General features: G+C 41.6%; 9 protein-coding genes across 18 annotated transcripts; 7 read left to right on the top strand and 2 right to left on the bottom strand.

The window, feature by feature from the left end:
- Nucleotides 1-3,330: 3,330 nt before the first annotated feature.
- sort1b (sortilin 1b) lies at nucleotides 3,331-16,943 on the top strand. The gene is made up of 20 exons (XM_034538260.1): nucleotides 3,331-3,956; nucleotides 5,450-5,509; nucleotides 5,735-5,808; nucleotides 5,896-5,992; nucleotides 6,107-6,268; nucleotides 6,614-6,687; nucleotides 7,568-7,617; nucleotides 7,954-8,081; nucleotides 8,635-8,779; nucleotides 8,949-9,104; nucleotides 9,890-9,996; nucleotides 10,145-10,247; nucleotides 10,342-10,513; nucleotides 10,698-10,888; nucleotides 11,018-11,207; nucleotides 11,854-11,970; nucleotides 12,996-13,104; nucleotides 13,235-13,353; nucleotides 13,523-13,652; nucleotides 14,724-16,943. Exons 1-20 carry the CDS (start codon nucleotides 3,687-3,689, stop codon nucleotides 14,736-14,738), a joined length of 2,469 nt encoding a protein of 822 aa, XP_034394151.1. The 5' UTR covers nucleotides 3,331-3,686; the 3' UTR covers nucleotides 14,739-16,943.
- A 102-nt stretch (nucleotides 16,944-17,045) lies between these two features.
- Nucleotides 17,046-18,891, bottom strand: ngrn (neugrin, neurite outgrowth associated). The gene is made up of 3 exons (XM_034538266.1): nucleotides 18,113-18,891; nucleotides 17,900-18,010; nucleotides 17,046-17,795 (listed from the first exon to the last, which is right to left on the bottom strand). Exons 1-3 carry the CDS (start codon nucleotides 18,343-18,345, stop codon nucleotides 17,216-17,218), a joined length of 924 nt encoding a protein of 307 aa, XP_034394157.1. The 5' UTR covers nucleotides 18,346-18,891; the 3' UTR covers nucleotides 17,046-17,215.
- nfyal (nuclear transcription factor Y, alpha, like) lies at nucleotides 18,878-25,085 on the top strand. Of its 5 annotated transcripts, none has more exons than XM_034538264.1 (9): nucleotides 18,878-19,030; nucleotides 19,797-19,898; nucleotides 21,039-21,185; nucleotides 22,055-22,186; nucleotides 22,284-22,386; nucleotides 22,503-22,654; nucleotides 23,300-23,473; nucleotides 23,752-23,865; nucleotides 24,068-25,085. In XM_034538264.1, exons 2-9 carry the CDS (start codon nucleotides 19,818-19,820, stop codon nucleotides 24,131-24,133), a joined length of 969 nt encoding a protein of 322 aa, XP_034394155.1. In that variant the 5' UTR covers nucleotides 18,878-19,030; nucleotides 19,797-19,817; the 3' UTR covers nucleotides 24,134-25,085. The 5 variants fall into 5 exon arrangements, with proteins under 5 accessions (XP_034394155.1, XP_034394152.1, XP_034394154.1 ...); XM_034538261.1 differs by having other exon boundaries at nucleotides 18,899-19,030; nucleotides 22,503-22,672; XM_034538263.1 differs by having other exon boundaries at nucleotides 18,899-19,030; nucleotides 22,503-22,672; nucleotides 24,074-25,085.
- A 1,213-nt stretch (nucleotides 25,086-26,298) lies between these two features.
- ahcyl1 (adenosylhomocysteinase-like 1) lies at nucleotides 26,299-41,580 on the top strand. Of its 4 annotated transcripts, none has more exons than XM_034537002.1 (18): nucleotides 26,299-26,630; nucleotides 26,822-27,042; nucleotides 33,910-34,024; nucleotides 34,479-34,622; nucleotides 35,345-35,445; nucleotides 35,555-35,657; nucleotides 36,036-36,130; nucleotides 36,270-36,376; nucleotides 37,391-37,507; nucleotides 37,595-37,658; nucleotides 37,793-37,881; nucleotides 38,063-38,133; nucleotides 38,418-38,512; nucleotides 39,281-39,379; nucleotides 39,733-39,801; nucleotides 39,907-39,985; nucleotides 40,109-40,229; nucleotides 40,366-41,580. In XM_034537002.1, exons 2-18 carry the CDS (start codon nucleotides 26,851-26,853, stop codon nucleotides 40,370-40,372), a joined length of 1,668 nt encoding a protein of 555 aa, XP_034392893.1. In that variant the 5' UTR covers nucleotides 26,299-26,630; nucleotides 26,822-26,850; the 3' UTR covers nucleotides 40,373-41,580. The 4 variants fall into 4 exon arrangements, with proteins under 4 accessions (XP_034392893.1, XP_034392892.1, XP_034392894.1 ...); XM_034537004.1 differs by lacking the exon at nucleotides 26,299-26,630 and adding an exon at nucleotides 31,382-31,571 and having other exon boundaries at nucleotides 26,930-27,042; XM_034537001.1 differs by having other exon boundaries at nucleotides 26,299-27,042.
- A 363-nt stretch (nucleotides 41,581-41,943) lies between these two features.
- hspa1b (heat shock protein family A (Hsp70) member 1B) lies at nucleotides 41,944-43,262 on the top strand. The gene is given in 5 exon segments (XM_034537656.1): nucleotides 41,944-41,998; nucleotides 42,611-42,878; nucleotides 42,881-42,941; nucleotides 42,943-43,117; nucleotides 43,236-43,262. Coding segments are annotated over 4 exon segments (453 nt in total). The 5' UTR covers nucleotides 41,944-41,998; nucleotides 42,611-42,688.
- Nucleotides 43,263-44,889: 1,627 nt separating this feature from the next.
- Nucleotides 44,890-66,200, top strand: kcnc4 (potassium voltage-gated channel, Shaw-related subfamily, member 4). 2 transcript variants are annotated; one of them, XM_034536771.1, is made up of 5 exons: nucleotides 44,890-45,262; nucleotides 45,657-46,317; nucleotides 59,223-60,159; nucleotides 60,970-61,146; nucleotides 64,265-66,200. In XM_034536771.1, exons 1-5 carry the CDS (start codon nucleotides 45,258-45,260, stop codon nucleotides 64,330-64,332), a joined length of 1,848 nt encoding a protein of 615 aa, XP_034392662.1. In that variant the 5' UTR covers nucleotides 44,890-45,257; the 3' UTR covers nucleotides 64,333-66,200. The 2 variants fall into 2 exon arrangements, with proteins under 2 accessions (XP_034392662.1, XP_034392663.1); XM_034536772.1 differs by lacking the exon at nucleotides 64,265-66,200 and having other exon boundaries at nucleotides 59,223-60,185; nucleotides 60,970-61,063.
- A 12,859-nt stretch (nucleotides 66,201-79,059) lies between these two features.
- Nucleotides 79,060-97,526, bottom strand: slc6a17 (solute carrier family 6 member 17). 2 transcript variants are annotated; one of them, XM_034538088.1, is made up of 13 exons: nucleotides 97,449-97,526; nucleotides 97,169-97,365; nucleotides 93,342-93,759; nucleotides 90,963-91,120; nucleotides 89,194-89,320; nucleotides 87,558-87,739; nucleotides 86,672-86,782; nucleotides 85,660-85,901; nucleotides 85,364-85,556; nucleotides 84,612-84,804; nucleotides 84,363-84,522; nucleotides 83,832-83,994; nucleotides 79,060-83,675 (listed from the first exon to the last, which is right to left on the bottom strand). In XM_034538088.1, the coding sequence occupies exons 3-13, from the start codon at nucleotides 93,640-93,642 to the stop codon at nucleotides 83,313-83,315; spliced, it is 2,193 nt and encodes a 730-aa protein (XP_034393979.1). In that variant the 5' UTR covers nucleotides 93,643-93,759; nucleotides 97,169-97,365; nucleotides 97,449-97,526; the 3' UTR covers nucleotides 79,060-83,312. The 2 variants fall into 2 exon arrangements, with proteins under 2 accessions (XP_034393979.1, XP_034393978.1); XM_034538087.1 differs by having other exon boundaries at nucleotides 97,169-97,474.
- A 19,792-nt stretch (nucleotides 97,527-117,318) lies between these two features.
- Nucleotides 117,319-121,975, top strand: alx3 (ALX homeobox 3). The gene is made up of 4 exons (XM_034537755.1): nucleotides 117,319-117,670; nucleotides 120,912-121,186; nucleotides 121,308-121,433; nucleotides 121,628-121,975. The coding sequence occupies exons 1-4, from the start codon at nucleotides 117,319-117,321 to the stop codon at nucleotides 121,973-121,975; spliced, it is 1,101 nt and encodes a 366-aa protein (XP_034393646.1).
- A 3,084-nt stretch (nucleotides 121,976-125,059) lies between these two features.
- Nucleotides 125,060-129,754, top strand: rbm15 (RNA binding motif protein 15). The gene has a single exon (XM_034537168.1). It carries the CDS (start codon nucleotides 125,225-125,227, stop codon nucleotides 127,775-127,777), a length of 2,553 nt encoding a protein of 850 aa, XP_034393059.1. The 5' UTR covers nucleotides 125,060-125,224; the 3' UTR covers nucleotides 127,778-129,754.
- Nucleotides 129,755-132,470: the final 2,716 nt, after the last annotated feature.

The raw sequence follows: 132,470 nt of genomic DNA on the forward strand, positions 1-132,470 counted from the left end.
CTCTATCAGGACCCAGCAACAATCTTTTATCCTGGGGCCCCTTAACAGGTTAATCTGTCCGACTCATATATATTTGTCCAAGACATGATGAAAAGAAACAAAGCCTTTAAAAAGCTGAAGTGTAACCTTTTAATTCCAAATTGCTAAATGTCAGTTCTTGAAAATATTAAGGAACTAAACTTTTTCTCTCTTGAGAAACAAATTTCTGGTTAATCGAGCTAAACACTCAACAAAATCACGACTGTTTGCTGTGCTGGCTCCTCATTGGTGGAACGAGCTCCCCATTGACATCAGGACACCAGAAAGTCTCTACATCTTCCGTCGCAAACTAAAAACACATCTTTTTCGACTATACCTTGAATAGGGAAGGTAGAGCCGTAGTAGCACTCTAGTAGCACTTAAATGTCCCTTACCAATAGCACTTTGTTGTTTAGCACTTTAGTAGCACTTAAATGGCTCTTACTGATAGTACTTTGTAGTTTAACGTTATTGAAGAAATCGTACTTGCTTGATTCTTGTTGTTCTGAGTTTGGACTCATGGTTTAATGCACTTATTGTAAGTCGCTTTGGATAAAAGCGTCAGCTAAATGACATGTAATGTAATGTAATATGTACACTGTCGTTGTAATTGTCTTGATGTTGTGAAAAGGGAACTTTCAATAGCTAGAATACATGGTGCTAAAGAAAAAACGATCATATCCTGGTCCTCGGCTTTAAGCAAAATCCAACAATCATAATATAGATTCCCTTGTATAATATCTGGAGATGTATGAGAGGGGGTGGACGTCGTCAATAGTTTGTAGGGGGTAATTAATAATAGTTATGTATGTATGTTTAAATGTATGTCTGTATGTATGTATGTGTTTATATATATATATATATATATATATATATATTTATTTGTGTTTAGGTATTGGCATTATTACCCTTATTTAGATTTATAGATTTTATTTAGTATGATTATGTGCCTGTGCATCTTTGTGTAGTGTGCCCATCTTTTCTTTTTCATATGCATCTCTAGAAAATAAAATGTAAATGAATTATTAATTACCCCCTACAAAAAATGCATATCAGATGAACAAAATATGGACAAACACATCACAGTGTAAAACTATTCAATCCCACCACTGAGTAGACTCCAGAGGGCCCAAAATATTTAGAGCCCAAATGCAACGTTGTTTCAAGAATGAGCTTGGGGCATTTATGCAAAGTCATTCTCCTCTGGCATGTAACACTGTGAGGACTTTGATTAAAGACACGTTGCATTCAAGTCATTCTTCTTATTTTGGGGCCAAAACTATTTAAAAATGTAAATAATACATTTAGTGTCTGAATTTGATTATTTTTGTCTCTAAAATATCATTGAAGGAAAGAAAAAATCATGAACATACCAGGTGACACACAACTTTTGAACGGCATTGTAGGCCTATATCATTGAGGATAATCTAATTTTAGATCAGAATGTTAATATCCCCCTGGCATTAGCATTTGCAGGGTGTTCAAAATGCTAAGAAGTACATAGTGAATGCACTGTAATGGTAATTACTTTTCACTAGAAGTCACCATTTCCCCAGACACTATACCTGAACATTACTAAACTAACCCTTTTTACACAAAGCAAGCCAATGCGTTAGCCATGACTCTCATAAGTGTGGGCTGAACTCATTGACACACAGACCGTCCATGTAATTCCCTCCGTTTGGGTCAAATTAAATGCTTGATAACAGGGAAAGGGAATGTGTTTCCTCCTTCAATTTTCCCACAACATTCACACACTGCAACCAAAATGACGAATTTGCAGAAAGACACCGGTCTCATCCTAACAGAGTACATCTCGAAGGCATAAGAGTGGCTTTGTTCTCCACCTTTTAATAGTTGACTGAGCTGCCATGGGGGAGGGGCAGCAACTCCATTGTACAGTCTTTTTGTGGAGGAATGCTACTCCCCAGATCAGATTGTTCGGCTTTCTGAGTGAATCTGGGAATCAAGAAATACACAAGCAAGACTTGCTACATATAAAGAGATTTCCCCATGATCCAATGCACATTTGGGTGTAGCTAAGTTGTGGGTTAAACTTTAAGATTTCAGGTTTTATTCATGGTTCAACAGCTTTTTATTTTCAGCTGTGAAGAGATGACACCCTTTTGTTATGGTTACAGGCCTGCAGACTTGTCGAACAGGTTATGCACACTAAAGGACACACATGAGCATAATCAAATACTCAACATGACTGTCAGAGCAGATTCTCCCACCTTCTACTAACAGAGAGTTAGTTTCAGTTACCCGGCTGGTATGACTTGGCAACTAAATCCTAACCTGTCCAACTGGAAGTTTAACTGAAAACCAAAAACTGCATATTTTTTTATGTTAGGATTATAGTTGGTGGTCTGTATTAATCTGTTCAGTGAGGTTATGGGTACAGGATTCAATTCCCCTGCATCACATGACCTGTTGTCATGGGTTTGTTAAGACCCACTGTCTCATCACATGCACCAATGTAATCAAGAACGTATTTGGACTCATTGAAACCAACAACATTATACATTTAAGATTACAGCAGGCTACACAAAACCAGCCACTTCAATTACAGTTGTGCAGATCATATGATACAAAGGTTAGTTTATTTGTGACTATGATGAGTAAGGTCAAGCTATCCTAAACATTTTTGAGAGATTTTGGGAACCGAGACAGCGGTGGCTGGAGCAGGTCACCCATTACCACAAGGTTGGCAGTTCAATTAGCGGGTTCTACTGTCTCTATGTTGGAGTGTCTTTATGCAAAACACTGAACCCCAAGTTGCTCCCCAGACACTTTGCAGTAGCCCACTGATCCTAAATGCTCTAAATGGATTAAATGCAGAGGTCAATTTCATGTATGTACTTGTATGTATATAAGTGAAACTGAAATAAAGTTTTAGAACAGGGACATAAATGAGTTACAGTATTCAAGAACATGTTTTAGTGTTAATGCAAATGAATTAAGCATTTTTTTCTCCAAAATATCTGCCAATAAAAATGGACCACTAGTAACTTAATTAGTTACAACTCATTTTCTCCAGTTGTTTTCAGGACTGTTCCACTAGTGGAGAGATCACTGAGATCCAGCACAAGGTAATCTCTTCTTGGTATTTGTCCTATTAATTTGATATTTTGGTCTTTAAATTAGATTGGATGGAGTATTTATGATAGTATTGCTCAACCTAGCTTGGCAGGCTTTGACAGCTAATATGCAAGTCCTCCATCTGACACCGCCTTTTCAGAATGTAACCAATCAAAACAGCGGATAGGTGGAGCAGACTAAAACATCAGCCAATCACAGCGGATCTTCACTGCACAGAGCATTGCAGCCCACAGACACAATTTGCGTGATCGTTACAGTGTATCATGTTGGCTGAGGAGTTGCAACGCGCATGATTGGTGTCAAATATTCCGATTAATCTTGCAAAATTGCATTTTTTTTCAGTTTTGATAGTTGTTCCGCGGCGAAATAATCGGAGCATTGAGGGCGCTCCGGGTTTTCAAAGCCCGAAATAATCGTTGTCAGTAGGACTACTGTGTTGATGTCATCCTCGGCAGAGCTGTAGCGACCTTCAATTTGTAGGCAAGACCAGCATAAACAAAGACTGGTTTTGGGGTGTTTCTTCCGTCTTTGTTTTGTTTTGTTTGCTAGTGACCACAGAACCGAGGATGGGACTTTTGCTGCTCTCTCTCCTGCTGTTATCTCTCTCCACGTTCACAGCCGGTGTCGATTTTCAGCTGGAATCAAAACCCTTCGGACAGTCGTTCTTGAGGCATTCAAACATTGAAGAGAAAGCTGCGAACATCATAAAGAGGTCGCTGCCTGCATGGCTGTCTGCATCACCAAACCACCAGAGAACACGAAGAAGCGCCGAGCTGGGCGACAACTGCAAAGCTCTTCAAGGATATGACACCAAGTTAGCAGACAACACCCACCGTGTAAGTTACCAACGGAGGTCCTGTTACTCTTCACACGTCTGACAATTAAATGCGCCTCGACAAGATGATGCGCAGGTGCTAACCAGGTGCACGTATAGGCCTAATCAGCTATGCTCTGCGCTTAGAAACCTGGCTACCAATGGAGCCCGAGATGACAGTTAGATACAAGACACATTGCATTGTAGATGTATGTATGTATTTATTTGTTGTAGGCTACAACTAAAACACACGATTAAGGAATCACCATGACTTGCGGGGTCCAAGCTTCTTTACACCTCAAACAGCAATTAAAGATACCCCCGTATCTTTCTGTTGGCTACCAGTTTGGCCCTACCATGTTTTTGATTCTTTCACATTTGGTGCAGTGACATACAGTGTAGTGAAACAGCAACAACGCCTATTTTCCTCATGCTTTAAGACCTACGCAGGCTCCACTGAGCTCTCAAGCTCCACCAGACCGGTTTACCTCTCAAATGCTCCAGTAATGGCCATGACCTATATCTCATTCTTCTTGATGCAGCTGCAGTCTGCATGTGAGGATGCCACTTGTCTGCCTCACTGAGAGTGCATCTGTTTACAGGGGAAATTGGCCCAGTGGGATCCATGTGACTGGCTGTGTGGTAGTTATTTTGTAATAAGGCTAATTAAAAGTCGTGTTTGTGTGGTGGTGAAAGCAGTTAGCATTGGCAAGCAGGCACTCTGTTAGGACACAGGATACTTCAGTATTGTGTGTAGAAAGGTCAGAAAGCTATATTTGGTCTCTGTTATGGCACAGGAAGTAAAAGCAGTTTATAAAAGATGCATCTAACTATACAGCGCTCTGTGCAGCTTATTTGCCTAGCTCTTCATTGCCATGTGATCAACTTTGCATTGCAGTCTTTGTATGCGTGTCCTCGGTAATCCAAAGTCGACAGAATTCCTGGAGCTCAGCTTTGTCTTTCCCCTTGAGGTTTCTATGGCAGGTCCCATCGGTACTGGAGCTGCTTACAGCATGAGCGACTGAAAGAGACCTGCCTTAAACAGTTTGTGAATGTTCACATGGTTGGAGAACATTGAGCCACTGAATTGGTTTCAGGCTGATAATGAAAGTGTGTATGCCAGAGCAACAAGGCTTCATTTACTTGATGTTAGTAAAGTCGAATCCCAGGTTGTTGGTATTCAGTACCTGTATTCAGAAGTATTGTGCCTGCTGGGATTCTTGCTTGGTCTGATAAGTGGTGCTTCACATTTTACACTTTGTAATGTATGCTCGACCGCATGGTGAGGGGCAACATGGTGCCAGTCAAAGCAATAATTCAGCCTGGAGCCAAAATTCACAAATAGGTTTTGACTCCAGTTTATAATTGCGTGGTCAGTTCATCCCTTCTTGTCAGCTAGACTCCAACTCCTCACTTAATTTAGTGACACAGCTATTTTAGTGACATGGCTACTGCTCAATTGGTGCTGTGGTTTTTAACATGTTTATTTTTAATGTGTTTTACATCTTTTCTCAGTATACCTTCAATGACCTGAGTGGGTCGGTGTCGCTGGCCTGGGTTGGAGATGGCACAGGGGTGAGTGTTATATTCTCCTCGAACATGTCTCTCATGCTGTGCTGTTACTCTGTGACATGTGTGGGACACACTGGTCTGGACTATTCAGTGAACGGTATGGAAGTGACAGGGTAGTAAATAACCTGCTAGATTACACAACGAGGCCCCTCACATCAGGGTCTCATGCACGTTAATAAATGATCCATGCTCCACTTTCCTCAAACTGAACCTCCTTTGTTTCGGCAGGTCATCCTGGCTTTGACAACTTTTCAGGTGCCCTTCTTCATGATAAGGCTTGGGCAGTCTAAACTCTATCGAAGGTGAGTCTCACAATCTCACCTGTTGGAAAAACAACATACTTTGTATTTGTTTTGCATCTAAGTTGACTGGAACCATTTGTCTGCCAGTGAGAACTACGGGAAGTCATTTGAGGATGTGACCAATCTAATCAACAACACCTTCATCAGATCAGAGTTTGGCATTGCAATCGGTAGCTCTGGGAAAGTAAGTCATGTCCTCATCAAGAAATGTAATGTGTGTCTTCTTCTGTACGGAACCTTTACTGTCTTACCATCTTCTATGGTTTCATCAGTCTGAATGTTGGGCTCTGGCTTACAGGTGATCCTGACGGGAGAAGTGTCCGGAGGTTATGGGTCTCGGATCTTTGTCTCCAATGACTTTGGAAAGAGTTTCACCCCTCGGGACCTGCCCTTCATCCCCCTGGCGCAGATCACATACAACCCTGATAATTCCAATGTGCTGCTGGCCCTCAGCAAGAGCGTGAGTAGCGAATGTGGAAAAGCTATATCTTTTTAAGAAAGTAACTAGTTTGAATGCAAACTAGTCTATTTGAACTTGAAAGCTCAGATTAGTAATTAGTCATAGTACATATGTCATTATTTTAAGAGGGCAAGTTACCTTTTTTATTGTAGGTTTTACAACCTGCCATAAAACTCCATCATCTCCCTCCCAACAATCATTTGTTTGCACAGAGTACATTTATTAACATGGCTATGTTTTTTTATGGTCAGCTCTAGTTGAGCAAGTTCTGCGTGAGTCGTGTAAACTGTGGTGTTAGTTGAACCAGAAGTTCATCATTGAACAAATCTTTTTTTCTCTTCTCAGAATGAACTCTGGCTGTCTGAAGATTTTGGCAGCAACTGGAAAAAGATCCACGACGTGGTGTGTCTTGTGAAATGGTGAGAGACACAAACTCATGATATTAGCATCCTTGTCAGGTGATTGATGAACAAACAGGGACATATTTCTAGTGAGTGAGATAGTGGAGGTGTGGAAGAATGGCATTGTTATTGGTTTGACATGCAGCAAAGATTTCAAAACATGACATTGCATCTTCCTTTTTCTTTCCCTCCAACAAGCTAATTATTAAAGGTAGTTGAAGACAGACTGATGATATAAGAAAGGTTTTTGATACACATTTGACTCCTTCACAGTTATGCCAGCTTGCTCTCCCTTACTGAGTGTTGTAATAACCTGAGTTCAACATTTTATTGTTGCTCCACCTTTGCAAAATAGCCAGTAAAACTGCATTGCAGTGCAGCCAGAGACTATTTAACTAGCTCTGGTGTGGCCAAGCCCTCACCGCATTCTTGTTGGTTTTAGAGGAACTTTCTGGTACGTATCGCTTAGTAACCTTGACAGCTCTAGATATCAGTTCAGTCACATTTAAGGGTCCGTTTCTTAGAGAACTGAGAGAAATAGTCTTCATTATTAACCCTGAACAAGCTCCTGGAAAATGGGTTATTCCCAACTGGGGCCCACAACACTCAAAAGATAGCAAATATTTAGGAAGGGCATGGCTTTATGCTTGTTGTATTTGATAAGCCATGTCATGTGATGCTTACTTTCACAATGAAGCAACGAGATCGAGAATACATAAAGAATCCAGTATGAGAGCTGATTTCTTCCATCCTGATTGGTTCTTTGTTGATATAAAAGCTCACGAGAGCTGTCACAGCCTTATCAACAAATATTTTGCTCACATATCCTTGAATCTGTTGACTCAATTGTGTGTCTCTGCTTATCTGACATTTAAGATACTTTCCACTTTGGTTCTAGGGGAAGAAAAGATACCATCTTCTTTACAGCCAATTACAACGGATCCTGCAGTAAGTGTTTCCCTTTTTTAAGCAAAACCCGAAATGAAAGCTTGGTATGTGCAACTTTTGTGTCCATGTACTGAGGAGCAGCACACTAAATATTATGTATCTTAAACATTCTCAAGGCAGTTTCCAAGATGATCATCATTACATGTTTTTATTGAATTATCTGTTTATCATTGATTAACTGGATTTGGATTGGATTATTAATAAACATTGTAATGACAAATTCTTTCAAGATTTTCATATTCCTCTTCAAAGCTATATGCAATTATTATTTAAACTTATGAATCAGAATAATTTGGTTGCCCTTTCATTTCTAAACGGTCTGGTATTATTTTTCAGGTGATCGGGGAATGCTGGAACTGAAAAGGACGACAGACTTCGGTAAAAACATCAAGACTGTCGCCAGTAAGATCTACTCCTTCGGCCAGGGTGGACGCTTCCTGTTTGCCTCTGTTATGACAGGCAAGGTCAGTCTACAGTTGGTCCACATCTTCCACAGATACAGAAACATGAAGTTTTTGTAAGAAAAAGCTTCAGAAAAAGCTTCAGTCTACTACATTTGAAATCTATAGTATGCTGTCGTGAGGTGAGACGTGTTTGCTGTTTCTCTAGATCCTTTCTATGACATAGGGCACTTCAAATCAAGCATTAGGAACATATTGTTGTTGTATTGGTATAATTAGAATAGGCATACCTCCTATCTCCATGTTTTGTTCAAAAGACAAGTCATTTGGTTGGAAGAATCAGTGTGCTCCTTTAATTATCAGATGGGGAAATGTTCATAGAAAACAACAACTGACCAATAGTCAGAGTTGGATGAATAGTTTGCTGCGCTCCATGGCGAGCTCATGTGGATATTGTTATGCTCAAAATACATAGGTTGCTCTCATGACACATATTGTGGACTTATTGTGTGCATGACCCTGTGTCTTTCCCTTTTGCCTTTTAGCATGAGGTAATTACTCTCCAAACTGATCTAATTATTTCCTCTTTCTTTCTGTCCTGCTCCTTTCTCTGCAGGGCACTCTGAGGATGATCCATGTGTCAGTGGACCAGGGTGAGACATGGAACATGGCCCAGCTGCCCCCTGTTGGTCACGAGCAGTTCTACTCTATCCTGGCAGCAAACGATGAAATGGTCTTCATGCATGTGGACGAGCCAGGAGGTCAGTCCATACATTCATAAAGCTCACCTGTTTACTCTTCCTATTGTATCGAAATGCAGTAACTTGCACCATATTAACTCAATATTTCATTATTTCAAATGACCAGCTGAATCTGAATTTTCTTTTCAGTAGGTGTGAACTAATTTGTGGTTTTTTTCTATGTTCACAGATACAGGATTTGGCACCATTTATGTATCAGATGACCGGGGCACTGTGTACTCCAAGTCATTGGAGCGCCACCTTTATACCACCACGGGGGGCGATACAGACTTCACTAACGTCACCTCCCTGCGAGGAGTTTTCCTCACCAGTGTCCTGGCAGAAGGTAGCTCTATTCATGTGCCTGTGCTATGATAAGGAATAACAACATATGCCTGGACTCAAATTCTTCTCAGAAAAAACATACACATATGACTTCTCCGTTACATGCCAGAGGGAGGGCATTAAGTAAATATTTAATTAGATGTTCAGTGTTACATGTGCTGTCTACCTGATGCGGCTGGCTGACAATTCAGCAGAAATACCACATCACCAGTTAAAATGACTCTATTTTCTGAACAATCTCCTCTGTCTTTCTCCGTGTATATAACATTTCACTGGCACACAAAACAACAACAAAACTACTTACAGTAAAGCAGGATTTGTTGCTGGCAGTGACTGTGTATTTCACATACTTCTCATGGCACTTTCCAGCTGGTAGCACTAGAGTAACAGAACAGAGAAGAAAGAGCTGAAAACAACATTTAAAAGACCAAACTCACAATGTCAAAGTAGCAACAGATGCTTCACTTAGGGGGGCACATCCTAACGAATCACGCTGTAATTAAAGGACCATAAAAGTAAGACAGAATTTATGTCTGCTATTGGCGATGTACAATGTGGTGCTACGAGTGCAAATATCGGACTCTACATATAATAGTTCATCTTAAGGTAACAAAAACAAAACCCTTAATTATTCACTGAAGAAAACATACCTTTTAATATTATATTCCATTTGCGCCAATAGATCCTCCTGAATGCTACACATTAGCCCTTTAAGCTTTATCTGCACACATTGTTTATGGACAGGGGTATCTCAATGCTTCATGTGATGCCTTGGTCTTGTTCTAGATAAGTCTGTGCATTCTGTGGTGTCCTTCGATCAGGGAGGAGAATGGGTTCCCCTGAGGAAACCTGCCAACAGCAAGTGTGACGCTACAGCCAAAGACCCAGACAAGGTAAAGAGAGAAGCAATGATCGATAGAAAGTTGATCAGTCTTGATCAGTGTGCTTTGAGTAATGATTTATTGTTCATGGTATTTTTTTGACTGTCACAGTGTTTGTACTATGAACAATACCAAATGCTTCTTGTGTTTGCTTCTATAGTGCAGTCTCCACATCCACGCGGCCTACAGTACTGCTATAAGGCTGAATTTCCCCATGCTCCCTCTCACTGAACCAAACGCTGTGGGTCTCATCTTAGCTCATGGTAATTATTCAGGTTTTTTTAAGATGAAGTGGAAGTTATTAATTGGATACACTAGACATTTTTGCCATATCACCATTTCTGTGTAACTCCTCAGGGAGTGTTGGTGATTCAATCTCCGTGATGAAGCCTGATGTTTATGTGTCTGATGATGGGGGGTACACCTGGATTAAGGCCCTGGTTGGGCCCCATCACTATGCTATTCTGGACTCTGGAGGGCTGCTGGTTGCCGTGGAGCACAGCACCACTCAACCTATCAACACGATCAAGTGAGTTACAGTTGGAAGGAACGGATGAGTTTGTAACGTTCGGAGTCTGTTTGTCTTTATCTTTATGCGATTGACATATATTCTGATTTTAATTTAAATTGCAAGCTTTACAACTTCCTCACACATGTTATTGCTTTACTTTGAAAGTTTGCTAATGTTTGCACATTCTTTGATGTCCTGACAGATTTTCTACTGACGAAGGACAGTGCTGGGGTGTTTACAACTTCACCAAAGACCCCATCTACTTTACTGGGCTGGCATCAGAGCCGGGAGCTCGCTCCATGAATGTCAGTGTCTGGGGCTACAGAGACTCTCTCCTCAGCCAGTACTGGATCTCCACCACAATTGACTTCAGGGAGCTTCTCACCAGAGACTGTAAGTGGCATGACAATTTGTTTTGTATAGCAAACTGACTTTTAACACACTTGTGTAACTCTAAAGATAATTTGTCAGTTGTTTTGTGATTTGTTCAAGGTTATATGTAAAAAATATTGATGAATATAGGTGGCGACAAGGATTATGTGCAATGGTTGGCCCACTCAGATGACATCAGTGACCCCAAAGATGGTTGCATGCTGGGCTACAAAGAGAAGTTCCTGCGTCTCAGGAAGGACTCTGTTTGCTGGAACGGACGAGAATACCAGGTCAACACCCAGCCAACCCCGTGTCCGTGCACCCTGGATGACTTCCTGTGGTAAGACTTGAGCTGCTTCCCAAATCCGCACTACATACCAATTCTGTACAGTATATTCCACATACCAATTTTATTATTTTTACAGTTAGTATACCAAAGAACTTGACATGCATACATAACAGGAAGTGATGCAATCAATCAATTAATCATGCAATGTCAGGTGTCCATCACATTGTGGTTTTGAAATGTTTCCGCAAATGAAACTTCATAAATAGGAAGTAAAATGTCTTTCTTAATTTAATAATTTTTTGAAAATGTTTGACCACATTTTATTTTATTTTTTTCCGCTATCAGCGGATTGCCTTTGCACATTGCATTGTGGGAGAAAAGTATCCATTTAGCATGCAACCCTGTCTCGTATACGTTGAGATAGAAGTGTTGCTAACGGGCTGTGATTAATTTTAAAGTAAAAATTACTGGTGTAAAGGTTGTACTCAAATGTGATTAACTTCCTTATCCGACACTGACACAGCTCATACAGAATGGATGTACTTTGACACATAAAATACAGTAATTTGAGGAAGGGTTGACATTTAACATGGCAAATTGGTATTAAATAGCAGTGTAAAAGTTTCCTGCAGTAATAATTAATTGTGGCTTGGGATATTAATTCCACCCTTGCTTATCATCCTGGCATCTTCTGCAGTGACTTTGGATACTACCGTCAGGAGAACAGCTCGGAGTGTGTGGAGCAGCCGGACCTGAAAGGCAAAGTGCTGGAGTTCTGTCTCCACGGCAAAGAGGAGCAACTGCAGACCAGTGGGTCAGTGAACATGTTGACTCTCTTTAATCATCAATGCCATTAGATTTGCTGCAACTTGTCTGTAATTGTCTATTCTGCTCGATCATTTCTTTGGTTATTGTGTATTCAATTCAATTCAGTTTATTTTATACAGCCCAATATCACAAATTACAAATTTCTTTACAATCTGTACACATACGACAATCCCTGTCCCAGGACCTCACATCGGATCAGGAAAAACTCCCAAATAATAGAAAAAAACCTTTCACGGGTGAAAAAAGGATAGAAACCTTCAGGAGAGCAACAGAGGAGGATCCCTCTCCCCGGATGGACAGATGCAATAGATGTCATGTGTACAGATGAACAGCATTACAGAGTTACATAAACTCATTCAATGAAAATGACAGTATGTATGAATGGGCCTCCACAGTCCATGAAACAGAAGGAGGTAGAGGGGGGGGGGGCGCATCAGCAGGGTCAAGGCAGGAGGCATCAGACACAGCCAGGTCCAATGGACCCTCTGAGACGTGAAGTCACAAAGACTCCGGGGAGGAAGCAGAGTAGTGTATTGCCAAGGATCTTATCAAAGCAGTGACTTTCAATATGAAAATAATATTACTATTAAAACAGATACTGTGTACATTGTAAATTGTACTAAGCCATCCCCACTGCCGTATTTCATACTTGAGACAGTGACAGGATTGCTCTCAGTGATGAGGAAGTCATTTTCAAGCAGAGATCAGAGGAAGCAGATGAGGGTGAGTCGTGTTTTCAGGGAGGAAGAATGAATGCTGACTGTAAAAGCAGAGGACATTCTTGGTGAATCGTGTTTGCTTCACTGCACACAGTTTGACTAACAGAAAATTAATACTTTTATACAGAAGGTTTTTTAAAATGGTGATAATTAATAAATTAACAATTAAAGAACAATAAACTGTTTTAGACTGATTTCTATTTGAAATAGCCGGAACTCTAAAAATCTGTCAGTTACAGTTGCAAACCTCCAACTAACTATCAGAAACTCTTGATGTGTCTTTGGTCCACAGCTATAGGAAAATCCCTGGAGATAAATGTGAGGGAGGAAAGATGCCCGAGCGTAAAGAGATCGACCTCAGCATGAGGTGTGTGAGTGACCTGGTGGCCCCTGAACTTCTGGTCAGTACCTGCCTATTTCTGGACCATGTCATGAATAAAGATTCATTCATGCTCTGTATGTACTGTATGTTTACCGACAGTATGTTCCTGCACGACCACTTTAACACACGGTCTGCTGTTATTTTTACAGATAGACAGCCACCACTCCTCCAAGTTTGTGGCCATTACGGTGACAGTCATCATCATCATCATGCTGCTGAGCATTGCAGCAGGAGTTGTCTTTGTCAAGAAATATGTCTGTGGTGGCAGGTCAGTGTTTCTTTTCACACAGATCAATAGTCTAGTACAAAACCAAAACCTGTCCAGGATAGCTAAGTGTATTTTTGTGATTGAGTCAGCACTTTTCTTTTACTGTCCTTCATGTGTGTTTTCCAGATGATTTTAAGTGGCAAGATAATATTTTGAATGTGCCCTCCAGGTTCTTGGTCCACAGGTACTCTGTGCTGCAGCAGCATGTCGAGGACAATGCTGTTGATGGGATGGACGACCCCCTGGAGACCAACCACACTCAAAATGGCAAGATAGAGTTTCACGACGACTCAGATGAGGTACAGTGGATACCGTTTCTTTGCTCATACACTGGCTAAGATAGAAACTCGGGTACCAGGACTGGGCCATTGTTTTGCAATGGAGGCGATGGCATACGTCTGTATCTTTAAAGCTTGCTTGATGTCATGTAGAAATGCAGAGAACTTAAGTAGTTAGGGTGACTGTGGGTCAGTGGTTAGCAGGTTTGTCTTTCAATCAGGGGCTTGGTGGTTCAATTCCCGCCCTAGTCGATGTGTCCTTGAGCAAGACATTTATCCCTGAATTGCTCCCTGTAGCTGTGTCTACAGTGTATGCATGTAACATGATTGTAAGTTGCTTTGGATAAAAGCGTCAGCTAAATGTAATGTAAAGTAGAAACATAGAAAGACTTAGAAAACAACCAACCCCGAACAAAAATAATCAGCTATATAACTTAATGCTGAAGATAAATAACGTGAATCAATGTTGTCAAAAACACCAGAGAATAATTGTTAAATCAACCCTAACGGTTGTTTTGCTTGGGTTTATTGATCATGAGCCTGGTGATGAAGCCATGCTGTCCCACGGTGCACTCCTCCTGTACAGACCCACCACCTGCTGTGACAGCTGAACCTGTCTTATATAAGTAGTGAACGTGTAGAAGGAAACAGTTTCTAAATGACCTCAAACTTTTATTTATTGTCAGCCGACATGTACACCGAGACGCCGATACACCAATCCCAGAATACCTGTGATCAGCTATCATTAACTGATACACTGTCCGGGTCGGGAAGATTCAAGACTGTTGAAAAGGGACAAACATGCTTTGCACTCCACATTATTGTCGACCTACCGCTTGTCACATCATTTTCTTAGAGGTGAAACTTTAAGACAACAGTAATCGGTCCAAGAGTAGGTCAGAGTTTTGAAGCTCAAAGCCTGGTTTTAAATTATTGCTCCTAGGCCACAACATTATCATACATTTCCCTACAACCAGGCTACCTGAGTAACTGAGTTAGGTGCACGTGTAAACATAGCTATAATGGTTTCTTGTTTGCTCACCTGTGTTTGTTCTGGCTTCATTGGTATGCTATTGTCTTATCTTTCCACAGGACATGCTTGAATAGCAGGTACACCATGTCATGCAACTGAGCAACAGGTTTCCAGTTCCCCCCCGAGGCCGGCCGCTGCTCCTGTCACGCCCTTGTCTGCAGCTACTTCTTCCTTTCACTTTCTATTATGAACTTTGGCTTCAGCTACCAGACAAAGAGTGTGCCTCACTCTGCTGTCATCTATGAAGTATAATGAATGTACGGAGGCTTTCTGGGACTAATGCCACAGTTGAAGAGGAAGGAGGTGTTGTAGTGTTTGTGCTTCAGTTATTGATTCTGTTTGAGTCTCCAAGTTATTTATTTTAGGGAACAAAGAATTTGTGCAGTAATTTGAACTGCTGTCAGAGCCAGAGTAATAGGTTTTGAAGCAACGCTAGATGTATGAATCCACCACCATTGCATTACGGGTCCTGCCTCTCCCATCACCTGGGAGCGTTCCTGGAAATACTTCATACTTCTGTCGGAGATCTGTGTCCTTTTTCTCATGCAATTGTACATAAATCCGCTTTTCTTTGCCATTTTTGACATGGTATGAATTTGCTAGGTGTAAAAAAGGTTGCTGTTGGTTAATAACTCTCCCAAAACCATTTGAGTCTTAATCCCTACTTTGAACAAAGTATTTGTTTGTCACAAAGTGTCCCCCATAAGGTCAAGAGTATGTACATGTGAGGTTTTCAGCTTTCTCCTCTTGGGGCACTGATTTGTGCGATCCCCTGTTGTAGTCTGTATTTGGAATACAAGCCAGCGTACTTTTACTCCATGGCATTTAGAACCACGGTTGAAGTAATAAGACGTACGTGGAAATGTCCCTTTGCATTAGTTTTAATAGCAATAACAATGTTTAGATTCAGTAAATTGTCCATGTAAGTTAAATAATCCTCATGGCATGTTTGGTGAATGGAGATGTCATTGTGTGAAACACATCAATGTATAGGGGGGCAAAGTGTGTCTGTTTCAAGACAGGATTTGTTCAAAAATGTATGTCTGCAGTTATAACTGCCCAAAGCACAAGGTCCTTCGTATGCTTACAGTTTGTAGTTTAACATTTTTCCTAAATGTGACCTAATGATTAACGTGATAAGACTGTAATAATCACTGTAGTCATATACGAGTTGTGTTTATAATCATTTGAGCAGTTTTTGTACTAACAAACTTTTGAACTTGTGTAACACATTGTGGTTTGAAGATGTTCAGAAATGACAGAAATAAGTATAGTTTGATAGTAAATATCTGTAGATATTTTTACATCAGATTCACATAACTGATTTACTGATTTGGTGACAGAAGCATAGGAGCAATAAGAAAAAAAATTTAATTGTGTAAATGTTGTATAGCATAATTAAAAGTGTCGTAGCCTTTTAGAGTTAAGACATGGTTGTTGGGACTGTTTTTAAATTGGTATTTGCATCTGAGGTGGAGCAAATTCACACAAAAAACAGGGTTGTTGAAAGTTTTTCATTTCACAGTGAACTGCTGTTTTCCTTCTTTTTAATCCTGATACTGCTGTAATTTTAAACTGGATTGATCAATGCCTCTCAAAAGATCGGTCTCGTCTATCACGCCAAGTCTTTTTTTTTCTTTCAAACATTTGTTTCACAATTATTTGTCTGTCTTGTTGCAGGCATATGTTGCTTTCATGCAGGTTTTATTTATTCATGACTTGCAAATTCAGAGTGCAGTAAATTGGATGTGGTTATACAAGTGCCTGTTGTGAGGATATGATGCAAGGCCCTGCCAAGGTGTGGACAGCATCTCTTTACTATTATTTATATCAACTAATGTGTAACCAGTTCCATCTAGTTTGTTAGTGACACCCTGAAGTTGCACTTGTTGCCTAAATTATATCCTTGAGCAGTGACATGTTTCATACGAGCTCCCATTGAACTGCATGTTAACTCTCACCATTTTATTCCACAGAGCTTTGTAAAGATAAATAGCCCACAATAACCTGGTTATTCTCTTTCATGTCTTGGTATGATACATCATTTTGAAGAGTGGCTACAGGGTTATTATGTAGACATGAGACATTTGGCAAATTATTGTATGATGGTTTATTGCATTAAGTGAAAGTAACACATTTTCTTACAGTTTAAAACTGCTGTATAAAAGAATAAGTTATTGTAATGGTTCTGTAAATATACAAGGTTACATATGTTTCTCTCTTCTGTAAATTTGAGGGAATTTTCTTTGGGTTTGACAATAAATTCATGAGTTCCTCTATTTTCGTCAGCCAACTCTTATTTTACAGCAACATAAAAAGGTTGTTTACAAAGTTATTCATTACCAAAAAACATTCTGTTGTCAGATTCGAGCAGGTTGAAATATTTTTAAAGTACAACTGTAGTTTTATTAGAGATGAAAAATGCATAACATTTGTATTTTATTTTGCCTATTTAGTAACCGTTTAGAAATTCCCTGAGCGATACATCATTGTCATAATTCCAACCCTGAACATCACCCATGGTTAGGCAACAGTTCAACACAGGAAGTCCTCAGATTCTATACAAAAAGTTGCCCTCTCCATCAAAGAAGTAATTGCCAACTTCCACCACAGGGTGAGGCTTTTCGATTTCCATAAACTCTTCAAGTTCTTTGTCCGTCAACAGCTGTCCAGCCCAGCTCTCCTCGTCCTCTATGTCGTCTTCTGTAGGATTTGTGTTAGAAGCGCTGTCCTCTTCTCCTGATCTGGTCACAGGAACAACTTTACTACCAGCTCTGAACTGAGTGGCTTGAAGAGCAGTAGGGGCAGGAATCTTTGCCAGGGATCCTTCACCTCGGAGCATCATTGGCTTGTCAGCCACAGGCACCACTGCACATTCTCTACTTCCAGGTGGGAGTGCAGCTGATGTGTGGTTTCCAGGCAGCTTCCGCCTATTCGCTTCTGTCCCAGCACCTGAACGCAGCGCCTGCTGACCGAGACCAGACAGTACTTTGGCATCCTGCTTCGTTTTTCTATCAGGAGCGGGGACATGCTTGCTCCGGAGCACTCTCAGGATGACATCAGGGGTGACAGAGTAGCCCTCAGCCAGACGCTCTACTGTCCACTCATCTGGTTGCTCTTGCTTCAGATATCTACAAATTGAGCACAATTTTAAGCCTCATTCATGCAATTACATTGAAGACAGAACAGCTATGTCTCGGTTGAGAGGTTGAAGTGAGATAACAAAGCAGCTCACCTGATCTGCTCCATAGCATCCCAGGTTAGCTTCCTCTGTGGAGCTCCTAGTGGAGTCATCTGCCTTCTCAGTATGTGATATTTTACATTCCTTTGCCCCTTTCTCTCCTCCCTGGAAAACACGGGAGATTTTGTTTAAAGTTACAAGGCAAGCACACATAAAAAGCATTGCACATTATGTTAATTTTCTAATACTAGAATAATGTCAACTTACTCAGCAAGGGCCTGTAGCTTGTCTTCTACATCCTCCAGTCCAAGTTCATGAACGGACATCTCCTGGCCGTGTCTCGGAGCTCTGTCTGACCCTCTGTGCTCATGAGCCGGTCCCATCCTCGCCCTGCTGGCTCTTCCGCTCGCACATCGACACCAGTTAATAGAAACAGAGGGCATCGCGCACAGAGCACCGAGCCGGGAGATGAGCGAGAGGACCTGCGGAGGTCGGGCCATGTCCACACTGTTCTCCCGTCGCTTTTAGAGCCAACAGCACGAGCTAGTTGTCCCAAAAAAGAGGCTCAAACAGTCGGGCACAAGTTCCCTGACATTGACGCACTTCTAATAGTCTTTGTTCACCCCGAATAACGTCCCCTGCTTGTTGTGCTCACTAGAGTTGATCAGTTTACAAGCACGTATTACAGAATGACCCTCGACCAACAAAATAGGTATCTCTGAACCCGAGGACGTACTTCCGCAAACGTCTCTCCACGTCACAGCAACGCGCGACACTGCCCTCTACCGGTCCGGAATGGAGGTGCAGTTATGAGCTGGACCTCCACTAAACGAAGAGTACAAAAGAAGAAAACAAGAGTACTTGTACAAAACGAATAGCAATATTATCCATTGCACGACTTAACAGCTGCTTGTGCCAATTGAATGCCAACCAATACGACGGAGGCAATCATGTCGCCCAGGGGGAGCTGTCAAAGAAAACCGAAAACATCACAATGGCAACATCTACCGGTCGCCCCCGGGTCTGCAGCCTGCTCCGTCCCCGCGTCCATGTGTCACGCAGCTGCGCACCTCCTCCCAGGCGCCGTTTGTTTCATTTGCGCCATTTTGTCAGCTCACTTTGTTGATTGGGCTTTAGCGAGCTGTACTAGAGCCAATCAGAGGGAAACCGGACAACGAAGACACGGTAAGGGAGAAACGATTGAAGGCATTGGTAGTTGTCAGCACGGATTGGTTTGCCACGAACCAACCAAATTACTAACCCGGATAAATGCAAAAAAAAACGAATGGCAGTTTGGTTTCGACCGCTGCGTCCTCGGGCCGGTCGGGCTGTATATACCGTCCCGTTCTCACCGTTGGCTCCTGGAAACATGATCCCTGTGGTCCACGAGCCTCGGACACCGTTAGCGGAGATATAGACTATCACGGAGGGATGAGGGGTACGAGCCTCTGTCCTCCCGTCAGTAAACGTTGCCTCGTACATGATCACTAACGTTATAATCACAAAGCAACCTAAAGACGGACAGTACCTGTTTAGCTGCTTACCTGGTAACTGTTTACCTGGTCACCGGCCCCCCCGCCTCTGCTTTGTAACGTTCACCACGCGCTGTACGGAGCTAACTAGCCCGACTAGCTCCCCGCTAAACACCCAGTAAACACGAGCGTGAACCCAGTGTGTGGTTCTCCTATCGAGGCCATATTTCTGACGTAGCATTCGGTGTATTAATGGTACACACGTCCGTTAGGGGGATGAGTTGAAATGGGGAAAGGCCCGACTTGAATATCGTTCATGCCAAACAATGAGTTGGCTGCAGCAACGTCAGAGATCGGTTGACAATACCTTGTTTTTTCCCTGGACGATCCAGAAGGTTGCATTTACATTTACAATATATTGCCAATAAACATACATATGTTGTCGGCTAATGGTGTACTTGTCTTTCTTTTGTTTCTAGAGGTTGTGACAAGAACAAGCTATGGAGCAGTACACCACTGCCACCACTACGACTGGGGAGCAGATAGTTGTGCAGACATCCAATGGACAGATCCAACAGCAGGTGAGTTTACTCTCATTTATTTAGTTTTCATAAAGAAATCGCTTTTTACCACCAACAAATTAACGCACAGGTACCCAGAATGAAAGCTTCCAGTGGATTCCAGATCCAATCTTTTTTCTCCTGTTAATTCCTTGTCTGAGATTGTATTATCCTGCATTGCCTTTAGACACAGGGCACAGTGACTGCTGTGCAGCTGCAAACAGAGGCGCCAGTGGTGACGGCCTCAGGCCAGCAGGTGCAGACACTCCAGGTAGTGGTGTCACCGCCGCCGCCCTGCGTCAGAGTAATGACAGTGTTACGGCCTACGAGATTGCATGCTCCAACCAGGGCTGTTTTTCATGACCCTCCTTTGTGCCGTTTTGGTTCATCCTCCCTCTCCGGCATGTCTTACAGCTGCCTGAACTGCATGTTCCTCAGCACAGTGTGTTGCGTGTTAGCCTCGGGTTCCCGCTTGTGCTCTCATGACTACTGTTTGTCTGAGTTGTGTTTGCAAGTTAAGCAAATTTAACGTTCTTCCCAATGAGAATGAAAGTTATCTGAATCATGAGTCATATGGATGTGTTTTGCTGTCCGCTGAAGAACCAGGACTGAACAGCAAGGATCCATTTTCATTATTGGCTGTCACCCTTATCATCTAGCTATACTTTTTTTATTGTCTAGTGGCAAAATGTCAGTGGAGTGTTTCTTTCTGGCATTTTCCCCTATGGTACAACTGCTGCCACAGGCTTTCAGTTGTCCATTGTGGTCACTTGCTTAATGAATGGATGTCAATTGCACAATTTGTACATGTTAAGTTGCATAGTGAATGCAAATTAATTTAATGGCAACATCTTTTAGGCAAATCAAGTTGATAATAAGAAGTATTTCTTTTGTTGTAATTGTAGCCTAATTAAATGAAAACCAATCTTATAGAATATACTGTACATAGGCTAGTTTGGATTTACTATGGAGCCATATAGTTTCATGTTTGTATCCCAAAACAGAAAGGATGGTAAATCATCATATTTTGTCCATGATGTGGTATCTTAGATGTTCCGAATTTGACATCATTTGCTTGCGGTCTGTGAGTCACCCATAAGAGATATTGAGGTAACAAACACTGGCAGTGGCGCTGTAATGGCTTTCTGTATCTCTCTGTAGGTCCAGGGACAGCCTCTGATGGTCCAGGTGAGCGGTGGGCAGCTCATCACATCATCAGGGCAACCCATAATGGTGCAGGCCATGTCAGGGGGTCAGGGTCAAACCATAATGCAGGTCCCTGTATCTGGAGCTCAAGGATTACAGCAGGTAAGAGATGAGGCTCATTTACTAGATTAAGTTTTGTTTTCACATTGAGCCCCATTATCTTGAATAAGGACATGTGTTCTGTGTAACACTATCGGCACATGTGAAAGGTGGGTGTAATACTTTAGTATGAGAAGCACATTGTGATTTGGGCTTTTGTTCAATGAGTCCTCAGTTGCTATACTTGTTTCTGTTGACAAATGCTTATTACTTGGGAGGTTGTCAAATTTAAAGTTACTACAAGGTTCAATTAAAAAAAAACAATCAGTTTAAATGTAATACTTGTGCCTCCTAGATGACTCGCATAAGTTAACGGGACCATCAGCGAGACGATTAGCTATTTCTATGTAGTTATTTTTAAATGCCTGTCATCGGTGTCACTGGATCGGATTCCGCATAAATCAGAAGAAATCATGCAGGTTAACCAGAAACCCTTTCAGCTCAGACTCCGACAGGGCCTCCGGCAGCAACCAGCCCACTCAGGACAGACCCAGATCCGGCTTTGCTGCCGCCTGCAACCTACAGTCTGAGCTCCTGCAGGAGGTGAAGAGCTCCATGCGCCAACCCCACGCTGCTGGAGGCCCTCACCGTATGGCTGGGCCCACTGGAGGCACGGCAGAACCAGGACTGTGCAGGAAAGACTGTCAGACCCTGATATAGTCAAATAAGGGAATCTGGTGCCCAAGAACATTCCCACTTGTGTCCTCTTTAGCTGCCAAAATCAACGTAAAATTAAAGTTCCTTGATTTAACTTTAAAGTCCTCAAAATGTGTGTTTTCCTCACTTAATTTGTGTAGATGTTTGAGCTAAATGTAAATTGGACCCGGCTACGATGTTCTTGAATCTATAGTTGGTACTTTGTCCTTGTGTAGATCCAGCTGGTGCAGCCAGGTCAGATCCAGCTGCAGGGCGGACAGACTCTCCAGCTCCAGGGTCAGCAGGGTCAGCCCCAGCAGATCATCATCCAGCAGCCTCAGACAGCCATCACCGCTGGACAGAACCAGGTGTTGAACGCTGACCAGTTGAACGGCAAATCCCTTTAATCAAATTATTATTAACATGATTAATGAGTGTCTTCTCTTCTTACGTGTGGTCCCACAGGGACAGCAGATCAGTGTCCAGGGCCAACAGGTGGCACAGACGGCTGATGGACAGACCATTGTGTACCAGCCTGTCAATGCAGATGGCACCGTCCTGCAGCAGGGTAAACTCAAATTTCTCCTACATTTTCTGTTTGACTTCTGCTTTGTAGACTTTATAAAGTGGAGCACTGCTAAGTTGTCATTTTGCATAAGAACTGTGATATTTATATTTTTGCAGGAATGATCACAATTCCAGCTTCTAGCTTGGCAGGTGCCCAGATTGTACAGGCAGGCGGTGCCAACACCAACACTACTAACAACGGCCAAGGCACTGTGACCGTCACCCTGCCCGTCTCTGGTAACATGGTCAATGCAGGTGGAATGGTCATGGTAAGACCCTGTGCAGAGGTATCCAGCATCTAATTACCTTATCTTACCTATCTCAACTCAGTGTGGTGGAGGTCCCTTTTTTTAAGAGCATCAAATACAGTTTTTCGATTTATAATTTTTGTGCCAATCATAACTGCCTTCCTCTATCCATTGTGAAACTATAGTAATGTATTTATATTGTTTTTAGTAGAATCATATTGTGTTGATATGATTAATTAATCATTTGGTGACGCATCATTATTTTTCTAAAGTGGTATATTTGATGGAAAAAATAGAATTATTGGATTTTTCTTTTGTTGAATGCAGTGAATATTACTTTTTATTGAACACCATTGTCCTTCCACATAGGTATTTTCACTCTCCTTAGGACTGTACAGGCGTTTACAGACAATGGTTGATTGACATCTCCCGTGCCTCTACTGCACTTAGGGAGGGCAGTGTACAACTTTTTTTCAGGGCACCTTTTAAGGACATTTGGTGACCTCATGCAATTCCCAGAATAACTCCACCCAATGTCCGCCTATAGAAGTCAAACAAGTCGTTGCACAGTAACGACTTGTTTATTTCAGCATGCTGCTATACATGCGTGCTTTCCATGCCAGAGGCTCTAAACACTGTCTCTGTTTGTGTCTCTTCCTTTATCAGATGGTGCCTGGAGGTGGGGCAGTTCCCACAATGCAGCGTATCCCCCTGCCAGGGGCTGAGATGCTCGAGGAGGAACCTCTGTACGTTAACGCCAAACAGTACCACCGCATCTTGAAGCGAAGACAGGCTCGTGCCAAGCTGGAGGCCGAGGGCAAGATCCCCAAGGAAAGGAGGGTAAGACACATTGATTAACGCCCCACATACAGGCACATTGAAGCTCTTTCTTTCTCAATGCCTGCTAATTGCGAGTGCACATGTTTTGTCTTATCAACCACTTCATAGTGGGCTCATTCTGTATTTATTCCTGTGCTGTGATAGTGTCTGTCTTGTGATATTTAGCCGGGCAATCTCAGAAGGACAAGAGGCAAGTGTGAAAATGTGTTACAGAGGTGGCACAAAGTTACTCAAGATATTAAAGTGCTCACGATCCTATACATCTGCTTAATCCTTAGCAGAAATACCTTCATGAATCTCGCCACCGTCACGCTATGCAGCGGAAGCGGGGAGATGGAGGACGATTCTTTTCACCTAAAGACAAGGAGGAAATGGCTTTGGCCTTGGCACAGGTGAGAACTGTGTGCAGAAAAACAGAACAGAAAATATACTGACTCAAGCTAATATAGTAAATATGTTATAAATTGTCAATGAAGCACTTAAAATATAATAGAAGCAAGGTGTCATTTTGTTTGAATAGGAGATAACTCATTTTGTAATGCAACTCCTCAGAATTTATTATGGTGACCTCACTGATCTTTTCTTCTCCTCCAGCAACAGCAGGAGGTAGCTCAGGCAGCAGCAGATGAGACCGTGGCCCAGATGATCCGAGTTTCATAGCACTGTCGCCAACCTCATCTCTTCTGTCTGTGAACTCGGCCCTGCCTGAGACTCTTCATCTCATCTGACCTGTTCTGCCGCTCCACCTACTCTCACTTTTACTCCCTCCTGCCACGCCGTCATACACCAAGCAGCACCGCCACTGGGTTTCTTCTGTTATCTCTCCAGTCCGATACTGGTCTTTCAGGGAGCCGGCCGTGTGGCTGCTGAGCCTGTTGACGGTTCTGGTCGTCTTCTCTGAAATTGAGGATGCGTCCACCGTCAGCTTACTTGGTCAAGTGTTTACAACCAGCGTTTAATTTTCAGAAGAATTTGTTGAGACAATAATGATGCATGCAGTTATAGGCAACCAAGGCAAGTCACTCACAGCAAATAACAGCTGATGTCACATCCCGGTCTTTAAAAAGAAGAGATTTTGTCACAAGTAAATGCTTTAAATATTTTTTGTAAATGGTACATTTCTTTTCAGAAACACTTGTTAAGTATTGGTGTCTTGTATCTTTTGTGTGATGCCCTTTATTTTTGACTTTTTTTTCAACCCATGTACTGTGGCGGCTGGACTTCGCATCATAAGTCCAACCTGCGTCCACTGAGCAACAACTTAAATGTGATACTAATGTGAAGATATTGTACAGACATTCTTCTCTTCCCCAGTGTGTAACCGATGTACTTACTAATTTGCCCAATTTTGTGGATGCAATTTATACAATTTTGTTGTTAGACATAGTGTTTGTATGAAATCAAAGACTTGGTGTTTAATCACATTATTCTATCCATGTAGTTACCTCTTCATCAGTCAGTCCACTTAAATGTTTCGTTTTTTCATTGTCGATAGTAGATTTTTTTTTTGTTGACTTTTCGATGCTGCAATGAAATGTTTTTGTTTGTTTTTTATAATGGCAAAAAGGTTGGACATTCTTGAAACCTGTCGATTAAATTTTATTAAGTGATACAAGGTTGTTTGTGGTTACTTCATCACTCCCAGTTTTGGTTAGTTTAGTTATTCATTCAAGATGTTACATGAGTCTTTTCCATTAGCTTTCTATCTAGTTGTAGTTGTGCTTTTGGGTAGTTAAATGAATACAAATATAGCATTGTGTATATAAAATGAATCTGCAAAATATTAAATAACTTGTCCAAAAATGTAGTAAGAATTACATGAAAAAGTACTCTGTTATCAAGCTCCTGCTCTTTTATGGAACCAGCTTCCACTTTCAGTCCAGGGGACAGACACTGACCACGTTTAAGAGTAGACTTAAGACTTTCCTCTTTAATAGCGCTTATAGTTATAGGGCTGGCTCAAGTTAGACCTGGTCCAGGCCCTAGATATGCTGCTATAGGCCTATAGGCTGCTGGAGGACATCTTAGGATACACCAAGCTCCTCTCCTCTTCTCTCTCCTTATGGACAAATTCACATTACTAACTCTACTTCTTCCCCGGAGTCTTTGAGCCTTCTCGCCTCACAGGGTCCATTCGACCTGGCTGTGTTTGGAGCCGGTCCTGGCTCCTGGACCCTGCCCCCTGACTCCTTGCCCCTGCTTCCTGCCTCCTGCCCCTTGGCCTTGGCCTGGACCTGGCCTCCTGCCTCATTGGCTGTGCCTCCTTCGCCTTGCCTCCTGCCTCAAGGGCCTGGCCTCCTGCCTCATTGGTCCTGCCTCATTGGTCCTGCCTCCTTCGGCATGCCCCCTGCCTCATGGGCCGGCCTCCTGCTTCCTTGGTCCTGCCTCCTGCCATGGCCCTGCTGATGCCCCTCCTCTTCTGTTTACTTGGATTGTGGAGGTCTGGACCGTGTCCTACTACTCATTATTCATAATTTCTGTCATATTCATTAAATGTGTTGTAATTCTGTAACGCTGTTCATTCTGTACACATGACATATGAATCCATTGTACATGAATATGCTATCCAAGTAAATGACCCTGAGACTAATTAAATAATAAAACTTTGTGTTTAAACATTTGAATAAATGTATTCAACATAACAAAAAAAATGGAACGTAATACATCCATTCATTTAAATGGATGTATTTTAGATAAGGGACTAAAATGGCATGGTCTTTTCCGTTTGTTACACCTCCTAGGTCAAAGGGTCAAACACTGTCCCGAGCAGGCTCTGCCAATCAGACGCTGTAGAATACTGACGTTAGTACCACGGTCTGCCAATCATAGCGAAGAGGGCGGGACATGTCCTCAGCCTCCTATAACGCTAAAGGGCCATGGAAATACTGCTTCTATTGAAACAGAACATCTAGGTTACACTCGCGTCGACTCACAAGTAGTAACCTGGTACTAACTGGTGAATTTAACCAAAACTAGCGCTACTCTTAATTTGAGGAACCAGACCCAGCCGTTGCTTCTCCGTATTCATCCGCACCGGCGCTGGCTGGATGAACGCCGCCTAACGTTACTCGTCCAGGTGACAGCCTCGTCTCACCGCCCCCTCCCCCCCGGGGATGCTGCCGCCTGCGGATGACAGCAGCTTAGAGGACGGAAACAAGTGTGTGTGCCGCTCTTTAGAAAGTAGTGAAGATAGAGAACAGGTTCACCTCTTTTAAAGAGGGCTACTTATTGCTTCGCGCTGGGGTCTAGTGGAAGAAGAGCTTCCGCCACGGTGCGGTCATTTTAAGCCACGAAGCTTAACGACGCTCGCTGACAACGGTCTGATCTGAACTCGGCGTCTCTCTTCAGCCAACAGTCTCAACATCTTCCTGGATGCGATGTCCGACTCGGTTGTGGACAGCAAGGCGGAGGTGAAACAAGCCACGAAATATGTCAAAGAGACCGAAAACGTCGCGGAGAAATATTCGGCGATGACCGTCAGCAAGAACAGCAGCGATGTGAACATGAACGTCGGGGAAATGCCTTCCGCCGCGTTCACCGCAGTCCCCACGCTGAAATCCGTCAAGAAGGTGAGAAACGTGATGCTCGCCATCACTCGGTGCCACCGGCTGTGCTTTCTGCAGGCGCGTGCGGTCAGGATACATCGGCATTGTTCTGCAGAGAAGTAGCCGTGTACCGTGTGTTGATGTGTCGTGTATTCATTCATAAGCCACCAGAGAGACTGCACGACGAGTTAGTGCAGCTCTGATGGCTTGTTGCGTGTGATGCTGCAGCGTCACACTCTCCATTCCGAGCAGAGCTGCGACGTGAACAAATGTACCATTTGTGTTCTTCATATCCGACTAAGTTAGGCCACCAAGAAAGGCCATCACTTGTGGTATTTCTCTAATCGTTGCTTTTTAGTATGTCGTTACTGAGGTTACAGCATATTCTGTCAAAGGGGCTTTCATCCAGCCTTCCTGTTTATTTAAGTCACAATGTCGACATCATGTCACATCCTGTCGGCAGGAAACAACTAAAAGCCAAGTTGAGCTCTTAAACCTCTGATTTAAGGCCTCTGAAAAGTGAAGTAATACATGGCCTAACATACCTGAGCTTAGAGAGGGCGCCCGCACGCTACATATGAGGTGTTTATTGAGGGGTTGGCTTTGCCTTCTGAAGGACTGAAGGATTTCAATTTCATATATTGTCATTTTAGAACTTTTAATTTGTTGAAGGTGTAGGAGTTAGAGAAATGTCATTTGTAAAAATGAATCGTTTCTATATTTAGTATATATTATTGTTCGATGTCTGAAGTTAGGAGGCCTTACATAATCTACTGAGAGGTGCCACGAACAAAAACAGTCAATGCTATAAAGTGTGTGTGTGTGTGTGTGTGTGTGTGTGTGTGTGTGTGTGTGTGTGTGTGTGTGTGTGTGTGTGTGTGTGTGTGTGTGTGTGTGTGTGTGTGTGTGTGTGTGTGTGTGTGTGTGTGTGTGTGTGTGTGTGTGTGTGTGTGTGTGTGTGTGTGTGTGTGTGTGTGTGTGTGTGTGTGTGTGTGTGTGTGTGTGTGTGTGTGTGTGTGTGTGTGTGTGTGTGTGTGTGTGTGTGTGTGTGTGTGTGTGTGTGTGTGTGTGTGTGTGTGTGTGTGTGTGTGTGTGTGTGTGTGTGTGTGTGTGTGTGTGTGTGTGTGTTATGAACAGCATGATAGAAAGGTATTCGCAGAACAAGGCCCTGTGAGAAAATGCCTTAAACGTCTTGGTGGTTACAGAGCGGCACAGAACAATCATCAGAATTAAAGACTTCCTTGAGATGGCTGCTCATTACAGAGCCACCCCAATTTGTTAAGGCTGGCAACAGGCAGCATATTATCATGGAACAGACAGTGGATTAAAGTGGATTTTATTTTTCATTTTCATTTGCCTTCTTGATTGAGAAGCATTTTTCTATCCCTGAAGGTGACCTTTAACACTGGTCCTTCTTACCGACACGCTTTGTTTGTGTTTGACACACACAACTGATGCAATATTATGCCACGTCTCGATATTATGGCCTATGACCATCATACTGGCGTGTGTGTCAGCAGATATCCAGAATGTTCATTCATTTGCGCTTGTGCTTTTATTCATAGATATTTTAAAGTGTTTTAATTCCATTGAAGCTGTACAAAATGTATTGTTATCTTTGCTACCACTGCAATCTTGATACTAGCCTCACAATGTCCGTATCAGTTGGGTTCTACGTGACACATTACATAATTACACGGTGCTTGTGCTGCTATTCTGGGACCGAATGCTGAACTTCATGAACATTTTAAATCTCACATGCAGGAGTGGTCGCTCCACCTCTTGATGCTGTGTGCTTTCTGTTGATCATGATTCCTTTGCTTTATTACACACTTTGGGATGTTTGTGATGTCTTTGTACTTCTGTATTGCTGCCTTAAATTATTAGTATTTTAGTGTATAATTCAGCCACAAGCATTGCACAGTTATGAAATGTGGTAAAGATACATCTTAGTAGTCACAATGACATGTACCCAGCACAGGAACATTGCAGTGGCAGAGGAAGTAAATTAATCACAAGCAGACTGTCCCATTGAAGCAAAATGCTGAGTAATCAGTAATGAGGCCTGCAAACTCGCTTTTTTCCTGTATGCTTTATTGCTTGTCCTGTTTAACAATAGTTATGTGGTATGGTCCCTGTTAAATAAACTAAAAAAACAATTAAACGCAGCTCTAAGTGAACCTCTCTAACAGTATCAACAAAAACAAAATACAAAATGTGAGCTTCACCAAAGTGGCTTTTATTAGTGGGGTACTATTTTACTATGTAATCTAAGAGGTACCATTTATTGTCAGTAGTGTACATTCAAAATGATATGTTTTTTGTAGCTGCATTTGTGATTTTATTGATTCAAAGTGGAAGTAGGCTGATGTCCAAGAGGTGGACAAAATAATCAGAATAATACAAATATCTATATTCCCAGCAGCGGGGCTTACAGACTTCAGAATATTAGCTCAGACCCCCGTCTGACGAGGCAATAACGTGTAGACTGTGAGTCGCCTCGGGGAGCCCGATTGAAAACATATTGGATGGTAGGAATGTGCACTGTGCTTATGAAAACAAAGCAGTGTGTTATGAATAAATGTGAGAGCCTGGTGTCAAACAGAACCACCTGTTTGCATGGAAACAATGAATAAATTAAACAAATACAGAAAATGATTGGGAAAAAAAGAAACTAACTGAAATCCTGGAAAATATACATGCAGGAAAAATAAGCGTTCGATGTCTGAAGTTAGGAGGCCTTACATAATCTACGGAGAGGGGCCACGAACGAAAACAGTCGATGAGTCTGTGTGTGTATGGGTGTGTGTGTGTGTGGGTGGGTGGGTGGGTAAGTGAAAGAACACCACTACTCTGCCTCCTCTCTCTCTCTCTCTCCTCTCTCTCTCTCAATCCATCCAGCAGTTACACAATACTCCCCCCTAGGAACTGGACTTACTCACTGGGAATTCGTTCATGCATCATCATCCTTTTTATCTGATCCCTGTGGGCTGTGTTACATAGATAAAAAAAAAGAATTGTACCTTATTTTTGCGATCTCATCTTGTTAGTCTGAGAACATTATGGCAGAGTTTTGTGAAGGTCTAATAAAAATGTTCTTTTCCCCTGGCAGGTTTAAATATAAGTGGGGAAATGAACAGTGTGTGGCTTCCATAGCTATATGATCAAAAAACAAAACTAACAACGTTTTCTTTCTGGTGTTCATTGAAAGCCAGCCTGCTGTAGTCCACACAAGTATAGCACTGTGTGATACATATTAACATAGAGGGAAAAGTCACCATAAGGTGAGAAATATAACACATCCATACTGACTTGTTTCATCATTTCCCGGCTATGTTCTTAGTTTGCCTTTTGGTATTTAAAAAGGATCCCTTGAGTTCAACTAAAGTATTTGTTATCAGCATTCTTTCTTTTTTTAAATTTTACAATTTTAGGAACAACATAATATTGGTATTGTAGGTGATAGATTTCCTAGGGCCTGTTCATGAGATACGGTTGTGGGTTACCTTTACATTATACACTATACATTCATTTCATAAGTATAAGTTATAGTTTCTGGGAAAGGTCACATAGTTCTGAAGGAAGGATTAGCATTGTGTGTTTTTTTCACAACACTGTGTAATCCGTCATGCATGCGCTGATCTTACAGGCGCCTTCGCAGAACAAATGAAGAGCTACATCTGTCTGAGGAACTACACACCCGTTGCACCCCACTGCTTTACTGTCTATACACCATTTGTCCTCAGTTAAATCCGGGAAATATACTCCTGACTTTGACTTGTTGAACGAGTCCACTGTCGTCAGTATACAAAGATCTGTGTGGATTAGACTGTATGTCTTCTCTGTTAGATGGCGCTGTAGAGCACCAGTGGTGTCTGGCTAAGTAGTTAATGTCACCTTATGCCAGGCCATATTGAACCCTTTACACTGCCGACTGACAGTCACACCACAGATTAAGTCTGTGACCTGGCCTGCTATCTAAGAGAGAAAGGGTATTTTTAGCCGTAGGATGGGCCGCTTATTGATGCAGCTAAAGGCTAATGGGAACAGGGTTTAATTCCTCCTGTCAATCCCCTTTCATTTAGCAGTCCAAATCAGGAGTACAGCCTGAAAGTAAAAGCTGCAGCAGATGTGGTTTTTTTTTCTGTGTATGGGATTTTTAAATATGTTTTCCTATTTCTTGTTTGTGTCTACGGACAAATCTGAGGACATTTGCTCTCTCAGCACTTAAAAAGCATAAATCATAAAATACAACATTCCGACTTAAGCAGCTGGTTGTCAAGGGAGAGAGGGAAAGGGAGAGAGAGAGAGAGAGAGGAGATTGAGTCTCTCTCTCTCTCTCTCTTCTTCTCTCTCTCTCCAGGTTGTCCATTAGAAATCACGATAATAGGTGGGAACCTCCCCCTGGCTGTGCCTGGGAGTGTTCCGGGATAAGAGCATCAGGGACACCTAGTCCCTTCACACAGAGGACACACAGGCACAGCAAGGCAGGCGAGAGGACTGGAGAGTGACTGGCAGCCATGGCACACAAACATGGGCACGGGAGAGAAAGGGTGAGTCGCTACTAATGCATCACCGGGAACTCATCCAGCACACTTATTCTTAAAGATACTGCATATCCCCGACACAGATGGACCACATTTACTTTTGTCATGTCAGAAGAGTTCTTGTTTTGGCAGTTATGTAAAATATTTTTTTATTTTTTGAAACGATGCAGACCACACAGAAGTGTTTCTCTTTTAATTGCAACCCAATATTTTAGCTGAAATGCAGGTAGAAGTCAATCTTCTCCTCAAAAGGCCAAGGTTATTCATAAAGCTCAATTCTTGTTTAGTTTACTATGTAAGAGTACCCAAAACAGAAGCTGTCTTAAGTAACACTTCATCATTAATCAGATGAACCTCTTGTTTTCCCCAATGCTTTAACCACAAGAGAAGGAGTTTCTGATTTTGAGAGACTGCAAAAACTAATGAAAGCGAAGATAAAATTACTATTTCACAAGTGTATGAGAGATAGAGCACAATCTCGATTGTAAAAACAGAGACATGCAGAGATCTCAGTTCAAACGGTCTCACAAGCTTCTTGAGTTTCGTTTTACTGACACAGTAGATGTTGAAGGTATCATAGTTTTAGCTATTAATGCTAGTTACTTTCATTTTCAAATTTTAGGTGAAAACGTACCGATTTTGTCTCACAAGGCAGAAGGAGTGTGGCATGTTAAGCTATTTTTCTTAGAGATCACACACGATGTTGGTGCTGGCCATATGAACTCATATGAACTTTCCCCCCCAGCTGTGAGCTTACGCTCCTCCCAGCATTATGTTTGACGGAGCAAATTATATGTTTACATTTAACATTGCCTAAATGTCATTACTCTTTAGTCATTAACACTAAGAGTCCACTAGAAGACTAGAAGTCACGCCTGTGGGCTGGTGGTCATATGTGCAGTGGACATCTTACTCAAATGTTACTCAACTCACTGTTGTTAGTCTGGCATTCATGTGTTCCCGGATTCATCCTCTGTGTGTTATGTCAACTCTGCTGGCATGCACGTTAGTTTAATGTCCAAACACATTCTATGGACATTTAAAATAAGATAAATAAGAGGACAAGGAAATCCCACAGCTTTGTCACAATGAAAGAAAATGAAATGGAGTTATCACTGAGGAGAACAAAGCTGTGAATAAATGTAAAGATAGCACAGACAGTTGACTATATCCTCTGACCTCTACCACTATTAAAGAAACATAATTGTTCTGTCAATGATCCAGAATTAGAACGTGTAAGCACCAAGAAGCACTTTGAATGGGTTTCAGATGCTTGGAACATCCTCTATCCATTAAAGCACAAGTTAACCATCAATATAAAAATATTATATTATGACAGCAACAAGACATTATCACACACAGCAGCCATGAAAAGGAAATAATGCAGGAAAACAGAGACATTCAAGAAAAGAAAGTCCCCCCCCCCTTCAGTGCATGACATTATACGATGTTGTGACATGAAACAGTTTTGACAGAAAGTTTGAGCCTTGCAACACCTCATCAGGCTTCTAGCAACGTCAAGGTAACATTGGTGAAACGTTTTATTCATGCACGATAATGTTGCTCAACATGCAGGAGTGGAAAAAGAAAGTATTTCTGCACTTAGTTTGGGATTGATTCTGTCATTTGTAGTTATTGTCAGGATCAATGTAGTTGGGTAACTATGTAGGTTTCTAGTGTTGACAACGGACGTGTCGTCTGCGCGTGCAGCCAGACTGTTGGAGCCTCAGGGTGTTGAAAGTCAAACTCACAGAGGAACTGTTTTTTATTGAACACTGAATGATAAAACTTCTGAGGTTTGGCCGAGTAACCCTCGAAAGCTGGACAGTTGAGACTTTAAGTCTGTCTCGGACCAGTCAAGAAAATAGCCGAGCTCGCTGTGTGCTGATCCACTCGATGTGTGTCCAGGTCTTTGATCTTGGGCCCTTTGATGGGTCGGGTTGACACAATGCACCACACCAACAACTGAAGCCTATGTTTTTGAACAAAGCATAGATCACACAGCAGGAGGGCAGCATCTACAAACAGCTCCCTACTTCCTGATCTACCTGTGATTTACTGAAACAGACTCAGGTGACTTACCTTAAGGACCGTTTTAAAGGTGAAATGAGTCCAAATATAAACTAGTGTGAACAAATAACCTGAAGCATATAACTGAGTTCAGGTGTGATGATGATGGTCCTTTTCTTTGCTCCTCGCTCTTCCTTGCTCCCATGCTTGTATTTTTTACACTTAATCAGTGCATACAGACGGAATGAAAGTCCTCACGCTAAGTCAGTAATATCTGGATTTAGCGTGTCTTTTATGTTTACCTTGTGCACCATTTTGTTCTGGTTCTTTCCAGATCCAGTTTGCGAACACTGAGGACAAACAAGAGTTCAGCAAGTACCCCACCAAAGCTGGCCGCCGCTCCCTCTCTCGGTCCATCTCGCAGTCCTCCACAGACAGCTACAGCTCAGGTGCTGCACACCTGAACGTTTCATTTCTATTTCCAATTCCATGAGACGTTAAAATCACTCGCTGTATTTTTTACAGACAGACAGTGATTGTAAACAATTGCTGTTGATATTGAAGATTATTGCAAATGTTATAGTTTGTGTTGTACATTTTATTGAACTGATTATTATGTGTATTTATAAGTCATTTTATCATCTTTTGAAATGAAGTATGTACACCCATACACCCATATGATCTAAAAAGATATGTATCAACCAATACTATAGACATACATACATACATACATACATACATACATACATACATACATACATACATACATACATACATACATACAAAGAAAATGCACATGCAAGCTCCACACTACACACAGTGGATTTTGAGTATATATTTCATAATGGTCTTTTTAGTATGATATTCCACAATCAGTGACCTTTGGTGTTCTCCCTTTCACAGCCGCGTCCTACACCGACAGCTCCGATGATGAAACCTCCCCCCGGGACAAAGCCCAGGTCAACACCCACGGCAACAGTGACTTCTGTGTGAAGAACATCAAGCAGGCCGAGTTTGGCCGACGTGAAATAGAAATTGCAGAACAAGGTAAATCTGATCTGACGGGTGTTTCAAAGATTATTTACTTACTCCCTATGTCTTCATTTTTAGCTGAGAATCTCTGTAGTCTTTCTTATGAAATCCCTTTCACTCATGTCCATGTTGTAGTAATCTTAAAAGTTGGTTTTACAGATTTTTTGTGATTTCTATTTGATATAGTCGGATAAGAGACTTGCTATCATTCCCATATATACAAACAGAGCTTTGTGCTACCTGTTATGACTCCCAGATATGTATCACATGGCATCTGTTTCGCTGCTTAGAAACTATTTGATAAGAGCTCTTTCCTCCTGATTTCAAAATAGTTCATGACCAAAGGCTGAGGCAGTGTCAATATTATTCTTGAAACATGATCGGTGCTCTTTCTCTCAGTTCTATTCATCACTTCGTACTCATTTTCTTCTCTTACCTCTTCCCCCGTCTCATCTGTCTGGTTTTGTATACTCCAAGGCTGCAAGTCTGTCCTGGTTGTTTACATTTCCTGTGTGAGTGATATGTAGGCGTGCGTACCGGTCGAGTGTTCTTCACCGGTACCGGTGGCTACAGCTGTTGATGACATTATTGTTTAATCCGTCTCCATTTTATAGCCATTCCCTGCACATCCACATCTTAGAAAGGCCCATCATTCTGTTCTCTCCAAAAACAAAACATGACCTCACAAAACGTCCTCTCAGCTTCCACTAACTTGTGCTCAATCTGTTCCTCCCCAGACATGTCAGCCCTGATTTCCTTGCGGAAGAGAGCCCAGGGGGAGAAACCATTGGCTGGGGCGAAGATAGTGGGCTGTACCCATATCACTGCTCAGACCGCAGTATGTCCTCTCATTCTGTTCCCTGCAGATCACTGTGATGCTTCTGTGCTTCTCTCCTTTACCTCTGCTACCGGTTCATGTAGCTGTATATTTTGTCGTTCCCTCTCAGGTCCTGATTGAGACTCTGGTCGCCCTCGGGGCCCAGTGTCGCTGGACTGCCTGCAACATCTACTCTACTCAGAATGAAGTGGCTGCTGCTCTCGCTGAAACAGGTAAGAGCCTCTCCTCTCTGGCATCACTTCTGAAACCGTTTCTTGCAGTTTGCTTAGCAGCTACATCTCATCAGTCCAGAACACATCGTCATTATTAGTTATTACAAGTATAGTCATGGTTTGTAGATTAACAAGTAGAACCTATATATTTTGGACTATTACAAAACTATTAATAACATGATGGCTAGGTCTACGCATTAACATTAAAAAAATGTTGCATTTACTTTTGATTTTGAATGGAATATCTAGTGTTATAGTAAATTATGAATCCGGTGTGTAATATTCCCCCGATAGACCTGTTGCTCATGCAGCTGGCCGGTGCCCCACTCCTCTGCTGTCTCTCTTTGCTATTAGGTGTGTCTGTTTTGCTTCCTGCAGGGGTACCTGTGTTTGCATGGAAGGGTGAGTCAGAGGACGACTTCTGGTGGTGCATCGATCGCTGTGTCAACACGGAGGGCTGGCAAGCTAATATGGTATCAACCGGTCAATCCCATGATGGATTCAACACTGATCTTAGACTGTTATCTGTTCTATCCCTGAGTTCTACCACGCTATCATAGATTGCGTGGTGGTCTTCATTCATGCCGTGAACCCTGCTGTGTTCTTTCTTAGATCTTGGATGACGGTGGAGACTTAACCCACTGGGTGTACAAGAAGTATCCGAGTGTCTTTAAGAAGGTCCGAGGCATCGTGGAGGAGAGCGTGACCGGAGTGCACAGGTGGGATGGGGCTTAGATTTGATGACTTTGGGGGTTTTAAAGGAAGGAAGGAAATATGTGTGTACACCATTGATTCGGCCACCTTTTGAGACTCGAGGACTCTATTTGATGAGTAAAGTGTGGAAGGTGGCCAAAGCTATCACTGTCAGAATAATAGAATTGATCTTTCAGCCACCAATAAGTTGTGGCACAGTTTATGACAGCTCGTAATGGACTATACATCATAGAGACTGTGGCGATATTTGTTGAGTTATTAGTATTGATCAAACTCCAGGATTTACTTTATAGACATTTTCTGTCCCATTAACACTGAACTAAAGAAGGTAGACAAAACAATGTAAACACGTCATAAATAAGGATGTGATATTTAGAGTTGCCATTGCAAACATGGGTGGATCATGTTAGGTTTCATACCATTTAGTAGTATTTTCTAACCTCTTTCATAAAGTATATATCCAAGTTACTGCCAGATAGTTTGACCATGTGACTTCTGTCCCTCTTCCGTCAGTGCAGTTTGTGTTTAGCATATTTCTTCAAGAATTTCCACCCCGCTACACAATATAATTTATTATCGTTGGAATTCTGATTATTGTTATATTATATATTATTGTATATATTGGCTAATTTGATAGCCAATAAAAACCTTAATACGACTAACTGTTTCTAACCGTTTAAGGTTAAGCTGCTTCTTTTCCTCAAGGTCTTTACATTATTTTGTCCTTCATATGGAGCTGAGCAGTGAATGACACATACTGTGTCAGCACAAACATTATCAAAAGCAGTTATATAAGTCATAGTAGTATTAATACATACTGACACTGTAGATTGAAAAGGTCACTGGCCTGATTTGACTGGAGTTTATTTGAGAAACACGACAGAGCATGTTCGACTATCGATGGAATGAATTAGCCAGAAGCTGCGGGGAGCGTAAGGTCCCACTCAGCTCAGTTTGTTGGTGGATATGTGCGTGTGTGTTGTGTGTGCCTGAACATGTTTCCTCATGTGTCCTCTCAGATTGTACCAGTTGTCTAAGGCTGGCAAGCTGTGTGTCCCTGCCATGAATGTGAACGACTCCGTCACCAAGCAGAAATTTGACAACCTTTACTGCTGCCGTGAATCCATCCTGGATGGGTGAGCTAGCCATTGTTTGCTAACTTTTGTTTCCTGCATTTCAGTCGTGCATATGGATAAAAGTGTGTGTCATCTTGTCTCTGCCAGTTTGAAGAGAACCACAGATATAATGTTCGGAGGCAAGCAAGTTGTTGTTTGTGGTTATGGAGAGGTAAAAACATTGATTTCAGATTTTCTTTAATCTCACTTTTAATGGAACAACTTAATTTTCACTGGTGCAGCAGACCTTTTAACATGAATTGTAGATTTCTGTTTACAACTGTTACCTCATCCTATGGTGTGTAGGTCGGGAAAGGCTGCTGCACGGCTCTAAAGGCCCTTGGAGCCATTGTGTGCATCACAGAGATCGACCCCATCTGTGCCCTGCAGGCCTGGTGAGTCACTAACATTACCTTTCAGCACTGCTCCACCTTGTGCTCCACTGTCTCTATGTTGTGCATCAGATTAGCCGTGATTCCAAAAAGACAATGTATTTACCTTTATGTGTTTTGAGTTGTGTTAACAGTGTTTGTGCAGCTTAAACTAACGATAGTATCTCTCTGTGTATCCACACAGCATGGACGGCTTCCGAGTGGTCAAGCTGAGTGAGGTCATCCGGCAGATGGACGTGGTGATAACTTGCACTGGTAATGCGCCCCATGCAGTGGCATCCATTACGTCTGCTTTGAATATCACAGTGTTTCCAGCAAACACAAGTGTGCCCAATTTAAATATCCCAGTTTTCTGGGTCAAAAACAGACTTTACATCTGAATACTAAAATGCTTTTTAAATCTGTAATCCCAATCCCAATTTAGATGTAGCTGTAAATCTATTAATATAACAGAAGATAGTGCAATATGGACTCACTTTCACTCGTGCTCTCACAGTGAATCTGTTTACAAATCTCATTATGTTTTTGGTTTTTTCTAGGTAACAAGAATGTCGTCACTCGAGAACAGCTGGACCGAATGAAGAATGGCTGCATCGTCTGCAATATGGGACACTCCAATACTGAGATTGATGTGGTAATGTGTCTTCTTAATTGTATGAGTGTTGTGTGAAGATGACGACCAATGCAACTTAATTAAATATGTTGCACAACTGCTCTCCAGTGCACTCGGTTTAATTCTCCTTAGCAAGCGCTTTTGGCTTTCTTGCTTTCATCAGGGTGGCGTCTGAGGCTGTTTCCGGTTTCCTTATCCACAGTATTGATCAGTCATGTGATTTAGAGATAACCATAAATTATCGTCATCCTTTGCTAAATGCTATATTCACTCTTACATTCAAAACAAACATACTTCTGTATTTTTTCAACATAATGTTTCAAAAACAAGTATGTTTAATTATCTCCCATCTCTTAATATTGTGTCACGTCAGTCTGTGGCTGATCTTAACACATTCAATGTACATCATTAACAAAGTCCTGTTCTTTGAGACCAAATATAATATAATGACTTGAAAAAAGACGACATCATGCCTTATTCCTCATAATACCATTCCAGGTTTTAGGTGCCAAATTAGGAGAAAAAGAATAAGAAACTTCTCTAAATCTTAGCCTGTCTTTGACAGACATGCTTTTTTAATTCCTATATATTTTAGACTGGATGATTCATTGTCATGAATTGTGACAGATGTATTTTTTGTTGTTCTATGTTCCGCTCTGCTCTGTTTTAACTGTTTGAATGTGAAGACATAGATGACACCCTTTGTGTTGCATGAAATTAGCGGACCTTTGTTCTTTTATCTCTACGTGTAATACAGTTGCAGGACTGACCTGTGTTTTATATGCTCAGGCGAGTCTGCGCAGCCCTGAGCTGACCTGGGAGAGGGTGCGCTCTCAGGTGGACCACATCATCTGGCCCGATGGCAAGAGGGTTGTCCTGCTTGCTGAGGTAATGCACGTCTACAGTGCTACATCTGTACGAAACTGTGTCTCTTAAAATCTTAAGATTAGTTTGGTCACATCTCTTTTAAACCCACTCTCGTACCCTATAAACTAAACTAACATATGTTGGTGTTTAAATATTGATATGCAGAATCTCATGATGACTGTTGGTCGTCTAGCATGCGGTTTAAAATCATGAGTCCTCTCAGTCAGTTTAACCTAGAGTAACGTTTAATTACTCTAAGTCAGCCAACAGCTCCTGTGTGCTCAGTGTTCATACAGCAGCTGCATACTTATTGTGACACTTTTTCGTGTCAATTTCTACAGTGCAGTTCATGTCTGCGCTTTGTTATTTCTCAGGGCCGCCTCTTAAACCTGAGCTGCTCCACAGTGCCTACGTTTGTGTTGTCCATCACTGCTACAACTCAGGTTAGTCGTTCTCTCTGTGGAGCCCTGCGCTCACACTTCAAACATGTAGTTTCCTGAAACTCATTGTGAGTCTTAACTGTGCTGTGTGCTCTGTGTTGTCTGTAGGCCCTGGCCCTCATTGAGTTGTTCAATGCTCCAGAGGGGCGTTACAAACAGGATGTTTATCTCCTGCCCAAGAAAATGGGTAAGAAAGAAATCTGCTTGGTTTTCTGTTTTTGATTAATTAATTGCCAACAATGATGTACAACAGAACAAATATCTGTCCAGACAGTTAAGATTCCAATAATCTGTCTCTTTTTCCTTCCAGATGAGTATGTGGCCAGTTTGCACCTACCAAACTTTGATGCCCACCTGACGGAGCTCTCTGACGAGCAGGCCAAGTACATGGGTCTCAACAAGAACGGCCCCTTCAAACCTAATTATTACAGGTAGACTTCACCATGTACATATATTTTATAACGTATAGTATATCTTCCACTGTCGTTGTTTGTCTTGCATCTCATATATCTTTATGATGTATTCACATATGCACATGTGTGCAATAATACTGTATTCTGTTCACAGGTATTAATGACAGCGTCTGATGCTGTGGTCCTCAACACACACAATGGTCCTGGGATAAACAAAGATATCTATTTTATTCTGTAAATTGCTACAAAATGGAGGAATTATTTTAAGTATGCTGAATGTAACTTATTAATAGCACTTCGGACATAGTGTTAAATATGAAGAATAAGACTTGTAGGAAACATACAATGTATAACCAACTAACATTTACATGTCTTGTCATGTGTTTGAAAGAAAAGCTGCTTGCATGCTTTCATGTGTCTGTGCTTATTTAGTTGCTAATGCTTCTCTTGCTAGATCACAAAGTTGTTGATTTGTTTGTTTATCCTATTTATGCACAGTGCCAAAAGATGGCTGTGAGAATGGAACAGATACCATGTACGTTTTGTCTGTCGATGACATTAAGATTTTATTAATACATTCCACGGGTTTGGGCTGAACCATAACAGACTCTGTATTCCAATGTACATTATTTTAGAAATGTTTGTTTTACATTCGTTAAATAATGGTATCTGCATACATGACCGAAAAGGTATCATCCAGTCACACTTTCTTATTGTCATTTATGTACGGTGATTAAATAAAACACTTGTTGTTTATTAAACAAATGTAATAGTCTGTGAAAGGTTGAGTGAAAAGCTTCACCTGAATACATTAAAACCAAAGGGATGTTTTATTTGCTGACAGAGGAAGATGTTCTGTTATGTTAAAGATACTGGAAATATTTTCAAACTACTACAATTTTCTTCATTTAATTCCAAGTTTCCATTGGCTCACTGACATTCCAGCAGGTATCTGTTTCTCTGACTGCAGCGAGGTCTGTTATAAAGTGTTTTGACTGGATCCTGCCTTTAAGGCCGTGGTATGAATGTGCCTTTTAAATCATTTACAACACGTAATAAATATCAGCACTGACCTTAATTAAATGAACATTCCTTTTTTTGTAAAACCACATCTATTAGTGGTGCTTTTAATGTCTTCCTTTCACTGCTTCTGGTATTAAAAATAACTCCAATGTTTGAGCTGTGTTGAGAAAATATATTAGACTTTTATGTTTGCCATATGATTGTCGCTGTCTTAATTTGATCCAATACGGTCACCAAAAGTAACATTTTATGTCATCAAAAAGCATAAGTGTATACAATGTATGTAAAAGAATGCATTAAATCAGCAATAAAACAACTTCTTTTAACAGAGAAAAGTAACTTAAAACATGTCCGAATTTTTTTAAACCAAGAAAGCTGGACCGAAAGGCCTCTCTCTCTAGGTCAGGGGTTGGGTAGTTACGTTTCCATTTTTGAGGGGATGAAGTTTGTATTCATAACTGCTAACACTCCCCTCCCCCCTCGATGTGCCTTATTGCTACATTCTCTACATTGTGTTTCCTCGCCGTCGGCCTGCTGTCCCACTCTGGAATATTCAGCGTCTCTCTTGCATCAGGCCGACTGCATTAGTTGCTAATTTTAACAGTCAAGTCACTGAGCCCGGTGGAAATGGAGGGCGGGGGGGGCTGAGAGGCTGGGGTCTGGGACCTTCTGGAAGCCTGGTTACAACTATCAAAGCAAAGGGCCTGAGTCAGTTCAGCAACAAGCTGCCACGAGGAAACTCAACAGAGAACTCATCGCTGAAAGTGAGTAGCGATTGATTTTCTCATTTTTGTAAAAAGTATTTATAAGGAAACATCAGTGCAGACTTGCTGTTGTGACATATCTGTGATGGTATCCTCAGGCATTATTTTAATCCACTTGTTCCATTAAAAATAAAACTCAAACTCACCATTACTAATGCATCAATTCTGATTTAAGTATTAATGGTGTTATGAAGTTAATTCCACAGTGCATTAGAGAAACAGTTGAATTTAGTATGTATTTATAATAACAATAATATAATTACTTCAAGTGTGATATTGGACATTTATTATATATGTTGTCAAATAGAAAGGGGTAGTAGTATACATTTAAATAACTCATCTAATAAGTTCATATTTATATAAATGTATACATTTATGTTATATTTTCGTAGAAGAGACATTTATTAGATTATAATGTCTGATTATTATTAGATCACTGACATCAATGATCTAGTAATTTTAAATGAGTGCTTTCATGTGTAGCACTACAAAATAAAAAAAGTAATGTTTTATAATGTTTCTTGGAACTCTAAAGCACCATGTCTTCAGCTGAGGGACTATCTATTGGCATTGATCTGGGCACCATCTATTCTTGTGATGGGGTTTTTCCAGCATGGCAGAGTGGAGATCATTGCCACTCCATGTGGCCTTTACAGACACCGAGAGGCTCATTGGAGATGCTTCAACGCCATGAAGCCCACCAACACAATCTTTGACGCCAAACGGCTCATCGGTAGAAAGTGTGACGGCGCCGTCGTCCAGTCTGATATGAAACGCTGGCCTTTCAAGGTCATCAGCGATGACGGAAAGCCCAAAGTCCAGGTGGAGTACAAAGGGGAGACCAAGGCCTTCTACCCAGAGGACATCTCCTCCATGGTCCTGGGACATACCCGGGACAGAGTGTGTCAAACGCAGTCATCACAGTTCCAGCTTATTTCAATGACTTCCACCAAAGACGCCAGTGTGATCTCAGGACTGAATGTTGCGGGTTGTGGCCAAGTTGTACCAGCGAGCAGCAGCTCCAAGGAGCCCACTATCGAGGAACTGAAGCACGGATCACAACATTTTGTTCTCAGAAATACTTTCACTGGATCACTGTTGTTTGGTCGCAAAAATGATGTGATATCAGCCTTTGTTTTATTGACTTGTCATAATAAAAATACTTACAATTATATGACTCTTTACTTTGTTCTTGCAACGCACAATTTACGTTTGTTGCACATGTTGACCTACAAAGGCTCACTCCAATCTGAAACTTGTTTGAAACTTCACATGGCCTGGCCTTTTCTCTATTCAAAGTGTGCACACATTTGTGAGGCTCTACTAATTAGTCATATATTTTATTTATCTTCACTTCTCACAAAGAGATCTGGTACTTATCAAACTCACCCTGCAGACTGGTTTTGGCTACTGGTTGCAATAATATATGCTGAGCTTGGAAAGCTTTCTTTCAGATATTTGAGCAGGTTTTGCTTGAGGGAATGTTTTTGAAGAAGATGCTCTAATGGAACTTTCCCAGTGCTTTTATTTCTACCCAATCCTTTGGTCTTCCCTTTTTTTGTGTTGGAATAGGATTTATAGTTTATGTGTGTATTACACAAGACACACAAAACAGTGGTGCGAGTATAAATTGGGTGGAGCTATACTGGGAGTTAAATGATGCCACACACCCAACAGAGGGAAGAGGTGGAGACGTGTCAACGAAGAGCTGTTTGTAAGGTCACATAAGTGAAGACATGTTACATATCATCAGTGGTTGCAGATCAAAAGCTAATATGTCAGACTACCAGGTTCCACTCTGCAATTCGTCATTTTACTTTTGATAAGTAAGGCCTATACTTTGAGATTTTTTTCTGATATTTACGTTTTCTAAGAGAGAGCGCTGCACCAACTCATTGCTATTATAACAATGTCGCACTCACGATGCACAATTTAAGAAATAGATATATCCAGAGATCGTCTGTTTTATTTTTTATTATTCATTTTTACAACTTTAATAGCCTACGTTCCTCCGAAAAACCTGTAAACAGACTTTGAAGTTTAAAATCAGTCAAGTTCCCCTTTTTGTAATGTGTTAGACGCATTAGGATACTTTCACTTGTATTTTTGTACTGTGGTATTTCTACCAACTGGACACTCCCTCCTCCACTTTTTATCTGCAACTAATTGGCCCAATTCTTGACTCCTGAATGGTTCAGTCGGTCTCTTATGTTGTTCACTGAAGGATCTACTAGGGGGCAGTGTTGGCCCGTGTCAGGAACATCAGGAGTCTTCTTTACACTGGAGGCCTCAAAGCTACCTGTTGGATCTCACTTTTTTTTAGTTGCTCAATAACAACAATATGTATAATAATCGTGGGCTACTCGTGGAAATCAGACCTGTTTCTTTCAGCTGAACAGCAGCTGGAAGTCTAGGCTAACATTAATCAGAATATAAAGAGTGATGAAATGGCTTAATTTAAAAGGATAGTCAGTAGCTGTCATGCAGTGAAACATCAGCAAATATTCAGCCCGGTAAAGGCCTATTGAGTCCATATAGTGGGAGCCTCCTAGTCCTTCAGTCAGGTTGAGCAAGTATAACAATAAGCCCTTTTTTTCACATGCTGGAGTGGACATGCCACTGACACCTGTACCTGAACCATCAATGTAATAGCAAAAGGTACAATGCAGTACACCACAATTCCAATATTGTACACAGTTTGTACTTTTTTGCCATTGGTATTCTGTAGCATATGAATCGTAAAATATATATATATTTTTTCATCCCCCAATGTAGCCCGGAGGATCTCAAATAGTATAGTTTCCAAGAAGAGGTGACTTGAGGGTCTCTCTCTTTCTCTCTCTCTCACACACATACACACACCCACACACACACACACGCACAAACACACGCACACAAACGCACACACTTCATCAGCCTTTCCTCTCGCTCTAATTAGAGGGAGTGGTTCGATAATGCGCCAACCTTCTCCAGCAGCCAAAGGGTTAAACTGTCGAGCCTGTTGTTGAACGCACAGTCCATCCCACCCGGCTGTGTCGCTAAGGAAGGTCGGCTACTTGAGAAGAAAGCAACAGATCCTCAACTGGAAAACAACCTCACATCTGGCACGCGAGCTAAACTGGAAGAACTGGTGGGAATACGATTAAATGCGCGGCTGGATCATTGTCAGGCGTCATCATCTTGCATAGAGGAGAGAAAAAAGTTGTCAGAAATAATTGTGGATTTTGACGTTGCAGAGTTTGGATATGATTTGTCTCAAATGAGGTGAGAAGTGACACATTACTTCAGGTTCATCCTATAGGCACGTACTGTAGCCCGTACGGTGCGTAATTGGTCAATTATTTTGTCGCCACAGTCTTGTTTTTATAAGCGGGAAATAAGTTCAATATCTGGAAGTATTAATCATAGTCACATTGTGTAATCTATTCCACGAAAACATTGAACAACACATCGAGTGATCCCGACCGCCCGCGTTGTATTTGGACACCAGACGGAGTTTTGTAACAGGTGTTTGTTGTTGTGCGTCTCACTTCTGCCGCGGTCTGAATTATTCTTCTTTTTTGGGAGATGCTAAATGAGACGCGCAGGTCCGTATGCATAAGAACTGGGCTGTGACATGAGGGCGCACTTTGAGTTCATTTTCTGATTGTTGTACGAGTGGACAACCGCTTCTTTTACCGGAGGGCCGAGCAGCCACCAGGTCCCTCTCGATGATCAGCTCGGTGTGCGTGTCGTCTTACCGGGGCCGCAAGTCGGGCAACAAACCTCCGTCTAAAACATGTCTGAAGGAGGAGATGTACAGAGGGGAAGACTCGGAAAAAATGATCATCAACGTGGGCGGAACCCGACATGAAACCTACAAGAGCACCCTCAGGACCCTGCCGGGGACACGCCTGGCATGGCTGGCAGACCCGGACCCGCAGGTCAGCTCGGACTCGGACGCGGCGCCCCCGAGCGCCGAGTTCTTCTTCGACCGACACCCGGGCATCTTCGCCTACGTGCTGAACTACTACCGAACCGGCAAGCTGCACTGCCCGGCCGACGTCTGCGGTCCGCTGTTCGAGGAGGAGCTGGCGTACTGGGGGATCGACGAGACCGACGTGGAGCCGTGCTGCTGGATGACCTACCGGCAGCACCGGGACGCGGAGGAGGCCCTGGAGACATTTGAACCGCCGGACCCAGAGGCCGAGGAAGACCGAGAGATGCCGAGGCGGTTCGGCATAGAGGACTGCCCCGACAGGTCGAGGGGCTGCTGCGAGGTTTGGCAGCCGAAGGTCTGGGCTTTGTTTGAAGACCCGTACTCGTCCAGAGCAGCCAGGGTGAGTCCACCAGGTGTCTTATCCGCTTTAGGGAGCACGTGTCGGCGGGAGACCATGTCGGCAAAATAGGCGCGCATGTTGTCCTAGTCAACATGTGTTGTCCTAGTCAACATGTGTTGTCCTAATCAACATGTGTTGTCCTAGTCAACATGTGTTGTCCTAATCAACATGTGTGGTCCTAGTCAACATGTGTTGTCCTAATCAACATGTGTTGTCCTAGTCAACATGTGTTGTCCTAATCAACATGTGTTGTCCTAGTCAACATGTGTTGTCCTAATCAACATGTGTTGTCCTAGTCAACATGTGTTGTCCTAATCAACATGTGTGGTCCTAGTCAACATGTGTTGTCCTAATCAACATGTGTTGTCCTAGTCAACATGTGTGGTCCTAGTCAACATATGTTGTCCTAATCAACATGTGTTGTCCTAGTCAACATGTGTGGTCCTAGTCAACATATGTTGTCCTAATCAACATGTGTTGTCCTAGTCAACATGTGTGGTCCTAGTCAACATATGTTGTCCTAATCAACATGTGTTGTCCTAGTCAACATGTGTGGTCCTAGTCAACAGATGTTGTCCTAATCAACATGTGTGGTCCTAGTCAACAGATGTTGTCCTAGTCAACAGATGTTGTCCTAGTCAACAGGTGTTGTCCTAATCAACATATGTTGTCCTGGTCAAAAGATGTTGTCCTCATCAACAGGTGTTGTTCTAGTCAACATGTGTGGTCCTAGTCAACATGTGTGGTCCTAGTCAACAGATGTTGTCCTAATCAACAGGTGTTGTCCTAATCAACATATGTTGTCCTAGTCAACATGTGTGGTCCTAGTCAACAGATGTTGTCCTAATCAACAGATGTTGTCCTAATCAACATGTGTGGTCCTAGTCAACAGATGTTGTCCTAATCAACATGTGTGGTCCTAGTCAACAGATGTTGTCCTAATCAACATGTGTTGTCCTAATCAACATATGTTGTCCTAATCAACAGATGTTGTCCTAGTCAACAGGTGTTGTCCTGGTCAAAAGATGTTGTCCTCATCAACAGGTGTTGTCCTAGTCAACATGTGTGGTCCTAGTCAACAGATGTTGTCCTAATCAACATGTGTTGTCCTAGTCAACATGTGTGGTCCTAGTCAACAGATGTTGTCCTAATCAACATGTGTTGTCCTAGTCAACATGTGTGGTCCTAGTCAACAGATGTTGTCCTAATCAACATGTGTTGTCCTAATCAACATATGTTGTCCTAATCAACAGGTGTTGTCCTAGTGAAAAGATGTTGTCCTAATCAACAGGTGTTGTCCTAATCAACAGATGCTGTCCTAGTGAAAAGATGGTGTCCTAATCAACAGGTGTTGTCCTAATCAACATATGTTGTCCTAGTCAACAGATGTTGTCCTAATCAACATATGTTGTCCTAGTCAACAGATGTTGTCCTAGTCAACATGTGTGGTCCTAGTCAACAGATGTTGTCCTAATCAACAGATGTTGTCCTAATCAACATGTGTGGTCCTAGTCAACAGATGTTGTCCTAATCAACATGTGTGGTCCTAGTCAACAGATGTTGTCCTAATCAACATGTGTTGTCCTAATCAACATATGTTGTCCTAATCAACATGTGTTGTCCTAATCAACATATGTTGTCCTAATCAACAGATGTTGTCCTAGTCAACAGGTGTTGTCCTGGTCAAAAGATGTTGTCCTCATCAACAGGTGTTGTCCTAGTCAACATGTGTGGTCCTAGTCAACAGATGTTGTCCTAATCAACATGTGTTGTCCTAGTCAACATGTGTGGTCCTAGTCAACAGATGTTGTCCTAATCAACAGGTGTTGTCCTAGTCAACATGTGTGGTCCTAGTCAACAGATGTTGTCCTAATCAACATGTGTTGTCCTAATCAACATATGTTGTCCTAATCAACAGATGTTGTCCTAGTCAACAGGTGTTGTCCTAATCAACATATGTTGTCCTAGTCAACAGATGTTGTCCTAGTCAACATGTGTGGTCCTAGTCAACAGATGTTGTCCTAATCAACAGATGTTGTCCTAATCAACATGTGTGGTCCTAGTCAACAGATGTTGTCCTAATCAACATGTGTGGTCCTAGTCAACAGATGTTGTCCTAATCAACATGTGTTGTCCTAATCAACATATGTTGTCCTAATCAACATGTGTTGTCCTAATCAACAGGTGTTGTCCTGGTCAAAAGATGTTGTCCTCATCAACAGGTGTTGTCCTAGTCAACATGTGTGGTCCTAGTCAACAGATGTTGTCCTAGTCAACATGTGTGGTCCTAGTCAACAGATGTTGTCCTAATCAACATGTGTTGTCCTAATCAACATATGTTGTCCTAATCAACAGGTGTTGTCCTAGTGAAAAGATGGTGTCCTAATCAACATATGTTGTCCTAGTCAACAGATGTTGTCCTAATCAACAGATGTTGTCCTAGTCAACAGGTGTTGTCCTAGTGAAAAGATGTTGTCCTAATCAACAGGTGTTGTCCTAGTCAACATGTGTGGTCCTAGTCAACATATGTTGTCCTAATCAACATGTGTTGTCCTAGTCAACATGTGTGGTCCTAGTCAACATATGTTGTCCTAATCAACATGTGTTGTCCTAGTCAACATGTGTGGTCCTAGTCAACAGATGTTGTCCTAATCAACTGGTGTCTCTATAAGTCCAGTTACACGTCCATCCTCAAGTCTTTAAAGTGATGAACTATCTGCGTTTGTATTTACACTTTTCACGTCACAGTTTTTACCATTGACTCCTCTCAATCAGGATTTCTCCACTCCAGTTATTTTAGTCCAACTTATAGTTTGTTGTCTGCAAGGTCAACTTAATTACATTTCGATTAACTTTATCTCTCCAGGGTGATTCACTTAATATAAATACTGGGAAATCAAGACAGGACACAATGAAACAAATGACGACATAGCATCACTCCGTATGGTCTGTCAGCCCAGTGCACTGGTTTCTATTTACTCCTCAGTGGCCTGAATGTCACTGCTCAGTTATTTAGTTTAAATCCTCCAACCTAATAACTCAACTTAATCAAGTAAGTATAAAAACGTATTAATCGCTAAATTATTTGAACCTGGCAACTCCAATATCTATGTGTTTTCCGGCAGGTGGAGTTGAGGCTCAAGGTGGTTCTTTTGTAGGGAAAAGGTTTTATTTATAGAGGACACTTCTGTTTTCTGGCCATATTCACATCTTCACATCTGTTTCATTGACTGTTTCCAGGAACAGATGTATAGCTTCCACCACTCATCAACTAGGGGTTGAATCTGAACATCTGTTCAGATGTTTGACTTGCTCACTTTTTAAACAACAGTCCAACAGAAAATCATACAAACAAATTGGAAAAACACAAAAGATGGAGGGAAAAAGTGATAAAACAAAGAGAATAAAATGCAAAATACTCTCCAAACTATTTTCATTTTGTTCTTTTCTGATGCATTAAGATTAGAACACAAAAGCACTATAAAGTACTACCCCCCTGTCCTCATACTTTTGTCTACTTTTCGTCTGGACAAGGGAAGTCATAAATGATTGTATAGAACATGTTGAAGCCTTTGGTTGTGTAAGGACGCTGAACTGGAGCCCATCCAACACCTTTGGGTGACCTGGATCTCCGACTGTGAGTCCGGCTGTATAACCAGCAGCAGACGTGGACCTCAGTGATGCACTCGTTGTTGATTGAGAGAAAATCCCTTTTATACTGGTTCCAAAAATATAGTGGACCACAATACTGGAGACTGTAAAGCAGCGTATTAATGCCCTGGACTTCAATCATATACTTAATGGGTGGATTGTTCAGGTGTGCTGTAAATGTAGGCTTTACTTCCTCATTGTTGGGGTCCCACAGAACCCACTGCTCTATGTGTGTAATATAATGATAGTTGCGAAATCAACCAATTTCCATTTCTGAAACTGTTTTTTATTTCTTTTACTCTTAGATTTCTTTCTGTGAATGAGTTTTTTTGTTTGTTTTTGGGGTCAGGTAAACCCCGGAGACGTCTAACTCTCTATTAGACTCACAATAACAACTTGGGATTCCCAATAGATGTGCAGTATTGTGGGGTTTCTGAGGGGTAATAAAGTACTAACAAGACGAGTTACAGAAAAGGAGCGCCAATAGATTTGACCTTGTTCTTGGTCAATGCCTTCTGAAACATGTAATCTGTTCAGAAATATGTTAATGAACAACAAAAAGTATGAAACATATCAGAATAAAACAATGTAAGTCTGCTTTTTGAGCTGTTTAAAGGGCTATGCACCTCCAGGACCCCAAACAGAACATTCAAGTTAATGCGGTGTATCTTTGTGCTCGTTCAGCTTCTTATCTTTTACTCCACCCATTTGTTTTTTAATAGTTAGAAGTCATGACAAATGTGTTTATTCAGCTCCCAGTTAAAGTTGATGGTAATTTGGCACTCGGCCTGCACTCTCTCCCGACAACTAAATGTTGCTTTTAGTCATGTAGATAGAGTTTTTTTCAGTTCTTTCTCAAATATGTGTTTCAAATTGTACCAGAATGCTGAAAATAGAGAAAATGCTGTTTCATGACAAAAATGCAGTGGTGCTGAATGTTCCCACACATCCTGTTCAAGGGTTGCTCTCAAAGCTTCTCTAATCACAAGGGTTTGAAAGGCAGCAGGAGTGTGCATCATGTGCAGTAAATCATGCTGTATATTAAAACAGAAGAATGGGGTCTAAAATACACACATCATCCATTTATTACAACATTAAGAATCTAATCTACAATGTTGAGAGAAACTCTAGTATTTTATTAAAGATTGCCATCAATTCACAAGATGTACACTCCCCCAAAGATCAATCTCAGTTTCTATTTCATCACTCTGAACAAGATACACTTCTGTTTAGTTGTTTGATGAAATAAATGTTTCTATGTTGTAAATTAAAATTAGTTTTGCTCTAATGTCTTCCACAGGGAATAACATTTATTTCTAAGCATTTGTAAGTAGGCTCTGCCTAATGGCTTAGCAACAAAAGCAGCAGAGCGCTTAATGAAATAAACATGAAGGCAAGTATCAAGTGTCATAAGCAGGAGTTGTCGGGCAAAAGGCCAGGAGCTTTCATCGTTCAAAAAAGAAAAATGCTTTTAGTCCAGGAAGAGAGAGGCTGATGCTCACTCTAATCTCTGTTTGAATGGTCTATTCAGAGGCTCCCGCAGTATTGCAAAAGTTCTTATTGCACGCCAGTCACAATACAAATGGTGTTTATTTTAGCTTCCCGTCCAGGTGGCATTTGCAGGCTGTCACTGGACAACAGTGAGTCACAGCGGCCATCTGAAGATGACCGCGCTCTGGCTGCCAGATCATCACGTCTGTCTCTCACCACTAAAAATGTGTAAATGAATCCATCTGGATTTTCACTGTATGTGAATCTGGAACTACGTAAGAAGAACGAGCGAGAACGGATCCATATTGACCCGCTCACAATGCTCTTTGTCCATTTCCTCTGCAGCTGATTCATACACGTATGTATGCTCTGGGAGCATTCAGAGAGGAGTGCATTTTTGACTCGCGTTACCTTTATGGCCTTTTTATTTCAAAGAGCCTCTGAGCTCAGCTCACTTAATGTGATTCTTGAAAGCAGGAGGCAAGGTAATTATTTCAGCCACATCCTCCTCACTATCATCCATGACTGGAGGTGCAGCTCTGGGGAAGTCTACACATAAAGACTGTTCTGATGACTCCAAAATCAAAGACATGAGGGGATCATATATACAGCATTTGCTAGAGCAGGAATTGTTTTGAGATTAAAGTGCTCAGCTTTAATTTGAGGGTGTTTACTTTCACATCAGATGAACTTTGTATGATTTGTAGTCCTTGTTGGACGTCTTAGGCACCAGGAGATTTCATGGTGATCCACCGACTTTTCCTCTCGCCCACCAAGTAGTTGACATTTGAGTGAAATGTCTCAGCAATGAATTGCCAATGTCAGATTTTCACATTACCCGCAGGCAGAATAACTTTGCTGATCTCCTGACTTTTCATCAAGCGCCATTGTCAGGTCAAACTTAATGTTTCCAATACTTCTTCTATGATCAAATAAGGACAAACACGGAAAACTAAAATGGGGCAATGACAAACACCTGCTAAACATCTGCATGTTGGCACACTCACGTTTGCATTTGGTGCCACGAGCATCACTTTCAAACCAAATTACTGGAGCTAGGAGCCAAAACACTTGCATAGTAATAGTATAGCAAGAAACATGTAATTTCAGTTTAAACACCTGAGAAGAGATTCTGGACACTAATGCATAGCAGGCTTTGTTATCTCAATTAAACCATTAGACTTGACATTAACATTTAACTCAGACCAGATAAATGTGTTTAATCTTCCCATATGCAACATTTCATAAATTCCACAGTGCTGCTGCCTGTAATTAATTGTCGCTGGTAATGCGCTGCAAGTGGTTATGAGTGGTGAGATATTAAAACTGCCTTTCCCACAAAAAAGAGGAGCGCATTTCATCCCAGAAAGAGAAAAATCCATTTGTCTTTGTTGTGAGGCCAAGACATTAACTGATGTGGGATTTTTGAGGTCTGATGCATATTATCTGGAGTCTACATTTCCAATAACCAATCAATTTGAGAATAGAACATGCTGTGGTGTTTTTGTGTGTTAAGATTTTACATTCTTACATTTCTTATTGAATGACATTTACATTCAGATTCAGTAACTGGATTAGATCATTTAATTATTTATTTTTTATTATCAAATTAGATATTTAAAAAAACATTCATCCTTGTTTAAATTGCAATATACAATGCTGAGAGCATTATTATAGCAGGAAACAAGTATTTGCAATGTAAAAATATAGTGGTCTCCCTGAGCAGAGTAGTGTGTGTGTTTGTTTTATTTTTAGCAACATTCATCATCATGTTTAGATTGTTGTACATATACAGATTTGTTGTACATATACAGATTTAAATAATGTTGTATGAGCCAGGATTTTACACTTAAATATTAGTATCAGGTGGAAAATCCATCCGTAGTAAGAAATTAAAATGGCCTTTTCACCTTTTGTCTTCAGGGAGTCACATCAGTCACCACATCCTCATCAAAACCTCATTTAGTCTTTCTTGCTGAATATGAAACCCATTCTCAGACGTCCCATTTCATCTCTGTGTGACACCCAGTTGATAAATAATAAAGGAGCCTTCTGGGCTCGACATTCACAGCCCTGACACCTTTCTCTGCTGCTCTGTGATTGGACCACAGGATTTGATTCTTTAACACATCATCAAAGCAGCGCTGCCTTGTTATCACAGAGTCTTTGGTGAAAGAGGGATGTCATCCTGTGAGATTATGTTGGCTGTTTATTCTGTCAGTTCTAAACTGTTGGCTGAAAATAGATTGACCATGTTTTATTATGAGTTCAGCGAAAGTTTACACAGAATTGCAGACTTTTTATTTTGTAGAGAAATTAAAACCAATACATACTGAACATGTAATCTTAAATCCACCAAACCAAATATTTTGCCTTTTTTAAGTCCTTCCCTTAAACAACCCGAGTATTTGTCCTTGATTACACCATTTTTTTTAGATTGAGCATTCCAAAAACATACACGTAACGGCTTATTCAAGCAGATTGGCCAGAATAAATATTGTTTTATCAGCTTCAAACCACAGAAGGACTGTACACAGTGTAATATATTATTGTATGTTTGAGAAGGAGAAATATGTCAAATAAGTCTGAAGTATTTTGAATGTGGATCTTTCTCCAGTCGTCCTCTAACTCCTGGTCGATGACCTTTACCCTGTATTTATTCTATGCTGCGACCAGCTTTGGCGTGGGGATCATCCCTATTGCTTCTGGTTTCATGAAATATCAACGTCTGACAATGAATAACTTCTCGACCGATATCCTGGAGAAGCCCAGCTGAGTAGTGGACATTAATGCTCCTCCATTTTCAGGTGGACTGATCCTGAATCAGTGTGACATGAATTCTTAGAAAACTTCATAAGTGATGTGATCACAAGGCTCATTGTTGTGGTTCTGGCGTGTCAGTGTTGGTAACAGAGCGTGATGCTGAACAGCTTGAGGTGATGGCCGTGGTGGGACTGCCCAGCTGATGCACCCTGACGCACAGCCTGCTGCTGGTCCTGTCTCCCTCCCACCCGCTCTGGTTTTCCCATCTGGGACCGTGCGGCTCCGCCCTCGGGGAAACATCGAGCTCTTTGCACACTGACACCAGTGATTGGCATCACATATACTCGGAGGCTTTACTGTACTCACCTGTGGGTACAGCCTCGTATGTTATCTGTAAAAAGAAGTTGTCATTCATATTGATAATGATCACCAACTCTGCTTTTTTTATGAGCTCTCTGGGGCTTCACAGTGTCTTTTAACGCATTCTTCAGCTGTTCGGCCCACACTCAGCACCAAACAGCAGGCAGACACAGTTAGGAACTAGCTGGTAAATATAGTGAAACATTTAGGAGTGAATACTGGACGTACACAGAGACAAACGCTTCTCAATGTATGCTTTATTTCACGCTGTGTCTTCTGGGTGTGTAAATAGAAATATCTATACTAACAAGTCCACCATAACAAAGTTTTATTATATGTCAGTGTTTATGCCAAAAATCAGTCACTGCAGGTTGAAGTTAAAGTAGAAATCCTGTATTGTAAACACTAGAAGAGGAAGTCCAGCATTCAAAATATTAGTAAGTAAACGTTGAGATGTTCTTTTTGCAAAATGTATGTATAAAATGTAAGTATACAAAACTAAAATAAGTTCTGCATAGAAATGGGCTTGGTGAGAGCTATGCTATATTACTGATTCATGTCTAAATATATTTTTTTACTGTGCAATTGGAGTTAGTGGAACTATCTATTACCAATCTCTTTTCCTGAAGCTTTCAATCAGATATCATGGTCTTCATCAACAAATGTAGATTGTTCATCTCAGACATTTCAATAGTGAAATGTAATGGCAATTGAATCTGATCATCAGGCCTACTACGAGCTGGAACTGTAAAACTAATGTAGTAGAATACACATTTAAATAACGGACATGTAGCATGAAACGGAAAAACCTCAAATGTTGTTGTACTGAAAGAAAATCTAAAATGTAACTACCACCAGAAGATAAATGACCATTCCAGCAAGCAGACCATACAGGGAGAAACCAGATAGACATCAGTAGAAAAGTAGATACATACCAAATATGTTACATGGACGCGATTATATACATACAGTGCTTGTATCAGCTCTAACCTTCATAAGAAGAAGAAGATTGTAGAAGCTACATTTACATTCCCAGGAAATTAAAAACAAAAGGCTGCATGTTAACATTTATCATACCATCAGCCGGCTCAGCACTCTGGTGGCAAAGAGAGATTATGGCAATCACTCACACACTATGACCGTGTTTAAAGTCTCCACCATTCAGCTGTAAACATGCTATTGTGGTATCAGACCTAACCATACAGACTTATTTAAATACTGCAAGATTTATTGAACAAGAAAACCACTTGCAGACAGGGACACATGGAGATAAATAAGAATACAAACAGCTGGGGACACACATTCTTCACTACAAACCGCCAAATACTTTCAGAAAAAAAATCTGGCACCCACTGACAAACACACACACACACACACACACACACACACACACATACACAGGCTTGAGTGAGGTCAGACTGTGTGGTGTTATTGTGAAGACTTTCTTGTTGAGTCTTTTATGAGCAGAGCAAATTGTCCCTGTGTGTGCCGGGACCTCCAGCTTCTTCCCTGCAGTGGTGCCTCTGGCTGCAGATATCCAGCTCTGTTTAGCTCTTGAATAGACCGTTTCCATTTGAATTAACTGAACACTGTTAAGGCCTGTTGGGCCCATCACAAGCAACATGTCTCAGTTTTTACTTTGGTGGCTGCTGAGTCTTTTTTTGTGTGATGTGTTTTTGTCAAAGCCTGAAAAGTGTGAAAATGTGTTTGGCTGCTAGATGATGTTTATTTATACGCATCAAAAATAATGAATGTCACTTGAGATGATTACAGAGATTGAGGAAACAGCTGGACAGTTTTTAGAAATTACACAATGGACACATTTATTGAGTCTTTTGTTTTCCAACAAACACAAGCGCCTGTTGTGAAAGTGTCCAGGCTTCAACCTCCTGGGTGTTTGGTGGGGGGAAGCTGCATCTGGGTGGAGATCTGTCTGTCTGCTCGGCCCCAACAGAGCTAGCAGTGACGAGGACTGCAGTGCATTGAGGGAAGATTACAAATACATTTAATCAGTCAACATTGATGATGGCTACTTTTGTTCAATGAGGAAAAAGAGGTTATGTTTAACCAAACATACAGTATAAAAGTTTGTTGTACATATTGGCAGTGATTAAAAAATGTCCAACCCTTATTGCTCCTGAGCTGGCATAGATTACTCATCAGTATATGTCTGACCATCAAGTTATTCCTGCAAACTCCTTCTGCAACTTACTTGGCCAATAAATGATTCTGCTTCTACGTGGTGACGATCCTCAACTTCAGCCGCTGTGATGTGCTGAATAAGTAATGAATCCAGCTGTGTGCTTCTGTTTCTGTTTGCTTGTTGTGATATTCCCTGAGACTCAGCGCCACAGTTGGTGGGCTTAGTGATGCTCAGGGAGACCGTGTCCATGCAACAGGGGGAACTCTGAGCTCCTCCTGGGGCAGAGTCGGGGTTTCTTGTCTTGCAGTTCAATCCTCAGCACCTTGGGGGATCAGAGCTGTGAGCGCCTCCGAGCTCTGCAGGGACTGAGTTGAAGAAGGTTGTCATGGTAGAAAGCTGCACATTATCTGGGTGCACACAATAGAGATTCGATCAGACGAGTGCGTACCGTACTGTGTGCAGTTTTGAACATGAGCTGCTATTTTTTTCAACTCCATAAGCTGTCCCATTCATATTGATTTTATTTGTTCCACAGTGAGTTAGTATCTCCATTGGACATCGCATGCTTTATTTGTTTTCTCTAACCCAAACACTATAGAGCAGATTGATATGTGAGAGGGCCCTGGAGGAAAAAGGTAGATGAGTGCATGCAGGGTACGGGTACATATTTATCCAGCTGAAAGATTATAAAGGTTGGAGAGGCATTGTAATTTGTCAAGGCTTTAGTAAACAGTAAAGACATAACTGGTATGAGTTAGCACACAATATTAACACAGACAGGCATGGCCATTGTGCTGGATCAGGAGGATGCCATGCAGCCACATTGTTCAATGTACTTTGACATTTCACCATTTTGTTTGGATTTGTACTTTGAGAGAGATAATTTTTTATTCTTGTATTGTAATTGCTCAAGGAAAACACTCAGTGAAATATGTCTGATAAACCTGTCAACAGGGCAGGTGACTCCAGAGTCTCTTTTCCCGAGCCGTTCTGTCGGCAGACTGCGCTCGTCCCTGTGTGATATATGTGACAGACGATTCACACAGAAGCACCATGCTCTGTTTCGTAAGTCAGTGTTGGCGCCATGTGAGCGCCTCCTGCTGTCCGAGCCTGGCACGGCCCATGTCATGGGGCTCATGTTTTCTCTCAGCATGATTCAGGCTCTGTGTTCATGGCAGTAATTGGTTTGAAATTGGTCCGTTTTCTCAAAAGGAAATTGTCCTGGCTCCCAAGTCCTTAAAAAAAAGAAATTGCAGTGGACAATCACAAGAATAAATAAATTCCTGCCAGGTAATAGGATGCCTTGAGGAGGTGTAGTGGCAGCGTAGAAGGAAAACAGTTGATTATGTGTGATGTTTTATTTTTTGGAGGGGACTGGTCCGTCCAGTTGGGCAGCATAGTTGCTATAAAATGACAGTATCATGGTTGCCTTTTCTTATCATAATTATCAACGAAACTCATTTGTTTTGGTTTCAGGGAGCAAACATTTGTGGTGTATTTTTGCATCATTGCATTCATTTTATACTCTTACTTTTCTTATTACTAGTGGCTCATCGAGGGACGGCTTTTTCAGTCGACCAGCTCATTGGTTGCCAAGGACTTTGTTTGCTTGCAATTCATTTCCTCCTCAGTATGAATTGTCGTAACTTTGGTGGACACCACATTTCTCATTTAGCGCCATCATTATGTCAATGTTTTTAATTGTCCGACATCAGTCTCAGCTGTGCTTAATGTGTAGCGCTAACTAGCACATGTCAGCATGCTAACCAGCTTAACGGAAATGGTGAACATTGTAAACACTGTCTGCTAAACATCAGCGTGATGACTTTAGCTAGATTAATGTGTCTTTTCCTTCCCACTTGGAGAATACTGGCATCTACTGGCATTTGTAACGGTTGGAGGGTAAAGTGTTTCCATGTGCCTGGGTAGCACTCCACCACTGTATAATTTGAATATGGTATATTTGTATTGAAATCCTGCTGGTTTCTGCACACAGTCAGCATATTTAAAGATAGCAGGGCTCAATTGCTACACTTCATATGAATATATTTTTCAGCCAGTCATTCTTTTAAGTGAAAAACTAACTTCACAGTGAATGATTCATCACAATTAACATGCATCCTTCCTTTGATATTGTCAACGTTTGTGTCTTATCATAATGTGTTTGTGCTTGAAGTGTCCTCCTATCAGTGTTTAGTCTTTGTTTGCTGTCCATCATCTCACACTCACTGCCTCCGCCTGAAAATAATCCCTCAAAACACGCTGCTTTCACATCAATGTCTTTTATGAGTGATACTGTAATGTGCGATAAAAAGAAGTCTGATAATATAATAAAACAAGGAATGGATAGAAGAATAGTTTTCTGGAATCAAACACCACACAGGCAAGGTTTTAAGCCTTTACAATACTTGACATAATAAACACTCTACTGATTGCGTATTAAGTTATTGGAAGGGCTGAAAATGTATTAATTGTTCCTTTTACCCATCTGTTCCAGGGAGTGGCGTTTGCCTCTCTCTTTTTCATCCTGGTGTCCATCACCACCTTCTGCATGGAGACCCACGAAGCCTTCAATGAACTGCAGAACCGGACGGAGCTGGTTGTCGTGGGCAACGTCACACAGAGTGTGGAAAAGCTGGAGATGGTTACCAAGCCCATCCTCACCGTGGTGGAGGGCATCTGTGTGGTCTGGTTCACGTTTGAATTCCTGGTGCGTATCATCTGCTGCCCACACAAGGTGGTCTTCATCAAGAACACGCTCAACATCATTGACTTCGTGGCCATTCTGCCGTTCTACCTTGAGATGGGCCTGAAGGGTCTGTCGTCCAAAGCGGCCAACAACGTGCTCGGCTTCCTCCGCGTGGTGCGGTTTGTTCGGATCCTCCGGATCTTCAAGCTGACGCGGCACTTTGTCGGCCTGCGCGTGCTTGGCCACACGCTGAGGGCCAGTGTCAATGAATTCCTCCTCCTCATCATCTTCTTGGCACTGGGTGTACTCATCTTCGCCACCATGATCTACTACGCGGAGCGCATCGGAGCCAACCCCAGTGACCCCACGGGCTCAAAACACACACACTTCAAGAACATCCCCATCAGCTTCTGGTGGGCGGTGGTCACCATGACGACGCTGGGCTATGGAGACATGTTCCCAAAGACGTGGCTGGGCATGATAGTGGGGGCGCTGTGCGCGCTGGCCGGGGTGTTGACCATTGCCATGCCGGTCCCCGTCATCGTCAATAACTTTGGGATGTACTACTCGCTGGCCATGGCCAAACAGAAGCTGCCGAAAAAGAAGAAGAAGCACAACCCGAACCCAGACGCCCCGACAGACTCGGTCTCGTTTGGGAAGTCGGAAACAAACTCGCACAGAGACAGCACTCAGAGTGACACGTGCCCGCTGGCTGCTGAGGAGAGCGTCAGCAGGAACCGCTCAGGTCAGGCTGCAATGCAATGTTAAAGGGTCAGTTCACCCAAATTATAGAAGGAAAAACAACATTTTCTCGCTCGCCTTTTGTGGTATGAAGCCATGCTTCTTTTAATTCTCAATTTTTGTGGCTCACATCATTAAAGAATTACCTTTTAATTTAAAGTATAAACGTTGTTCTAGTAAAGTAGTTAAAGAATAATCCAAAGACCATCCATAGTCCATACTTTGTATCATGTAAATATTCTCTTTTCAAATTGTTATCCATATTTTCTTTGGTTTATCCAGAAGATTGGGGACATTTTTGCTGGAGAAAGATATTGAAAATGTTTTTGATTTCATATTTCATATTTATATTATATAATAATTATATATACAAAATGGCATTCACCTTAATGGTAATAAAGCAGAAATGTGGGTAAATACAACCCCAAACTATCTGCATGACTAAATACCACTAGAGGTAAGTTAGAAAATATTTTCTTTGTAATTTGGATGAAGTGACCCTTTTTAATTTAGAAGATTAATTTGTTTATGCTGTTTGTTTAATTAATGATAAATATAGTCTTGAGCTAATTATAACATAGCAGCCACTGTATTTCTCATCTTTTGTTTGTCTGATAGATGAAATGTGCTTATTCATAGAGACAGTAGCACACCACAATCAAATTACTCATTTTAACGTCTCAGACAAATTGAATTTCATCACAGAAAAATACAGATTTTATGCAATATACCTCTGCCTTTGTCTGCGCACTCGGGGCGGTCTCAGTAAAAGCTTTGCCATTTACGTCTCTGTGTGTTTTTGTCTTCCTGTCAGACTCCAAACAGAACGGGGATGCAAATGTGGCCCTTTCAGAGGAGGAAGGCTGCAGTCTGACACAGCCGCTGTCCCCCAGTGAAAAGTGGTCCCTGCGGTGCTCTCGAGGGCGAGACAAGACTAAGAAGGAGGCCACCTGCTTCCTCTTAACCCCTGGAGACCCCAACGCCCATACTGGTAAGTTACATACACATCAGTACACACCTGGATATACACGTTTACTGTTGGTACGGTTGCTTTTGTTCTAATTCAATTCAATTCAGTTTATTTTGAGAAAATTTTAATTTGGTTAAATTGGTATTTCATCAGGTGATTTGTGTGCTCTCTGGGAATTAAACAGTTTATTCAAGAACATCCTGTTAGTTAGTAAAGACCCTAACAGATTATAGGTACTTAAGGGGACGTATTACATTTTTGGGAAATCTGCTTTTTGGAAACCATTCTCACATCTGTTCTCCAAACATGAACCTCCAGCCAGGACACAGTTAACCTAGCTTAGACCTGAAGCAGGAAGAACCAGCTAGCCTGGCTCTGTTGAAAGGTACGAAACAATCATCCTACCAGCTCCTCTTTTAAGGTTTAAGTTCACTAATTAAAAGTTGTCTCTGAAATATTCAGAGCATTAATATAGCAGTAAATAGCCATTTGCTATGTAAAGTGGAGTAATGTCTGCCGTAGCAGAGAATAAAGTCACTCTCATCTGTGTGTGTTGTAATCCGAGCTTCTGCTTGCTTTATTGACACAGCCAAGCCGGCTGCACAAGCTTTTTGTGCATGTGAGACTTCCCCACTTGTTAGCTTACCGCAGCTCTCACTGCTCTCATACGGCTGTTACAGCTGATAATGACCAGCTGATAATGACGTCCCAGCAGACGATTGAAGCATAGCACCTGCCTTCTGGTTCCCTGGTAAACACTGATATTAGCCCCGTCAGCACTTTTGCTGTTGTTAGCACTGTTAGAGCCCGTAGCACCGTTAGCTATGTGCTACCGGCTGAGCCTCAGTGGCCATATTGAGAACCGTGTGGAGGCAATTGACGTGCTCAGAATTTCAAATGTAGCACCTTTATCTTGTTTGTTTGATTATTACAAATATCGAAGTGCAAAAATTACACATTTGTAGCTTTTACACTTTGATACCAAACAACCTTTTGTGTCTAAATGTAAGAAACACCCTATATAGTCAAGCATATGCTTTCAAGTTCATGTACAGGTATTTGTAACACAAGTTGGATTAAATCAGTCATCCTGTAGACATTCAGATTGCATTCGTACACCTTTGACCTCCAACTCTCTGTGATTACTTATATAACACCAATATTAATTTGGACTATTAGAGGAGCTGTCTGAAGCAGGTAACGTGGACCAAAAAGCTGCTGGATCCCACACCCGAGCTTCCTAAAGTACCCAAAAGCCCCTTGTGAGAAGAGGGTCTATATTTGGCAGTCGTGGATTAATTCCTGACATCCTGAGCACACGTCCCACCCAGTCAACATCCTGACTCGTCCACAAACGGCACAATGACACTGCAAAACTGCACTTTACCGAGATGCATTTTTTCTACCAAAGGTCATTAGCACATCACTGTGGAGGAAGAAAACAACACATAAATGGAGCACTTACTGCAGCTTGGTTCCTATAAGATAATATACTCCTCCCCCTTTTTTCGACAACCCATTACAAGGAAATTGTATTTGAACATATTAGTCGAAAGCCTTGCCAATGGCTTAATGTGTTGAGTGTTGTAGATTGATGTTGGTTAATGGTATGTTGTCACATGCAGACGAAAAAAACAAAACAGGTTCAGCTATATCAGATTTCTGATAAATGAGAAGAAAGGATGTTCGTCAACATGTTATGATGCTCAGGGAAGGAACTAATTTGTCAATATAAAATTCACTGCTTCAGCCTGCTTTCACACTGACTTCTCTAATAATACGCTGAAGTATCTCGTCAGCTCATGAAATTGCCAAGCAAGCTTTCTTCTGATTGCAGAGACAAAAACGATTGGAAGCTAAGCAAAGCCAGAACACCTCAAAACTAGTCTTTGAGAGAGAGAGGGAGAGAGAGAGAGAGAGAGAGAGAGAGAGGAGAGGGTAATTCAATCCTGAGCCCTATGTCTGGTGAGTATGTGGATAATGACATCCCCAGTCTATTACAGGGGAATATTGCACATACACAACACATTTTAGCACACATTACCTGCAAAAAGGGCTCAAGTAGACGTTCACTGTTTCCTAACGGTGTTAAAACTATTGTGTCAGAGTTCTAAATGAAAAACTCCTTGTTTCTGTCCAACATGCAACAGGCTGCCTTTTGCAGCCATTTTGAGCCGGTCGGATGGAGATGGATTATGACACAGTGGCTCTGCTCTTCAGAGCTATCCCCATAGGGGATGGTGTTAGCTTAATTCCAGGGTAACGGGATATAAGCTATGGATCATATTTCACCAGAGCAGTATGACAGGAAGCAGAGAGAAGGACAGATGGATGCAGCAGATCTGAAGACGCTCAGATGGTTATCAGGGACAGGAAATGGTCGCTCGCCTTGCAGTGGGAACAAAATGCTGGCGAATTTGAAGTGATTATGGCCGTCACAGGGAATCATGGGGCATTGTTGCAACACTCGCTGTCACAATTTATACGTGCAAGCACTGTCCTGTTGGGAAGTGCATTGCCTTCGCGATGTGACAACCACCAGCCTGTCTGCTTGTGATCAAGGTGAGGCAAACCGTTCAAGTGCTGCTAAAAGGAAGCAGCAGGCGGATATTCAGACAAGCAGAGAAAAGGCTCCTGAGCTCTGATGGGCCGCCATATTCCCGAGTGGATCCTCTTGATGATTACTCCTAATAAGTTCCCATTAACAACATAGGTGGTCATAGCAAACGCCTCCTGCTGGCCTCTAAAGTTCAGATCTGTAGCAGTAAAGTCTGTGGAGTAAAGGTAAAATAATACTCCTTCAACAGGATATTTGAAACAACAATTTTGATCTTCAATTATTCATTCTTTTGTACATTTGATTTGTAAATTAAATTTCTTTGGGTTTTGAATGGTTGGAAAGATAAAATGGGCTTTTTTCTCCACTATTTTATGACATTTTATCGATTTAAAAGCATTGATTTGGGTTTTTAAAACTAATAATGAGATTATTCATTAGTTTTAGGGACAGGTTACCACCATGAACGGGGTCAGCTTTTATTTAGCATAACACATAACAACATTATGGTCCAGCACCATGTTCTATAGGTCTTTCATGCTCAAATCATAAATCAGCGTGTTTCATTGTGTTCCTTAACAGAGACGTGTAAAGACATCCTCGCTGCCACTGGGAACTACGCTCAGCCGGAGGTCACCACGCTGACCTGATGCTGATTGGCTGCAAAAGGAGAACGACCATGAGCTCTCGGTGGAGCACATCCTGTGCGGAGCTCCTTTTTTTTTCCTGGATGAACTGCAGAGTGGATTCTCTTTGTTCAAGACAAGGTTGTTTTGTTCAGTTGCATAGGAGATTTAGCATATGTGTACACTCATTTGTATGTTTTGGAGCATTTTGCATGTGTTGCACGATCTACCATTATACAATGTAGTGGCTACCATTTAATGTTCAGCATTTAGTGGACGGGTCTTAACAAAGGCCCTGATTAATCAGCTTCTTGTTGCGTACGACATGAACCCACAGGTTTCTGCCGTCGTTGGAATAGTTTACAAGTTTGAAGTAGGTGGCGAGTCTCAATTGGAAAAATATGATGTCAGGATTTACAACATTTGAATTGGATGACAGTTGGTGGGTTGTTTGGTCACTGTCAATCAAATCTGACCAAGTCTTACTCACACAGTGCTGATGAAGCAGATTAATAGTTCAGTCTTAACTTTTAATGTATATTATAAACTTTAGTTTCTATTATTGGTCAACTTTGACTGTTGCTTATTTACTCATGAATGGTCAATATTGTAGAGGAAGACTTTTCATGGGTTTTTTAATTGACAGCAAGGTTCCTTTAACCATATGGCAACATCTTTGCTAATGAGATTTGTCAGCGTGATTTTCTTTATCTTTCACCTTTTGGATTAGCACAGTGTGTACAGAAGTGTCAGTTTTAGAACTATAAACAACATAAAACGTAATCGTCATTTGGATTAATGTCTTTAGTCTCTGAATGTTAACTGTCAAGTAAGAACACCCAAAGACTTGTGAATATGGGTTTGTACAGAAAAGCTGTTACTGTGAACTAGGATTAGATGAGAATTTGAAATCACTGTTTGATCCTGAACCAAACAGAACCAGAATTCTTTGTTTGTCCCCCAGTCGCTGCCTTCTGTTGTGCCACTGCTTTTTAACACTGACCACAGGGACACAGCATGTCCCCAGAGTGGTATGAACGCTGCCCAGGCAACACATTGTTTGTAAATCCTTGTACAATAAGAGTTTAACAAACGAAAAGAATACAATGGAGCAGTATTGTTTGTCTATTACATTAGCTGTATACAACCGAAGCACCGCTGCTGGTTGAGTCAGGACCAACTGTAGATTCTATTCGATCACATGGTAGATTTTTAGTACTATCGTTAGTCAAAAGAAATACATCCAGTGCAATGCCGTCAGTTCCACTTGTGGCTCATGTTGAGTAATGGAGCTTAAATGTGTGCGGTAATGTTATTTGTACCTTAACACTTCTGGTTGTGTCGGATCTGTAGAAACCCTGTTACTCGTTTCAGCAGAGGGAGAAGCGGCAGGAGTGTGGTTTCTTTCACGTGTGACTTGTAATATATTCCTCATGGTCTACCATAGTGGCCTTATGTTTAATAAACAAAGGGAAAGTTCATTTCATCTTCATTAGACTCCAGCTCTGTTTCTATGCTGACCCAGAGGTCTGTAAGTATGTATAAGCACAGTTGTACGTATGTAGCACTGCATATTCTGGATCCTCCCTTTAACTCTTTTCTCTTCTGTATATGACATGTTTATGCACCATGAAATGGCCGTTCGCCAATAAGGAAGCATTATTATTTAGATAATTAACCTTTTTTGCCTCATTTCCTGTTTTCCCTGTTGTAAACTTGAATGCGATGGTGAAGGACACTCCGTTTCATGTCTCCCCATCATGGATTGTATAGGTGTGATGGAATTTAACCCACTCCAACTGTCAGATGTGTGCGTGTGATGTATCATATAGGCATGTGTTTTTTTATTGCAGAAATATAAATAAAATCCCCCCTTGCGGTGTTGAAGATAAGACCTTGTCGTTTCTGTACATTTGTATTTCATTCACAGCTTGAGTTATGGAATCTGCCATTTCCCCCCCAATAACTGCACAATGTGCGTCTGTTTGTCTCTCTGCTGTGACACCTACTGTACGGCTATTTATAGTGGTAACACAAGTGTAGTCTGGTGGCTTGTCTGGTGTAACAGCAGTCACAGCCTCCTGCTCGCCTGTGCCTCCATGATTATGTACCAAAGGTGTAGATGGCATACAGAACACATCACCATGGAGATTTGGGATGACAGGCAACACTAATTACTGCTCTGCTGCCTTCGTCTCCCCCTCCTGTCTTTCACAGGCAAAGAAACACCACGCGCTTTCTCTCGCTCTCTCATGCTCACACATACAAACTCAGCTCTGCGTGATCATCTTGACTGTTGCCCATGAAAAACGTTTTGATGTGCAGGGATGAATGTGCGGTGCTCGGTGGCGATGGAGGGAGGTGGGCCAACATGTCACGAGTCAGTCTAAGCCATGAATATGAACGCAGACACGGTTAATGAAGCTAAATGTGGACTGAGATACTAATTGGTCAAATAGAAGCAGGTAAATGACATGAAGATGCTCTCACTTGGTCTCAAACGCAGTATTGGGCTGCACTGATAGTAAGTGATGTTAACTTGAGTAAGAATGTAAACACGTGACGAAAAATATACAACTCTTCTCCATAAATTGGCAAGTTATTGGAGTCTGTACATGTGACGACATCTCAAGACCTCCATCTGCTTGAAGTTGTGAATTACATGTTGTGAAACATGTGTTTGACAATTGGATTTTGCTTGAGCAAGATGCATTCAATCACAGACTAATTTCCTCCCTCACCTCTAGAGGTGCATTTTTGGTTTTCTTTCGCCGGGTTGAAATACCTGCTTCTCCCGTAACACAATAAGGGCTAAAGGAATTCAAATTGTTCACAGTTTTTCATTACAGGTTTTCCACATTACTTAAAGCAATCCAGCAAACCGATTTCATTGGGACTATACTAAAGTAGAATTTATTTATATGTGGTTGATAACGGTTTTGCTCATTTAAATGGCTGCTGTGAATAGTTGATTAATGTCCATTACCTTATAAAGTAATTATTAAGTTATTCGTCAATGATATGGGCTACCAAACAAAACACCATTCCACTCTATTGCTTTGGGCTAGAAAAAAAGATGGATATTTTAAAATGCAGACAAATAAAACAAAGTTTTTAGCATAGCCTGATACCACCAAAGGTAAATGTGATAAAACATGTTTTCTTGTACCGACCCTATAATCCACCAATACTTTGAGTGACTTTTCCTTTGCGTAATTAATTAAATCAGATTTTATTTCAGTGTTTGCATCAAGTCTACATCATGCAGCGTCTCACAATTTTCTGCTGCCATCAGATCACAATCTAAAAACCTGTTATCAGAACACTTGTTGGATGTGTTTCTGCTTCAGGTTTCCATTTCTAAACATCAAATAACCAACATCTGTACGAAAGATGTGAAGTTTTCCACACAGTGAACTTTGGGTGATGATTGAAGAATGAATGAACGTGTCATCAAACTGTCCTTTTTGCTTTGTTGCAATTGGACTGTCATGATCATACATGACAGGTACCATCACAATCACCTGGCTTTCCCAACTGAGGCCACCTCACCACTGCAACAGACAACCCTCATGGTCTCCAGAGGGGAATTCATCACTCTTTAAACTTACATCTCTGTGCTCAGAGGTGATCATTTCCCAGCTGTGTCCTTTGATTTGGTTGAATGTCATATTTTGATGACTATCAACACAAAGCAGCCATCATGCTACCTGTTGGTTTTCCACACTTGAATAACTCCATTACTGAATCAGCATCTCCCGCTCAAGGGAGATGATTGACAGATTTCCAAAGCTGTGATTCACGAGAGGTGAGCAGAAGAAAAGAGCCGGAGCCGGACGTTGAGAGAGAAATACTCCTTTCATTTTCCCCCTCATTCCTTGTTTTCTTTTTTCCTCCTTTTGTTGAAGGTTGTCATGACAATGCTGAACACAGTTTCCATGGAGAAAGGCTGAGCCCAAGCCATTTCACCAGTTTATTGATTGGTGTGACGCTGTAGGAAAGGGACCATCTTTTTGTCTTATATTGTCTGGTGGAATTATAAACTTTCACAAATGTGTATCGCTTTATGAGGTTGTAATTTAGAGGGTGGCTAATAACAGGCAATGTGGAATTTTGTGTGTAGTGTATTCATTTTGTATCATTATTAGATTGTTGTGTCCTGCAAACTCTTATGTGCAAAGTGACATTTTGATCAGTGTATTGAACTTTGTGCATTTTATAATGATAAAGAAAGACTGTCCATTAATCTGTTTGCAACATATAATTTTTTTAAATTACGAATGAGAAGATATTTTCAAATAGGGACTTTGGCTTATGACTCATCTTTTGAAGCAGGACTCAGCGACTTTAAAAATCACAACCCAGCCACGGAAAAGCCACGAGATGCCATATAAAACATATCTGAATCCTGAGCAATGTGGATCCTGTTTTACAGTATCGAAGGACTGTTGTAAGTCCAGATACAGCAGCCACTGGGACAGAAGACACAATGTTATATGCAGATGGAGGTTTGGGGATCTTTCTTTTGTTTTCGTCCCACTTTCTTCTCTCCACTGTCAGTATTCCCCATTTGGAGAGCCAACCTTTATGAGACTTCAGAACTTGAGTGGATGTGGAGCCACAGGAGCTCTTCACTGCTGTCATCACGAGGAGCAAGAGATGCTGTGTCATGTTGTTTCTGGACTGGGCTCACAACTTATTCATAATTACGGTTTATGACAGCTGACTTCCATAGTTTTGGCTTTCGTTCCTTCCGGCAGTAACAATATTATACTTACCAAGTTTATTGCAGAAATCTTGTAATTCAGTAATGTTGCTAAAAAAAAAATGAATCGACTATAGGATTATAGAGAAAAGAAAGACAAACGATAGTTTATCATTCAAGCTTTCCATAAAAATACAAATAAATCCATCAGTTAAAACCTTCCATGTTCCACTTTGACCTGATGTGCATGAATGATGGTAAAGAAATCATGACAATGAACCAGAATTATCCTTTAAACAAGAAGCAAAATGTTTGCAACTGAAATGTTGTCAGGGCACCAAATATCAACATTTTCCACAGCTGCCGTTCTGATGTGCCTAATGATCATGACTGTCCTATGAGGTAAAAAGCCCACTGACCATAACAACAAAACCCCAAATAATAATTGAAAGCAATCTGTGAGCGTGTATGGAGACACAATGATCTGTGAAGAGCAGGAGAATAGTTTCTCAGTCAACGTTCCTAAAAGGAGTTTCCTCTCGCCACAGAAGCATTATGTGTTCAGCACAAGGCCAGTCTCTTATGGCCCACTAATGGACAACACTCCCAACTCTCCTGTGCCCAAGTGTGTGTGTGTGTGTGTGTTTGTGTTTGTGTGTGTGTGTCAACATTTACCCTTCACATAATGATCACAGCACCAACATGACACACTGTAATCAGAAACTATCTTTAATCCTGGCTGGTTGATTTTCTAATCTGGTAAAGGGTCCATTCATCTTTAGCCGAAGATGGATGTAATACTAGATGGCACTTGGAAGTTAGCGATAGCTTCTTTAACCCTTCTTTCAACCCCCCACGTAACCGCCTCATACACACAGGAAGGGGGCAGGATAAATGAGGGAGGCTCGGCAGCAGGGCCAGAGTCAAACTGGCGAGACAGTAAGACAGAGAAAGGTTGAAACCAATGGCAGTTGCCCAATAGAGGGCCACGGGGCCTGGCCCCACCCACCTTGAGCCACAAAAAAAGTATTACAAAATTAATTATATTAATTATATTTATAAATTATACACATTGTCAATATTTGTGTTTTGGAGCTATGGAATATACCCAGTAATATTTGTAAAATAGGATTTCTGCACTTCCTGCACCTCCTCTCTGCCTGTCTGCATGTCTCAGCTGCGCTGGGGCCGAATCGTTTTGGCCCAGAAGAGACGGGTCTAAGAAGCAGTTTAGCCTATTACTGATTAAATATATAAATGAGTAATACACAATTTAGCCAATCCGCATCCTAAAATAGGTTCAGCTTCGGGCCAAAGTCGTCTGGCCCAAAAGCTGCACGATCTCGTCGTCCAGCGCGAGCGCTTCTCTTCTCTTCCAAGAAGACCCGAGCCGGTAAAATCAACGGGGACAGATCCAGCATGGACAGTTACGGGAGTAAGGGACATGAAGCATGAAGCACTTGTCGAAAGAATTAAGAAAACATGAGAACACCAGGACACACATGATAACTCTGTCAAGCAGCCATAGTGGGCAAAGTGAACATCACTACCAGCTGGATGACGAACACAGGATTGAGGTGAAGAAACACGATGAGGAGGTGGTTAAAACAGACACCTAACACGGTTCATAGGGGCATCTTAATATATAAACATGTTCTATTATATTTTATATATATATATATATATATATATATATATGTGATTTATATAATACCATATTTATATGTTATTATAATATATTTATGATATGTATATTGTATATTCACATTAAATGGTATTTATATATCATATTATACTAAATATTATTATATGATATATATATATATATATATATATATATATATATATATTAATATACTGAATTGTATGAATAAGATGTCCTTATTATGTCAGTGTTGGAATAAATATTTAACTACAATGTAGAAATTTGTGTTTGATACTTTTTTTGCATTGAATCATACTGGGATGTTTGCTGAAATTGATTGGATGGCCCTACCAAATTAAATTCCACCAGCCGCCACTGGTTGAAACAGTTAAAAAGAAAAGGTCCACCTGGATTGCCTGGCATTGAGACGCTTAGCTGTGTGGACATACTCCAACATCTTGTGGTCAGTCCACACCAGGAATGATTGCTTTATCCCCTAGAGCCAGTGCCGCCACTCCTCCAAAGCCACTTTAACCCCCAGAAGCTCTCTGTTCCTCTCTGCAGATGAGAGCTTCATAGACAAGAAAGCACAGGGTGAAGCTTGTTGTCCGTGTGTGAGCGTTGGGACAGAATTGCCCCAATGCCAATGTCCGAGGCATCCACCTCAACCACAAACTACAGGCTGGGGTCTGGGAGAGTGAGGATGGGTGGACGTGTGAAACTGCTCTGGAGCTTCTGAAATGCAACCTCAGCCTTGAAAGACGCATGCAAGGGGGCAGCAACTGAGCTAAAGATTCTTATAAAGTGTCAAAACCCAAGAATTATGATTCTTATGATTGGTGAGAGTAGGCCACTCAGCCACAGCCCAGACCTGGGCACGGTCCATCTGATTAACTTGTAGTAAAACAAGGAACATATAACCCAGGAAACTTGACTAGGTGTTACACAGGCAACCTGAAGGATCAATAAATAGTAACTACAACAATCCTTTTTACTCTTCAGTTTTTGTTGGTATAAAATAAATGAGATAAAACGTGTTGATTAGTGAGCATTAGAGGTGCTGGTAGGCGGATTGGGTTCGACAAGCTGTTTCCAGTCTTTGTGCTATGCTGAGCTAACTGGCTGCTAGCTGCATATTTACCGCAGACAAGAGAGTGGTTTAAAAATGAAATAAAATCACGTTCAATTGGAAACAACTGAACATTTCTTTCTGATATTTACACATATTATGTCAGAATATACTGTAGATTTTAACATTCAATATCAGATGAACTATATGTTTTACACATTTTGTGTTTGTGAAATGACAATCTATATATAAAAGTAGAACAACAGACATTGCTATGTCACATAACAGAAACGTATGAGCTAAATAAAAATCTGACCTGATTGTCAATCTGATTTTACCTCTCATGTGTCCTGATTGTTGAATGTGTGTGTCGTGTTCCTGCTCTGGAAGTCACAACAATCAACCTTCACCAAGTGACCCAGCCGATTGGATTTGTGCCAGCTAGCGAAATAAAAAAATCTGCTGCTTCTGAGAAGCCAACATTTCTTACGCAGATATCTCCCAACGGATTGTTTATGTAAACAGTTCGACAATAATGAGGTATTTTTCCAAGAAACGGTTATGTATCCTGAACAAACTTACACACAATATCTTTATTCAGCATGATGAGTAACTTGTGACTGATAATGTTGGAGTGACATTTCAACTGTGGCTACACGTCTTTGTCCTACAGCAGGAGAGTTTAGGAACGTTCCATGTTCTCTGGACGGCCTCTTTTGAAGCTCTTCACTACCATTTAGTTCATTCATGTTCCCCGTGGATGATATTCCTCTCAGATGGGAGGAATGTCTTGTGTAAGAGCTTCACCATTATGTCTGAAGACAGGCGGAAAAATACCACAGCCATTAGCAGTCTGTGTGTATTTGCACTCTGCATACTGGGTTCATTTAGATACCCATACAGTCACTTCCCAACGATTTGAGAGGCAATAATTAAAAACATTGGTAAGTGGAAATATGATTATTCATCGCTCCTTTGGCTTCCCTCAAAAACACTTTGTCACTTGCTGTAAAGGCCTCTGTTAACAGATTCTATCTTCTCTTTACAGTAACAATACATCGCAAACCTTCGACCATACAGAAGGTCATTACTTATGCATAATGAAGTCTTTACATCATTCAAAAATCAATGAGGAGTTAGAGAATAAGAACATGCCCTCTTTCTCAGCAGCGGTCTAATCAGTGGCTACTGCTGTCATTTCAGAGCTGCACTCCAAAAGAATGGTTGAATGGGTGCAATCATCCCTCTTGACGGCCAGCACACACTAAATGGCTAATGCATTAGTGATGAAGCCTCCCCAGGTAGGTGTGGCATCATTTAGACGCTACCATTATTCTGCATGGAATTATGGTGCTACCTTCAACTCCAGTACAAATGTACAGTTGGTTCAATATTTCATATTGCTGCATTTACTAATTGAGCCTTTGATTGCATTTAGGTGGATTATCTGACTTCAAACTGTGTTTCAGGAGATTCCCTTGAGGCTTAGACTTTATGGGGCTATTAGCCATGTTAGTAGCTCAGTGAGGCTGTACTCAAGCATAGCAGTGCTTTGAGCTAAGTGCTTACATCAGTATGCCAACAATGCTCTCAGTGACTGTGCTAATGACAATTCAAACATGCAGATGTTTAGCAGGTATACTAGTTTTATGGTTTACCACAGTTTAGTGTGTTGGCATGCTAAGATGAGCTAATTAGCATTAAACACCAAATACAGCTGAGGCTGATGGGAATGAAATTCGTTTTTTCAGATATAAAGTCATACATCTAAATTTTGACCGAATTCTGAAAAGCCAATCATCAAATTTCAAGTATCCTCTGGATAATTGTTACAAACTTCATGCAGATCAATTCAGTAAATGTCAATCTCATGGTGGCGCTGGAGGGAAAAGATTTCCAAATATAATTAGGTTACATCTTTTGGAAAACATAGTAGAACATGGATCACTAGGTCACTTAGAAGCTGAATTTCCCTCCATTTCTAAGACTCACTTGGAAACCCGATGAGAGCGAGTGCAATGGGACCACAAGCAGGCCACAACAAACAAGTCTTCCGGTAATATCTATGTGCTAACATTAGCCACCATAAGCTTCTGATCTGCCAGACCAATTAGCAGACAAAACCCTTAAGTTGACACGGTGACACCACTTCACAGTAGTACGCAGCAGAAATGGGAAGGCCTTGCATACCTATGCAGCTTGAATAACTATTGGCTCTGGAGAAAAATCAACAACTCCTTAACACAGCTATCACTTCTACTAAACATGCAAGTGTACCTACACATACATGTCTGTACATCAGTCATCACCATCTGGGTTATTTATTCACTGATGGTGTTTTCCCTTCCTTCATTCACACCAACCTGCCTGGTGTGAGCAGAAGAGTGGCAGCTTCAACAGATGGATTCGGCGTAGAACTGAAACCATAGCAACCAATGAGGATCTCTGTAGGAACAACTTCAAATCAATGCAGTAATAAATTCAACAAATTTGCCCCCTCAACCATCTAAAGACTCACAAAAGGGAACCCCCACCCCACACAGTCTTCCAGCTGTGGTGATCACTCAAAGATATGGAAAAACACACATTATTTGTGGATGACTCATGTTTTACATACTTGAAGTCCTCATTCAGCTGCAGTTCTGTGTTTATCAGTGTTTTCCAGCACAACCACAATCCCATTTCATGCAGTAAAATGATATTTCTCACATTTTTAAAGAGGTGTCCTCCAGAAAACCAGAGGTAAAGATCACTCAAGTGGTAAATACAGCATGTCTGCCTTTGAAATAGGTGTGAGCCATCAATGTCACACCAAGTATGTTATATTTTGTATGTTTGTATTTTCAGTAAAGGGAGATCAATATCACAGCATGGATTTACAACATTCCCGCCAAGCGATGCTGGAGAAGAATCTAAGACAATTAACTGATACCAAATATTTCCAGTGAACCGCCGTCTGCTGCCAGATCTTATCCCAGGAAGCCATGTCGATATTTCCATCTGCTCATCAGTATTTTACTCTTCATGAGTCTGTTTTGTTATCGCGGAACCTTTTTCACTTAGTCTAGTCTCTTACCAGCAACAGTTTACAACAGAAGTTGTAATGTTTTACTGTAAAACAGGTTAAATAACACACCACAAACTTGTGCCTTGCACATTTCCATTTAATGTAAGGAATTAAGAAATATGGAGTCTTGGGTTTAATTACACTGTGAACATTAGTTAGCTTCAATTAAAAGATTCACTGAGGAGCGACAACTAAAAAACAAAATCTTCCACAAAAAAGGGTTCAATATTTGAATTGTACACCATGGAGGGCAAAAATAACTTTAGCTAACCTCAGTTGGTAGCAACTTTTGTTTTACATTTATTTTAGTTTCTTTTTTAAACTATCTCTGTAAGAACATTTAATATAATTTATGTGCATGAATTAAATTAGGCTCAAATCTGTCAGTTAAATATAAATTATACATCAGTTGTATGCCAGTTGGGGCTCTTCGTTAAGGTTAGGTTCCCTTTGACGTTATTGTAATTTAAATAAAACAGGTATCAGGGTCTATTAATGTAGAAATGACTCAGCATGTATACATGTTTTTATTAAATATATAACAAAGCAGTTGGCTAACGTCACCATTTGATAAATAACCCTGTAAATGAGTCTTAATTTAAGCATTTAAAGGGTGCCATGTATGAACCAACATATAAAACCAAAAAAGGTTAAATGTAGAGCTACATCTCATCTAAAAAGGGTCAAACGATCTTATTGCCTCAGCTTCACAACAATTGTTTTCCAGATAAACTCCATGAATGAAGCAGTCACATGGCCGTGTTTGTCTATGGACTGGTTTGTGTTTATTGTATTGCTCTGATGTATCCCGTGACTTCTGGGGCCTATTTCTCGTAACTAGCTAACGTAGTTAGCGGGATAATTTTTCGGATGAGATTACACAAGTCAGGGTTTTCGGAAGATGTATGGAACCACTTACTGTGTGTATTTGAACATTATTGCTAAAAAAGGACACTAGCTGAGCATTTTATCTGTAATGTAGGGTTGTTTTGTTTTAACATCCTATGGTCACATACTGAAGCCAAGAGGGTTTTATATATTTTGATCTTGTTGAAAACACAATTCTCTATCTTTATTGTCTGTCCATACATATTTCTGGCTCTTCTTTAATGCAGCACAAACTCCAGTCAAGTCAAACATCAAAGGTTCTTTTTTCATAGTTCACAGGAACGCTGGCGCTGCTGTGAAAGGAGTTGCTTTTCAGTGGGTGTCTGGAGCTGCAGTTGACTCAACCAACTAATTGGGATCCAGGAATACAAGATGCATTGTGGTTTATCCAGCCTTGAGTGTGTAGATAAGTGATGCAGTTAGATTTAACCTTACTGTGGCTATATTATAGTGTAAAGACTGTATTATTATTTGATTATAATAAAACTAAAACAACGCTTCAAGATAAATTTGGATGTTTCTTTAAATTGTCTCATGCTTCCTGCTTCCCTTCACTCTGCGTCAGATAATTGACCTCTACAGCTTCTTCAGCAGTCCATGTAGCCCTGCTCACAACTTGTTGCTCATCCAACAGGAAAAAACAAATGGAGCGGAAAAAGCCGCCTCTCATGACCTGCCCTACCTGTTTCTCTGAGTCTGAGTCCTCTCTCAGCTGATTATGACTGCTATCTACAGTAGATCCCTCAACACACATCTACATCCGAGTATTTTCAAATAGCTTGGCAAGTTCAACAATTCCCCAAATACTGAAATGTATTTTCTCTTTACCCTGCTAGAATACAGGCCTACACTGAGGAACAACGTCTCCATCTTAGTGTAATAGTACTGGTTAAAAAACTGTAACTGTCTGGTGGTATCTGACTATTTTCAGTCATTCGGCACAGAGTGCTTTGAGCTCAATGCTAACAATAACAACGCTAACATGTTGACGCTAAGAGCATGTATAATGTTTCCCATGTTTGCGATGTTAGTTTAGCGCCTTAGCATGCTAACATCTATGGAAATGTAGAAGTTTCTCCTCCAATCAAAAAGCCTTCATGCGATGCTAAACATTTTCTCAATAACTCATTAACAATGACTTTCCTTATCCATGAAGTCATCCATTTCTTGGGATTAACAAATTAATCATTTGTTGGAGTGAAAATTAAAATGTCTTGCTTTGTAAGAGACCAAGAGGACATTTTCAAATCTTCACATTTTCAGTCTCAAAGATATATTACATAAAAATGATACAAAACACAGAAAAACTTTGATAATGTTCACTATCTTTTCTTGAATAAAGAAACTGAAACAATTAATATATTATAAAACCTGATGCCAATTCATTTTTGATGTTAGCATCCCCAGAGGTGCATGGCTGAAAAACTAATTAATTTAGGGAGGTTCACTTAAGTAAGCTGCTTTATCTTCACAAGGTTAGAAACCAGGTTGTGGAGCCTTTGCAGTTTTTATTCACTGAGCAGACAGTTTAAGGATTAAAACTACAGATCTTTTTTATTCACATCTCTCAAACCTTCTGTTTGTTACCTTGTGATGTAAAAAAAATAAAAATGTAATTAGCTGAGATCTGTGTTAAAATAGATCAGATTAAAAGTTGCCTTTCTACAGAGCAACATGTGACCTCCCTCACTGGGAATGCTGTGAAAGCTGGTCAAACAGTAATGAGCTGTCGTGGCTGTCGGGTCAGTCCTCCGAGCAGGCCTCACAGAGGACCATCTGGCCTCTACTGTGGAGGCTGACAGCAGCTGAAAGAGCCATGTGAGAATATGACTGATGGATCTCTGCCCACGCAGTCCCAATCTGCCAGGAAAATGCCCCCCAAAGTGTGAAAAATGTCCACCGACACAGTCTTTTCCTGGATCAGGTGGCGGGGCAGTGGGAAAATGGGAAACGGCCTCTTGGCTACACGTGCTGTTTTTTAGATAAACATCTGTAAGGGATCCTGCAGGTGGGATTGTCATTAATACTTGTGCATAGACACTGTTTATGTGTGTCTGTGTGTGTGTATTATCAAGTCACCTCAACCTTTTTGTGTATCTCATGTGTTACACTGTAGTGGGAAATGATTTGTTTACAGGATACAGATAGTGAGATGTTCTTCAAAGTGCACCGGACAGCTGGGTCAAAAGAGGATGTGTGACGCAGCCTGCGAGACAAATAACTTGACATTTACGCCCAACAATCTGTGAGGCCCAAAACACCGCAGCAGTATCGGTCTCTGCTTTATTGGAACTGTGAGTGCATGCTGTCCAATATCATTTTCCGCAACATCACTCCGTAGACACCAAAATCCACTAATCAGCTGAAATTAAGCTACAATTAGACTGTCTCTGTTGTTTTTCAAGTTCAAGTATATAAAGACAAGATAAATTGATATTTTCACACCATTGTGACCACTGATGTTTAGCAAATATGTCTGTTGCATGACCCTGATGTGAATCTGAACTATCTGACTGCACCGTGAGCAGCTGCATAGAGCGCTAGCAGGTGATGGATCTCGTCCCTGTCGACAGTCCATAATAAGTCTGCATTGCGATGGATGCATGATGTGTGAGTGCTATTAGAGCTTGCATCTGTGTTGCACAGCTCATGGCGGTTTGGTATAGGCTGAACTGGACATAGTGCAAACCGCTGTGGGCTGCCGACCAAATAGCTGCGTCCATTTCCGACCAACTGTCTGCCACTGAGCGGAGAGTGAGACAAGCATTATAAGCAATTTAGTTGTGGGAAGATGGGAGGAAAAAAAGCTGCATGAGTGAAGTCCTCCAGCGGTGCAAAATATCTTCTTTGATTATTAAATAGAGCAATTGATTGTCGCTAATAAACTAAATAAAGTGAGCTAATAAAAAGATACAACTGAAATTCAGACATGCACCTCTCTTCAAAATGAGATATGTAAATATCATGAGTAAACTTCTAACTTCTTAGAAGGGCACAGGGATAGTTTTCTGTGTCTCTTTCACCTCCTTTTAACATAAAGTAACTGTCCACTGGTAAACAAGAAACACGTTTACTTTATAGACATGTAAACGACGATACCGAATTAAGGAGTTAAAATTTATCCACATTGAGATTTTGGTAAGTTGAAAATCAAAAGAACTTATTATATTACCTCCTGCCTCTCTTATTGAGTCTAGGTCAGACAATATAATGCAGTGACAGTTTCAAGAATTTCTTTTGTCTGAAATCTATAAATCACAAACGTAATGTTTGTGTTCGGTCATGTCCGGATAGACAAAACATTGTCCTGAAAAACACATCTTTGCATTTGGACTTTCATATAAATCAGAATAAATCAGACCAACAACATTGTTTGTTTGATAAAACTGTTTATTTTAATTTCCTGTTCGCTCCATCATGTCCCACACTCTTAAACTCCGGTGTCTTTCTCGTTAGACATTTCCTTCTGATTGTGTAGTCAGTTTAGTGCTGGAAGCTGCTGCCGTTCCAATGAGAAACACAGAGGAGAGATCGCTTACATTAGTGGTCCCAGTTCACTGACACAACATGATTTTATTTACTGAATTAGATCAGCAGCACACAACACTGAGAGGAGAAAAAAGAACACATTTAAACACCAAAAACCTACATATACTCACACACACACACACACACACACACACACACACACACACACACACACACACATATACATACATACATACACATTTTCACACACACAAGCACAATCACAACCATTTACAACCACACACTAACTAACAAATGACACCAAAGTAACATTACAAAAATCAAAAAATATTTCAAAATGTACAATTATTATTTACAGCTCACTCGTACTGTAGATACTCTGTGTGAATTCATCAGAATGTACATCAATATGTACAGATTAAATACATTGTCTTAAATACTATAAATATAACTATGGGTTTGGTCACATAAAGACTGTTTGCACAGATAAATAAATACACTATTAATCTGTTTTTATTGTTTTAATCACAGTAATTCAACTGAGTTAACCTCTAGAAGTGGCTTTATAGTACACAATGCAACACCGCTGACACATGGACAAGACAACGAGACCCTGCAGTCTTTGTTTTCAATAATAAATATAAAATATCAATATACACCAATAAATGCCAATATTTCATTACTGAGGAAATTTGAACTATCATGAGAAGAATTTTTGACACTGTGCAGAGTATTTCAACAGTGATTTTATACGTAAGAGGCAAAGACGTGCTGAGGTGGGAACTCCTTGGTGAAATGTGGCAAACTGTGCATCATATATTGAAATAAGCCAGGGGTTTAAACATGAGGATGCGGTTTCCTAGAGACTATATAATCTCTGGTGATTGTGCTCTCTCCTAACCCTCTCATTTAATCATTGTGCGGATCAGCTACAGAGCAAATCAATGGTGCAGTTTAGTTTATTGTGAAGATTGAAGTGCATTTAAGTGTGCAGATCCTCCAGTGACCCCGTGAGGATGCAGGAATCAGACCAAAACTAACATGATCTAAAAGTTATATCATCAAGTTCATCCACACCGGCTCTATTTTAACTCATTGACTGGTGCTTGCTCACCGAGGAATGCAACTCCTTTGTGCTCACTTTCCTGTGCTTCTATAAATGTGCTTTAACTCTAAGCCAAAGCTGCAGGTGAATACGGATGAGTGCCCTCACCTGTACTCACCTGAGGTCAAGTGTTGTTTATGTCCCAAGCCAATTGACCAAAAGTATCTGGTTTCTTGTACATGTTAACGCAGTAGTTTTTTCCACACTCGCTTATAGCTACTGGACAGGTAATAACCTGTCCAGTAGCTATAAGCGAGTGTGGAAAAAACTACTGCGTGGCATGTTTACGTGTTCATTTATCGTGACACATTCAGGATGGAGTACAACCTCTTTACCTTTATTTAGACAAGTCTAGAAATATCCCCATAGTGATGTATTGCTGCTCTTCACTCTGCAATGCAGACTTTCTCTCCTTTACTTATTCTTACAACATTTGTCATAACAGAACTTTGAGGAACATACCAGGATATGACAGAAAGGAGGGGAAATAACTAATATAGAAGTGTTAGGGAGTTATACTATTAATTACTTCAGTATACCACGCAATATATCACAGCTACTGTAGGCTGAAACCTGAGCTGATGTTAGAGCCATGAAAGAGGTCACATGACCACATAGGAGAATAACATAGGTGTTGGTCTAACATTAGGTATGACAGGAAGGAACAACCGCGGTGCCAGCCAGTGGCATAGAAGCATCGATCAACACGGGTGTGATAACAAGGCAAAACTCAACGCATCAACCCGCTTTTAATGCCATAAGTTGAAACATTACAACTTGATGAATGCTCACATTTTAAAGGCATAAAGGTATGCCGTACTAACACGCAAGAAACAATGTAAGATGTTTTTGCAAAGAGGCTTGTGATACATTTGTGTATGTGTGCCTTGTATGGATATTCAGCCATCTATCTCTCTTGATATGAATATTGCTAACCAATACATATGCTGTGAGAGTGACGACAACGCTTTTGTTAAAACAGAACTTAACAAACGACTCCAGGGTCTCTACCTAATTAAAGTGCTCAAGTGAATGAGACGAGACATTGGTCCAAACTCACTACATCATTGAGAAAACAAATTGACAAAAGCACAAGGCAACCAGACAACAGGGACGCTGTTGAGGCACCAAACAATGTGACTGACTATGCTTCACACTACATCTGTTCAGTCTCAAGTATTGGTGTTGTCTCAGGGAGGGGCCACGAGTCAGAGTCATTGGCTCCTCCGCTGGCCAGCAGAGACACCCAGTGGTGAAGTCTGTGTACTACCACTTAGTCCAAACCTTTATCCTTTACCCTGCACATTTTCCACATTCTACCCCTAAACATCGTCATCCAAGATTCTACATTAAAAAAAAATTTCACACCTCAGTTCACAAAAATACATCAAAGTGGAAATTGTAGTGCTTCTTAAATGATGTCCGTAGTGGTCATAATTTAAGGAATGTATAACAATTAAACCCGAACATTGTATTGTACGGGTGACAAATTTAAAGCGCGGCACGGAACTGAACCTCTTATTCAATGCACTGTAACAACATTATAGCTTTATTGTTGTGTTAGCTCAACAGTAAAATGTCTCATCTGTGTATTGCTGAACAAACAGCTGTGCAGGTGGAGCAGACAAAGCACTGTCTGCTCTCTTCCTCCGCCTCCACATCAGAAGAGGATCTGTATCTATGGTGCGTTGCCACGGCTTCCCCTGGGTAACGCAGCTCTATTTTTAAAGCGGCAGGGTCACCAGGAGCTCTCATTCAGCGGCAGACGACAGACACACTGACGCACACACACTTGCACATGCACATCTGTACGTATACAAAGACAGACTATCCCTTCTGGCTCTGCCTCTCTCACACACAGACAGACAAGCGTAAGCCTCTCTGCGTGTCTCTGCCCGTGCACTACCACCTCTGCCCATCTAAGGCATTGATTCAAATGGAATCGCTTGAGTCAAATGATTGATTCAAAATGGAAAAGCTTGGTCTAGACCACCCTAACCAGCTACAACTGGAACAGCACAGAGACTACATGTGCAGCGGTGTTGGCAACAGCTCCAGAATCTCGTTATGTCGAGGAGAAAGGTTGTTTAAAAGAAAAGTGCTGCTCTGTGTTAAGGCTCAGAGATGCTCTAAAACAATAACAGGAGACTGTGCTCCCGGTGTCCACCGAGAAGAAATGAAGAGGTGAAAGGTTTCCCCTCATTTTGCACTACTGTGGTGTATATACACGATTTACGGTGACATCTCAGACTATTGCACAACACATATGTACAGTATTCTACATCAGTGGGAACAGAAGGGATAGAAGGAGATCCACAGTTTCACTTTGACTGCTGATTATTGCTGATGCATGAGAGGCACAATAAAGATGTAATGTGCTTGAAACACTGTTTACACTATCAGAATCACTTATTACATACTGTTATGGATGCATTTGTAATCATTTTGTTTTCTAGATGTGACATTTTCTCACACGGTGATACAGATCATGAACATATTTTTCTTGTCTGAGTCTCCTTCCATCCTAACCCCACAAGGAACAATCTTCTCCAACTGAACCAGAAAGAAATGAAGATCTCCTAGCTCTAGGAACATCCAACTGTCTCAAAAATAACCTTTTCACACTGGTGAACACACGGTTGAGTACAACGTAAAGCATTTAGCGCTGCACACACCTTAACCTCGGCCGTAGCTTATTACAAAACAGCCTCTATTGAAGCCCTCAGTGGACCTTTCATTGCTCCCACTGGTACTCACATTCCCACGATCCCTTCATTTCAACCGGGATTTGGCAGCACAGATTTGGCAGCGCAGATCCTATGGCGGGTAAGAAGGATAGGCAAGGAGCATAGGGGCAGAAAAAGGGGGGCTAGAGGGACTCAGCTCTGGGGGTTAAGGTGTGAAGAACGCGGCAACAAATGGCAGTAGATTTTCTCTCCCTATTGACTTCCTCTGTTCCTTCCTTACATCCTCTGTCTCCCTCTCTCAAAGCAGGGTTGGGGTTTAACAGACGGGAGGATCTATGATCTCAGTGGATCATAGCTCAGACTCGGGCGAGCCGATGTTCTGGTAGCCCGTCTTGGTGCTGGTGCCGTAGTTGGTGTTGGTCATCTCCTGGGTGCCGCCGGGGCCCAGGTAGGCGCGGTGGGCGGGCATCGGGGAAGGAGCCTCGCTGGGGTTCTTGTTGAGGATGAAGCGCTGCTCGTCCTGCTCTTCCAGGTTGGAGATGTCCTTCATCATGCCTTTACGGTAGGAGACGGACAGCTTGTTGGAGCCATCCGAGATAAGGTTGAAGTGGCGGACGATGAAGACAATGGGTAAAGGCAGCATAGCCAGCACAATGAGGGAGTAGGCCATGGCTGAAGCCCAGGGAGGGTAGTTGTGGAAACGCTCTGCGCCCTGGCAAACCAAGAGTGCATGAAGAAACAGACAAAGAGGTATAAAAACAAGGGAACGAGGAGAAGGACATTTATGGATTAATTATACAAGTCTGGTCGAGCTTTCACTCTTTGTGTATCTCCTTCTTACTATGTGTAAAGACACAACAACACTGACCTCAGCCTCAACCCAGGCGTTGTATCCTGCAGGACTGACGACCATCTCGATGACAGTGGCGATAATGAGAACCACCAGGACAGCTGGCGACACATACCTCCACATGTAGTAATAGAATGAGTACGGCTTGAAACCAAGCATGTCCTCCAGGTCCTGCATGAACCTGCGAGGAAGTGAAAGAAAGAAAGAAAGAAAGAGTTTCTAAGAGTCCCAGTTGGCCATGCCAATGATGAATGCACAATAACGGGCTCAATCCCAATGTCCCACCTCAGGCCTTAAACCCTGAAACCTCAGGGACTTACCGACGTCACCTGGTAAATGGTTGTGTGAGAGACGGTGTAAATACGAATGGGGGAGCGCACCTCAAAGTCTGTGAGGGTTTAAGGCTGTCCCACTGTCACATCGTCAAATGCTTGAGGGCTCTCATGCAGACATTACCAGTAACTGGTACTTGGCAATAAACAGTTCTGGATTCTGATTAAAAGGATTTCTATCCAAATATGGCTGCGTCTACATATCCAGTGGAGTCACCTCTTAGTGCCGTAGATCCAGGCCACAGAGATGTTCTCCAGGATCACGACCACAGTGAGAGGCAAACCAGCTGAGTAGTCGTCAAACATGGTGACAAAGTAGTTCCCTGAACGCTGCACAAACAGCAGGCCGAGCAGGAAGGCCACGATGCAGCAAGCCACTGAGAAAAGAAGAAGAAACATCCAGTGAGAATCACAAGCACTTTAATTTCATGTACAACATATTTAAGTTTGATAACAGTCAACTCACCACAGAGGATCTCTTTGCGGATCTTGAAAGCATCCAGAATGGGCGTGGTGATGCCGGTCATTGTGCCGATCATGCTTCCCAGACCCAAGTTGATCAGCATGAAGAAGAACATGACAGACCAGAAGGGACTGGCAGGGAAATGTGTCATGGCCTCTGTGAAGGCGATGAATGCCAGACCAGTGCCCTGAACCGACTAGAGGACAAAAGGGGGAGGTGGAGGTCAAAGGTGGCTAGAGATGGAGATGAGTGGAAAATCAACCGCCTAACAATATTCCTCTAAATGATCTGTGTATTAAAAGGTTCTCTGAATGGTGTTCAAAATACGCAACGTATTCTGCATTTTGTATGCTAAGTGGTTAAAAACTGACTCAGTAGAAGAAACTGGGGATGTATTTTCATTATCGATTATTCTGCGGATGAGTTTCTCAAGTTTTTGATCCGATTAAAAACAGCAAAACATGGTCATTATATTTCCCCAGAGTCCAAAAGGATTGCTCCTTGTTTTTTTTTTTTTTTAATTTGTGCTTAAAAAAAGAGTGAAACAATTAATCGATTGCCAAATTGATTGATTGTTTGATCTAATTGTTGCAGCTCTAGAGGAAACAGTGCTTTGCTTAGCATCCTGGTATTTGAACCTCACCCGTGTCTTTAAAAAAATATTAGGACACTCAAACACAATCTTGATAGCTAAATATGTCTATTCCCAAATACTCATCACATTCCTTTCAGCTTGTGAATTCCCCTCTTCTGACCTTGTTTAGTTCGTCCTCCAGTAAACAGGCGTCCAGCCCCAGCTCTCCGAAACTGTCCTCCTTCACCGTCTTAATGACGCTGTACATCTCGGTGTAGTCCTGGGCGGACAGGTGGGAGAAGTTGATGTGAGGAGGGATGAGCTCTTTGCTCAACACACCTGTGTTTAGGAAGCCCAGAATCGTCTCTGCATTACTGCACATAGAAATAGGAGATGTGGAGAAGGACGAGTTGGTGAGTAAAGGTTATTGTAAAAAAGAAAGATCGGTGAACACTTGTTACAGTACGACACACTTACTCAACGACACACTTCTCGTTCATGACATTCGCCTTGAACCCCAGGACAGCAAACACGACTAAAGTGGCCAAGATGGAGGTAACAAAGTTGATCGTGGAGACCAGTAATGCGTCAAAGTGGCAGTTGTTGTCTCGCTTGTTGTAGCTGGAGAAAGCAATGACGCCTCCGAAGCCCAGACCGAGAGCAAAGAAGACCTGCGTGGCTGCTTCTCTCCACACCTGCGGCTCCAACATCTTTTCCAACTACAGACAAGAGAGAGAAAACATGTCATTGTTTATGTATTTTTAATAACCTTGAACCTTGTTGTTATATCCTCAAGAAGCTTTGTGATAACTTTTGATTCATATTCTGCCTACTTCACATTTGATGGAAAAATATGTTTTGTACATTATTTTATATTATGCCATCCCTCTGTGAATCAGCATACTTGGTATCTCTGGAACCTTTGGGTTCAAACGATATCTTATCTGGTTTTATCTTTAACTCAAACTATCTTTTTAACAATTTTGTATGCAAGAGTAACAGAGAAATCCATATGTGTACTCTTGTTGCAATATACTGTGCTGACGTGTGATGTCAGCAGATAGCCTGACTACAAAATGAATATTGCATGATCATAAAGAACAAATAGCAAAGTGCAGGTTAAAATTTTCCATGTACTTATAAATATTCACCACTAGAGGGGGCATCAACCCAACTCGTGACAATGTGGATATTAATGACATTTATGTATTAGGGGATCTGACGATCAGTCACTCATGGCTGAGCAGCTTGCAGAGACAAAGTGTCTCACATGTTACATACTGTATCTGTTTGGCTGACAGTGAAGAAGTGATCAGGACAAAGACAGCAGCCAGCTTAAGACGACCTGTTCCCCTCCAGCACACCACAATGGCATTGTGGACAAACTCAGCAAACTTCTACACATTCTATCATTTGGTGAAAATCCCAATTCTGCCAAGGTAACCCTGTTTTAGAGTCACCAATTTATTGTTTGTTTTATTCGTCTCACCTTAGGGGTGAACATGTGAGCGATGCCGTCCACCGCTCCCTTCAGCATCAAACCTCGCACCAGGAAACAGAAAAGCACCACATACGGGAAGAGAGAGCTGAAGTACATCACCTGAGAGAGAGAGAGAGAGAGAGAGAGAGAGAGTCCATTACACTGTGTTTCCATGGACACGCTTTTCTGAGGCCTCACACATGGGAAAAACTGCGACCATAAATGCATGCACACACACACACGCTCACACAAACATGCGCACGCACGCACGCACACATACACACACACACACACACACACACACACACACACACACACACACACACACACAGCTTTGTGTTTGCTTGGCACTGAATCTGTGAAATCTCACCAAATGGGGAGAGGACTCCTTGAGGTTTGAAGAGAGGAGTTAAAAACCCTTCCAACAGCATTTCTGGGAATCATTGCAGTAAAATGACGACGATAATTGGATTACTACGTTTAGAGAATAAAAAACTGTGTCATACTATGGCGATCCATTTATTTTCCCTTTGAAAAAGTGGGCTGATGTTGCGCTGTGGTGTATGACTCCCTCTGAATATAGAGATTACAGGATGTTGTTGCAGTTGTTGCCAAATTCAGCATTTTCCATCTGCATCCTGAATACGTTTTTGCTTGGTTCAGTTTAAGCTTATTAATGTTGCATGTGTTTCGTCTTCTTCCATAATATAGATGAGATCCAAAAATAGACAAGTGTTTTCAAGCAGCTTTAGAATCTGTTCACTGAAAACCATTGGCAAAGTGAATCAATCCCTCACTGATAATGAGGAATCATTCATTATGAAAACAATGCATCTTTATATGTCGTAATCTCTGAAGGCTCTGTCCCTGCTGTGAAGCCATGGAGACCCCGTACCTTCCCAGAGGACTGGATGCCCTTGATGACAGCCAGGCAGACCAAGATCCAAGCCACCAGCAGGGAGAGGACCATCTTCCAGTTCAGGCCACCCGTGTCGTCGATGCTGCTGGTGATGTTGAGAGTCTGGCGGTACCAGAAGTAAGTTGTGGCCGAGCTCTTCTCACACTCCGGCACCACGACTAGAAGGAGGGAATTGGCATTAGCAGTGCATATGTCAAATGCACCATGGACAGCCGATTTGAGTATTTTAATAATTCTGAACAGGTACACATCAGTCAGAGAGGCTCCTAATTCATTGTTGTATTCATTGATTTATTATTACTAATGCATTTGTGTGAAATATTGATCTTAATGTTGATGTTTAGGCAATTGCTTAAAGTGTGCTTAAATTATAAGAGTCATATGTTTAAACATACATCTACGAGTCATTTCTATCTGTTAATTAAGTCAAAGCCTTTCTTTCACAAAACAAACTTCTAAAACAAAGTGTAATCTTTCTGATTAAATGCAGCATATTCCTTGTGCATACTGACCCTGATTTCTAGAAAACTTCCCTTCATTCATGTTGGAGGAGAGTTGAAAAGATCACATTTTCTTTCAAAGACAGAAACTTTTCAGTTTCAATCATTGACAAAAGAAATACTTACTAACATGGAGATTTTTCAGTGTTATGTTTTGAATGTAAAATGTAAAAGGTGGAGTTGCATTTCTTTCTTTCTCAAGGTTTTGCAAAGCCAATTTTTGTTTACGTCCCTTTTTACTACCTTGAAGTTGCTGACAAATTGCTGTGTTTCTTGAAGCATTACCGCCACGTGTTCGATGGAATATTGTGAAACTATTGTAAGGAATATGTATCATGTGCATGTTTATCTCATGCAAAATGGAGCCGACTGAACAAAGCATCGCTTGGTAGGGCTAATGGTCAAAACCTCCACTGAGCTCCTTCAATCTGCAAATTAACAAGTGCCTGTAACTAGTGGAGTATAAATAACAACAAAGCAAATACAAAAATACTCAAGTAGTACTTCATATTTGTACTTGAGTAAATGTACTGACTTGCTTCTACTATTGCACGTAGCTTAACTGAATCCTGTAAGACGCTCCACAGCATCCCCGCTGCATTCATAATCATAAGCAGAGTGGACATCCTGCCCTCTAATGTTAAGCTGATGCCCTTTACTCTGCCAGAACCCGCATGTGCCTCCACCACAGGCTACCAGCTGCCAGCCATTCGAGGTACGGACACTGTCGTCGGATCATACCATCTGACAGGCCTCGCCGATAGAGCTGCTCTATAGGATGGCGTGCAGGGCCAACCCGCCTATAGAGACGGCACACGTGCATCTTCTGTTTGCCTGCAGAAGCTCTGCTGCTTCACTGCTGAGGGACAGCGAGGCTGTTTCAATGCAAAGGCACGTTCTGCAGCTTTAAGCCCCGCCCTGCGTAGCACTGGGCAGCCTTTGTGCGTGTGCTGAGATACTTGACTGAATATGAATTGTCTTGCAGGCATTAGGTTTTCCTCTATGTGGTGGGAAGGTTTTCACACACAAAAAAAGCTCTTTTGTATGGGCACTTTGTCTTGTGCCGCACACCTCTGTCTGTGTTGTGCGGTGGCATTGTGTTGTGCACTCACTGGCTTGGGTTCCATTTATTTGGATGGGGCATTCAGCCCAAGGCAGTGGAAACTGGAAAGACTGGAAGAAATAGAAGATGCTCCAGCCGATAATCACATTATAGTAGAGGCCCACAAAACCGCAAACCTGAAGGGGGAATGAGAGAAAAAGGCTATACTTATCGCTCCTAAAAAAACAATCACTGTCTCGCCACAAAAACATCAGCGTGGATAAACATTATGCAGTTTGTTGAGGTGAACGTCTCTTCTTGAGTAAGAGCACAGGCGCTGAGCACACAGCTTAAGTGGATGAATTATTGAGCTGTTTGCTCTCAGCAGCCATGGCTGGGTCCTTTATGAGAAGGTATTTATAGCTGCTGAATCTCCCTCTGCCACATGCCTAACTGTGCCAGGCCTCTCCCTTCCCTCTTTTGCATTAGATTGATGAATTTGTGATCAAAAGGACGGACAAACACAAAGACAGAGGCAGTCAATCACTGACTTGTAGGCCGATGACGCTGATGGGATGGGTGCATGAAGGGTCACCACTGCAGATGATGGGGATAGATTATGACAGCGATCTACGCTGGTCTTTGCATGCTGCTTGCAGTAAGCCATCAAGAGGAACTACAACTAGCAGGCAGAGGGGCGTCCAGTAGACTGAGTGCCACAGCACATTTGTTGTCTCTGCACAACATCTCTGACTCAAGTCAAGAAGTGAAAGTGAGAAGATGACCATTGGTTGGTGTTTCAGGATCTTAAATACAGATTGCATTTCTTCAAAGTCTGTTGTTATCATGTGTACAATAATTATGATAAAAACATTGCTCTTCATGGCATTTTATAAAAGGGATCATAAATTATCACACATCGGTTTATTATAAATGTTTTAATGCTTAACAGATCAGTGATAAGCTAGTAAAACATGGTTGACAGTTGCGTGTGCTTTTAATTAACAGTCTCAATTGCTGAATGGAAAAATATGCAATGTGTATTTCCAGTAATAATAAGATATCAAATATTAGCTGGTCAATAATAAATCCGAAGGTAGGGACAGAGGTTAATTTAAAGAGACAGGTGAGTGGAGGGAGTGGTTGTTGTTGACTTGAATTCATTTCACCTACAATATATTCCAGTTGGAAGTTTTTCATAGCTTTTAATCTCCAATCTCTTCTGCAGCTAAATGAACTTCCCACAGTGAAGACCACCTGATTAGATGGTCATGGGCATGATTTCATGCTGACCTTGTGAATGAAACTACCCTTTAACAGCCATCCATTTTTATCATAGATCACTTCACATGTTTTGTTACAATCTGTGACAAATGTTTTAATTAAGAAGAAATAACTTCTTATTACTGATCTGCAGATAATTGATCAATTATATTTAGGACTCCCTGTAGTTAAGACTTTCAATGTTGATCGGTCGCTCCACAACTTCACTAAATATTTCAACTACAGTATGAAAATGTTCACCGGAGATAAAGTCCAGTGATCCCTTAGCTTTCTGTGCAGCACCATGATCAGGTTCATATTTCAGTTGATCCAATACTTTGTTTTATAACCAAATACATCCAAAATGATACATCCCATCATCCTCAGCTGCACTTTGTAATGCTGATGTGTTATGATGATGAATGTCAGCATGCTATTTTGTTAAGTAAGAATAGGGATATTGTTGAAATATAACATGTAAATGGGAATAAATAATGAAGAAATACCTTTCCAAAACAAATAAAGTGCGACCAGTATGACATGTTAATTGATTAATGGGCTCATGTTTGCGCTTACCATCAGACTGGAAACCCCGATGCCTCCCAGCTGTGGGTAGACGTAGTTCCACACCCCGATGCTGCCACGCCTGATCCTCTGACCCACTGCCAGCTCCAGGAAGAACAGGGGGATGCCAATGAGGAGGAGGAGAATAAAGTAGGGCACCAGGTATGCACCTGAGACAGCAGAGGGACAGAGGAAAGAGTGTACAGCAGCTTTGGTTATCTAAATGTTGGAAATCCATTTTATAGTGAAGGACAAAAGCTCATTGTAAAACAGCAGAGGGGACATTGTTAAATTCTCTCAGTGAGTCTATTCTGTTCATTATGCATCCCTCTCTTCCTCTCTTCCCTCTCACACGTTTCATCTTTTTTTTTGCATAAGGAATAATTGAGAGGGAGCAGCAGGCACTCAAAGACAACAAGTCACGTCCGGTCCGTCCTGCTGTCAGGACATGAAGGGGCACCACGGTGACAAACCATCCACGGCCAGAGAGGACAGCTCATACTGACGGACAGCTGGGAGGAGCAGCTTGTTCCCAGGCTGAAAACAAATGACGCTTGCCTCGATCAGGAATACTGATCACGATGTGAGTGGCTATTAAAGCAAGCAGTAGACAAAGGAAACAAAGACCCAGTGTTGTGTTGCACAGTGGTATTATTATCTGGGCCGTTAGAAGTGACTTCTGTGTTGCTGACTACTTTTCCTGATCTTTGATGTCTATTCTGAGCCCAAAACACACAGAACAGAGGAAATCAAAACGTGACCAGGATTGGTCAGAATGGTTACCTGGAGGATGACGCTGTTATTTTAATTACACATTGACATTTGTTATGGCTCTCTGCATTTCTAAGGTTAAACTATATTCTTAATGAAAGTATCCATGGTAGATATCCATCAAGAAAACTATTTAACATTATTTTGTGACTGTTCTTTGCGATTAAATAAAATAGTGTAAACCTTCACTTTACTAAAAATGGCTGAGAGAGACAGAAAAAGACGACGTAATGGACAAGGATGGACAATAGATGGAGACATTTTTATCCTCATCTCTGGAACAAGCCCAGACAAGACAATGCAACACCTCCCATGGTGTCAGAATCCAGCAGTGGATACACACTCATTACTGCACACACTCTGATTAATATGATTCAGCTTTGTTATATCATGCATATCAAATATCCTCTTTACACTCACCTCCTACATGAGGTAGAACCAACAATGTCTGAAAGCCCAGGAAATCGGTATTTACTCCTCCACTTCCTCCATCTTAGTCATCAGGCTGTTATCATCTCACTATAAAACCAGTAAATCATAATACCAAAGAGATAGGACCGGCAAGAGCAGCAAATATAGACTGAACAGGAGGACGTTGCAGCGTGCAGCGAGCCCTGAACGTTACCTCGTCTTGATGGGGAAAACAATCTCATCTTGTTGCCGCTGACAACACAAGTCTGAAAACGCTGAAGAGACTGCCTTTCTGACTGAGATGATTAGTTAATTTGTTGACAGGACGCAATTTGTCAAAGAGGAGGAGGCCGCAGAAAGTCAAGAGGCAAATTGAGCAGAACTTTTATAAGAGAATGGGGAAAGAGGTGCAGCACAGGCCATGCTATGTACTGGAGATGGGTAATTAGGATGCAAATATACCCAAACACTTTGGTTTTTATTGCAATGTGCTTGAAATATTAAAATTAATTAATTAATCCATGTGGTTGAAACTGAGAGGCAACGTGATATTGCCTTAAAATAAGCAACTCTTGGTTTACTTGAACAACCAACATCGGTATCAACTAATTTAAACAAATCCTACTTTTAAGCCAGAAGTAAACATTCAGGGCTCAGCCGAAACCTTGAGGGGTCACGGGGCTTCCTCCCCAGGGGGAGTGTTTTTTTTTGCTATTTAAGGAAGCTACATGCACTATTTTTCAAGCCATTTGATAATAAAATTCCCCCAAATCCTGCATCATATTTGTACGTAATTGTTTTCCAACAGTCAACACACCAATGTTGAGGACGAGACATTTTTGCTCCTGCCACCTTAGAATCTAACCTAAGAATCTTTTTTTACAATGTGGACGAGAAAAAACAAATCTCATGCCCAAACCAACGGAGACAATCAAAATAGTACTATTAAGGTAACAACTCCCATCTGGCCACTTATTCTTTTGAGGATTTTACACTAATACAAAAATAATAGCATTGACTCAACATTTCTTTGCTAACAATTCATTACTCAGCACCCTGAGGGGACACATGGTCACCATGGGTGGCCCAATTAGGAACACACTTCCAAACCCAGGAAGTGTTTCTACACTTTGCACATTGGGCTGCCCGTTTCTGTGATTCAGACTGATGATATGCACACAAATCATGCCCAGATATACATCCACATACCTCCTCCGTTCTTCTGGCACAGGTAGGGAAACCTCCAGACATTACCCAGGCCCACAGAGAAGCCCACCTGGGCCAGGATGTACTCCAGCTTGTTGTTCCAGGCCGGTCGGCCGTCCTCCAGGTCTGGGTCAGGAGAGGGTATCAGGGCCTTTACTGGAGCAGTAGAGCCGGGACTCAGACCCATACTCATCTGACTGCTCTTATAGTCCATGGGGTGCTCCAGGGACAGCAGGTCAGCCACCGACTCAGTGACCGGCTCATTGCTGTGCTCCCGCTGGGTCACCTTGGTGTTCTTTGGCATGGCTGCAACGCCGGAGCACCTTCAGGTTGAAGGTACAGGAGGAGGCAAGGAGAGCCTGAGGTGCCTGACTTGACGAAGATCCGGAGGAAGCAAGGAAATTAAGTTGTGCTTTTTTATCTGTGAAGAGAAATATTGGAGACAGGCAGGAAATTAGGTGTTTAGAGAAGAAATCCTTTTTTTGCATGAATCATAAATTGCAAAACTGTGATTAGCTTTTCCACCACTATTTCTGATACTTTTATAGACCAAGCAATTAATTGAGAAAATAATCATATTAAATTCCTAATAAAAATAACCGGACGGACTTGTGACCGGCGACTTTACCCATTTCAGTTCAGAACCAAGCACGCTGCTTTTCCTGTTTGCTACTAAACACATGGAGCATTTTGAAATGGTCGTAGAACTGCATCACTCTAGAGCGATGAGTGAGGTATTTCACTAATCCACTTCATTATGGAGAAAGATACACTAATATTGAATTACAATCAATTTCACAGCAGAGCCCATTATACCAAGTATAGTCATGTGAATAGCATGAAGAGCAGTGAATGCAGTATGAGTGACTGCTGATCTCCGGAGAAAACTATAAAAACTAAAGCCTGCAAACACGTGTTTTATCATTTATTACCGTCTGAATTATTTTCTCATCACACAGCGTTAACGTCTTGACGGTAAGTTATTTTAAGAGTCCAAGAGTCCAGTGATCCTGAAAAGAAACAAGCTGCCTGGAAAGTTAGTCCCTCCGAGTTCCCTGGTATGTGACACCTTTTCAGAGGCCCTTTGCAAATCCAATGCACTAATAATCCTGTGTGCTGATAACAACACAGAAGAAGAGCTACTGTGTCCATTAAAGAGGATTGTACTGTTAGTAAGACACCCAGAGAGCTTCAGTTAAACAAGACATATTGATTAAGAGTACTCCGTTAATTTAGCATTACACTCCTGTCACTCAAGATGGACAGTTTGAAAAGCAAAATCAATGTTTCTCCTTTTTAAAAGCCTAGTGTCTACATTAACCACAATGCAACTTGACCACTGAGAGTTTGAATAGAGAGTCCGGTATGCTAACAGAGGCTGTAGCTTCAAGTGGAGCTCACTTCTTTTCAACTTCACTCTCCCATATTCTTTTCATTTTCAGTGTACGGCTCCAACTAAAGCTAAATCTAGTGAAATCGCTTCAGGTCATTTATGCTCTTTCTGTCTTTAAAGTTTAAACTACTTGTCCACATTTACAGTACTACCAAGACCTGACAGACTTTGATGTGCAAAATCAGTTTCCTTTAAATGAATGGTATTTTATGGGTGAAAAAGCATCTTGGCTCTTTAATAATGTTACATGAGGTGCTCTTTAATTCCACCTCTGCTATAAAACACTGTGGGCAACCCTGTAGACACTGTAGAATTAATCCTTTAAAATGAAATGGAAATGTGTAGCTGCAAGCATTAAACACTCGACATGTCAAGACTATTGACCCTGTTTGTCAATTACATGAAAACATAGTGAGATAGTTTGCATGTACTGCAAAGTAACTAACTATAGGTCATCTTAACAGTGCATGAGGAGGACGCTCTTGGCTAAATACCAAAGAAGCAGCTACAGGAGCAGAACATGACAGAAACCAGACTTTGAAGACTTTAGGTTCAGCTGTCTGACTTTTCACTCTGGGAGCTCAAGAGCAGAGAAAGCAGAAGTGTTTGATCTGGAGTCAAGGCCACTAATCTGAAAACAGATGCAGCCGATGGAAATCATCAGAGGGGCTTTTATTCACAGTGACTTCTCAAAAACGGTTGCCGGGCGGCTGGACTCTGAGCCGCACCAGCAGCACGCACATTACATTCCTGAACAGTGGCGCTGAGCCCCTGCAGTCACGACGCCCAGCACCCCCGAGGCTCAGAGCTCGACACTGATCTCAGAACAGTAGTGACCTTTCCCACAGCAGTCTACAGATGCACAATACAGAGTCATCATCGAACACTCCCTGAATTTGGTGTGAAACGATGATCTGCATGTTTGCAAACAACATGTTTTAGCCAAGATGTTTGGTTTGGGGGATTTCAATGTGTGTAGAGTGCAGTGGAGCTCTGACAGACTACTCACACTATGTTTTGCTCTACTTTTCTTATGAATGGAAATGTTGATATAGTTAGAAACAAACTGTTCCAGTTACTGTTCATGAGTTAGGATGATGGTTGCCCGCTACACACAAATGGCTGATACAATTATCACTCTGACTTCTAATCATGTGTAGTGAAAGTTTTCGATGTTGATGCAGAAATACACCAGCAACTTTCCGAGTTTCACAGTATGTGCTGACACAGATGGCAAATACAGAGACAGCAGGACTTCATACAGTGTGAGACTGTTACAGATTATGACTCAAGGATCAATCTGAGGGAAACATGGTGTGTAGTGGAGAAGCATACTGAGGAGAAAAATGCATGATTTTAGGAGTGTTGAGGAACATGGGAAAACATTAATGCAAAGGAAAAGGTGCTGCAGATACTGGAGGATGTATTAACATCAACGCAATGGGAGTGTCGGGCTCAGACCCCTGACACCAACACGTGCAGTCAAATGAGGTAGATGTGTGAATCCAATGCATGTTCCTGTAACTATATATTTCATAATTCTCCATAGATCGTTTGGTGTTGATGACGTAACAGAACAGGTTCACTGTTTCTCCTGCAAAGATTCGCACCACTTTTATCTTGTCTGGTTGCTAAGCAATGGCTATTCCTGTGAAATTGAAACCCCATCCCTGCAGCATCAGTGGTCGCCTATCTCTCCCCTCACCATCTCAAACAGGCCGACATGATACCCCCCAGAGGGTCGGCTGCAAATAACATGGAGCTGCTGTAGCAGGACTGAGGGGGTCGATAGATTGTGGCAAAGCTGGAGGTGGACGGTCTGTTGTGGGATCTATTGCAGGGTCAATCAGGCAGCCATCACAGGCAGAACAGTGGTTCATTGTAAAATACAAGATGTGTACAGATGCCATTCAGTAATGATGAATTACTTTCTCCAATAACAGTTGATCCTGAACGACACAGGTATTCACACAGCACCTGCTTGGCCTTGTTCGGGCATCTTTCAGACACGTTGCACGGCTCACATGCAGCTTGGGGACTGACTCTGTACGGGGGATATAACCTCAGATGCCTCGTCAAGGTCAAATGAATCACATAATGATATTATTATTGCGGAGATGCAAACCACCCCAATACAAGTCCGCAGGAGATGAACACCCGCGCAGAATGTGTCACCTATACCAGCTATATTTGGACACCCGTGGCGCGGCGTCGTCAAAACACGGAGGATTAATGAGCCACGTTCCCCGTCAATGTTGCGGCCAAACACCATCTGTCAAGTGAGCATCATCTCTATCAAAAACACATAACGTGTACGGGTAACGGGTGGGCGTATATCGCTGGTTAGTCGAACGATTCACCACAATACGGTTTATTTGAACACAGTGAAGCAAACATATCTAATTTGACCAAATGGATGAAAGGACGTTATTCTTACCGTATGCAATGAGCAGAGCGGGTTGTAACGTCCGAGTCCGCGTGACAGTATGGATCCAAAGCGAGTGGACGGTCTCTTCATTCAGCCACCGTCTCTGTATACAACATCTCTGCGAGATCCGCTTCCAGTCACACAGGGCGCATGGTGCGTAAGTTAAATCTGACGCAGGAGCTCAACGCCTGCCTCAAGTTCGGTTCCTGTAACAATAACGTGTGCAGGTTATTGCGACTGTTTATCCCTTTAACGGTGGTCTGCAGCACTGCGAAATACCTGCCCACACCTCTGGTTTCCACGTGCTTATGGCTGTGTTGTTGGATAAATGAGCGCCCCATAGTATTGAGAAATGACCATGGAAAGAAAGTCACGACGAAGTCTGACGCAGGTTTGAGTCATCAAATCGTGCGCACGTCAGCAGTTGATCCAAAAAGCGGAAAAAACATCTGCAGTGTTCCCAGGACAATAATAAGAGAATCACACATGTATCATTCAATCATGTACATCAAATGAATTGATTTAATAAGCTGCTAGTGAAAAAGATGTTTGGATTGATAATAATGTTTGAGAATACTGATGATTATGATTTTATCTATCTTACCATTATTATTATTATTATTATTATTATTATTATTATTATTATTATTATTATATCTGTATTAAGTAGTTTAAGAAATATACTTGCCTATCAGTTCATCTTTACATTAATGCAAGCTATATACCCTGACAAAGTTGACCTCAATTACAGAGGCAGTGCTTGATGTTAATAACTGAATTTGATGTAGACTGAAATACATGTGAAAAGACATCTGCTTCCTAATGGATGTATCTCAAGTGTAGATCATTTATGGCACAGTCGTTTTTCTCTCTGACTCCATCAATTTGGTTCTGTCTGCCAATGCTCCACACTCCATATGTTTTCTTCTGGCCTATTAGGTGCAGCTTTTTATTTTCACTAAATAGACAGAGATTAACAGAGAAGTTTGTCTGACTTTTTCTCTTCCTTTTTTTGTAGGCTGCAAGACATAAGACACAGATGTCTTTGGGGGATTCTAGTATTTAGAGATGCAATGTGCTACTATACGCTGAAGGATATCCTGCAGGAGTGACAGTTTATTTTTCCACTGATAACTTCCTGACTATCGTCACAGCCTTTAGAATAGTGTCAGCGTCAGATTATCACAGTGAAGGTGTTTGATGACTGCTGTTCTTATCATCTTTCACTCACGTGACCTGTAACATCTCAGACAATACATAGAGGACATCTTAACCCCGCTGTACATGCTAACCCTGGGCAATTCTCTGCTTTCATCACAAGACACCCCCAACACACACACACACACACACACACACACACACACGAAACTGAGTAGTACCAACACACACTATGCCTCCTGTCTCCTTCAATTCACTCATGTGACTCAATTTCCAAGGGCTGACTGCTGGGATCAGTTGCCATGGCAACCACTGATCATATGAGGGTTACTCAGCCTGTGAGCATTTTTCTTTCTTTTTTTTCTCCTCCTCCTCTCTTAGACCTACTGACATTCTGCAGTATGGCTGTAAATGAGCCACTGAAGTAAAGTACGCCCCCCATACGCCCCCCCCCCCCCCCCCCCCTCCCACCCCCGCCCTCCCCCCAAAAAGTTATCACGGGGTTGGTTATCCAGCATGTGTCTGATGAGTGACTCACCTCATGTAAACACATAGTTTATCACATCTTTAAATTATGCAACAGGAGACACAATGGGCCGTGCCTCCTTCTGTCACAGCCAGTATTCTTCTGTATTGCTCACCTTGAAGCCCTATGAATAACCATAATGGGGCTGGGGGGGAGGGGCGGGAGTCATCTGATAAATGGTGCCACAGGAGAAATGTCCTTTCCAGTGCGCCATCAAACACAGCTCTCCATCTCTTGACCTTGAGCCGGGTGCTTTTATTTCTATTCGTCTCACACAGAAGATTTGAGGGAGAAGCTGCAGTGATGCCCTCGGATCCAGCTTTAATATTTCACCTTGTTAAATTAGAGGTAATGAGCCATCAGACTGGGCTGTGATTTACTGAGCCTTTTATTTATAGTGCTGTGGAGTCTGACTGCTAAAGACCCAGAAAAGACTGAACCTCAAGACTGATTGCAGCCATGTGCAAGAACACAATCCAAGAGTCAAATCAAATATTGTCTTTTTCTGAATGTGAAATCTGGCTTTGGAACAGGTGGGAGATAACATGTTTCCCCACTACTCAATGAGATGTTATTCTTCCACTTGAAAGCAAATTGTGAATGGCGGGGATGTTTATATATTCGATAATATTGTGAGAACTCCATTCAGTGGAGCACCAGTCCTTATCTCCAACCTCAGGAGAGCCAGATTACCAGGTCACAAATTAAACATGCTGACAAACAACGTCGGGCGTAATCAAACCTGTGTCTCTGGGGTGTTTCTGTGCAGCTGAGCCTCCTCAGCACTCACGATTCAACTTCCTCTCTCTGCTCCCCCCTTTGCCGGCTGTAAATGGTGCAGTCCTAAGTCCGTCAGTGTACTGACACCTTGGCCCACTCCCCTCTGGGTGTGAGAGAGCTGCCATTGGAAAGATATGGACTAATGGGAGGGAGGGGGCGCTTAAGGCTATTCCCCTGACTGACTATCCGCTGCTGTTCTGAGAATGAATAAAGAGGACGAGAAGGCTGTAAACTGAAACTGTAACAACACTGGCTCGGGTGCAACACTAACAGAGCACACTTCCAAGAAATGCTGCTGATGTACTGAACAAGTGGTGTTTTTCACATTTGTTCACTAAAATTTGTTTACTGGTGGAAGCAATCTATAATGTTCCCGGACAGATATCTCATTAGTATTCGTCCCCTGCCCTTCGCCTTTTTCCATTTAATTGCCTATCCTGTTCAAGTGACAAGAGGCTCATTAGCACTCAGGTTAAGCTTTGCGTCCCTTCGCTAGATAAAGAAACAGACACAAAAGTCACGACCGCAGGTGGAGTATTGACATCTGTGTTGATTGTGCAGCAGTACAATCAATGCCAGAAATTTGGCTTTGAGACAGTTGTGTAATAAACACAAAATGAATCAGGTGATGAATTATGGGCGAGATGGTTCGACACAATAAGCCATGTAGACAACAATAGCATCTAAATTTGAGGCTGTGATTCTGTTGCATGAGTAGGAATACGTGTGGTCTCCTCCCAGAAGAATGACAGTAACACTGTGAGATGAAAAACAATTCCACAAGGAGAGTGAATTTACTACCTAGGTAGCTTTTATGAGCTCAGAGAAGTGACAGTTGGCCTTTTATCATCAGAACAAAAAAAAAAAAAAAAAAAAACAATAAAATCCTGCCACTGGCATTTCATCATTCAAATGTGCAGCTCCTCATCATATTGTCCTTTCATATCAATCTCAAATGTGGAGATTGTGTCATATTGGTTGAGTTCTTCACATTATGAGGGTTTCATCAAATGAAGAGTAAACACTGAATACACATTACTAATGAATTCCTCTGTTAGTGCTCTGTTGTGTAGACACAAAATAAATAAGCAGAAATAGTTTAATATTACTGTTTGACATAATTTCAGACTACGCCGAATAGGCCACATAAAAAAAGGTCGAAGCCATTTATTATTTTTTGACTCTTGAAATGTGGGACAAACAGTGAAATTCCCACAAACTACTCTATCTCTAAACTATCTCTTCAACCAAATGACACACGTACGCATTTCTTTGTGATCTTCTTTTGATAGGCTAATGTAAAAAATAATTCACTTTCACTCCCTGAGCCCTCCTGCAAGTGAAACTAGCAAAACAAAACAGGGTAAATAAAAATTAAATAAGTTAGAATTGCTTACTTGCTTGTTGTTAGACAGAACAGTTGCGATAACTTAGCGTTGGTAAAAATATTTGCACACTCATTCCCATCCCGCTTACCGAAATTAAATATTGGAAGTATTTGCAGTAGCGTTACAGTCTGCTCGCACGAGGTGGTCGTAGGCCATGTTGAGGAGTAGTTCCGTCTGTCAACGTTGAGCTTCACAAAAGTTGAGAAACAGTAGTTACTAAGTAAAGACAGTTATTAAAGTTGAGTAGTAGGTGAGAGTAAAGCCACAAGACGATAAGATAGGTGCCGGTTCACGTTAACATGAGTTGACCTTCATGTGCCTCGGTATGCTAACGTTAGCTTACTAGTTTGCTCACTAACAAAGTTCGTTCTGTTGTGTGTTTCCATTTAGGGCCCCGAGCATTTCACTGGGGTTTCTCTAAAGGGAGATACATTTTACGTTTGTAGTGTAAGTTTCTAAACAGTATTCACCACGTTGCGTTACGGTAAGAGACAACATTGGAATCTTATCGCATCATTTCTAATGTGGAGTTCCTAATCATTTAAAGTTACTCCGCATGTTGATCGTATACAGTATAGTGTTTCTACAGAAAAATAAAATTTTCACTGAGCGAGTACGGTTTGTATTAATGTTTGAAGAGTAAAATATATTTACCTTATTGCTTACTCAGATATTGGTGAAGCTAAAACGGTTTAATTCTATTTTCATGTCTGATATTTGTATTTCGTCAGTATACGAAGCATATGTTGTGCTGACTTTGATGTTGTTATGATATTTATGATACTGCAGAAACATGAGAAACATTTTTGAAATATGAAACAAATGTTGCATTTGTTTTGCTCCTCACAGGAAAACTAAAGTTGCCATTAACTGAAATCACTTGTGTTGTCCTGTTTATGGTTATTGCACCCAAACAAACCTAGAGCAAGGTGTACTCACTCAGGAGTGGGGTGCACAAGTATTGCATGGTTGGTTTTGGAGAAATTATAATATAAAGGCCATATTCTGCGGATTGCTTTGCAAAAGGCAGAAACTAATAAGAATGTTAATTTCCAAAATCAATGAATCGTGAAATGAAACAAATGCCACAATTCTTGTTTTTATTGTGCAGAGCCTCCACCAGCTCCTTTGACATTACATCTAAAGGTCATAGCATAAAGTAAGGCACAGAGATATTTAAAGTTATCCCTGTAGGTGTTGGTGATACAGTGTGTACACTGGTCCTCCTGGTCCTTCGCTCATACTTCAGACCCTGATGTCCAAGGCTGTACAGTAAAACAAATGTGCAAATAGTAGATTAAAGATGTCCTGCTAGTCCATAGATCAATGTGCATTCATCCTTATCTAATGCATAAGGAAAACTCATTGGGTCTTTGCCAGTTTGCCCTGATAGAAACAAATACATGGGAGCTGTTGTTCCTCAGATTTATTTAAATCCTGTAAACTGAACACTAACAGTCTGTAAATATTAACTCACATAATGTATAGTTATAACAGCTGTTTGCATTATATGGCTAAATATATAATATATAGCCTGTCATACCTCAGTATTCCAGTGATATGAGCCAGTGTGACTAGAGGAGCTTTTCTAAACACAGTGACATGATATACCAAAACCCCACAGACACAGTAAGTGACCTGTGAAAAGTCCATCTCAGACTGCGGACCCTTCTCTGCCACCTCTCGATGACTAATCTGCAGCGACTGGTGCCAAGAGGGCAGAAAAGGGCTTAAAGAAGCAGAGCATACGTCATCTTTTATGTAACGACATAAAAGACTGAACAAAATGCGTGTGACCTTGTCGGCTGCGTTCTTGTCAAAACTCAGCACTCCCTGGGGAAGTGCTGAGTGTATGTGTTGCGAGTGTATAAAGTGTATCTGTATGTAATTTGTACTGTATTAACCAATCTTTCCGTGTTCATACTGTCTTTATTTCTTGGTTAGCCAGACTCGGCCGTATGCTGGAGTGCAATTAGGAACAAAGGATGTAATGGCTTTTTTGGTCATATTTCTTACAAGTTCTGATATTGATGAAATGTCCATAACTACCCTGTGCTGACAAAGCAATGGATGTTTACTGCAAATAAATCTCTCCCAGCTGCCATGCCTACAGAGACGTATGCAGTGAGGCTTATTTATTCATGAGCAAACACCTGATGGAGCTATGTAAAGGGCACTGCTCACAAACATACCACAGCGTGACTCATGCTCCCCTATGGGAAAGGACCAACGAATCAACTCCATAATACACCAGACACCAGAAATGGTTGAAGGTTGGACTCAGGATTTGCAACCCAGAACCGTAAAAAACAAACATGATACAGAAAACAGAAACAATTCCAACGCCTAACATTAAAAGTTACAAGATCAATAATAAACATAGTTAAATTAACTGTTTTGCTATTGCCACTAACGTTTATTTAAAAAAAGCTTAATAATTTCCAGTAATTTTAAATATTCAAACAGCAAAACATGCATTCACAAATATGAATAGTGAGTGCGAGAGAGGATTTTCCGACGTAAATGACACAGAGGCAAAATGTCTGTCTGGGCGTACCACCGTAATAATAATAATAATAATAATAAAATAATAAAATACTTCGAATTTATATAGCGCTTTCTAGACACTCAAAGACGCTTAATGTAATGTGTGTGTATTCCACACACGGATTGTAATGTTTGTAGAGGTGGAGTTTATGGATGAGCTGTTGTATTGGATTGCATTATAGTTTAAAGGTGTCCCATAATGTGGCCACTGAGTGTAATGTTATGATGGAAGTCATGATTCTGGAAGAGCCTCAGTGATATTATTGCGCCCTCTACTGGTTCACATTGTAGCAGCCCCATACATTGTGAAGACCAACCAGGATAAGAGATCATTTCAACACAGGTCGTTTCATCTGGATACTTGCAGTGGGAAATGAGTGCTCAAAGAAAATCTGCAGACATTGATATTATATAAAAAAGGGAGGTTACTTTGTAATGCTTTTCTGTTTACAGTGGTAAGTTTAGTCTGCTCTTTTACAAGAACAAACATTGATTGATTTTCCACAGGTTTGCACAATCAGTCTCAGAAGTCTCAGAATGCTTAGCATGGTAATCTTCTTTCCTCCCTCCATCGGCTGTCGAGGCCGGCTGCTGGGAGTGCTTCACTGCCATCTGGGCTGCAACAGGGAGTGGCAACCAAGACACATGTTCAACCTTTATCCATCAGCAAGACACACGATGGAGGAGCAGGAGCCTCTTATAAATTGAAGATAAGAAGGAGAAAAAAAAAATATGAAGATGTAAGTTTGGATAAATTGAAAGGCATCATCACTAAAAATGCTACGACAAAATAGATGCTTAATAGGTTGTTCAAAACTGTCCAGCTTTGCAGAGCCCCTATAGCTCCATGGTCTGTTGTGAATTATTCTGGGATGACTGGCAGCACTCTGCAGGCCTATGTTTACTCTAGGAACATCCAGAGAAAAATGCTTTTCTTCAAGAGTGCGGTCTTAAAAGCTAAGGTAGTGTATTCAGAAAAGCTCAATAAATAAACAAAAAACTACTATGCTCTTCTCAAATAGAAGAGAATACAGTGGTTTGTGCCATTCAAATAATGGCATATAACGGGGAGCATAATGAGCATAAATAGATACATGTGAATAAAGTACAGTGAGACTCAATAAATGTGAAGTTTTACATTTGGTTGTTTTTTAGCTGAGAGCATGGCGGGTATACCTGCCCTGCTGTTCAACTGTATTCCCTCTCTTGAGTCTTTATTAGTAACAAGGCCAGCAGTCACTGTGAATCATTCTGTTGTTCAGACGCCGTCATGCAGAGTCTGGCCAGCTCGTAGCTCTATCAGCAGACAGCTCTGTCTGTAGACGGTCTCCTCTTTTTTCTCTCTCTCTCTCCTGGAGATAAACGACCTCATCTCTGCCATCGCTCTTCGGCCGCCATCGATTATCACTGCTCGCTGTCTCATTCTCCCCTCCCCTTCTACCTCTCTCATTTAATCTCTTGTTTTCACCACACCCTGTTTCACTATCGAATTTCACTATTTGAATGCAGGGTGACAAGAGCTTGATGTCTCTTTTTGCAGTCTGCTCTTTTTATGTACAGCAAAGCCTGCAGGTTAAAGACAAAGATAATCACCGCAGGAGCCATTGACGATATATTCACATGCTTTTCACAACTGTTGGTTTGGCGGGATGGTTCAAATGATTAAGTAAGAGTGTCATTCTTGCTGTAAAGATGCTTAGCTTTGGGGTCAGCCGCATGTTGCCTGAGTTAAAATCCGCCATTGCAGCCATGAATGCTGGCAACAGTCTGCCATTAAAACCATAAACAACAGAGTAAAGGGTGAAATGACCTGGTCATAAAATCTGGCTAGTCACTGGGTTTGATGTACAGTTCTGGGCTCTACGAAAACTGCCTTTGCTCTGAGGTCCATGGCCATTAGTGGGAATGATTATCGCCATATATTTCAACCTGTAGTCGCCTACTGAAGTTTTAGGTAATGGCAACTCCAAGGTCTCGCTCGTGACAGTAGGGAAACAAATGATTATTATAAGAGGTTAAAGGTAATAGACCATAATTCACAAGGCCGGCAAAAGAGTTTCTGGTCGTAATCAAAGCTGGTTTTCATACACTGAAGGTGCCTGTTTGACAGGCTGTTTGTCTGGCTGCATGAAGTTGTTACACCCTGCTCTCCATATATGTGCCAAATTTAAGAGGAACATTATTTTGAGTAGCATGATTTTTATTATGTTTTAAACAATCACCATAATATCTAAAAGCATATTCAGGCTTCAGGACGATTATAAATTACCAGATCTTGTTCTACACATTTAGAGAATATAGAGAGGAAACACTGTAGAAAGCATTCAGAGCTTTTACTCAAGTAAAGGTACAACTAACTCAAATGTGCACTTAAGTACAACGCATGATTAAATGGTTACTCACATTCCGCCACTGGTGAAATGATCAAAGCTGAAAACCTGATTACATTTTCAATTGCCAAATCACCCTCTAATAATTTAATAATTTAGCTTGATTTTCACCCTTGATAGGTACACAGTGAAGACATAGTGAAAGACATAGACCAGTGGCAAACACTTGTATTAACTGGTCAGTAATCATAAACAGTGGATACATGTGCAGGACATTACATTCTGGTTGATATAACTGTCAATCACCACTAGATGGTATCATTAATGATGCTGTGCTTCAGGAGGTGATATGGTGATGATGACAGCAGGCTTGAGGCTTGAAAGTCCATCCACATTGCAAATGTCAGTCTGTTGCTGCTCATTCGGGACGAACACGAGCTGCCCGTGGCACTGGAGGACGGTTGTCTTTCTACAAAACCAGGATGTCATCATATACACATTATACACATGTCAGCTTCCTGTAAAGATCACTGTGAATCTTCAATTAATGCTCTGTCGGACTGTGTGTTTCATTATACAGCAAGTCCACTGTATGGGCATACACTCTGATATCTGATATCAGCTGGTATTCCAGCACTGAAGTTAGCAGGCCAGAGAAAACAAACACTGGTTTCCGGCTGTAACGATAGAGAAGCATGACATTAATTGAAGCAATAGAAGTCGTATCACTTGTGACCAGGAAATATATTCCCAATTCTTAATATAATAATAGAAAAATGCACATAGCCCACACAACTTTGCTGAAAGTCTTAAAAGTAAAGCCACAAAGATGTATAGTGGCTTTGGAATAAAATAACACTTTGTCCAAACACACAGACTTCAATAAGCACAGTTGCCTGTTTGATACACAAAGGCCGCTGCTCTTTAGTCTTTTTCCTTGGGGTCAAAGGTGAAGCCTGGTGAGGCCAACATGATCTTGTTAATAAAACAATAAACAGCAGTCTTCTCTCAAATACCCCCCAGTCAGCACCCTCACCAGTCGGGTTGGCTCTCGGAAACCTGCACTCTCATCCCCTTACTCTTAACTCAAACAACAACTAGCATACAGGCATGCACAGAGGACCTGCACATATGAATGCTAATACAATCATTTTGAACATCATTTCAACCACAGGAATATACGTCTCATTTGTATCATGATGCATACTAAATCCTGTTTACACATGAGTGCTAAGAGGGAGTTTAATAAGACTTTGTTTACTCTTTGCCCACCATATGTGATGTTCCTTGCGTGTTTGAAATATAAGATCAGTCACAGAGGGGGGCCCTGTGGCTCCCAGGACACCTAATACTCTGCGTGCTCCAGGGCCGGTGAGAAGAAAAAGAGCACAATTGGATTAGATACCAAAATAGGGTCAGTGTTTGTTTTAATCAATCTGGTGACACAGGGAGCTCTTGAAAGCACTGGGCGAAGAGAGCCTGGAGAGAGAGAAAACGAGAGAAAGAGGAAGGGAGAGGGAGTAATGGAGACAGATAGTGAAAGAGAAGGAGAAAGGGAAAAAGAGACACAGAGAGGGCAGCCGGGGTGATTGGTCCCCAGGCTATGGCTGGATAATGGAGACTAGAGGCTGGAGGGGAAGCTGTCTGTGGGGTGGCTGGCCTTTCAGAGTTCACTGTCAGGTTTCCAAACCAAGGGGACACTGGTCACTTCCACTATCCAAAATGAGCTTTGACAAACATGGTGAAGCTGGTTGGTTTTCCACTCAACACCAACACATTATCTGACAAAGACCGTCCACGAAATTGAGGTTTTGTCTGTTGAAGATGATTCATCTCAACTGTTGCTTTGTTGGCTTTGTGTTCATGAAGACTCAAATTAAGTTCTTGTAAAAACATTTGAAATCTGAGGCTGGGAATATCAACTTTATTGTCTCAGCCTGTGCTATCTGATTACCAAACATTTTGTGTAATCTAAGGCACAGTTCTAAGTTTAGAAAGTGAGAGTGCCGAAGCTTTTGATTGAGGAAGATAGTGTACACTATCAGGCAGGAAAGATTGAGAGTAAGTGCAAGGCTTTGGCTCTTTTTCCATCTAGCTTGTTGCAAGATTACACTCCCTCGCCAAGTCAGTGAATTGTGGCTCTTGGGGAGCGAATGGTGGTCGCAGCTGACTAGACTTTCCACGGCAAGCCAGGCTTAAAATCCTTACTGGGATACACCGCTGAATTTCAGATGTCAGAAATGATTTTCCAATTTTTGGGACAAATTCAGTCTGTATTGGGGGTAACATTTAGTTTCCTATGGACAGAAACAAGAAGAGCAGTATTCTTCTTGCCTATAATCCCTAAAAACAGGAAAAGACGGGAAAGTCAGTGAATTCTAGATCTGGTTCATTACCAACCTCAAAGCCTGTCTCCGTTCAGTGGAGTAGCTCCAGAAGTGGTATTACAGATTTATGTTTTAGCTGTCTGGCCTTGCGAGTTACTTGGTTAATTAGTTCCGAAATACCCATTGAGCATGACATATATTAAATTCTTAAAATAAGTGCTATTTCCCTTTCAACGCCACCCATGTATGTCCACTGACCTCAGAGTATTGTTGCATATAGAGTAGGGAATATGAATACAAGAGCACCAATGAGAATAGTGAGGAAAGTGTGATCTTTTAGTCTAGTATGCAGTCGTTTTGCTGTGTGAGCTTGTGCATGTTGGTGTGGATCTCGATATACACTATTTGTGAGTCATAAAGAGGCGCAAGAGCGAGAGTGTCCCAACTCCTGCATATCCATCAGCCTTCTCCGCGGTGTTTGGTAATGGTATCCCCTGGTCGGAAGTGCAAATCCAGCTGCAGCGAAGTGGCCCATAATTGAGATTTTCTGAAACTTGGTGCAGACGTAGTCTCCAGTGTGCCGTTTACTGGAGTGCTCAAAACCCACTCGTCAACTGCAGCTTTCATTATCATTACCTAAATCCCTTAAACTTCGTTGATGCAGTGTCACATACCTCAAACTATCTCTGTTGCGCATCAGCCCGTTGCTGCTGCATGGCTTCGTCCCTATAAATCAAAGCAAAAAGTTAGTTTCAGTCTAGTTGAACCTCCAGGGTGGCAATTTATCTCTTTTAAAAAGTGAAACATGTTGAAAACATTACAACTCAGGCTTTTGCTCACTGGGCCTAGAGATTACTGTGATGTGCATGCTGAAAGCTTTTCCAAATCACAGAGAAATCAACTGAGTAAGTTCAGATTTTTGCAGCTGCTTTCTATTCCTCAATGTGCAGAGTAATTCCAAACAGTTTATTTTCTATCCAGCCACTTCAGCCCCCAAGGTCATTGGCTATTTCTCTTTCTAAACAGGCAGCATTCTCACATGTCCTTTCTTGGTGGAACTCCACTCAGTCTAATTTGCTATGCTGGTCTGTTTTTCCCCAGCAGACTTGTGACCGCCTCATTCAGATGTGTCAGAGTTCCTATAATTTACAGACCTCATCTTTTGCCTGAGATCTTCTGATAATGAAACAATGGGGCCACTTTCAGCTGCGTGAGGCCCAAACACACAGGAAAACATAACAGCAGAACATTAATTCTATTGATTGAAAAAGATGTTCTGTGTGTCTTTTATAATCGTTTAGAGATTGCACAGGCAACCAATAAGCCAGTCGTAGGTGCCTAAATATCCGTGCATACAAAAACGGCATACACAAAACTTTAACTGCAGCTGTGTCCTGCACAGTTAACATACATTTGAAAGTGGAGGATGAGTCAGCGAGACAAACCCCTCGCCACCATGCTCGCTTCAGTTGCTGTGGGTGAAGTGGTGCATTATGGCCAGTGTCTGGGTGGCTGTTTGAGGGGTCGTGCTCTGTGCCCAGGCCCTCGGGGCACCAGTAGCAGGATGGGCCCGAGCATCCGCTGTGACGATGACCCCAGCTATCCCTGTGGAGTTTGGCTTGTACAGCTGTATCTGATTGGACAGGAACAAAGAGCAGTGCTAGAGAGTTTGGCATTCAGCAGATATAAGAACTAAGAATCACTGCTCCTATTCTCACCAATATAGTTCATGAGTGTGTTGATCTGTATTTCTCAGAATGATGGGGAAATGTTTGAAGATACAAAATATAAGATTTATATGCTAAATGTGATTTTGTCTTTCTGTAAGGCATGCAGCATAATATTTAAATAACGTAATTTCACCAACGTTCCTAATGTTAATGCACCTTTTGGTACTTATGTTTTTGAGTATTGTCGTTTACTATTAAGGATATATAGTGAACAATAACAGTAAGATGTCTGTGTCTTTCACATCATGCCTCATTTGTAAAACCTATTAAATATCATAGTCTAACAAATCATTCTGACACCATGATAGGAACAGAAAAAATATGAGCATGTTGGTTTGCCTTTATTATTTAGCAACTGTCATCCCTTCAAAAACAGACGGATTTATTGTGAAGCACTCAGAAAAGATATCGAGCTGTTCTTCCGTGGACTTTCATAAGTATTTATCCAGAATTTAGCTGACAGGTTTCTTCCAAAACATGTTAGAAAGCTGGTAAGCTACCGGAGACCTCCTGTGCGTCAGAAGTCTTCTTATTTGATACGCTGGAGACGAAGGCCGCTGCCAAAGCCGCAGGTCCGGAGCCTCCGGATTACAGTGTGTGTGCGTGTGTGTGAGTGTGTGTGCGTGCGTGTGTGCGTGTGTGTGTGTGTGTGTGTGTGCGTGTGTGAGCGTGTGTGTCACAATGCCAGAGCCATTAACACGCTGTCACACACACATAAATGTAGGCATGCATGATGAGATCTTTATGGACAATCACCAAAATCTTAGCAAAAAATCAATTTGAAAATCAGGTTTTCCCGTCGAAAATGCTGATTTAACGATCGATTTTAAATGTATATTTAGGTTACAAGTTGTTACTATAAAAAATTGTTCATGCCTAATCTGTAGGCCTAATGTTACATAAAACAGAAAAACTGAAGAAAATAAAGGTTATTTTCCTAACTTTAAAACAGGATGGGTTGTTATATTGTTGCAATGTTGTAGGCGATACCCGATTCACGCGTTTGTGAACACAAGAGCATTCGAAGAATTTCGCGTATTTTGTATTTCGATTGGCTATAATTTGCTCTATTTGAATGCATTTCACTGTAGGCAACGACTGAACATTTAAGAGTGGATAAATCCTCTCAATTCTTCATCCTAAAATAATTAGACAGCAATAACATTGTTTTTCTTTTGCGCTTGGAAAAACTCCATTTAGATAACGAATTAAAGAAAATAGCCAATACAAATATATTGTGTATCCTTCATTCCTTTAATCGCTTCATTTGATTATAACAAAATGGAAAGGCGGCCTCAGAAAAGTGTGATATGTTATGGGAATTTCCAATACGGCAGTGAAAAAAATCAGAAATGAAACGCGTTTCTTTCAATCATCAGTGATAAACGATCTTAATTTAACTCCGGAAAATAATGCCGATTGGCTATAAGCAAATGCTCCCACCAAATATTCTCTATTTTTCACTGACGTGGAGGATGAAATAAACCGATCAATAATGTTAAGTATTAATGGCCAAAATTATAGCAATGGCAATCTATTTTGCTGAGTTTTATGTTATTATTTGGTCTATGCTGCATTCCAGCGTCATTATAGCATTTTCACTGCATGTCATACTTTACAGCGGGGTTTTAGGTTATAACTTGAATGAGTGAGAACCACATTAATTGATTATCTAAGGAGATTATTTTAGGAAATACCATAAATAGTTTTATGAATAAAGGTTATAATATTAATAGTAATATTAATAGTACATTAAGTCTACATTATCTCATTATACCATGATTAATTATTATTTTCTATTGTATTTTTTAATGGATAGTTATGTACTTTTCAGTATAGTCTACTGACAGACATCATATTTTCTTCGAGGATGTCTTGATAACATGGACACGTTTAATATACTAACCGGAAACCATAGTGTCTGTGGGACAGGAAGACCTGAGGAGGTTCCTGTCTTCTGGCTCTGGGAAATTAAAACCCCACGATATCCAGTTTGCGCTGTTTACTGCTGCTTGACAACCTCCAATGCAATCCGAGACCGTCAGTGTTGGACAAAAAACAGCATCAATACGATTTAGCTATTAATAATTATTTCACGCGTCATGCGTTTAAAGTAACATAACCCCTCAATATCTTAACATGCATTTTGTCACGGATAATTCTTTAGGGCCGACCTCAACCTTAACCTTGGCCAATAGTGGTCAAGGCTAACTTGCTTCCACCTCAAGGAAATAGCCTTTATTTGCTATTTATTAATGGTATCTTATTCTAACCTGCGCCGATAAAAAACGAGCTATTAGCTATGACTTCAACAGCTCAGGTTATCAGACCAGCTGAGATCATTTTGATCCGTCTGTATAGCTATTAATTTGAACAATACATTTACATATATTCAGCCGCATATGCTGACCGTCAGCAAAAGCAACACTCTAACTAAACATTTGTTTTAACGGAAATTGTAGGCATTGGTTTTTGTCTTCTCCGTTACGCATGCGCATCTCTCGGCCCGCTCTTAAAACACATTTAGGGATTATTTATTTGTAGCTGGCGTGTGTCTGCTTATCGGAGCCTGAGCTGATACTTCCAGATGGTTCTGCTAAGATGCGTGTGTACGGATTCCTGGAGACGGTGAGAGGGAGCGAGGCTGCACCGGTCTGTCCTTCATTAGGAGCCGGTCCGAGCAGAGAGGCATGGAACCCGGGGTTCCCTCTCACACACACGGGCAGCATTTCTCTGGTTCAGCTACTGTGCCGAGCCTTCTCATTCAGCTCCGGGACTAATATGAAATAGGTTTAATAAGTCATATTAAACTGCTAAAATGGCGTAAGCTCCCTTACACATCAGCAGTTGCTGTAGAAAATGTTTATTTTTTGGATTGGACAAAATTGTGTTATAGGTCTGGCATAATAGCGGCTTCTATATTCATGATGGAAAAAATAAATGTGCAACATAAACAATTTGATGAATTAGGTCATCTGGGCCTTTATATTTTGGATTTTAAACATCCAATGTCTAAACAACAGTGAGACAGCAACACACAGCAAGGGCTGCAGCAGAACATCATTTGTGATAAATCCACTAATAACTATATACAAATAATACAAATACCAATCAAATTTAATAAGGCTGCAGCACTTTGGTCCTTTGATTTGAAGATCACCAGGAGCTTAATTGAGTAACTTTAGCTTATGCGTTCTTCCGAGTAGGCCGGTGAAATTAATCTTCAATGTTTTATATATCTGTCAAAGTAGTGTGGAAAATGATATCTCGATAGTCAAATTCTAACCCAAACATGAATGACATACATTGTCTTTTTTTCTGACAGATGCGTACCTGCTCATCTCATGCAGTGTTGCGGCTGTGGATCCTGACTTAATGCTCAGTGGGCTCCATGACGCCTCATCTGAGGTCAGACAGAGGACGGCAACCCCACTTCCCATTTCCCTTTCGAAACCTCAACCCCCATCGCTACAGCAGACCAGATTATGCTTCCCAGAATGCACCTCTCCAGCCGGCTGACCCAAGGGTCGGCAGCTGTCAATCACATCCTCAGCTGGCTCTTCAGCTTCTGGACATAGACTGGAGATTGTGAGGGAGGCCTCTGAGAGGAGCCCTGGCTCTGCATATGGGATCATCTCTGTGCATTCATGGCGGGTAATTCAATTAGCTATCCTTCTCCTATTCTAATGCAAACCTCAGGTTGTATCACCACCCTGTACGTGAGAGGAAAGGCCCCAGGCAGAGATGGCCAGACAAAGACAGCCAGCTTGTATGAAGTACAGAGTTGTACTTCATACTTGCTCGCTGTCAATGTTGCTGTTCCTCTGGTAGGTCGATCATAATAACTTCTCCATACGTGCTGTTGGAGGATCACACAGATTGTCATTTAAAATACAGGTCTTTGTTTACTCTCTCCACACATGACATATATTATTCACAGTTAGAACGTGACCAAGTTATCATTTAAACTTTTAAAGAGTAGGATTTCATGTAAAAAGATTAGTGCCCGGTCAATTCAGTTAGTTGTGTCTGTGTCACATAAGCCAGTGTAGCATTGACTTGTGTGTGTGTGTATGAGAGAGGATGTAAGGTGTAACAGGGTGTGACAAAGCCGTGCAGGCTGACAGGCAGGCCCAGAGGATGTTGTGGAGGGAGGGAAGTGGCTCGATAGCCCGAGGGCCGCCGGGCGCCCGGTGAGAGTGCAGGGTCACCTTTATCCACGCTGTCTGTGCCCAGAGCCGGGAGGCAGCTGGGGGAGACCTGGAACTCCCAGCAGGCTGAGCTGATTTCCTGTGCAGGGTCATGCCCAGGACAGGCTTGGAGGACAAGGGTTTAGGACCATGGGGAGAAGTAAGGGAAACTGGTTATGGTATGGACAGCACAGTGATGCTATTTTCTGCCATTTCCCGGCTTTCAACCACCACATCTTTCCCTGTGAGTGGGTAAAGTAAAAATGCATACAAATCTGTGTCTGAGATAGTGTGCATATTTTATACAGGACACTACTCTCTGAAAGTCAGACTTTTTAGCATGAATGAATGGACCACCACTCCTCGTATTATTAAACAAACCAGAACACACAGATGTCCAGACTCCTGGGAGTCTTTGATTCCTCAGCAAATAGCATATCCTTAATCCTCTACATGTTATGCTCTCTTGATGCAGTATTCATATAAACAGTATTATACCTGCGGCTGCTCTGAGATCATAGCGAAGACGTTCTTCCTCTTGCCCACATTTCTGGAATGCATTTATTCAGCTGGGTTCATGCTTTGCTGCTTCGGGCTACAGAGGACATGCTTGTCACGAGATTTCAGAAACATATCCGTGTCCCCCCTGTGTATACATCTTAAAAACGTATACTCCCCTCTAACAGAATTATGATGTTTTAATGGTGGTCAGCCAGACAGTTTGATAAATGCTGGCAAGTACATGTAGGCTGAGGTTTACGGGGATGAATACCCTCAGAGTGTGGGAGGGTGAAAGGTGGCACTGTGGTTGTGATTAACATGACAGCGCAGCCTTTTTTAGCCTCCACGCTCTACTGACTTAAACATGTTAATCTAAGTCATGTCACACATAAATGTCATTAGGCCTTATATCCAAGGTCACTAATCATTTTAAGCTTGAAGGAGTTCTTCCTTTCCGTGCAAGCTTCACATCTTGCAATTTGGGTCCAGATGAAGACTGGAATTTTCATTTTTGTCATGACTACATTTTTGTTAGTCTTTTGGAATAGAGAGAAGAATAGTTTGTGACAATTATTGTCACATTAGCTGTGAATAAGAGTATCATTGGAATTGTACATTTTCCCGTTGATTTAGTATTGCCGTTTTTTTTGGGACAAAAATAGTTGCAAGGTTACTCAGCTTTTCTTTATTTGTCATTGAAATTCTGATGTAGACTTTGTACACTTAGAGCCATCAATCACATCTTAACTGCAGATTTCTTGTTGCACAGCTTTCTTTCCCCTACACTTGGATCTGTAACGTGTACTGTGGACACTTTGATATTTCAGAGCTCAAAATGGAATCAAATGAGCCTTATGAGGCTTTTCAGCCCAAATGGAGCCCATGTTTACACACTTGTCCATCAGCTGAGCAGCGTGCAGCCTCAGGTATCCGATGAGATGGCGAGATGTCCCCAAAAGCAGCGGTTCCGTGTCTGAACTGGTAAGTGCACTGTGTTTAGAGAGGTCTAGATCGGAGATAACATGCCAGTATCAAAAGCCTTTTATCTTACTGCGGAGTCCAACTCAGTTTCGAGCTGCATGGGTAAAATAAATAACACATTTGTGTTCTATATCATTTTTCTACTTTGACTTGAGATGTTTTTTTATTTTTATTGACTCGTATCAAAACAGCTGTCAAGTGTTTTCAAGTAGAAATCCCACACATATTTAAGAATCGTATTGCATTAATTACAACTACATTTCCATGCAAGCAGGGGAACGCTATGACCTCCATAACTATTGTTTTGCTGTTTCCATAATTTCCAAAAGAGTTACAGTATTATTCAGTGAAACCACAGGAAATCAGTACCATATACTTTAGAGCTGAATGACAAGGAAACGGCGGAGTGAATAAAGTCAGCAGATACATCGGTAAAGTAAATCTGTTTGATAATGACAACCTTTATTTCGGCCTTACATTGTTTCTTTGTTGCATTATCCTCAATATTGTTGATCGAATAATCATTTTGTTTTTATTAATAGTTGACGCTAAAGGTAAAGTCTTTTTAAATTTGGCTAATATTATTTAGACAGCCTCCGAAATCCAAAATGTCTCGAGTTAGCTCCATTTCTCCATGGGATTCATATACGGTTAAAGCTGCTGAACATGCCGTTACATTGCGTGATGAATGGCGACGAATTTCAACGAAAGTGTTTGACTTTAGCTGAATCTGTTCAAAAACAAAGACTATTCAAATATATGGCGCTTAATAGTTAAATAAATGATCTCAATACATTTGTGTATTTTCTTCATAATTATCATGTTTAATGATCGTGATGCGTATGAATTTGTGTCAAATAGGCTGCTATGCAAATTAGTTTGACCGTGGCGGTATTTTTTTAACTGATTACACATTTTAGTTTTGTAATTGCCATTGACATGAGCCTTTTTTAATAGGCAGAAAAGAAAAGAAAATAAAGTGGTATTTGCTATCTATGTCAGCTTCGATCGATGTCCTCCCTTTGCTGAAATAGTGGCTGAAGAACATGTTTATTGGAAGTAAAATAATAAATCGAAACCCAATAGGGAAAGATGTATATATAGATATTTGATCACTGAATTCAGTAGAATAATTTAGTCATTTTAAAAGTCGGTCTGACTTATAATGAAGAATAATGAAAATAAAACATTAGGCCCACTTGTTATGCCCGACTGTAAAAACTGAAATACAAATAAACTAAAGAAAAACGAAATTGACGTGAAAAATATAATAAAAAACAGAAAAACCTTCATGGAAAAGTACAGTTGCTTAAACTGTTGTGTTGTGTTGTGAAACCGGGTCTGTTTCTCCTGTCCTGCTAGACTTGGTGACGAGGCCCATAACAATATATGAAATAGGAATCAAATGGTTAATTGGAGGGACAGAAACCACACGTGATTGAATTTTTGGCGGATTATATCAGACTGCTGGATGCTGCAATAGACACCACACACACAGACCCCCCCCCCCCCCCCCCCCCTCTCCTCTCTCTCTCTCTCTCTGACACACACTCCAGCCCCGGTTTCAAGGGTCTTTGTTTCTGATCTGTTAAATCCCACCCACTTGACATGGACCCAGTAGAGAAACAAACGTTCCCACTCAGGCGCCCACACTATCAGCGCCCAGTCGCTGTTGTCTATACTGCCTGCTGGACACGTACGATGGAGACAGAGAGTTGTTTGCCTTTCTCTTCGCAGACCAGCAGGAGGACGCCGGGTAACTCACCGAGACTGGAGCACAGCGGCTCCGGCTCCTTTCTCCCCTGCGATGAGCAGCAGAAAGCCTCGCATCTTCCGCCTCCTCTTCCCCATCGCCTCAGCCTGCGCGGGGACCTGTACGCCTCCGCCATGGGGAGGTTTGGGGATGCTGCGGCGGACTTTACGCACGGCGCTGCCTCCGCCAACCCGCCCGCCTCCCCGTCCAAACACAGCAAGTTCTTGGAGAGTATAAACCAGGATCCAAAGGGGACAGCGGTTAACGGCAAGCCGGCGTTTTATGAGAACAGCTCGGAAGGTGAGCAAGAGAGAATTGATGTGTTACAAAACTAAACTAACTGACTATAAGTAAAAGGAGCAACAGCACGATATTGACTTGTTTCTGCAGTTTTTTCTAAAATATCTTTGAATGAATTGAATTGCTTGACAATACAATGGATTTTAATAAGTGATATTCTTAAAAAAAAAATGAAAGTATGTTTGCCAACATTTCGGATATGCGGAAGAAAATACTTGCAAGAGCAACCCCCCCCCCCCCCCCCATTTTGACATTGAAAACGATAATTATTGTAAATAATAGGCGGAGGTAAAAAAGGAAGAATGAATGGAGGTATCGAACACGGCAATACTCGTTATCACTGTTAAATGTAGAAATAAATTAAATAATATAAATCCGGTGGATCAGTTTTTCAGTAAGGCAGTTATTTATTTTCAGTTTTCAGGTTTGGTGAGTGTGCGAATTTAACTAATAATTATACAAAAGTGTTGATTAATTTTCATTGGCTATGCAAATAAAAACATGGTTGTGATAAAAATGTCAACAAGTTGTATTTCACTTGACAGACCTTGATGTAAAGTGAACGAGGTTAAAGGTCAGCCTGACAGCAAGTTGGGTGTGTCATAGCGACCAGTCAGTTATCAGGTTTTAGGCCAACATTCAGCCTAATAGTTATATATTTGAGTCCTTGCACTCTTTTTGAAAATGGCTTTTTATTCTCTTCATGAGCACGTTTTGTAAAACACATCCGATTTGACCTTGAATTTGTGCTAAAAAACTGTCAGGCATAATAGCCAAAATGTCCATATTGGGAAGAAAAGTAATGCCTGTATATGTTGAACCGAAGCCTGAAGAAATGATGTGGTCTTTCACTTTATTTATTGCCGTTGATGATTCTGCAAAGCAACAGAGGATATGAGAGCTGATAAGGTCTTTGTGATATCTTTGTCCAAAATAATATACAACAGATTGATTCATGTTACTGCCAAAGACAAATATTTCACAAGTAGTTATGATAACGATATCAGCTGTCCTGTTTGAAAGTGGACTTTTATTACTTTGCTTTGAAATTGGATTTAAATTAAAAAAGGCCTGTATGGTTTCCCCCTTTCTCTGTCGCCCCCCCCCCCCCCCCCCCCATCCCCCCTTAATTAATTAATTTTATACATTACAAGTTAATAGGGTTGCATGCATGTGCAGAATAGATACTGTGTGTGTGTGAGTGTGTGTGTGTGTGTGTACCCACTCTTCATTTGTGTGTTTGGGTTCGTTCAGCTTCAAAGGCAGACACGTCTTCCTGTTTTGTCTACAGTGGGATGAACGTTTGTTGATGGTGGGGCCGGCCAACACATTTAAAACCCTTCTTTGCACTTTGACGTTTTAATGCCCTTTGCAATGTTGTTGTTTGATTAATGGGTGAGTTGATTTTTCCAAAAAAGGACCAAAAGGTTTCACATTATTATGTAGAAATAATAGGGAGTCAGCTAAAATATCTAATAGTCTAAAATATTTAGTGCTTGAATATCGTTATTAAGAAGTTTGATACTATATCTGCCACAATATATCCCAGACAAAATGTATCTACGAGCACAATTTATTTCTTACCTTATTCAAAATTATTTATATAAAAATATGCTGCACACTTAAAGACATATATTTATTAATACTCCCTCACTATTTAAAACCTTTTGTGAACTGTTAATTCTTTGTTAGAGGCTGAGATAGCTTTATTTTCTTCATTTGTATTATTCATCTGCGATAATAACGAGAGCAGATGAATTTAAAATCAGTAAATATAATATTGACATTAAAGAAACCAGACAAAACCTGTTTTAAAAGACTGAAGTATCGTTTTGCGCAAATTAAAAACCTTAAAGTAGAGCAAGAGACCTGGAAAAGAAGTAGCTTACATTTCTACCACGACCATTTCAGTGTATTATAATTGATCCCCAAACTCACAGCATGATATTCCTACTTATACATTTTAAATTTATCCTCTATTTGCCTTTTCCTGAATTTCACAGATCTCCTGTTACTCTGGAGGCAGAGCGGATGTGGTGTAGGGTAAATGTCTGCCGGCCCTAGTTTGATATCTTAACGGAGAACAGTTGAGCTTGAAGGGGCGGCGTGAGGTGCAGATCTAATGGACACAAGGAAATGAATGCTGCAATGAAAAGTGCTCTCTGTTGGGCCCCATGTTGAATTAGGAGAGAAGCAAAGTAATGGCTCTGCTGCCCCATGAGTGAAAGCCTGCAGTGAGATGCAGAGTGATTTTATTTTGGCGCTCAGGGTTAAACGTAATGAACATGGACAACAACATCAAAACTCTGCAGGAGGGAACGGCCCTTAAGGTCTGTTAACAGGAAGGGGAATAATGCTTTCAGATTTCCCCTCAATGCTGAACGTTAAGGGCCGAAGAGTCAATCAAATGCTTTATCAGATCTATATATTTGTCATACAATCCTGTGCTTTATCCTAGTTTTCTTACTCTTAATGTTAATATTTTGACATGAACATTGCAATAAGTTACCCATATAATGAATCGGTATGTTTGTTTGGAAAGTGAACCTAAACATTTATTTTATGATGTGAATTTATTTATTATCCAAATGTGACAAATCAATTGCTGTTTTTTTACTTACTGCCTTGTGGGTTTAAATCAAACCAACTCCCTGAGAGTTCACTATGGTTGTCTGAGCTAATTAAATTAAATCACAGTTTGGCTAAATTAGTGTTGTGTGTTTTCTCAGCGTCACAGTTCAGCCTCTTATGATTGTTTGAGTTTGGGAATTGAGAAGCATAAAAAACAAGCAAGAGATTAATGGATTTTCAGACAGAGTGTTTGATGTGATCTCTTGTTTAATTTCATCCTCATTAGTGACGGTAAGTATAAGCTATAGGTATAAATATTAATTGGTGTTACCCTGTAGAAGCCCACTGGTTTGTTCCTGATGTTTCTCACGATCCCAAACAGTTTTTCTTCAACCTCACAAAACCATAAACAATATATGTTTAAATTGTATTTAACCTTCATCAAACCACAATCATTGTCTTTAAAATGTTTCCTGGCCAAGATCGGCATCGACAACCTTCCAGACAAAGGGAAACTGATTTCACAAACGAAGGATCACATTTCATTTATTGCTAGAATCTTAATCAGAAGTTCATGACTGCAAAATCCGAACTGAAATCAGCACCCTAAAACATACGTGGTACTGTAAAGAAAAACTAACAGCAATCTAAAATCCTCTATGTGTCTCAGTCAGAGAGAAAGGAGGTCCAAAGCCCATGGGCTACCCTGGCATTGGCACAGACTGTTGTGGCAAGCTGAAGGAGCCAGGTGCCGGTTTGCAGGGGGACTCTATCGCCGACTCCATCGACTTATCGGGCAAGAACAAAAAACGGCGCAATCGTACCACCTTCAGCACCTTTCAGCTGGAGGAGCTGGAGAAAGTGTTCCAGAAGACGCACTACCCTGACGTGTACGCCCGGGAGCAGCTGGCCCTGAGGACCGAGCTCACTGAGGCTCGGGTTCAGGTGTGTGTTCAGGCAACATGTATTACACCTTTTTGTGTTATCACTATCAGCAGAAGAGCTGAACAAGACCTGGTGTATCCTGAAATGTTCCTGTCCCACACAATATGTTTGTATCTGAAAGGTTTGGTTCCAGAATCGTAGAGCCAAGTGGAGGAAACGGGAACGCTATGGAAAGATCCAGGAAGTCCGCAACCACTTTGCAGCTACATATGATATCTCTCTTCTCCCTCGGCATGATACATACCAGGTAGGCCACCGCAGATCTCACATGACGTACATGTTTTACTGGAAACTGTCGAAATGATTGTTTAGTTTTTCAAGCTCAATCCGACCGGCGCAGATATTGTCTCTTGATTTGGAGTTCATGGCAAAGTATGAACTGCTTCCATGTTCATTCCAGTAAATTCATAATGTGTCCTATCCTAAATCTCTCCCCGTCAGATGCAGGGCAACCTGTGGCCCGGGGCAGCTTCAGGAGGAGGCGGTGGTTCAGGTGCTGGCTGTGTCCTTGGAGCGGACTCCATCCCCTCGTCCTGCATGAGTCCATACGCTCACCCCCACAGCAATCTGCAGGGCTTCATGGGAATGCCTGCATCCCCCAGCCATCCCCATCACCACCACCCGCCACACCATCCAGGCATCAACGGCCTCTATTCACTCCACAGCTTTCCAGGAGCCCTCGGGCCCCCTTCCATGGAGGGACCCGAGACTGACTACAAGCCGACGGGCCTTGTGGCGCTGCGTATGAAAGCCAAAGAGCCAGGCAGCATCCTCTCCTGGCCTACATGACCACAACAGTGCCAGAACCCCATTATGCACTGACTGAGCCAAAGCATATTACATTCCTGAAAGATAAACAATCCCCGATGTACACACCCACCTCAAACCCTCTTAACATTTATGTAAACTTGGAGACTTTTCACAATTCAGAAGATCTTGGAATATGAATTTCATGAACATTGAGGGCAACCTGAGCCTCCAGCACGAAAACCCAGTGTATTCATAGGAACTTTGTTGTTTGCAGTTGTAGTTTTATATCACATTGCTGAGACCAAAGGCACAACATTATTTAAGCATGTAAAAATTGTAATTATCATTTTAATCATTGTTTGTGTGTGTCTGTTGTGCTTTATAGTGTGACCAGTAATAAAGGCCTCCATCTAAATACTGGTTTTTTTTCAGTAGGGAACTATTTTGGGGAAAAGATACAAAAAAACAATGTCAGCCAGAATTATTTTATGCTCGACGTGAAAAAACAAACAAGAAGTCCGTCACATATTTAACTGGGAATGTTGTTGTGAGGTAAACAATGCTTCAAAGGCTGTGGTTGCCATAAACACAAAGATTTCTGCTGTGCGGGAAGTGAGCTTTCTTCTTATTCGGGAAGCCCAGTACATGTGCAGCATACTTGGCCTCACTTCAAGAGGCCTTCAGGTGGCACCTCGTGCATCAGGAGCAAGTGGCAGGTTCATTAATGCAACGTTAACTGAGCGACCACACTCCAGTCTTGATGATAAAGTAAGCCTCCTTCACATTGAGCCATTTCTCATTCACATCTGGCATCAGTGGTAAACCCGACCAACTGAGTAATGACTTACAGTTTAATAGAAGAAATTGGGGTTACCATGGCCCAGAGTGTGTTTTGTTTGGTAATATCAACCACTGAAGCCAGTTCCTCTGCTTCCTGCTTTTATTTATGAATACTTATGTATCCATATGTTGTCTTTTAAAAGACAAATATGATCAATATAAATATGTAGCATGGTTAGTCTCGCATGTATTCCGAATGCATTCTTAATAGTTGTTTTCAGGAAATCTCCTTGTTGGGCTTTTCTCCAAACAATGCACTTTATTGACAAGGAAACACTAAATTGCACGGTACTATCCCTCCATCCATCCATTTTCAATACCGCTTATCCTCATTAGGGTCGCGGGGGCGCTGGAGCCTATCCCAGCTGACATAGGGCGAAGGCAGGGGACACCCTGGACAGGCCGCCAGTCCATCGAGGGTACTATCCCATCTGGTGTAAATTACTAAATATCAACATATTAATGTCAGATGTGCAAAGATTTACATCTGTCAGAGTTTGAGAATGCAAGTTGAATTGAGAAAAAAGATAGTTCCTCCTGTGGACAAAGCCGTTCCAAGCTCCACTTACTCCCCAGAAATAAACATGGTTTACGGGAGAATATACTGGGTCTGCTTCCCCTTTGCTTGCTTCACATGACAGCCATGCTGGGGCGGATCAGCTGCCATTCCCTGAGTCTGTGCCGGGGTTTTGTGTGAGCCACTAACATGTGGTTCCAATAGAAGAATGCACAAACCCATCAGAAACACTTTCCACACCCACAGCTTCAAATTCCAGCCAGGCCCTGGGAGACGGCAGCCCTTACTGCAGTTACATAGTCTCCTGATTAAATCCCAGATTAAGTGGAGAAGATAAGGAGACCTGTCAGGAGGGATAAGGGATTGAGGAGATGGCCATCTTTAGGAAAGCTGAAGAAATAGCAGATGGTGAATCGGCGCTCATTTTTAGTATTTATTTTTTCGGAAGGGAGCAGGTTAATCAAATCTGCCAAAACAAAAGAGGAAACTTAGTGGTTTAGTTAATCTAATATGTTAACTATTGAACACTGTCAGGACAGTTGTAAAAGAAAAGATAACTATTATAAATACTGTATGGTTTAGTCCACTTAAAAACAGGACCACAACTAATGACCTCTTCTTACAATAGGCAACCATACGTTTTGATTAAGTTACAGTGGTATGGCATGCGCTTTGATCTGTATTGGCTCAATATGTCAGGCTCGAAAGGCCTCATACGATCTGTCAGGAATGAGAAATGTTGAGTTAAGAATGCACGATGCTGGGGCAGTTATTAACTAAGCATCACTTTGTGTGTAAGGGTCATCGGGTGAAGACTGTCATTTGAGTTTGAAAATTACTATACCCTCCGGCTCATTAATGGACAAAAAAATAATAATTCTGATTTAATGCTCATTAAAATCTGTACAGCTGCCTGCTGGCCACTGCTCTAAACTTTGATCTGAACAAGATTGATCTTGGCCTTGAAGTGCAGCTATTGTGACACAACAGATCCTTGCATTTGAAGTAGTCGGACAGCATTAACATTTGCCACTAAGCTAAACAATGTGGTTGCACACTGCGGCCATCTCTGTACCACATTAAACATGGAGAGAGTCGAGTTCAACACTGTCATGAAGTATGTAGCTGCTTCAAGACATTGAACTTAATTTAACAGTGCATCATTTGAAGGATACAAAAAAGGAAAGTCTTTGAACTAAAAGTAACCAGGTGATCAAAATGCCTCAAATATATCCAATTAACCTACAGTACAAGTACGGCTGGAGTTTGGCAACTGTATACATATGAGAATGCACAGAAGGACCATGTGTCTATCCAAGGTCATTTTTAAGGATAAGTAACTTAAAAGCTTGCGTGCTACTGTAGCCTTTCAGCTACTGTTCAAATACTGCCACCTCGTGGATGTGGTCAAGCTATGTAACACTACAGAGAATACATTTGACATAAATGGTAATGAGTAAGTACTTTGACTGGGGAGGGACACAGCACAGGGGCAAATGACACATTCACGTAGTCCAGCAATAAATTGAAAATCTTTAAATAAATACTACCTTGTTGTGCTTATAATGTTTAGTATTGAGAGGCCAAAAATAGTGTTCGTGTTTTGTGTTAATTTACAGTCAATTGCTAATTGGTCCAGTTATTTCTGTTATACTTTGTCACAAACATGAAAAGCCACAAATATACATTCACATTTAAACGTCCCAGTGGATGATTGACATGCGTTTATACATTTTCCACCCCGTTTTTTTAACCAATAAGAACACAGGGGCGGGCCTTCGCGTTAATCTGTACAAAATGGCGACTGTTGTTGTTTTGCCGCAGGCTCAGTGAATAAATCCGTTTTTCATTTTAACAATTTTCTGCACTCAATTGCAGAAACGGCAACAACAGGCTCCGGTGTCCCAAGGGTCGGCTCCGTGTGGACTGAAATGAAAGGTAAAGAGCGGTCGCCGATCAAAAAACGCTCCCGGGCCTTGGACGATATACGAGACAGGGGAGGATGCCACCCGACCAGCAAGAAAATGGGGGCTCTCGCCGTTTCCAGTGGGAGTAATAATGGAAATAACTCGGCAAAAAGCGACGGCAGCTCGACAAGAAGGAGTTTACTCGGCGAAAAAAGAGAGCGAGATTTTGACGGTCACAGTCGGACCGGGAATAACCACAGCTGTCAGTCTGCTGCCGCCAGCTCCCTCGGTAAGACCCACAGCCTGAGCCTGACGCTGGACCTGGCCTCCGCGAGGACCGCTTCGCGAGCGGAGCCCCGGGTGCAGCCGCCCAGCCCCGAGAGTGAGTACAAAACCCTTAAAATAAGCGACCTCGGCACCCAGCTGAGCGACGAGGACATAGAGGACGGACTCTTTCACGAGTTCAAAAAATTCGGCGACGTGAGCGTTAAGATAAGCCGTAGCAACGACGAGCGGATCGCCTTCGTGAATTTCAGGAAGCCGGAGGACGCGCGAGCTGCGAAGCACGCGAGGGGCCGGCTGGTGCTGTACGACCGGCCGCTGAAAATCGAGGCAGTGTACATAAACAGGAGGAGAAGCCGCTCCCCTGTGGAGAGGGACTTGTACGGTGCAGCTCAAAGCCATAGACATTTGCAGAGACCCCTCTCGCCCACCGGGCTTGGATACAGAGACTACCGGCTGCAGCAGCTGGCCTTGGGACGGCTCCCCCCTCCCCCGCCGCCCCCTTTGCCCAGAGACCTGGAGCGGGACAGGGAGTTTGCCCTGTTTGAAGCCAGGGCACGCCCCGCTTTCATTGCAGAGCGGGCAGCTTTTCGAGAAGAGGATTTTATATCTCCAGAAGATGACCAAAGAGCCAATAGGACGTTGTTTTTAGGAAATCTGGACATAACCGTTACAGAGGCGGACCTGAGGAGAGCTTTTGACCGGTTTGGGGTCATAACTGAAGTCGACATTAAAAGACCCACACGAGGACAAACCAGCACATATGGATTTCTGAAATTTGAGAATCTTGACATGGCTCACCGTGCTAAACTTAGTATGTCTGGCAAAATAGTCGGCCACAACCCCATAAAGATAGGTTATGGGAAAGCAACTCCCACCACGCGCCTGTGGGTGGGTGGACTTGGACCCTGGGTTCCTGTCGCTGCCTTAGCAAGAGAGTTTGATCGCTTTGGCACTATAAGGACCATTGACTACAGGAAGGGGGACACTTGGGCCTACATTCAGTATGAAAGTTTGGATGCTGCACAAGCGGCATGCACACACATGAGGGGCTTTCCGCTGGGAGGTCCAGAGAGAAGACTTAGAGTGGACTTTGCGGACACTGAGCATCGTTACCAGCAGCAGTTCCTGCAGCCTCTCCCAATACCACCGTTTGACATGGTGGCTGAGTCATTTGTCCACCGGGCCACACCAGAACCTCTAAGGGTCAGGGAACGGACTCCACCGCCACTTCACTTCAGGGAAAGAGAACTCTTTCCTGGAACTGAGTGGCCCAATCCAGCTATTCGTGATCGGGTACGTGCTTCACCCTTTGAGCCTCTGGAGCACTTGGAACGTGAACGGCGGGCACGAGAGCCCTGGTCATTGGAACGAGAGCTGCAGGGACGAGAACCTGCACGCAAGCGCCGTATAATGGAGGACGGACGCCATATAGACCACTCGCCTGACAGCACTGAGAGGACAGTAAGGCGTAGACGTGCTTCTCCAGATGGCAGTCCTGGAGGTAGCAGCAGAGATGGAGGGCGCTTCAGTGACCCGGAGCGCCCTCTGCGGGCCGAGAGACCCTCTCCTGCACGAGAACGTCACGGTAGCCTGGAAAGAAGTGTGGCTGAACGGAGGCTCAAAATCCAGAGTCTCTCCGAGAAGGGACCACCAAGCAGCAGTGTTTCTTCGGTTGTAGAGCGTAAGCGTAAAGCCGGTGATGGCGGTAAAGGGCCGGCCAAAAGAGAACGTTCTGAGAACAATTCCAAGGGAGGCCAGCCGTCCAAACCAGACGGCACAAAACTCAGTTTGGCCTGGCATGGTATGCTGCTACTCAAGAACAGCAACTTTCCAGCCAACATGCATCTGCTGGAGGGCGATCACAGTGTAGCCAGCGACCTGCTCACAGAGGGCACATCAGGGCGGCAGGTGAGCGAGCTAAAGATCACCCAGCGACTCCGTCTGGACCAGCCCAAGCTTGACGAGGTGTCCCGGCGCATCAAGGTGGCGGGTCCCGGTGGCTATGCCATCCTGCTGGCAGTTCCTGGGACAACGGAGGATTCATCTTCATCTGACCCTGCAGCCTCAACTCAGCGGCCGCTTCGCAACCTGGTGTCCTACCTCAACCAAAAACAAGCAGCTGGAGTCATCAGCCTACCTGTGGGAGGGAGCCGAGATAAAGACAACACAGGGGTTCTTCATGCTTTCCCTCCCTGTGATTTCTCCCAGCAGTTCCTGGATTCCTCTGCCAAAGCTCTGGCTAAAAGTGAAGAGGACTATCTGGTCATGATTGTGGTCCGTGGAGCATCTTAAAAAAAAAATCGGAACACACAAGTTCAAGTGGTGTTAAAAAAAAAAGAAAAAAGAAAAACTGCTGTATGTCAGTAACTATTGCATGCTGTGTGTTCTGCATTATGGGGTACACTAGTATGGTTCTTGAGTGTTTGTATGTTACCATGTAATCCACTAAAATAACAAACTTGCCCTCCTACTAAACTAAAAGGATGTGTGTATTTGAAATTATTTTTAAAGGTTGTATGAATTGCTCACATTCATAAACCTGCAGTAATTCAGTCAAACACATATTAATACAGTAAAATATGAGGAGCATTTGTTGAATACATTTAATTTGCGAAGAGATGCGGCATATAGGAAGACTTTTTTTTTTTTTAAACGGAGCTCTCCAACTGTACTACAATAACTAAATAATTTAGATTTGCACTGAGTAGACACAATAACACCTCAACTACAATAGAACCACAAACAATGGCCTCACAAGCTACAATAGTGTTGAGGCCACACCTCCCTGACTCTGTTAACAGCAGCTGAAATGTACAAGCTTAAAAAGGCTTTGTTTGTGTCTGGGCCACAACATTGCCTCAGATTGTATAGGCGTTATTGTGTCTACACCCTGTATAGGCGTTCACATGAGGAGAATTAAAAAAAAATTACAGGGCAATAATATTTCTACCACCATTTTTAAATGTAAGGTTCTCAGCAAAGGGGGAGTGACTGGTTTGGTACTGCAGTTACAAAGCTAATCAAGAGAAAGAATCCCGGTAACTTTTTTAAGGTCAACACAAGTCACACAACCTTTCTCCGGCACGCCACACAACATTCACCAGAGGTGTTTGGCTTCCGTCATTAGGCAACCTACCTGATGTCAACAAGACGGCTGAAACAGTTTGGTGAATGGAGTGGTGGACGGCAAGAGTTATTTATGCAATGTGTTTTAACTTTGATGGGCTCACACTGGCCTGCATGTGTGTTCGCTCAAAGTTGGACAACATTTTTAAATTCACCAGTTTAAATGTCTCTGGCACATTTCAGTCACCTATGTTGTGAATTCTGTTTTGGATTGGAAAGTATCTTTTGATAATGTGTTCCTCAGTATTGGAACATCAAATTGCAAGACAGACAATGAACTCAGTGTGTGTCCACTGGTAAAACTCAATTGTTATGTCAAACTCCATGTAGAATGCTGAATACTAACGGATGTGATCTTTTTGCCCAGGGAACAGCCCGTAACACAATACGCATAGCATAGTAAAGAAAATACTAACATGTTTTTCATATTTTTTACTTCATATTTTATTTTGTGCATCCCTACCTTTTAGAAATGGTTGTGTAATGTGATCTATGAAAAACTACAGTAGTAATGGATAAAAAAAAAAACTTAGAGTTTTGTGTTGTTTCATTTATTGCTCTGAAACCAGTAGGTCCTCAAATAATAATAATAATACTATTCAGTAATATGTTGGTACAAAGTGACAGAAACCCGCTCTTTGTTCAGTAAGTAGGTCTGAGTAATTTAAAAGTTTTAGAAACACTTTAAACGTTCATGTTTTAATTTGATTTTAGAGGTATAAATTGGACACTATTTAACTCATGCCTGCCAACATGTTCCCAAGGCCTACTTATTGCATTTTGTTTTGCCGTATGTTTGTCATGCAATAGAAAATGGCTGATTATGGTTTAATATGTATTGAAAACATTAATATGTCAGAAAATTGTTGTTTGAACATCTCACCCACTTCAACGTTGGACTCTTGAGGAGACGAAACCCTCTGCAGAGAAGGTGTTTGTGAGTCCTCACTAATGAGGCAACTTTTAGGTTGTGTATCCCAACTGCACCTGTGATGACTTCTGTTTTAAATGGAAAATTGAGCAATGTACACTTTGATGTCATGGGAAAGGAAAATCCATAGAGCCCATGCGAAGCTGTTCACATACCTGCAAGTGCGTTTGGGCACTTAATGTGACCGATTATCAATAAATTGTTCATTTGAAGGGAAACATGTTTCTTCGATGGAAGTGAATTGAAGAAACACGCTGCCATACCTTATTATGTTTCGACGGAGTTGTCACTTGAAATTTTGTTTTCTGCACACGAGGGAGACAATTTGCAGTTTGTTTAGCGCCAGTGAAGAGAGACCCCTTGTATCGCGTGAGGATCGCTGTTTTGCTGACAGGCCTGTTCTGGGCTCCTAAGTGGCCCATCATAAATTACTCCCACATGAATCTCGGTCATACCGTCAACGTTTCCTGTTGGCGTGTGAACACCTGAACAGGATCCTACGAGGAGCCTCCGCTGCCTGTGGTTTACAGCCAGCTTGCAGTGGGAAACGGTGGCGGATGCAGACATCGCGGCAGTTGGGAGTCGAGGGCAGGAGCTAATGGCAGCACTCTAAAGGTTTCATGTGCATTGTTCCTGGTCCTGAATAGGAGCTGAGGAAATCCCATCACCGGCCGTCACACACTCCAGATTGTGGGTGACACTGCTCTGAAATTTCCATAGCGTCTACAGTTCAAGCGGTCTCGCTGCAGCGGCCAAGCTGAACCACTGGGGTGATTTGTCTTTATTATTCTTTGCCCGGTTATGATTTGATTTGACTTAATCAGGGAAGAAGATTGGCCCAAACCTCAGCTAGGAATATTGTTTGCCCCCATCGTGGTGTTCTCCTCAGATTGAACCCTCTCTGACGAGACAAGTGAAGAAGTGTGCTTGAGGTGCTGAAGCTGTATTCCATTGTCATCTGAGGTCTGCTGCAGCATGGAAATGAAATACCAACAGGCCAAATTGTTTACCTTTTTTGACACTGCTGGAAGGAATCCACACTGCGGACCGCAACCCTCCCAAATGCCTCTAGGAGACCTGTTTATTTTGCCAATGCCCTTTTATAAGTTTAAGGCCACTTTCCACAGGAAAGAAAGTTTTCCATTTCCTCCTCCCATCCATTTTAGTCTTACTAATGTGAAAACAAATGCTGTGTTCTGTGCTGAGAAGGACCCCTTACTTCACTAGAGAAACATTGCCATCTTGAGGACCATGGAGCTCCTGCTTTCCTCTCGGTCTACCTGACAAATCACACTCATGCACAGCAGACACCCGGACGGAGCTGCTATCACTCTTCGGCTGCTGTATAGAAACGCCATGAGGGTGAGTAAGGAGAGCAAGTGCTGTCTGCCAGCTCTGTATCGGTGGCTTAGGCAGCAGTGGTAAGTATAAAGTGTCAACACCACATGCTTTACAATAACAAATGCAACAAGCCACACTCGTTTTCAGAGACCATACAGAGGTTATTTCCACTGATTGCAGAAATTAAATTGTGCAAGATAACTGGATCATTTAATGCCAACAATAACTCATTGCACATAGTGCAGCTCCCATCAGCAGCTTGAAAATCCAGTAAACCAAATTATAAATTGTAATAGTGAACATTTTAATACCTGAATGTATGCTCTTTTGATGATATGCTGTAGTCATGCAGATGTGGTTGCTTACATTCATTGCCAAATTGGTGTAAAAGGTTGACATTGTACAGTTAAGCTACTGCAGTTGATGCAAAACCAAATTGTGATCATTATTATTTACTTAAACGTTCATCTTGGCACTGAAAAAGACAACTAGACAAACTACAGGAAGGGTAATTGTGATCTAATATGGTTAATGTCTTTTAAGACTTGCATTCTTTCATGTTGAACATTGTGAGTAAGCCACTCCTAATGTTATTGATCCTGAATCATTTGTTATACTATTTCTTGTTCAAGCCTCAAGTATTAACATCAGTTAGGCAAACGTAATTAAAAAGGAACTGTAATGACATCAGAAAATGGCTTTTGGCAGAAAATGGTCTATTGCATAAGGCCACAAATGATAACCTCCAGTTCATACAATGGAGAATATGAATGTGAGATCTAAAGGAGGTCAAGTCCACGACCGTTTAAATCCACCAAAATGTAGCTTGTGACAACCAAATCCATCTGTGTCCAATACAGCTGGCGTTTCACTGGTACCAGTATGCTCCAGTATATTGGGGCTATATGTGCTATTCGTCATACAGTGTCAAACCGGAACCAGAGAGGTATGCAAGTAGGTATTCACAAATCAATACATCGAGCAGCAATATGATGCTTGGAAAGATATTAGTTTTGTTAAAAAAAATTAGATATTCGCTTTTGTCTTCATCCACACTGTTAACAAACTTGGCCATCTTATACCCTCTTAAAACAAGGAATTCTCAAATGTCACACATTTGAAAGGTTACTTTGTGAAATCAATTGACCTACATCTGGAGAAATTAATTTCTACCGAGTCAATGTGTCACCAGATTACTAGATATGGGTTGTTACCTATAATCCTTTGTAAAGGTCCCAAGTTATAACTCTGCTAGTGTTCGTAAGACCTCAACATTGTGTTAATGTAAACTGCTGTACAATATGGCATTGAACATTCACCTCAGTTCCACACATCTTGTGTCGTAATATTTGCTCATGTAACGCTGTTAAAAGAGCAACTGATTTACTACATGACAAACCGTAATCTATAAAAGCCACAAATGTGTCAAATACAATTTCCCACTTGATTTATGTTTCCCATGCTGATTGCAGTGCAGTTCATTGAGGTATGAAGCACTCACTTGAATATCATGTCGATAACCAGCCCTAACAATGATTTTTCAAATCCATTACACTGTAAACTGCTGTCAAGATTAAAACACGTTTG

Source organism: Cyclopterus lumpus, chromosome 7 (genome assembly GCF_009769545.1).
Source record: "Cyclopterus lumpus isolate fCycLum1 chromosome 7, fCycLum1.pri, whole genome shotgun sequence".
Taxonomy (NCBI): Eukaryota; Metazoa; Chordata; class Actinopteri; order Perciformes; family Cyclopteridae; genus Cyclopterus; species Cyclopterus lumpus.

Bases quoted from the DNA above. Each gene is read 5' to 3' on its own strand.
- sort1b (XM_034538260.1), top strand. From the start codon at position 3,687: ATGGGACTTTTGCTGCTCTCTCTCCTGCTGTTATCTCTCTCCACGTTC. The intron at 8,082-8,634 runs GTCAGTCTACAG...CTTTCTCTGCAG, and splicing joins CCTCTGTTATGACAGGCAAG to GGCACTCTGAGGATGATCCA. The intron at 13,354-13,522 runs GTCAGTGTTTCT...TGTGCCCTCCAG, and splicing joins AAATATGTCTGTGGTGGCAG to GTTCTTGGTCCACAGGTACT.
- ngrn (XM_034538266.1), bottom strand. From the start codon at position 18,345: ATGGCCCGACCTCCGCAGGTCCTCTCGCTCATCTCCCGGCTCGGTGCT. The intron at 18,011-18,112 runs GTAAGTTGACAT...CGTGTTTTCCAG, and splicing joins AAGCTACAGGCCCTTGCTGA to GGAGGAGAGAAAGGGGCAAA. The intron at 17,796-17,899 runs GTGAGCTGCTTT...CTCAATTTGTAG, and splicing joins GATGCTATGGAGCAGATCAG to ATATCTGAAGCAAGAGCAAC.
- nfyal (XM_034538261.1), top strand. From the start codon at position 19,818: ATGGAGCAGTACACCACTGCCACCACTACGACTGGGGAGCAGATAGTT. The intron at 22,187-22,283 runs GTGTTGAACGCT...GTGGTCCCACAG, and splicing joins TCACCGCTGGACAGAACCAG to GGACAGCAGATCAGTGTCCA. The intron at 23,474-23,751 runs GTAAGACACATT...CTTAATCCTTAG, and splicing joins AGATCCCCAAGGAAAGGAGG to CAGAAATACCTTCATGAATC.
- ahcyl1 (XM_034537001.1), top strand. From the start codon at position 26,851: ATGTCCGACTCGGTTGTGGACAGCAAGGCGGAGGTGAAACAAGCCACG. The intron at 39,802-39,906 runs GTTAGTCGTTCT...TGTTGTCTGTAG, and splicing joins CCATCACTGCTACAACTCAG to GCCCTGGCCCTCATTGAGTT. The intron at 39,986-40,108 runs GTAAGAAAGAAA...TTTTCCTTCCAG, and splicing joins TCTCCTGCCCAAGAAAATGG to ATGAGTATGTGGCCAGTTTG.
- kcnc4 (XM_034536771.1), top strand. The intron at 60,160-60,969 runs GTCAGGCTGCAA...TCTTCCTGTCAG, and splicing joins CGTCAGCAGGAACCGCTCAG to ACTCCAAACAGAACGGGGAT. The intron at 61,147-64,264 runs GTAAGTTACATA...GTTCCTTAACAG, and splicing joins AGACCCCAACGCCCATACTG to AGACGTGTAAAGACATCCTC.
- slc6a17 (XM_034538088.1), bottom strand. From the start codon at position 93,642: ATGCCAAAGAACACCAAGGTGACCCAGCGGGAGCACAGCAATGAGCCG. The intron at 84,805-85,363 runs GTCAGAAGAGGG...TTTGTCCTCTAG, and splicing joins TGGAGGACGAACTAAACAAG to TCGGTTCAGGGCACTGGTCT. The intron at 84,523-84,611 runs GTGAGTTGACTG...TTCTTTTCTCAG, and splicing joins CCGCAAAGAGATCCTCTGTG to TGGCTTGCTGCATCGTGGCC.
- alx3 (XM_034537755.1), top strand. From the start codon at position 117,319: ATGGAGACAGAGAGTTGTTTGCCTTTCTCTTCGCAGACCAGCAGGAGG. The intron at 117,671-120,911 runs GTGAGCAAGAGA...TATGTGTCTCAG, and splicing joins TTATGAGAACAGCTCGGAAG to TCAGAGAGAAAGGAGGTCCA. The intron at 121,434-121,627 runs GTAGGCCACCGC...TCTCCCCGTCAG, and splicing joins CTCGGCATGATACATACCAG to ATGCAGGGCAACCTGTGGCC.
- rbm15 (XM_034537168.1), top strand. From the start codon at position 125,225: ATGAAAGGTAAAGAGCGGTCGCCGATCAAAAAACGCTCCCGGGCCTTG.